The 130,444-nt window shown below is 37.6% G+C and overlaps 18 protein-coding genes across 24 annotated transcripts; 11 read left to right on the top strand and 7 right to left on the bottom strand.

The window, feature by feature from the left end:
- Positions 1-2,440: 2,440 nt before the first annotated feature.
- On the top strand, positions 2,441-6,354 carry LOC103404316 (cysteine-rich receptor-like protein kinase 42). Its single transcript, XM_008343214.4, has 6 exons — positions 2,441-3,606; positions 4,169-4,285; positions 4,501-4,854; positions 4,978-5,212; positions 5,338-5,488; positions 5,583-6,354. Exons 1-6 carry the CDS (start codon positions 2,862-2,864, stop codon positions 5,970-5,972), a joined length of 1,992 nt encoding a protein of 663 aa, XP_008341436.3. The 5' UTR covers positions 2,441-2,861; the 3' UTR covers positions 5,973-6,354.
- A 2,547-nt stretch (positions 6,355-8,901) lies between these two features.
- LOC103404315 (E3 ubiquitin-protein ligase SIRP1-like) lies at positions 8,902-9,312 on the bottom strand. Its single transcript, XM_008343213.4, has one exon. It carries the CDS (start codon positions 9,310-9,312, stop codon positions 8,902-8,904), a length of 411 nt encoding a protein of 136 aa, XP_008341435.3.
- A 12,996-nt stretch (positions 9,313-22,308) lies between these two features.
- Positions 22,309-29,419, top strand: LOC103416966 (protein MICRORCHIDIA 6-like). The gene is made up of 21 exons (XM_070817316.1): positions 22,309-22,465; positions 23,228-23,435; positions 23,982-24,056; positions 24,148-24,182; positions 24,578-24,656; positions 24,759-24,848; positions 24,937-25,012; positions 25,163-25,241; positions 25,496-25,630; positions 25,862-25,960; positions 26,046-26,132; positions 26,213-26,389; positions 26,924-27,016; positions 27,457-27,511; positions 27,617-27,728; positions 28,033-28,271; positions 28,365-28,513; positions 28,600-28,679; positions 28,907-28,949; positions 29,021-29,050; positions 29,143-29,419. The coding sequence occupies exons 2-21, from the start codon at positions 23,234-23,236 to the stop codon at positions 29,206-29,208; spliced, it is 2,001 nt and encodes a 666-aa protein (XP_070673417.1). The 5' UTR covers positions 22,309-22,465; positions 23,228-23,233; the 3' UTR covers positions 29,209-29,419.
- Positions 29,420-41,644: 12,225 nt separating this feature from the next.
- On the top strand, positions 41,645-45,486 carry LOC103404313 (putative disease resistance protein RGA3). Its single transcript, XM_029097200.2, has 3 exons — positions 41,645-42,044; positions 42,332-45,119; positions 45,251-45,486. Exons 1-2 carry the CDS (start codon positions 41,739-41,741, stop codon positions 45,116-45,118), a joined length of 3,093 nt encoding a protein of 1,030 aa, XP_028953033.2. The 5' UTR covers positions 41,645-41,738; the 3' UTR covers position 45,119; positions 45,251-45,486.
- A 1,193-nt stretch (positions 45,487-46,679) lies between these two features.
- On the bottom strand, positions 46,680-49,235 carry LOC103404311 (pentatricopeptide repeat-containing protein At2g13600-like). The gene has a single exon (XM_008343209.4). The coding sequence runs from the start codon at positions 49,210-49,212 to the stop codon at positions 47,014-47,016; it is 2,199 nt and encodes a 732-aa protein (XP_008341431.3). The 5' UTR covers positions 49,213-49,235; the 3' UTR covers positions 46,680-47,013.
- A 2,909-nt stretch (positions 49,236-52,144) lies between these two features.
- Positions 52,145-54,498, top strand: LOC114822587 (high affinity nitrate transporter 2.7-like). Its single transcript, XM_029097237.2, has 2 exons — positions 52,145-53,553; positions 54,070-54,498. The coding sequence occupies exons 1-2, from the start codon at positions 52,397-52,399 to the stop codon at positions 54,332-54,334; spliced, it is 1,422 nt and encodes a 473-aa protein (XP_028953070.2). The 5' UTR covers positions 52,145-52,396; the 3' UTR covers positions 54,335-54,498.
- On the bottom strand, positions 54,416-56,557 carry LOC103432032 (uncharacterized). Its single transcript, XM_008370197.4, has 6 exons — positions 56,303-56,557; positions 56,120-56,218; positions 55,649-55,738; positions 55,312-55,544; positions 54,907-54,951; positions 54,416-54,823 (listed from the first exon to the last, which is right to left on the bottom strand). Exons 1-6 carry the CDS (start codon positions 56,394-56,396, stop codon positions 54,638-54,640), a joined length of 747 nt encoding a protein of 248 aa, XP_008368419.2. The 5' UTR covers positions 56,397-56,557; the 3' UTR covers positions 54,416-54,637.
- A 613-nt stretch (positions 56,558-57,170) lies between these two features.
- LOC103404310 (chaperone protein dnaJ C76, chloroplastic) lies at positions 57,171-59,682 on the top strand. 2 transcript variants are annotated; one of them, XM_008343208.4, is made up of 6 exons: positions 57,171-57,565; positions 57,714-57,873; positions 58,630-58,831; positions 58,923-59,029; positions 59,131-59,350; positions 59,430-59,682. In XM_008343208.4, exons 1-6 carry the CDS (start codon positions 57,474-57,476, stop codon positions 59,564-59,566), a joined length of 918 nt encoding a protein of 305 aa, XP_008341430.3. In that variant the 5' UTR covers positions 57,171-57,473; the 3' UTR covers positions 59,567-59,682. The 2 variants fall into 2 exon arrangements, with proteins under 2 accessions (XP_008341430.3, XP_008341428.3); XM_008343206.4 differs by having other exon boundaries at positions 57,213-57,565; positions 57,711-57,873.
- A 252-nt stretch (positions 59,683-59,934) lies between these two features.
- On the bottom strand, positions 59,935-61,822 carry LOC103404567 (sirohydrochlorin ferrochelatase, chloroplastic). Of its 2 annotated transcripts, none has more exons than XM_008343495.4 (6): positions 61,650-61,822; positions 61,350-61,573; positions 61,162-61,223; positions 60,924-61,034; positions 60,692-60,784; positions 59,935-60,487 (listed from the first exon to the last, which is right to left on the bottom strand). In XM_008343495.4, the coding sequence occupies exons 1-6, from the start codon at positions 61,799-61,801 to the stop codon at positions 60,386-60,388; spliced, it is 744 nt and encodes a 247-aa protein (XP_008341717.3). In that variant the 5' UTR covers positions 61,802-61,822; the 3' UTR covers positions 59,935-60,385. The 2 variants fall into 2 exon arrangements, with proteins under 2 accessions (XP_008341717.3, XP_070673416.1); XM_070817315.1 differs by having other exon boundaries at positions 61,355-61,573; positions 61,650-61,790.
- A 2,649-nt stretch (positions 61,823-64,471) lies between these two features.
- LOC103404309 (glycosyltransferase BC10) lies at positions 64,472-68,875 on the top strand. 2 transcript variants are annotated; one of them, XM_008343205.4, is made up of 11 exons: positions 64,472-65,180; positions 65,296-65,409; positions 65,865-65,965; positions 66,095-66,166; positions 66,446-66,527; positions 66,666-66,746; positions 67,134-67,172; positions 67,363-67,428; positions 67,540-67,689; positions 68,119-68,247; positions 68,345-68,875. In XM_008343205.4, the coding sequence occupies exons 1-11, from the start codon at positions 64,941-64,943 to the stop codon at positions 68,375-68,377; spliced, it is 1,107 nt and encodes a 368-aa protein (XP_008341427.3). In that variant the 5' UTR covers positions 64,472-64,940; the 3' UTR covers positions 68,378-68,875. The 2 variants fall into 2 exon arrangements, with proteins under 2 accessions (XP_008341427.3, XP_017179347.3); XM_017323858.3 differs by lacking the exon at positions 66,095-66,166 and having other exon boundaries at positions 64,527-65,180.
- A 7,718-nt stretch (positions 68,876-76,593) lies between these two features.
- Positions 76,594-81,075, top strand: LOC103404306 (probable galactinol--sucrose galactosyltransferase 5). The gene is made up of 4 exons (XM_008343203.4): positions 76,594-78,134; positions 79,486-79,663; positions 79,762-80,129; positions 80,355-81,075. Exons 1-4 carry the CDS (start codon positions 76,941-76,943, stop codon positions 80,913-80,915), a joined length of 2,301 nt encoding a protein of 766 aa, XP_008341425.1. The 5' UTR covers positions 76,594-76,940; the 3' UTR covers positions 80,916-81,075.
- Positions 81,076-81,877: 802 nt separating this feature from the next.
- LOC103404308 (uncharacterized) lies at positions 81,878-85,129 on the top strand. Its single transcript, XM_008343204.4, has 3 exons — positions 81,878-82,380; positions 83,297-83,512; positions 83,842-85,129. The coding sequence occupies exons 1-3, from the start codon at positions 82,048-82,050 to the stop codon at positions 84,949-84,951; spliced, it is 1,659 nt and encodes a 552-aa protein (XP_008341426.3). The 5' UTR covers positions 81,878-82,047; the 3' UTR covers positions 84,952-85,129.
- Positions 85,130-86,280: 1,151 nt separating this feature from the next.
- Positions 86,281-92,133, top strand: LOC103404305 (zinc finger CCCH domain-containing protein 41). 3 transcript variants are annotated; one of them, XM_029097496.2, is made up of 5 exons: positions 86,281-86,648; positions 87,302-88,155; positions 88,768-89,967; positions 90,259-90,606; positions 91,271-92,133. In XM_029097496.2, exons 2-5 carry the CDS (start codon positions 87,352-87,354, stop codon positions 91,742-91,744), a joined length of 2,826 nt encoding a protein of 941 aa, XP_028953329.1. In that variant the 5' UTR covers positions 86,281-86,648; positions 87,302-87,351; the 3' UTR covers positions 91,745-92,133. The 3 variants fall into 3 exon arrangements, with proteins under 3 accessions (XP_028953329.1, XP_008341424.1, XP_028953330.1); XM_008343202.4 differs by having other exon boundaries at positions 86,303-86,648; positions 87,278-88,155; XM_029097497.2 differs by having other exon boundaries at positions 86,303-86,648; positions 87,269-88,155.
- A 658-nt stretch (positions 92,134-92,791) lies between these two features.
- LOC103404304 (protein RST1-like) lies at positions 92,792-103,276 on the bottom strand. The gene is made up of 25 exons (XM_008343201.4): positions 102,773-103,276; positions 102,228-102,509; positions 102,058-102,141; positions 101,656-101,932; positions 101,085-101,332; positions 100,652-100,829; positions 100,365-100,552; positions 100,143-100,243; positions 99,983-100,058; positions 99,771-99,902; positions 99,605-99,686; positions 99,195-99,267; positions 98,632-98,800; positions 98,313-98,443; positions 98,122-98,213; positions 97,682-97,773; positions 97,381-97,596; positions 97,205-97,282; positions 96,920-97,102; positions 95,828-96,724; positions 95,436-95,732; positions 94,640-95,290; positions 94,178-94,328; positions 93,900-94,018; positions 92,792-93,676 (listed from the first exon to the last, which is right to left on the bottom strand). The coding sequence occupies exons 1-25, from the start codon at positions 103,274-103,276 to the stop codon at positions 93,311-93,313; spliced, it is 5,667 nt and encodes a 1,888-aa protein (XP_008341423.2). The 3' UTR covers positions 92,792-93,310.
- Positions 103,277-105,173: 1,897 nt separating this feature from the next.
- On the top strand, positions 105,174-107,711 carry LOC103404566 (probable trehalose-phosphate phosphatase 2). The gene is made up of 9 exons (XM_008343494.4): positions 105,174-105,521; positions 105,607-105,747; positions 105,945-106,016; positions 106,123-106,248; positions 106,326-106,382; positions 106,714-106,815; positions 106,932-107,009; positions 107,106-107,246; positions 107,428-107,711. The coding sequence occupies exons 1-9, from the start codon at positions 105,429-105,431 to the stop codon at positions 107,566-107,568; spliced, it is 951 nt and encodes a 316-aa protein (XP_008341716.1). The 5' UTR covers positions 105,174-105,428; the 3' UTR covers positions 107,569-107,711.
- Positions 107,712-114,090: 6,379 nt separating this feature from the next.
- LOC103404303 (oleosin Ara h 10.0102) lies at positions 114,091-114,992 on the bottom strand. The gene has a single exon (XM_008343200.3). The coding sequence runs from the start codon at positions 114,810-114,812 to the stop codon at positions 114,303-114,305; it is 510 nt and encodes a 169-aa protein (XP_008341422.1). The 5' UTR covers positions 114,813-114,992; the 3' UTR covers positions 114,091-114,302.
- A 2,635-nt stretch (positions 114,993-117,627) lies between these two features.
- Positions 117,628-120,696, top strand: LOC103404302 (uncharacterized). The gene is made up of 8 exons (XM_008343199.4): positions 117,628-117,992; positions 118,184-118,268; positions 118,387-118,428; positions 118,764-118,932; positions 119,401-119,453; positions 119,548-119,769; positions 120,103-120,149; positions 120,248-120,696. Exons 1-8 carry the CDS (start codon positions 117,706-117,708, stop codon positions 120,300-120,302), a joined length of 960 nt encoding a protein of 319 aa, XP_008341421.1. The 5' UTR covers positions 117,628-117,705; the 3' UTR covers positions 120,303-120,696.
- A 3,791-nt stretch (positions 120,697-124,487) lies between these two features.
- LOC103404301 (LOB domain-containing protein 25) lies at positions 124,488-126,647 on the bottom strand. 2 transcript variants are annotated; one of them, XM_008343197.4, is made up of 2 exons: positions 126,379-126,647; positions 124,488-125,274 (listed from the first exon to the last, which is right to left on the bottom strand). In XM_008343197.4, the coding sequence occupies exon 2, from the start codon at positions 125,258-125,260 to the stop codon at positions 124,730-124,732; it is 531 nt and encodes a 176-aa protein (XP_008341419.3). In that variant the 5' UTR covers positions 125,261-125,274; positions 126,379-126,647; the 3' UTR covers positions 124,488-124,729. The 2 variants fall into 2 exon arrangements, with proteins under 2 accessions (XP_008341419.3, XP_008341420.3); XM_008343198.4 differs by having other exon boundaries at positions 124,488-125,266; positions 126,379-126,520.
- Positions 126,648-130,444: the final 3,797 nt, after the last annotated feature.

The following is a 130,444-nucleotide window of genomic DNA, read 5'->3' as shown; positions in this document are numbered from 1 at the left end:
AAAGTTGAAAAATAGCCAAATTTGTCAAGTGTAGCCTCCTGTTTTAGCCTTTTTTTTATACTCATCTTCTCGATTGTAATAATTGATTTAAATTCAACGGTTAAAGTTGAAAACAAGTAATTGTAGTTTAACCTATTACCCAATGGATTTAAAATATAAACTTAAAACTAATAAATTGTTAAGAGGGCTATGTTTAGCCCCTTCGGTTATAGATAATATATGAGTCGCCTGACACTATTAATTTAAAAATAATTTTTTGCAAGGCTATAATTTTGGCGGGACTATATTTAGTCTTTTCGGTTGGATGTGACCTTAGTGGATAGGGTATTGGGTTTCTGCTCATGCATCACGGATTCAAAACTCCATCTCTTCTATATTATTGTAATAATTTCGAACCCTTCCCCACTCCCTTACTAATAAATTTGATGTAATCGTCACTTTATTTTTATTTTGTTCAAAGAGGTATTGAGTTTAAATCTCGTGGATTGTAGTTTCTAACTAAAAACAAAATGATTTCCACATATGGTCGAGGTTTTCTCAAAGAAAAACTCACTAATATTAAGATTTAAATAAGTGGATGACATGTTCAATACTATTTTTTTCCACTCATATAAATATACTATTTTTAAAACCCACTTTTGACCGTTATTTTTATTATTTTTTTTTTAAAACAGGTAATATATAGGTTGGCATCCAAAAAATTGTCTTGTAAAGGAAATAAATATTCAAGCTTTTGATGATTCTGCCGTTATCTGCGGTTATCAATCCACATGCATAGAGTAAACAACATAATTAAATTTCAAAAACAAAATATATAATAATAACACGAGTAAATTGATAACACTGACGTCGTTGAAAAACTATATAGTAGTAGCATAATTCCAACAAAACCTTTACGTGAAAAGAAAATTCAAATCAAATCTCAAAAGTTAAAAAGGAGGTAGGTACAATTCCAAAAGCAATCACAGTCTCTATTACCAAATTCCACAATTGGATTATTACATTTTTTTATACACGTTTCTTTAAAGTTGTGGAATTCTCATGTCCAGTCGTGAAACACCCTTCTGTGTTCATATATGACTGTATGCTTCAAGGTCCAACTTTGTCCATCTACCAAAAGGACCATGACCATCCTTTCTGATATGGAATGTAAATTACAAGTTAAGGACAGCGTGCTCGTCTTTTTACATGTAAATATTTTTATTTTTAACATTTTTTTGGTTCTTTTTGTGATTTTCTAATTGTTTATTTTCATTTGTTTGTTTAATTCAAAACTATTACAAGAGAAGGCGTAGGGAGTGAAAATTACTACCCTATTTATATTTGAGCCAAATCTTCATCTGTGTATTGAAATAACTTTCTTTAGGGTGAATTTGTAACGTTATTTTTGACATAAGTTTTTTTGAGGTTCACTCCATAATATATTTCAATGATCCAAACTGTCTATCTTTTAGGTCTTCTCTCAAAAATCATGCTTACCAATAAAATCACTCAAATCTGAAATCATTTAACTGTTGGATTAAGGGTTTAGGGTTTCTTTGTAGAATCGTATTCGTTTATTTTCTTCATTACAAATGAATGTCTTAATAATTTTAGATTTATCTATTTAAAAAAAAATTATCTATGATGATGTTTTAAAAGATAAAAGATTCAAATCGTTGAAATACATTACTACTGAAAATCAAAAAAACGTGTAAAAAATTATGTAAAAAAAAAATTTTGTGCCACAGATCCACCCTTATTCTCTTTATGTAACAAACACGTCTGTGTAAATTGAAACATACAATCTAGTACCTAAAATATTAAACATAATTTACGTTTTAAATAAGTAAACAAGCATTTTAAATACAATTTTACCCCATCAAAAAAAACAAGACGTACCTTTTGCACCTTTTGACTTTAACTCAAGAAAGAATTTAAGCACCCAACAAACCGGGAGTACACGTGGCATAATTATGGCCGACTCTAAAATAAGGAAAGAGATCATAATCGAATCTCTTCAATCAAAACTCAACTCACGAATCAAGTGATCCGAACCTTTAAAATTTGATCGAACGGTTAAAAAAGAAAATCATTTTTAAAAGTTATAATAATTTAATCGTTGTATCAAATTTTATAAGACCAAAAAATTTTAAGGAAAACTAATGAAAATGACTTGAAAACTTTGAGTTTTAATGATAAGAACAAAATAAAGGGTAAAGTGAATAGTACCAGGTTTGACTTTTTAAGTGTAAAAATGTGGTTTTTTCGTTAAAATGAACAGTACCGTGGACTTTTCATTAAAACTCTCAAAATTTTACCCTTAAATTTTGATGAAAGAAATCGGAAGAGAATCTCTGTAAAATAATACAGGTGCAAGTCCAACAAATGGCCCCACCAAAGACGGTGCCTCCTCCGCAAAAGCTTTCGGTCTTTCAGACGGACAAACACATCAAAATAAATTTGGTTTATTTATTTTATTAATATTTCTGAGCCAAAAGCTGCAGCACACGTGGCACTGGTGGGTGGAAGCGGCAGCCTCCATACCTGCAACTACCGCCCTGGCCCAGCATTGAAAAGGAGAAGAAGAAAAGGATGATCTCATCCGTTCACTCACTTTCTTCCACTAATTATACCCCTTTATTTATTTATTCTACCCAACAATTATCTCTTATGCTCTGCATTTTCCGATTCCGAATTGTTCTTCGGAGTTGGTCTTGTGAAATTCGACATATTTATCGTTGAATAAGTTTTGTTGCTGATAATTTGGCTCGTTTGAGTTCGTCTGCCAAGCTCCTCCGTCTTGTCGGCGGTGTTTGGTGGCTGATATAGCTGTTGCGTCGTGAGATTTTCGGTTGTGATTTTTGGCAGCAAAGCGAGTCATGTGTACCAAAATCTTGACATGGGTGTTCTTCCTCCTCTCCATTTTCTCCTCCGCCGTCTCCGATCCCAGAACGACCCAAGCTAGCCTCTACTGCGGCAGCCGGAAACCGGGGCAGAACCCGAGCTTTATCCCGACTTTCGTCAAAGAAATGGAGGGACTTTCTCAGCAGGTATCGACCCACCATTGGGGTACCCAGTTTGTTAATTCCACGACACCCATGTACGGCCTGGCCCAATGCTTCAATGACCTCTCCCACACCGACTGCCTCCTCTGCTACGCCGCCAGCCGCACGAAAATCCCCCGCTGCCTCCCCTCCCTCGCAGCCACCATTTTTCTCGACGGGTGCTTCCTCCGTTACGATTCCTACAGATTTTACCGCCAATCCACCGACCCTTCTCGCGACACCGTGGTCTGCGGCCCGTCGAAACAGGACAAAATCGAAAAGGGGGAGTTTGGGAGGAATGTTGGGTTTGCGATCGGGAATGCGACGGCTGCGGCGGCGGGAAATGGCGGGTTTGGAGTGGCGGAGGTGAAGGGGTCGGTGTTTGCTCTGGCGCAGTGCTGGAAGACTCTGGGGAGTGCTGGGTGTAAAAGTTGCCTGGAGAAGGGAAGTAAGGCTGCGATGGGGTGTGCACCCAGCAAGGAAGGGAGAGCTTTGAATGCTGGGTGTTACCTGAGATATTCGACTGAGAAATTTTATAACGATGCCGGAGGAGCAGAGCAGGTTGCAGATCATGGCCATGGTAATTATAGTTAAAGTTTTTAAAGTTTTTTTATTTTATATATATTTTAGTTTAAAGGGTTTTTTTTTTTTTTAAGTTTTAACAAAAACATTAACTTTTAACGAAAAAACACATTTATTCATTTCCCTAAAACTATTCATTAAACCTTTAAAAAAGATTTTTTATTAAAAATAAAGATTTTTTAGACTTTTCGATAATTTTTCTTTTTTATGGGTTTATGAATTAATTAAATATGCTTGAGCTTTTGGATTGGAATTTTTTATTTTCATATGTAGGACTAAATAATTCCGCAATCCATAAGAATTTTAACTTTTTCTGTGAAACGTAAATGCTTTTGGTACGGTTGTGTGAAAGCATTTTTTGACCTTCATAAGCAATTTTAAAGGAAGTGTTATTTTCACACTTTTTCAGAATTTGAACCTCACTTTCAATTTTCTCACATTTTCTGGGTGACCAAACAGAAATTAAAAGATTAGACATTTACAACTGAACAGTTATTTTATTATTTTAATTTTATAATCCAATTGTCTTAAATTCCAATTTTCCATTTTTGTATTTGCAGGGCTGTCAGTAAGCAGAGGAATCATCATAGCATTAATTCTGGCAGCAGCTGCCTTCCTACTGCTCTCTCTCTCTGGTGCTTATGCATGCTACGCAAAATTGGCAAGGATTAAACAAGGTACAATTTGGCATTCTTTAGCTTTCCTAATACAAACGATATTCTATTCGAACTAATTTTTAAGATGGGAGTTGAAAATTCAAACTCGGGTGCATAAAGGAACCGGATCTGCACTAGTCAATGCGGCTACGGCCACTGTCTGCATATATAGATTTAGATTTTAAGTTATGAGAATTACATACCAGATGTCTTAACATATGCCATTATTTGTCCAGAGCGCAGCAATGTAGGCCTGGCTGCAACAAGCATCAACAAGTACTCTAGCTTGAAGTTCAGGTACGAAACGCTCGAAAAGGCCACTGATTATTTCAACTCCTCGAGAAAAATCGGGCAAGGGGGAGGCGGTTCTGTGTTCAAGGGGACGCTTCCGAGTGGTGAAACAGTAGCTGTTAAGAGATTGATCTACAATACGAGGCAATGGGTCGATGAGTTCTTCAACGAGGTGAATTTGATCAGCGGAATCCAGCACAAACACCTCGTGAAGCTTTTGGGTTGCAGCATCGAAGGCCCCGAGAGCCTGCTGGTTTATGAGTACGTGCCTAACAGGAGCCTCGATCACTTCCTTTTCGGTAATTGTCATCTCTCTAGCTACATGATTTTTCTTTAATAGAACAAAGGCAGTCGAAAAATGTAATTTGTGTAGCGTTACTTGCGAGTCAAGTCAGAAAATGTGATTCGTCTAATTTATGCAGATAAGAACAAGGTGCAGATTCTGAACTGGAAGGAGCGGTTTGAGATTATTGTTGGAACAGCTGAAGGGCTTGCCTATCTTCACGAAGGATGCGCAGTAAGAATAATTCACAGGGACATAAAAAGCAGCAATGTTCTTCTGGATGAGAATCTCAGCCCGAAGATTGCAGACTTTGGCCTCGTTCGATGTTTTGCTTCCGAGCAGTCTCATATTAGTACCGGCATTGCTGGAACATTGTAAGTTTTTAGCACTTGATGATAATTTGCAAATTCAGAACATTTTAGTACTCTAGTTACTGCAATTCTTCCTGCCTTAAGGAGTAGAATGTGTTCTCAATTCTTTAAATCGTATCATGTTACAGCGGTTATATGGCACCAGAGTATCTTATTCAAGGGCAACTTACAGAGAAAGCAGACGTTTACAGCTTCGGAGTTCTAGTTCTTGAGATTGTGTCCGGCCAGAGGAACAGCACCTTCAGATCGGAATCCGACCCAGATTCACTTTTACACAGGGTAAGTTTTGAACCATTTGAATTTCGAAACAAAGATCTCACCAGGTCTTCTTTCCGTCAGACAAAGATTGTTTAAAACTTCCATATGATCTCAGGTTTGGAAACTCTACAGATCGAACGACCTAGCCAAAGTCGTTGATCCCTGCTTGGGAGAAGATTTTCCTGCAGGAGATGCTTCCAATGTCCTTCGCATCGGACTTCTTTGCACGCAGGCTTCGGTTGCTCTGAGACCATCCATGGCCGAAGTGGTCGAAATGCTAACCGATAGAGAAATTATGGCAGCAGTTCCGAGTCCAAAGCAGCCTCCTTTCCTAAACTCTACAACCATAGAGCCAGTTAGCACTAGATTTAGATCGTACAGCGCAACCAGCTCCATGTCAAATGCTTTAACAAAACCTGAAGCCTCCTACACCTCCACGGAGTCCTCTGGCACGCGTAGCTCGGATGGGAATTCAAGAACTCAAGAGCTTTCGCAGAAGAAGTAGGTTCGAAATTTCGAACCTGATTACCCATTTTTCGTCACCAGCTTACTCCACAGCAACTTGTTCAGCTGATCTCTCTTGATCTGAATCGTGGAAGTCGCGTCAAATTGATAGACTAGTCACGTGATGAGCGATGTAAAGAGACGAGATTGCCCGGTGACTTATAAGATTACCCGGCAAGCCTGTTACGGCTAACTTTGACAATGCAGATTGCGGCATGGTGTATTAGGCTGTGCATTCCTTCTTTAATTTCTTTCATTTTTCTGCCGTGTAACTTTGACAACGCCGATTGACATCGCAGATACTCCGAATTTCGGATGCTACATTTTTGTTATAACGAATTGACGATCCTCTTTGACGAGGGAGGACGTCAAGATTTGTCTCACATCGAAAAGTTAAAGAACTTAACAAGGGCTTACAAGGAAACAGAGACATATACCCTGCAGAAACAAGTATTAACCAAAATATTACTCGGAGCGTGCGTTAGTGCGTTAAATAGTTAGTTAGTTAATATGCCTACTTAGACAAGGCTACAACAGTTAAAACAAAATAGAGCTTAACAATTAAAACAGTCTCTCCTATCCATTTGAGCGTAATTAGTAATTAACATGGTAATTAACAAACAAATAGATTAGAGCTTAATTAGTCATCAACATCTGCAACAACGGTGCTGATTTCACCTCGATCAAGCAAGCAGATCATAAAACTCTGGTCCTCCGCTGGTTATTCCCGTGGATCTTTTTCCAAAGACATCCAACGGCCAGCCCAAGTCCTACCCCATATACTTTCTCCTTCACTGTACTTTTTCCTAAACAAAACAAAAAATTAAAAAAAAAAAAATCACATACAAGCAAAAAGAAAAAATTGAAAGGAAATGGTTAACCAAATTGACATCCTGACACGGAGGAACTCTGAATCGAGCTATGCTGGGCGACATCAGGAAAGTGACGAAACCACAAATGTGGTGATGTGGAAAATGTGGATAAATTTAAACTTGAAAATGACTAAATACAAGAGTGCACATGTGAGCTGAATTGAACTCATTTCACACGTGATGTTAGAATATACGTAAGGTACAATAAAAGTAGAATAAAACTTATATCATTGGAAGTAATCTCCTATATCACTTTTTGTCAAAAATCTTCGTCAACACAAGAGCTCTGTCACTAATTCCTGGAAAAGCGAAAAATAAGGGAGAGTGAGCTTAAAACTAAAGTTTTAATAAAATCTTTTCAAAAACGCACAATCTCTAGTCGTAAAATAAGTATAGTTTATAAAGCAAAAGGATTATCGCTGGATCATTTTCCTAGGATCTGGGTCATTCATCGTACATCGTGCAGTTAGAAATCAATTGAAATTTAAAATTTAAAATTAAATATAAATAGTACTAAACAAAAATTAACTGTACGATGTAGGATAAACAATCCAAATCATGGAACTTCCCTAATCCCCATAAATGATGCTTTTCTCTTTCCAAATATATATATATAGACACCTTAATTTATTAGACGTGGACAGATAGACGAATAATGAGGAGGGAGAAGGAAATTAAAGAGGACATAGATTTGGCCAAGAGAGCATTAGAGGTGCAAGGTAATGGAATCAACGGTCCCGATATGATGAGTCTTAGTATGATGCATTCAGCAGGGGATCCTAACCCTTAGGGACCCCCACGTCAAGCACGTGATTCGGGTTTCAGCATTTCGACACGTCGTTGCCATGTGTGGAACCACGTCGTCAGCCGTGACATAGCAAGTCCACGTCGTCATTTTGGTACTATTAAACTTTACAACTCATATTAACGCTCTTGATTGCTTGAGTTTAGTCGTTAGTTGGTGACGTAACAAGTTGACATGGGGTGTATTGCATACGCCACATTTTGATTTCAATTTTTAACGTTTGTAAATCACACGATAATAATTGCGGAGAATTGAAATATCTTTATAAATCTTTTTAATAAAAAATAAAAGACTAACATGATGAAATTACCAACTAATTCTGTTTTTTATATAAGAAATATTGACCGATGGAGAACCGAACTTGACACTTTGAGCTTAGTCGTCAATTCGTGACAATTTCTTTTGTTTTTCTATATTAACTTGTTGAGAAGGATAATTGAACTTTATACCTCAGTGAGTGAGAAGTAGGCATGGTAAACCGGTCGCGTTTGTATTGTTTTCATGTCATGCATGTTATCTTAATGGATCGTGTTAAACTTATTATCTTAACGTTTGTAATGTTTTCGTGTCATGCATAAGTAGGCATGGTAATCCGATCGCGTTTGTATTGTTTTCATGTCATGCATATTATCTTAACGGATCGTGTTAAACTTGTTATCTTAGCGTTTGTATTGTTTTCGTGTCATGCATGTTATTTTAACAAATCGTGTTAAACATGTTATCTTAATGATACTTAACTGGAGAAATAGTCTGATAACGACCAGATTCGTTAAAGGATCTTATCTTTTCGTGTCCGCTTAACGGGTGCAAGAAATTGTCATGTCAAATGTATAATTCTCGCAAACGATATCTTATTTGGTTGTTAACAAGTGATCTGATAACAACCCGACTCGTTGATGTATTCTTACCAATAATGCAATAACGACACAGTTCGTTAAGAGGTTTATCCCAATCCTGTTATTTTGTATCATTTTGAGACGGATTCACGAGTAGTTAAAGAAATTACCAGGCTAGTGAGTAGCCAAATCAACACAACAATCAAATAAGCGAAATGAAACCTTGTGAAAACTACAGGGACGAAAAACCTTGTGTCCTACATTGAATTAAGAGCAAACTGATAACTTGCATTTTAAAAAAATTAAGAAAGAAAATGACAATTCCAAAACTAAAGATTAATACATTAGCTAATTAATCAAGGGACTAATCAAGATTAACAAACCACAATCACAAATTCACAATGCCATAACCTAATGCTAATGGTGTTCTTCCTTGGGAACAGGGAACCTGCAAAGCGGGCAGGATGCTCGCCGGCACAGCCACGCTTCGATACAAGGCGAGTGAAACCTGTGCTTACAAGGCATTTCTCTGGCTTCACCGCCGATTTCCAAGTCCCCCATGCAGATAGCGCAGTCGGCGCCGACCACCGTGATCGTCACTCTTGGCATGGCGTCTATGGACGCCTTGGATGCCGCCGCCGCCGACGGCTCACGAAAACGATTGCCAATGTTATGGTTGAAATAATTGATATTGGAATGGATGAGATTGTCGTCTCTTGCTTCTAAATAGCGCCGTATGTGCCGTCGTGCTACCTCCATCTGCAAACGACGGAGATGAAGTGGGATCTCGAGGTCGAACGCTGCTTCCTCGTCACCGTCGTTCATCATCTCTGAGACTGATTCCGAATCCCGATGCTTTTAGTAAAACTGCTTTTGCTTAAGTTGCTGGCCGTGCTGGTGGTCCTTGCTTAATGCTTAAGGGAAAAAAAAGACCAATGTTTGGCTACACATCAGGAACTTCTATTTAAAGCTTTTAGTGTTCGAATCACAAAATTTTGTGTTATGATCATAACTATTCATTTGTTTTTATACAATTTAGATGACTATACGATCTTAGTTTTAATTGATATTTTGCAGATATAATTTTTATACAATGATATATAATATGGAATGTTCAGATCATTAATACGAATCGGCTACGAATAATTTTGAGTAGTAATTCCTATTCATTCTTTGAGCAGACATTTTTGCTTACTATCCTCAAATAGTGGTAATGCTGACCATCATATCTATCACTATTAGATAAGTTTGAATATTAAGATTTGTGTTTATCTACTACACGAATTTTGAAATTCAACTCATCTAATGATGATAAAAAAGTTAATGAGCATACACCATAATTTATGGTGATGAACAAAAATACTCCCTTTAAAAATTAAAGAGCAATTAGTTGGTGGTGATTTCCACAACAGGGCCTTGTGTTCTAATGCATGCATCCCAAATGGATATCCACACCATTAGGATTAATTTGCTTTCCTTCTTTCTTTTTTTTTCTTTCATAATTTTGCTTTCCTTATTCGTAAAAATATTTCTATAAAAAATGAAAAAGATAAAAAATACTCAGAAATTAGTAATAACAACCTATGGTTACATACCTGAACGTAGCTAAATTGGATGGCATATTTCGTGCATTTAAGTCCTGTTTGGTACGCCACACTGATTTTTTTGTCAGATACTACTAATTGTATTTTCAAGTGGTCGGTGCTTGTCAAATTAATATGCGTTTTATTGTTTATTGTGTTTCATAATGCCCGAAATAAAAAATTCAAATTGTATACACTAAAATATGCTATTTGCGCCACATTTATTAATCAGTTATGAGTAATGTAGTGTTACATTTACTATCTTTCTCTGCATGCACTTCTTCAATTTTATCTAACTTTAGAGAAATACAAAAGGATAAAAACAACTAGAAACTAGGAATGTGAAAGTCACTTTTCATGCCAAAACATGTGACACAACTTACTATTGGAGGTTATTAAGAAAACATTTAGAGAATCTTAGCAAGGCAAAAGCTGCTACAACTCTTAAATTGAAGTTGCAATCATCAGGCTCTAAATGCTATAAAAAATCAAGGCTGTGACTCGATGCTCGCGTTTTCATGTACCGGAAGAAGGGAAATGTTAAGGAGATTCTATTAAAAGTGAAACTCGGCATGTATTATCTGATATCTCATATTTTTTAAACAATGTTTTATAATGTTGACACGAGAATTAACGTCAAACTGTGAGGTGACAAAGAGTAGATGGAGAGTCCAACCTTAAGAAAGTCCTTAGCATTTCTCAGCGGAAGAAACATCATAGGAACGAAAAGATACTCTCTCAAATCCAAGAAATGTGTCTACTTCCCTGGTTCACGAATATGAAACGAGTGCAGTGTCCATCGGAACGGTATTTGAATTTGTTCCTACTAGCATGCCAGTAGTATCCATACTCAGCTCAGGGGGACTCCTAGGAGGATGCTCTTCTTTCTTGGTTGAATAACCCTTGTTTTAGGAGCCGAAGGCAATTTAACCCAATTGCCCTATTAATTGGGCTCCTGCTGGACTTGCTCTAAGGTGACGGTTAGAAAATAAGTGATATTTTACATTGCTACATGAAAATTAATCGGAAAATATAAACAAAAACTCAAGTTCACATCTTCTTTTACATTTTTTTGGTGCTGGGTCTCGTGAATCAAAAAGAGAAAATTAAATGAAATTTTATAAATCTATCAGAGTACGATTCTCATACATATTTGGAAATGTAAACTAAGATATAAATTAATTTTTGCATATCAGATTTGCATCTCCTCATTAAAAATGCACACCAATTGTATAGACAGTAACCTTAAAATAAAATTCAACAACTTAATTTCTCAATGGCTCACTAATTCACATGAACTCAACTCGAACGCACATTCATATGAAGTCAAATTATGCTATTGGATTGTGTATGATTTTGCCCGCAATTCATTTCACACTCTTTTTAGTTTCTCACATACACATATTTAATTCGGGCTATAAAATTAAATAAATTAAACAAAAAAATAACAAAATTAAATTAAAATGTGTGAAAAAAACTAAAATAGATGTGCTTTTAACATTTTCCTATGCATTTTTGCTCATCACCATCTCAAGTGGTGATAATGCTCACCATCCTTAAGTGGTGGAGAAATTTTTTAGTAAACATAAAAAACAACTACACCAAGTGTCATGATACAAGTGGTTGACAGTTTTTCTTTTCCGAATATCCAACCACTTGTATTATGATACTTAGTCTACCGGTCCATGTTCCCATCATGCTAGAATTTGTTTCCAAGCGGTGATAATGTTCACCACTATACTTACCATTAGATGGGTTAGTAATTTAAGGGTATGTTTGTTGCACCGGATTAAATCGGATTAGACTAGTTTCAGGAACTAAGCTGGATTGGCTTATACTAGACTTAATTGTATTGACTTAATGAAATGTTTGGTATAGTGTTAGACTATAAATAAAAAAGTACTATATAATTTTTATTAAATTAAATTTCTTTTCTATCAAAATTAATTTCTTCCTACAATCCTTCTCCCAGCAAACTCTGCTCTACCCCTTCTCGATTTCTCCGACAAGCTCCTCCACTTGCCTTTTTATCTCCACGATCTCACCATATTTCTCACTAATTCTATAGTTATCTTAATTTTTAAAAACTAATTAATTTTCTCCTTCAATCTTATTAACAACCAAATTGCGTGAAAAATGAACATATCTCCCCAACCTGTAACCAAATAATCAAATCGCATAAAATTGAACAAATCTCCCCAATCTTCATCGTCAACCTCTCGATCTTCTTCTTGTCAGCAACGCCCACCGACGGTAGCATTGCCAGATCCTCCATCAACTCACAATTTTGACCTACAGCAGCGCAGCTTCAGCTCTCCCAAGCTTGGGCCACGGAAAAACAAGCACCATCGACGAGCTGGCCATAATGACGACGCAATAGAAGAAGAAGGCAAAGTAGATGTCAAGGTGTAGCAAGCGTCGCCCTCATATTCCATTTTAGTCCCACTTAATACCAAGCGAAAGCTCTGGGCCAAATAACGAGCTTTAACGAAGCACATAGGGACTGTTAGTCGGAGCGAGTCCCATTTATTCTAGTCCAGAAACGTTCCAAATGTAGGATTATAATCCTACTTAAGCCAGTCCAAGCCAATCCCTTTTAAGAAGGTGTAACAAACGCATCATAAGATTTATAATTTATATTCTACTACACATAGATTTCAAAATTTAAATTTATTCAACAGTAAATACTCTCAACTAGCATTCTATATTTGGGTTTATGCAGAATTACAGACAAGACTGTCATTTAACAATTGAATTTTGTTTTTGCTCATATTGTCATTTCGACAGCACATCGTATGGGCCGTGTGAAATGCGACAAAAATAAAGTATTCCGCGTTGGCTGGTGGTGGTCATTCCACTTTTGGCAGTACCTGCCATTTTTTTTTAGATTTCCTTTTTTCTTTTACTTTTTTTGGCTTAATTTTAACTTGGACTACATATATGGGAAGTGGATCTCAGGACCTGGCTTATCTGCCATCTCAATTCTCATACATTCTCATATCTTTTTATTTATTTGTTCATGGTTAAAGCATGTTAATATTTTATATAATTATTATTTTTTGTCTTATTATCTCTATAAAAAATCAATATAAAATATTGACGTGGCTTAATCGTGACCGCACAAAATAGAAAAAGATGAGAGTGTATGAGAATTGGGAGGGCAGAGAAGCGGGTCAATGGATCTCATCCGGATCCACTTTATGAAGATTTTAGGGATCTAAGATCCTCACATCTTAATCATTCATTATGTATTGTGCAGTGATAAATTATTTAATTTTTTTTATTTAAAATTAAACACAAATAGTATCTGACGAAAACTAATTACACAATGTACGATAAATAATTAAAATATAGAAATTCATAAAATCCCCACAAAATGAATCCCAAGATGATTCTCTTCCCATATATGGCCAGTTAAAAATGCAAAAATAGTAGCCTCTGTGAGGTGCTATCAAATTCTCAGAAATATGTTTAACTTCCTTTTCGCAAATTGCTTTATTTACTTTCCTCTGCTAGCTTTTTTTTATCTTTTTCTCCCTGCAGGCCAAAAGTTTACAAACATCAAGAAAGAAAGTAGAAAAAATAGAGTTTTTTAACGAAACACTTTCGATAATGTTTATTTTCAACTAAAAATCATATTTTTATATTTCTTTGGTACTATTCACCACATCTTTATTTGTCATTTTTTATTAAAACTAAAGTTTTTTTAAATTTTTCTTTAGTTTTCTTAAATAAATATGAACAAAGCTTGATTGCTCACAATTAGCAGCATCTCCTGCTAAAAAGAACTAATGTGATTCCTCCTTAGTTTGACGCTTGTCCAATTGTTTGGTTTGCGGGATCTATAAGGGCTTGTTTGGTTTGCGGGATCTATAGATTCCGGAATGAGAAATTGTTGCTTTTTTTTTTTTTTTTTTTGTGGAGAATTTTCATGTTTATAGTTATAGGCCATGATTGAGAAATGATTTCCTTGATTATGAGAAAATAGGGAGCAAAATAAAGTGCTCCGTTGTCCTTGGGAAATCGTTTATTTCTTCATAAAAATCTCAATAAGCATAAATTACTTTTTTTTACGACCAACACATCACATCGATAATTTAAAATGTGTATTATATTTCAAAATTTTGGGTACTTTCTTGTCACCTTCCTATCATTACCAAATATAGGATAAAACTTTTCATTTTCCATCTCCTTGGAGAAGAGATATGAGAATTATTTCCCATGAATTTAATTTCTAGCCTAAAAGCAAATTTAAGATGTGATCAATTATGCTTATGTTGTAATATAATATGTGGATGGTCCATATGAATAGTTTGTTACTATTCATATGAAGAAAAACGGATAAATTACTATTTATACACAGTATTTTCACTATTAAATTTGTAAAATAAATATTGTTGCTACAGTAATCTTTTGCTTATAAAAATGAATGAGAAGGAGAGCTGACACACACAACTCTCGGCATAGAAGAGAAACAGAAGGAAGAGAGAAAAGAGAGGAAGAAGAGATGAGAGAATAAAGAGAGTTTATCCACTACACGAATTTTGAAATTCAACTCATCTAATGACGATAAATAAGATAATGAGCATACATCATAATTTATGATTGTGAGCAAAAATACTCTCCTTAAAAAATAAAGAGCAATAAGTTGGTGGTGATTTCCACAACAGGGCCTTGTGTTCTAGTGCTTGCATCCCAAATGGCTGTCCACACTCCACACCATCGGGATTAATTTGTTTCCTTCTTTCTTTCTTTTTTCTTTCGGAATTTTGTTTTCCTTCTTAAAAGAAGGAAAAATATTTCCATAAAAAAAGAAGAAGATAAAAAAATACCCAGAAAATAGTAATAACAACTTACAGTTATAGACTTGAATGTATCTAAATTGGATGGCATATTTTGTGCATTTAAGTCTTTTTTGGTACGCCCCACACTGACTTTTTTGTCAGATACTACTAATTGTATGGAATTGGATCCTCTCCTAAGCATAAGCTCAGATCCTCCTGACCAGTCCACGTAAGCTGTTGGATTTTGATCCAATAACTGCAATTATTATAACTTTTAGATGGACTCCCTGTTTGTAGCCGTTGGATTTTGATCCAACGGCTCATGTGGGTTGGTCAGGAGAGGATCCAATTCCTGATTGTATTGTCAAGTGGTCGGTGCTTGTCAGATTAATAAGCGTTTTATTGTTTATTGTGTATCATAATGTCTTGAAATAAAATAAAATAAATTGTATACACTAAAATATGCTATTTGCGCCACATTTACTAGTCAATTATGAGTAGTGTAGTGTTAGACTTACTATCTTATGTATAGAGAATGATTTTCCCACCGCATTTTCTCTGCATGCACTTCTTCAATTTTATCTAACTTTAGAGAGAAACTAAAGGATAAAAACACTAGAAACTGGGAATGTGAAAGTCACTTCCCATGCCAAAACATGTGACACAACTTACATTTAGAGAATCTTAGCAAGGCAAAAGCTGCTACAACTCTTAAATTGAAGTTTGCAATCATCTGGCTCTAAATGCTATCAGAAATCAAGGCTGTGACTCGATGCTCACGTTTTCATGTACGGAAGAAGGAAAATGCTAAGGAGACTCTCTGAAAAGTAGAACTCGGCATGTACTATTTGTCACCTCGTATTTTTTAAACAATGTTTTATAATGTTGGCACGAGAATTAACGTTAAACTGTGAAGTGACAAAGAGTAGATGAAGAGTCTCACCTTAAGAGAGTATCCTTAACATTTCTCATCGGAAGAAACATCATAGGAACGAAAAGATACTCTCTCAAATCCAAGAAATGTGTCTACTTCCCTGGTTCCCGAATATGAGACGAGTGCAGTGTCTATAGGAACGGTATTTGACTTTGTTCCTACTAGCATGCCAGTGGTATCCATACTCAACTCAGGGGGCTCCTAGGAGGATGTTTTTCTTTCTTGGTTGAATAACCAGAATCCATCACCTTCGATTTATTGGTCACCGGAAAATTCTTAGCTTTTGTTCGAATGTGTAGAATTGTATTCTCTTGATTTCACTGATATCAAAATAATACAAATATTTGCTAGTCAAGCAACTTAGGGCTGGTTTGGTATTGCTGTGCTTTGAAAAAAAGCTGCTGTGAGAATAAGCGGCTGTGCTGTGAGAATAAGCGGCTGTGAAATAAATCAGCAGAGTGTTTGGTAAACTTTTTTGTAAAAGTGCTTTTGGAAAAAAAAAAGCAGTCTGATAGTGGATCTTTTCATTAAAGGAGCACTGTAGTTCTATGTGCTTTGAAAAAAAGCCAGTTTTCCAAAGCTACAAATTGCAGCTTCAGCTATTTCCTTTGATTTCAGCTTATTCTCACAGCAGCTTCCAAAATAAGCCCTTTTTTTTTAAGTTTACCAAACACCAAAAACACTCCCAGCTTTTTTTCATATGAGCTTTTTTTTAAATCACCTCAACCCCAAACTGGGGCTTATAGTACCAGTAAACTTAGGTCCACAAGGATTTACAAAGCCTAGCCCAACAGAATCGTAACCAGATTCTCCTACTAACAACCCCCCTCAAACTTGGCCGTCTCAGGGTGACAAATTTGGATCTCAAAAGTTCGAAGCACGGCTTCAGAAGCTCTTTGGTGAGAACATCCGCAGGCTGGTCAACAGAAGGGATAAACTGTACCTTGTGCTCAAATATTGTTTCTTCTCTTGAAGTTTTGAAAGTTCCATCTTCAGGTTCAAGAGGAAGACCAGCTTCTACATCCACATTACATATATAAGGACTAAAGAGTGATTAGTATGTGTTTGAGTGTGTATTCGGGTAACGATCCTACCTCTGTCATCCATCAGGTTCACAGTCATGGACAGAGCCAATGAAGGCTCACTGGGGGTAGATGCCCCCACTCAAGTAATTCGTTTGTTTAGTTGCAGACTACAATTTTATAATATATACACGGGTTATCTTTGAAGAAAATATTGTATCTAATATCCAACATACATTCATTTTACTTATACTACATATCAAATATTATATGAGCAATAGTGCTCTTGTTCTATCATTCAAACCGAAAAAACTCTTTCCCGCCTATCATGTACTTATATTTTTCTCATCACTTTGCCATTTTCCACTACTATATTGAAATTTTTGTAACATTGAAATTGTGATACATCATCATTTGAAACCATCCTTAATATCATATTGCGTATAACCATACTATAATAAGGTTTTCTTAGTTGTTTTTTGTTTTCTCTACTAGAAGAAATTTCTAACTCCGTCTCTGTTCGCGGTATAGCTGAGCTTCTGGGAATAGGGAGATTGTTCATGTTATGTTGCTTTTGTTCTACCTCTTTGGGTTCTGTATATGGATTCACCGCAGTCCGTCTTGGAATTTTATTGCATTCAACTCTTCCAGAACCTCGAATTTGCTATGGGGTTCGAGCTGCTTCTCACGAGCACGTTTTCTTGTCAAAACCAAGGGCTCTGAGGATGCAGAATGCACACCATTTGATGCCACCAAGACAAGGAAGTTCCCAAGTTCTTTGCCTTCTCACGTACGTGATCAAATACTGTTTTTGGTATGTGATGGTTTTGCGTTCATTCTCTTCAGCTTTGGCACCAACCTCATCTTCTCGAATGTTAGCAGCAACCTCGTCTTCAAATATTTGACGTTTAGCAGTGTTTTTAACCTATATACTAATCATAAGAGATACGATTTTCATACCGTGTTTTAACCTGTCACGCTCATCTCTTTATTTTTTTCCATTAAACTAATAAATCAAACAGAAACGAAATTAATTAAACAATGGTGGGTGAGAAGTTGAAAAATGTATACAAGAAATCACATTATTGTTAGCCTATTGTGAGGCTAAGTTCATTCCCTGATGTAAATAATATCGTTTGTTAAAAAAGAAAAATATGTGTACAAAAATCTCCCTCATCAATCAAACCAACTTGTTCATACTAGAGTTGTATGTCTCATTGTCGAGTAATGCTATTCATACCATATTTTTACATTATATTTTCATACCACCTTAGGTGGCATTTGATGTGGACAGCCATATCATTTAAATTAATCAGATTTTTAAATTTAGTTCATTATTTAATAAACTAATAATTAAAAAAAAAACTAGTTAATTAAATGATGATTGTAACGTACGAGGAGTTTTTCTCCTTCCTTTTCTTGGATTTTGCAAATTTTTAAAATGATATGTCTGTCCACATCAGATGTCACCTAAGATGATATAGAAATTTAATATAAAAACATGGTATGAATAACATTACTCCTTGTCAGCTCAGGAAAAACGAGCCGTAGGCTCAGTTAGCTGCACGTGGGTGGGACCGGGCTTCTGCTGCACGACGTCATTGATGTCGTCGTCAGCCACTATTGTCAGGCTCAAGGCCCGGCAGCTTATGACTGGGCAGCCCAATGGGCTTCTACCCCACCTTTTTTAGGCGTCGAGGGCAATTTAATCCAATTGCAGTCTTAGCAGACATGCCACAGTCGAATCGGATTCGCATCGTCAAATTGTGGATTTTGTAAACATATAAACTTCAACAAAATATTCATCTTCATCGAAAAATATAAACAAAAACCTAAATTCACATCTTTTTTTTACATTTTCTTAGTGATGATTCTTGTCAATCAACATGAGAAAATTAAATGAGATTTTATACATTTATCGGAGTACGATTCACATACATATGTGGAAAATGTGAAATATGATATAAATTAATTTTTGCATATCAGAGTTGCATCTTCTCATTAGAAGTGCTCACCAATTGTATAGACAGTAACTTTAAAATAAAATTCAACTTAATTTTCTCAACGGCTCACTAATTCACATGAACTCAACTCGAACATACATTCATATGAAGTCAAATTATGCTATTGGATTGTGTATGATTTTGCCCGCAATTCATTTCACACTTTTTTTTTAATTTCTCATGTACATATATTTAATTCAGGCTATAAAATTAAATAAATTAAATAAATTAAATAAATTAAACAAAAACAAAAAACAAAATTAAATAAAAAAGTGTGAAAAACTAAAATATATGTGCTTTTATCATTTTCCTATGCATTTTTGCTCATCACCCTCATCAAGTGGTGATAATGCTCACCATGTGGAGAAATTTTTTAGTAAGCATAAAAAACAGCTACATCAAGTGTCATAATACAAGTGGTTGAAAATTTTTTTTCTTCCAAATATCCAACCACTCGTATTTTGATACATAGTATACCGGTCCAGGTTCCCATCACGTTGAAATTTTTTTCAAACCACTCATATTCTACTACACAGAGATCTCAAAATTTAAATTTATTCAACAGTAAATACTCCCAACTGGCATTCTATATTTGGGTTCATGCAGAATTGCAGACTAGACTGTCATTTCACAATTGAATTTTGCTTTTGCTTATTTCGTCATTTCGACAGCATATGGTCTGGGCCGTGTGAATTGAATGCGACAAAAATAAAGTATTGCGCGTTGGCTGGTGGTAGTCATCCCACTTTTGGCAGTACCTGCCATTTTTTAATTTGATTTCCTTTTTTCTTTTACTTTTTTTGGCTTAATTTTAACTTGGACTACGTATATGAGAATTGGATCTCATCCGGATTCACTTTGTGAAAATCCTAAAAATCTAGGATCCTTACATCTTAATCATTCATCATGTATCGTGCGATCAAAAATTATTTGACTTTTTTATTTAAAATTAAACATAAATAATATCAGACAAAAATTGATCGCATAATGTATAATAAACGATTAGAATGTTGAAATTCCTGGAATGCTCACAAACTGAATCCGGAAAGGATCCTCTTTCCATATATGGCCCGTGGAAAATGCAAAAATAGTAGCCTCTGTCAGGTGCTATCAAATTCTCGGAAATATGTTGACTTCCTTTTCGCAACTTGCTTTATTTACTTTCCTCTTCTACCTTTCTTTTATCTTTTTCTCCCCGCAAGGCAAAAGTATACAAACATCAAGTACAAACATCAAGAAAGAAAGTAGAAAAAAAAAATTAATTAAACACTTTTGATATTGTTCATTTTTAATGAAAAATCATATTTTTTCCTTTTCATATTACTATTCATTACACCTTTATTTGTCATTTTTCATTAAAATTAATTTTTTTTTTGAACTTTTCGTTAATTTTCTTAAAAAAAATTTGAACAAAGCTTGACTGCACACAATTAGCAGCATCTCCTGCTAAAGAACTAATGTGACTCCTCCTTTGTTTGACGCTTGTCCAATTGTTTGGTTTGTGGGATCTATAAGGGCCTGTTTGGTTTGCGGGAAAAGTAGATTTCAGAATGAGAAATTGTTGCATTTTTCATGTTTATAGTTATATAGGCCATGATTGAGAAATGATTTCCTTGATTATGAGAAAATATTGAGCAAAATAAAGTGCTCCGTTGTCCTTGGGAAATCGTTTCTTTCCTCATGAAAATCTTATGGCTCATTTGGATGTATATTTAAAATTGTTTAAAAGCGTTTTTTACATAAAATGTTTTTGGATTCCAAAAACACTTTAAGTGTATTTAGCAAGAAACACCAGTTATGTGCTTTTTCCATGAAGCACTTTAAGTGTTTATCTAGGATTTATTTGCATTTTTACTAATGATTAGTTCCAAAAACTTTTTCACCTAAAACACTTTCAGTTATTTTAAAAACATATCCAAATGAGCTCTTAATAAGCATTAATTACTTTCTTTTATGGCCAACATATCACATTGATAATTTAAAATGTATATTGTATTTCAAAATTTTGGGTACTTTCTTGTCACCTTGCTATCATTACCAAATATAGGATAAAACTTTTCATTTTCCATCATCTCATAGGAGAAGACATGAGAATTATTTCCCATGAATTTAATTTCTAGCCTAAAGGCAAATTTAGGATGTGATAAATTATACTTCTGTTGTTATTGTTGTTGTAATATACTATGTGGATGATGTATATGAATAGTTTATTACTATTCATCAAAAAAAAAATCAGACTATTCATATGAAGAAAAACGATGAGTTACTATTCATACACAGTATTTTCACTATTCATTTGATGAAAATTTGTAAAGTGAATAGTATTGCTACAATAATCTTTTGCTTATAAAAATGAATGAGAAGAAGGAAAGCTGACACACACAACTCTCGGCAGAGAAGAGAAATAGAAGGAAGAGAGAGAAGAGATGAGAAAATAGAGAGAATTATCTTTGCACTTCTATTATTTCAGATTATAAATGAAAGCACCACTGCTGTACTAATGACGTACTCTAGTCACACTAACGGTAGAGAAACATTGTAAATTTTGTGTCTTATTTCATTTATTCCACTACATACACCATCGATTTTGCCTAAAATCTTATTTTCAAAAGTTAGTGAGATCCAGGTTGTATGACAAAAATAAAAATAAAAAAAAGTAAAAAGGAGAAACTTTACAATTTATAAATAAAAAAGCAACGTGCACTAAGGCATCACTCTCTCACATGAAATAGGTCTCAGAGTATCATAATTTCAAAAAAAAACTAATGAAAATGACTTGAAAATTTTGAGTTTTAACGATAAGGATAAAATAAAGGGTAAAGTGAATAGTAACAAGATTGACTTTTTAGTGTAAAAATGTGATTTTTCGTTAAAGTGAACAGTACTATGAGTTTTTCGTTAAAATTCCCTAATTTCAAAAGCCCCACCTAATGTGAGAGAGTTGAGATAAAAATTGAAAAAAAAAAAAGTTTGTTGCACTGTTCAATCATATTAGCGCGCGACATTTATGAAATCTCTAAATCAAGAGTCATTTGTTTAGGTTTTCTCTTCTGAATTGTTATATTTTTCGTTTTTAAATCGAATTGCTTAATCCGTTGTGCCACCAAAAAGAAAAAGAGTCGGATTTTTAAAAATTATTAAACAAAAACCGATTGAGTGAGAGTACCCATTTTGTTTCATCTAAAAACTCAAAAGAGGAAGTACCCAAAAATAAACGAAAAAGCTTGGGTGTCAAGGCTTGCCTTTCTTTCTGTAATGGCAAAAACGAAATAACAAAATAGAAAGGGGTCATGTTTCTCTTGAAAAGAAAAATAAAAGTTGTTTAATTATTATATAACTTCCATCACAAGGAAAGCAAAAGGCGGCAACTTTGGTATGTACTCTGCTTTTTCCGTACACAGTAGACAGTACACGCCTTTTTTTTCTCCCACTAAACCTTCATGATTGTCGTCAATTGGAGCGATTTTGGAGGAGCTTTTCATTTGGTCTTTCTCTCTCTCTCTCTCTTCCTCTCACTACTTTCTTCCACTCAACCCCTCATTCCATTTGTGAGTTCAGATTTCCTGGTGAGCTATTGGGGCCTTCGTTTCCTGGGTTTTTAGCTGCTCGGACTTCTGGGTTTTCTTTCAAATCTTGGTATCTTCCTTCTTTCCGGGTTGGGTTTCTTCCTTCTTCATCTTTGAGCTTTCTCTGATGTGGGTTTTCAGTTTTGAGCTTTCTTCGATGTGGGTTTTTTTGTTTCTGCTATTTTTCTGCATTTATTTTTTGTTTTTTTAAGTGCTAAGCTATTATTTATTGCATTTTTAGCAACTCCCGTTTCATCTTCTTATTCATGCGTGCTTATTTTGTGTATCTTGAGCTGGGTTTTGATTATCTTTGGTTCTGCCTCACTAGTCACTGCCATCTCTCTGTGTATCCGTTTCATGGCTTTAGAATTTAGCAATGCAGCTCACAAATTTTTTCTTGCTTGATTCTCTGCATTTTGCTTTTTTTTTTTTTTTGAAAGAAAACTAATAAAAATGGCTTAAAAAGAGTAAATAAATAGTACGATGATCGACTTTTTTAGTGAAAAATTATGATTTTTTGTTAAGATAAACAGTATCGAAACTTTTCGATCAATCTCTTGCATGCCAGCTCTCTTTTCTGCATATTTTACTCTCTGACTACGCTACGGTCATTGTTTGGCAACCTTCAATTTCATCTAGCATCACGTTGAAAGTAGTACTCCTCTCATTAGTTGCATTAGAATTGTTGCAGCTGCTCATCCTCTCTTGGCACCGCTGTCGCTTCTTGTTTGCACCTTTTGTGCGCTTTTGGTTTGTTTGTAGGATATATGCATACATCTCTCACACATGTTTAATCTATAAGATCCCGGCGAGAATTATTTGGATTTCACTCTATTTGTTTTGGTTTGCAGATCAGAATGAGCACTTCAGAAATCATAGATTTATGCAGTGATGATGAAATGGGCGAGTCGGGTATGGAAAACTGCAGAAGGGAGGCTGAGCCTGGCTTTGAGTCTGCACCCCCAGACTCGGCATGTCCAACACCGATTTGTAAGCAATTTTGGAAAGCGGGAGACTACGAAGTAGGGAAGGGAAAGGGGCACCAAGCTGCAAATCAGTGTAAAATATTTTACTACTTTTATTGTATCTTTTCATTTTGTTTGCTCGTCATTACTTTGTTTTGAACTTCTTTCATCACACCACCTTCTTCAATTGTGCCCCTTGCTTCAATGGCATTCCGCCAGGGCAATCATCTTTTCACAATATTCCGATTGCTAGTATCCTTGAAGTGTTTGCATTTAACCGTAATTGTGTATTTAAAGCTGTTAACTGGACTTTGAAGAGATTAAAAGTTGTAAAATTCATTGGTGTATTGAATTCCAGTATTGACTCCTCTTGAATGGTTGATATGGAGCTGTCGAATTTTTACTAGGAAGAGTAATTATCTGGGCTGAAGAATTAAGGACTAAAAGATGTTGCTGTTTGTGAAATGGGCAAGAAATGATTACGAAAGAAAAATTGAAGAACCCATATATGAAAAATATAGTTGTTTGCATGCTCCCAAGAATGTTCTTGTCATGATTCCTACTTTTGTTGCAAAATAAAAAAAAAATAAAAAAAATCTAAAATCTTCAGACCATTTTATTTACAAGTTTTGGTTTGCAGATGGAATAAACCGTATGCACATACATCCTAAGTTCCTTCACTCAAATGCCACTTCACATAAGTGGGCTTTTGGAGGTATTTTCAGTTTATACGTGTCGTTGGCTTCCCTCTTCTTGTTTCTCCTTGTATCCCCTTCTTTGTGCTCTTTCTGATCACTTGTTTGCAGCCATGGCAGAGTTGCTCGACAATGCAGTTGATGAGGTAATTGCCCAAATCCACCTTGCCCTTATAATTCTGATTTCTCTGTTTTTGCCTTTGCAATGTTCATTAGTTCCTTTTCATCTCATGATTCTCTTCTATATTCTGGTTGTGGGAAATAGAGTAAATTGATTAGGGAATCACCCTTGTGATCGTTATTTTGTTTACACAATGTATCCATTGCTAGTATTCTTACATTTTAGTTTCAGTAGAAAGTTGAACGATTTGTCTTGCTTATCTGTATCGTACTTTGATTTCATTTGCTCTATTGCCTAAAAAAAAACAAAGAAATAATAATTACAAAAGGTTCTTTGAGTGTGCTTATTTATGTTACCTTTGATTTCTGTTGAACCAGGGAATACAATTATTTAATAACAACCTTTGTCTGTGTGGATTAGATACAAAATGGAGCTACTTTTGTTAGCATAGACAAGATGTCGATCCCACGGCATGGGAATACAGCTTTGGTAATTCAAGGTAGGCTATGAATCCTTTTTACCATTTTTTCCAATAGTATATGGACCAGGACAACATCTCATATGCAATATTGGATTCTGATACTTAATGGCCAACAAAAAGATGATGGTGGCGGAATGGACCCTGAAGCTTTAAGGCGCTGCATAAGTTTTGGATTTTCAGATAAGAAATCAGAGTTCACCATTGGACAATGTATGGATTGTACTTCGTTTTGTCCACTGAATCTTTTGCATGATATATTGGCTCTTTTGTATTAGTTGGGAACCCTTTCACCTTTCAGATGGAAATGGCTTCAAGACCAGCTCTATGAGACTTGGAGCAGATGTTATTGTCTTCAGTCGCCACTTGGCATCAAGGTCTGGCCCAAAACATATATTTTCACTTACTCTGTTTGTAGTACGTTTTCCTTGTTATTAAATAACTATTGCTGGTATAAGCGAGAAAGAGAGAGAGACCGGTTTACAATTCAATAAGGTTCTGTTTTGATTGGTTTATGACCTTTGCAGGAGACTGACTCAAAGTGTTGGACTCCTTTCTTATACATTTTTGGCTCGTATGGGCTACAACAAGATAGTTGTACCAGTGGTGAGTTTGATTTCATAGCATCCTCTTATATATTGATAAAATCTTTTGCAAGTTCACCCAAACTAGATTGGTGATATTCATGCCAAACTGTGGAGTCTACAATGGGTGAAATATTTTTAGTTTTTTTGTTGGTTCATCCAAATGGAAGGCATTGATGCAACTTTGATAGCATTTTCAGTTTCTCTAACAAACCATTATATGAATCCCAATAACTATTTAACTCAGAACTCAGTGTGGTTCTTCCACTACTGCAGGTGGATTATGAGTTTGATTCATCAGCTGGAACATTTGGCCCCATAATTCTGCATGATAAAGACCATTTTTCTTCTAATCTGACCATGCTGTTGCAGTGGTCTCCTTATTCAACAGAAGAGGAGCTGCTGAAGCAAGTAAGCGTGTGAAAATAATTTGTTGTTAATCTTAGCACGAAACAAAAATCTCATGACAAATACTGCTGCATTCCTATGTGTTGATTCCCTTAAAGTAGATAGTGTTCTTTATTACAGAGGTTATTTAGACCCTACATCCTTACATGTGTACATATAATACATGGATTCATGCAGACATGATGTGCACTTAAGTCTATATAGATGTGTGTTATTTATTAACCCAATTGTCAGTTTGATGATATAGGGGATCATGGAACCAAAATTGTCGTTTACAATCTTTGGCTAAATGATGATGAGGATATGGAACTAGATTTTAATTCTGATCCTGAGGTTATGTTCTTCCCTTTTCTTCATTTCATTTACTTTGAATCAAATTGGACGCATTGCTACCGTAATCTTGTTCTTGTTCTTGCAGGATATTTGTATTAATGGCGTCAAAGAACTTGGCACTTTGAAACGTCATGTTCAGCATGTTGCTAACCTGTATCAACACTCTCTCCGTGTAAGTATGGTGTTCACATTTTGAAGTTGACCACACAAAGTTTGTCTTTATTAATGATGGCCTGGTTTCATGCTCCACAGGCATATGCATCAGTCCTGTATAGGCAGCTACCACAGTACTTTCGGATAATTTTGTGTGGACAAGATGTTGAGCGCCGTAATGTTGCCTTTTATCTCAATTTTGTTGAGTTCATCAAGTATAGGCCGAAAACTGAAGGAACTATCAAGTATAGGCCGACAACTGATGGAAATCTGGAGGTTTGTGCTGTCTACAATTCCTCCACACCTCCATGCTAATTTTTAGCTGCTACTAATTGCACCCTGTAATTTACCAGACACATCTGAACTTATGCATCACGTCAGTTTCATTTTTCCATTAGTTAAGTGGTTGACTTGATACTTACCAATAGAGAAAATTATACAGATTACATCTTTTCTTCTTACTACTAGAGACAACATGACCATACATAATACAGTAACATCATGAGGAAGTTGGTTCACTTTTCTTCTTAATAAAACATGTCTGAAGAGTAGTCGTGGACGCGTCTCTTCTACTCTATGTGCGTAATGTGTATCCAACAGCTTCATGGTTCACAATTTTCTTAGGGTTTTAAACATTATACTGGTAGCTTATGGTTTGATAGTTATAACTCAAAAAGTGGATCTGTATTAATAAAAATCTTTTGTGATCAATAACTCCGTCTCAATCCTTTTCATCCCCACATGCTCTTGTGAGTATGCATTTTTTTGGTATCCACTGGCTTTACCATGGGTAATTTCTTAAATTTTCAGCTTGAATATATTACCGCAATAGGATTTTGGAAGGAAGCTGCACGTGCTAATATTCATGGTTTCAATATCTACCATCGGAATCGTCTGATACTGGTACTTTTGCTCTCTTAAATTGTTCGTTACACATGTTTTGGTAACAAGACTCACCAACCTATCTCTGATATTTTACATAGTGAAAAGTGTTGCTAATTTATAGGCAGTGAACTGCACTAACTATTTCTGCTACATGTGCTTTGTAACCTCCATAGAACCATCAATGTTCCGTGTAAGGCTCTACTAGCCTTCAGTACGTAGTATAGAGTTCTAACCTATGTTTATGAAATGCCATGGGATGGATTGCTGTTTGCAAATTTTCAGGAAAGGAATGATACTATAATTCGATATGGCATCTGTATAAATTTGAGTATTGCACTCCAGGATTTATAACGACGAGGGATGTGTGCATGTAATCTTGTTCCTCACTCCTAGAACAAAGTAAACTTTTGGTTCATCACTTATTATTTTCTTATTTAACATTCATTAACATTTTGCAGCCATTTTGGCGTGTACTTAAACAAATGACAGGCAGTACCGGGAGAGGAGTTGTCGGTGAGAACTCCTGACTGCACTTATCTCGTTCTCAAGATTTTGTTTAAGGGTGTATCTAGTTCAAATCGTTGTATATGTTTGTTGATTTATGTGATAATATTGTAGGTGTCCTGGAACCAAATTTTATTCAGCCTACTCACAATAAGCAAGATTTTGAAAAAACTTCCCTCTTCCACAAGCTTGAAGATCGTTTAAAGCAAATGACGGTGGAGTACTGGTGAGCCTCCTCTTACCTGGTTTTTATGTTAATCTCAATATACTTCTATGGATTTATGGAAGTAGTTTGAAAACTGAATTTTCAATTTTATCTGTGACATTAATCGGATTTTTCTTAGTTCTGTAAATATTGTCTGGCTCATGTTTGTATTACTTCAACTTTGAAAGATGAAAAATTTGGTTCATAGAGCAGTTTATGAGCCTATAAATTAACTTTGCGAACTGTCATATATGAACTCCAGTGTCTATACAATGGCAAAGACTTGTAATTTCCTGTTTGATGCATTTTCTGTTTACCTTGGCAGGAAGAAATATTCCAAAGTCGCCGGTTATCAGACTGTGAAAAAAGTTCGTTCTAAGAGACTGCGTCGTCCAAAATCACCTTCTTCGAGAACTAGAAATTCTTTGCACCTAGCTTTGTTACTGAATCACGGTTCTCATGAAGCATCTTCTGGTGCAGCGGGATCCTTGGAAGATCCCCAAGTCGCCATATCAGATGCTTCATCCAGTGGACTGCAAATAACAGCAGATATCTCCTCAGAAGGTGAAACTACGCAGTCAATAATTTTTGAACGATTGGAAACTGCATTAATTTCATACTTTGCTTGTCTACTAAATCCGTTTCCTGTGTTAGCAGGAAACGTCAAAAAGAGGAAGGATCTTGATACGCCATTGTACACAGGAAACGTCAAAAAGAGGAAGGATCTTGATACGCCATTGGAACCACAACTTGCAAAAAGGCACACGGGACATGATGGAACTGATGTCCAGTACATTACCAAACAGGTTTGCTGAACCAAAAACTCAGAATCAAACTTATTACTGTTACTAGCAAACACTTATTACCGGTCCTCGATGTATTTTGTTGGCAGTCTAAGAATAGCATCGAGAACACGAAGCAAATTTCACAGAAGATAATTTTGATTCGAGAAAACAGAAGGCTTCGGTCCGAGTAAGTAAAAAAGCAAATACGGTAGTTCATCATTTACGTAAAACATTTCTAAGGATGGATTTAGGTGAGCTACTGGTGACTTTGGTTGCTGCATTTGTAACTTTAATCTGTAAACCACTTATGTTATTCCGACCTGGCTTCGCGGAAGACCAATTGTCATGTCGAAGAACAAGTCTGATATCTGTACATTATAATTTGCGATTTCTCACGTCTTTTGTCACGTCCAGGATGCTCGCAACGGAGAAACGGATTGAAGAACTTAGTTTAAAGGTAGTTCAAGTTATATGTTACATGTATGTTTTATTAGTCTCTTAATTTACATGAAATTGCAATTGGTGCAGATGCAGCAACTTATGCGTGAACTCGAGGATGTACGTACTGCTCTCTGTCTCTAGATTTTTACCCGATTTGGGAGTTCGTATATTTATGGTTGTTAATCGAGATGAAGTTATAATTGTTGCAGGAGCAGCGACGCGGAGGTGAACTAGAGAATGAACTGACTCAGTTTTTTATTCAATCATACGCATAGAGCAACATTTGTGCCAGACCGAGGTGAAGGAGGAGGACGGTGAAACACTTTGTTCCTGTAGAGGTGACTGGAATTTACATAAACCCTAACCATATACACAAAGAATGTAGCAGTTTCTGTTCTTTTAGACTTGTATATTGCAGTAGAATCTCACCCCTAATGAAAGATATTTCCGGCTTGAATTACATAAACCCTAACGATATTTGATGAATGGTCCTTGTGCATTGATCTCCAGAATCCCCAGCAAGGAATCCGGAGAGGATCCAAATCCATATTATTATATGTTGAAATTGATTTCCACCCTTTTTATAAACATTTAATTAAATTGATCAAAAGATAATCAACGAACAAAAAAAAGCGATTTTCATCCATCGTTGAGTCCCAACAATGATCCAAGAAGACAACGTCGTATGTATCGATCAGATCATGATACATCCAACAAGTCAACGCCAAGCATATTGTGTCTACATCAGCATGAGCATCAGAAGATTGAAGTCAAGCAGTCCGATCCCAGACAACCTTGCCGACCTCTAACAACGTCATTGCCGAAGTCTACCTTCCAGAAACTTGTTCGAGGAATTGGTTTGTGTAACTTTCTCATTTGCGATGCTTGTGGTTTCATTTGAAAGTTCTGTCAAACTCAGGGGAGTATACAGAAGTATACTCATTTGACCTTAATGTACTTTTTTTCCTACGATTGGGAGCTTTTTTCCTACTGGATTTTTGCTACCTTACTAGGTTTTGACGAGGCACCCATTCTGAGCTGGTTATATCCTTATGAGCTATTCGTTAAAGTACTTCTTGTTTCTTTTATTTATGTAGATATTTTTTAGTAAACGCATGAAACTTAAGAATCAGAATGGTTCTAGTTCCTATTCTATATAAATAAGCATGTCATATTATATGAAATCATAAAAATATTAGATTGAGAAGCCATTTAGTATTACAGTTTAGTGATATTCTTCTAGATTTGTAAGTAATAGTTCTTGGGTTCGATTATCGTCAACGACAAATTTGAACCGCATTATTGATAGCTTATTATGAGACTTAATCTACTTTCCTATCGTTTGTTAAAGTAGTAATAATAACAATAATAATAATGGATTGAGGTTTGAAATTTCCTCATTCCAAATGGACTCCAATTTATGACTTTCTTTGGTCTATTAGCATTATATCATCATCATAAATGTACATTATGATATCTCATCATTCCCTTTACTTTTAGTGTATAATATTTGCTTTACTGGTAATCGTCCAACGGTTATATAATTTTAGCAGTATTCAAGTTTACATCAAAACAATTTTAACCTTTCATCTTACACCTTATGAGATGAAGACACTTGACAAAATAGTTGCAATATTATTATTTGCTTTTTTTTTTACTTTCTCAACCCTTATTTTTTGAAACTAGAAATTGAAGGAGATTTAATTTTCTCAATTGAAAGAAAGCTGAAAGAAGGCATCAGAAACGAGCAGCGCTAGATGTATAAATTCGTACTGAAGATACAAATAAAATTGGACTAGTTGCTTCCATTTGGAAGTGCTAGGTGGAGTAATGCTATTCATACTATATTTTTGTTCCACATTTCTATAGCACCTTAGGTAGTATCTGATGTGGATAGCCACATCATTAAAAAAATTTGCAAAACCCAAGGAAGTGAATAAGAAAGATTTCTCGTATACCATAATTATCATTTAATTAATTAATTTTTCTTAATTATCAGTTTATTAAATAATGAAATAAATTTAAAAATCTGATTAATTCAAATAATATAGATGTCCACATCAAATGACACCTAAGATGGTATGAAAATGTTGTACAAAAATATGATATAAATAGCATTACTCGTGGGAGATGGATTGTCTGCCCTCCTCTTCTCATACCCTTCCCATGCCCTCCCGTTTTTTGCGGTCATGGTTAAACTATGTCAACATTTTATATTAATTTTTTTATAAAAATAATAAGACAAAAAACAAATGTTGACATGGCTTAACCGTGACTGCACAAAACAGGAGGGCATAAGGAAGATATGGAGAGAGAAGGGCAGACAATCCATTTCTTTACTCGTGCGGGGTAGAAACGTCTAGCGGTGGGTGTACAAGTAATGGCGGGTTATAATAGCGTGTGGGCCCAGGCAGCGGTGGGGGAGAGAACATGTGCTGGAAATCAAATGAAAGACACGACAAAAGCTTTAGTGGAGCACTAGCTAAAACTTTACTAGCTACCTAAAGCTTTAGCGGGCACAAAAGTAGAGGAGGAAAAGAAAGACAGAAAATGATGGACAACGATTGTCTGTTCTTTCATTTTTCATGTCCTTCTATGCCTTAATGTTTTGTGTGATTACCGTTAAACTACGTTAATATTTTATATTATTTTTTTATAAAGATAATAAGACAAAAATGAATAGTAATATAAAATATTGACGTGATTTAACCTTGACTATACAAACAGAAGAGCATGAAAGGACATGAAAAAAAAGAAGGGCAGACAAATCCTTGTCCGAAAATGATAACACCCACCGTTTAAAGGAGTAAAAGCAGCTCCTCTTCTGTAATTCAAGGTAGGCCTATGAATACTTTTGACCTTTTTTTCCATTAATATATGGACCAGGACAACATCTCATACGCAATATTGAATTCTGATACTTAATGGCCAACAAAAAGATGATGGTGGCGGAATGGACCCTGAAGCTTTAAGGCGCTGCATAAGTTTTGGATTTTCAGATAAATAATCAGAGTTCACCATTGGACAATGCACACCAAGAAGAAGACGAAACTCTCCTCTCTTTTTTTTCTCTAGTTTTGAGTATAAGATGGATCCAACGAGCTTACCTTATTATTAAGGAAATCGAAAAGGCTAGGAGAATAATTTATAAGGTCTGGTTCTCTAATGTTGATTATGAATTTGGAGCAGCAATGCAATTTCTTACCAACTAAGTTTTGATGTTTTTTTTTTCAAACATTGCCTACATATCATTATAGCATTTCTAATTTTAAAATAATAATAATAATAAAAACCCCACTTTTCTCTTTTCTATATATTTTTTCTTTTAAATTTTTTTTATTTACATGCGCATAATGCATGGGATCCATTTAATTCTCTATAAATAAAGCATATCATGTTTTAGTAAGCGCATGAAATTGAATAATCGAAATGATTTTAATTTATATTTTGTATAAATAAGCATGCCATATTATATGAAATCATAAAAATATTGGATTGAGGGTTGAAATTTCCTCTTCCAAATGAACCCCAATTTTTTTACTTCCTTTGTCGAACATAATTTGTTTTTGCCTTAACTTGTGGAAAAGGGATAGAATGTGTTAACCATTCAAGTTATTCCTTAATTAAAGTGGAATGGGGTACTTTTGGTCTTTAGTGTTGGAGGCTTGGCTAATGGAAGTAAGTTAATGAACTAATGGAAAATTATGTCCAATGCCCAATGAAATTTGGAATTAACTAATGAAAAATTATGGATTTTCTATAATTTCGTCTGCTGCTACTAATATATAATATTTCAATGCCTAATATTTCATCAACTGCTGTTATGTAGTTATATAACTCCGCCTATGTCTTACATGGCCGGTCCCAAGCCCGGATAAAGGAGGAGGGGGAGGGCGTCAGGTAGTCGACAGCCGGCACTCCATGATCACGTCGAATCCTTATGAAAATGAATCCAGAACAAAATCGCGCTAAAGCTAGGGCGTCACCCGTAAGTGGCGCGCTGTGTGGCCCGAGCACAGTGATAAGTGAGCAAGGGTCGCTGTATCTCCATCGGCACCCGGATGCAGTGTTAAATGAGCAAGGGGGCCATAGAAACTTCTTTTCGAACGACTCCACTCAAAGTTGTTTGGGAGCATATGCTCCTATCAACTTTACCCGGGACACACAAAAGAAGTACTTTGATCCTATTAGACGGGGGAGGGTGAAGAAGCTAGGACAGAAGGGTAGAGTTCAAGAGAGCAAAATGCGTTTAGGAACGTGGAATATAGGAACCTTAACGGGAAAATCTATGGAAGTAGTGGAAGTTATGGTGAGGAGAAGGATAAATATTATGTGCCTACAAGAAACTAAGTGGGTTGGTAGTAAGGCAAAGGATCTAGAAAACTCAGGGTTTAAACTTTGGTATTCGGGCACAAATAGAACGAGAAACGGTGTTGGCATCATCGTGGACAAGACCTTGGTACAAGATGTTGTAGATGTCAAGAGGGTAGGAGATAGAATCATGGCAATCAAGATTGTAATAGGACAAGAACTTATCAATGTGATTAGTGCGTACGCACCTCAAGTAGGGTTGGATACGAGTTCGAAGGAGAAATTTTGGGAAGATCTTGGAGACTTGGTGCAAGGAATTGCTCAGACGGAGAAGTTATTTATAGGAGGAGATTTAAATGGACACGTGGGCAGGGAGACAGGCAACTATGGAGGTTTTCATGGTGGCCATGGTTTTGGGGAGAGAAACGAGGATGGGGAAGCTATCTTGGATTTTGCAATGGTATATGATCTCTTCTTAGCCAATACCTTCTTTAAGAAGAGAGAAGAACATGTGATCACCTACAAGAGTGGGTCGTCAAAAACACAAATAGATTTTCTTCTAATGAGGAAAGGGGATCGTATAACTTGTAAGGATTGCAAAGTTATACCAGGAGAGAGCGTGGCTAATCAACATCGCTTGTTGGTGATGGATGTACATATCAAAAGAGTAAGACAAAAGAACAAGACTTGGAAGTGCCCAAGAACTAGATGGTGGAATCTAAAAGAAGAAAAACAAGCCATTTTCAAAGAGAAGGTAATCACCCAATGTGTGTGGGATAGAGAGGGGGAAGCTAGCCAAATGTGGGATTCCATGGCTAGTTGTATCCGAAAAGTAGCAAAAGAGGTATTAGGAGAGTCCAAGGGCTTTGCCCCACACCAAAAGGAATCTTGGTGGTGGAATGAGGAGGTACAAACAAAGGTGAAGGCTAAGAAGGAATGTTGTAAAGCCTTATACAAGGAGAGGACCGATGAAAATGGTGAAAGGTATAGAAAAGCGAAGCAAGAGGCGAAGAAAGCTGTCAGAGAAGCTAAGTTAGCGGCTTACGACGATATGTATAAACGACTAGATACCAAAGAAGGAGAGTTGGATATCTATAAACTAGCTAGAGCAAGGGAAAAGAAGACAAGGGACCTAAACCAAGTGAGGTGCATCAAGGATGAGGATGGAAAGGTTCTTGCTACAGAGAACGCGGTTAAAGACAGATGGAGAGGTTATTTTCATAATCTTTTCAATGAAGGACATGAAAGGAGTGCTTCTTTAGGAGAGTTGAGTAACTCAGAAGAGTGTAGAAACTACTCCTTTTATCGTCGAATCCGGAAGGAAGAAGTGGTTGTAGCTTTGAAGAAGATGAAGCATAGAAAAGCAATAGGCCCAGACGATATACCAATCGAAGTGTGGAAAGTTTTGGGAGAGACAGGTATAACATGGCTCACTGACCTTTTCAATAGGATTTTGAAAACGAAGAAGATGCCAAATGAGTGGCGAACGAGCACTTTGGTGCCTATCTACAAGAATAAGGGCGACGTACAAAATTGCATGAACTATAGGGGTATTAAGCTAATGAGTCATACAATGAAGCTCTGGGAGAGAGTCATTGAGCATAGATTGAGGCAAGAGACACGGGTTTCGGACAACCAATTCGGGTTCATGCCAGGGCGCTCAACCATGGAGGCAATCTATCTCTTACGAAGATTGATGGAAAGATATAGAGATGGGAAAAAGGATTTACACATGGTCTTTATAGATTTGGAAAAAGCGTATGATAGGGTCCCAAGAGACATTCTTTGGAGGATTTTAGAGAAGAAAGGAGTACGAGTAGCATATATCCAAGCTATAAAGGATATGTATGAAGGAGCAAAGACCGCCGTAAGAACTCATGAAGGACAAACCGAAAGCTTTCCCATAACTGTAGGATTACATCAAGGCTCATCCTTAAGTCCTTACCTTTTTGCGTTGGTAATGGATGAGTTAACAGGACATATTCAAGATGATATTCCTTGGTGTATGCTTTTCGCAGACGATATAGTGTTGATAGATGAAACTCAGGAAGGGGTAAATGCAAAGCTTAACCTTTGGAGAGAAGTGTTGGAATCTAAAGGTCTTCGCCTCAGCCGATCAAAGACAGAATATATGGAGTGCAAGTTCAGTGCAAATGGAGGCCAAAACGAGTTAGGGGTGAGGATCGGAGATCAAGAAATACCAAAGAGCGACCGTTTTCGTTACCTAGGATCTATCTTGCAAAAGAACGGAGAATTAGATGGAGATCTCAACCATAGAATACAAGCTGGATGGATGAAGTGGAAGAGTGCATCCGGCGTGTTGTGTGACCGCCGTATGCCACTGAAGCTCAAGGGAAAATTTTATAGGACGGCAATAAGGCCGGCAATGCTGTATGGCACAGAATGTTGGGCGGTGAAACATCAACACGTACACAAAATGGGTGTAGCGGAGATGAGGATGCTTCGTTGGATGTGTGGGCACACGAGAAAGGATAAGATTAGGAATGAGGATATCCGGGGTAAAGTAGGAGTAGCCGAAATTGAAGGAAAGATGAGAGAAAATCGGTTACGGTGGTTTGGACATGTGCAAAGAAGGCCTACTGACGCTCCGATTAGAAGATGCGACTATGGGACAGAGGTTCAGGGCCGAAGGGGTAGAGGAAGACCTAGGAAAACTTTGGAAGAGACTCTAAGAAAAGACTTAGCGTACTTGGATCTAACGAAGGACATGACACAGGATCGAGCACAATGGCGTTCTAAGATTCATATAGCCGATCCCACTCAGTGACTTGGATTTTCCAAGTCTCCAACCAAGAAGTTTTCCTCACTCGGGAAATTAAGGGAACACTACCCCAACCTACATGCTCCACTCAGAAAGCTTCAACATACAAGCTTCAACAAAAGAAAATTCAAAGAACTTAGCGAAGAAGGCTTTGGTGTATTTAACACAATACGTTGAAATGAAGGAAAGCTTATTTATTGATATCCCCGATAAGCTACAAATATGTACATATACATGAGTCAAAATAAACACACAAGAGGGAGCCTTCACAAAGGTTGCTTAGGAGAAGTCTCAGCAGTCGGTAGAGCCCCAGAAAGAGAAGGCACCGGAGGGGGATCATTTGGAGCCTCAGTACTGGACAGAACCCTAGAAGGAGGAGGCATCAGAGGTTGATCATTTGGAGCTTCATTACGCGGTACAGCCCCAGAAGACGAAGGCAATAAATGCCTTTGGAACAAACCCACAAATCTCTGATGATCAAGTAAAACCTGACCATCAGTTTCCTTCATCTGGTCAAGCTTCCTCTTCATGTTTGTAGCATAGTCATGTGCGAGCCGGTGCAACTGTTTATTCTCATGCTTGAGCCCTCTAATCTCCTGTTTGAGACTCATCACTTCAGCCGCCAATGATTCAACTTGGCGGGTTCGAGCAAATAGGCGTTGTGCCATATTAGACACAGAACCTGCACACTGAACACTGAGAGCCAGCGAATCCTTAACAGCTAACTCATCAGACCGTTTGGAAAGTAGTCTGTTATCTTTGGGAGTGAGAAGGTTCCTGGCCACCACCGCAGCGGTCATATCATTCTTCATCACGGAATCCCCAACGGTAAGAGGACCAGTTGGGGAGACGAAGGATGGGCGCCATATGTTGTCTGGAGAAGGCGGGGCTGCCTCTTCAACAAGGTTCAAGTCAAAACGACGGTCGGAGGGGCCAGACATTTTCAAAGGTGTTGAAGAGAGAAGAGGTCGGACAAATCAAGATCTTAGAAGTGCAAGAATGAAGCTTCTACTGGTGGAGATTCAAGTGTGCTTTGGAACTTAATGCCAGCCCCTATAAAAATCTGCACTCGACGGAGCTTCAGAAATCAAAGAGGCGCCTGCTCAGAAATCGAAGAGGCGTTTGCTTTCTCAAAAGTTGGGCTGCTTAGAGATCACAAGGGTTGATCTCAGAAATCGAAGAGCCGTTTGCTTTCTCAAAAGTTGGGCTGCTCAAAGACCACGAAGGCCGATCTCAGAAATCGAAGAGGCGCTCGCTTTCTCAAAAGCTGGGCTCCCTAGAGACCACGAGGGCCGATCTCAGAAATCGAAGAGGCACCTACTTTTCCAGCCTTGTCAGCACCTGTCACACGCACACTCAGCTTTGCGGAAATTATGGGCATTCTGTCAAAGACTTCTGGGGAAGTAGAAAACACATGAATCTTACTGTTCAATCACCCACTTCCCACACGCAACAATAGCTCATGGGTACCACAGATAACTTTGCCAAAGTTCTCTGCCAAAGTTGAGCACGTGAAGCTTGCAGCTCCCACTACATCGCTCTGACCAAGAAGGGTAAAAGAATAGCAAAGAAACAGCACTAACAAAGTTTAGACCCATAAATTTTGAAGGTCTAGCTACCATATTATTACCCACAAGGGTAAAGGAACAGTATCACTGCTGGATAATTGGAAAGTCCATGTATGTCAACCTCTGTGCTTCGTGGCAAGGTAGACTAGCAAACATGCCCAACCTTTACTCACATTCGAGAAAACACTCCCAATAAGATTGCTTGCTCCAAAATCGAAGAGGCACCGTCCTCCGAATCTAAAGAGCCAGACTCCCAACATGACTACTTTCTTAAAAATCGAAGAGAGGGTAAAGGAACAGTACCATTGCTGGATAATTGGAAAGTCCCTGTGTGTCAACCTCTGTGCTTCGTGGCAAGGTAGACTAGCAAACATGCCCAACCTTTACTCACATTCGAGAAAACACTCCCAACAAGATTGCTTGCTCCAAAATCGAAGAGGCACCGCCCTCCGAATTTCGAGAGCCACTCTCCCAACATGATTACTTTCTCAAAAATCGAAGAGACACTGCTCCCCGAATCTCGAGAGCCAGACCCCCAACATGATTGCTTTCTCAAAAATCGGTGAGGCACCGTTCTCCGAATCAATCGAAGAGGCGCTCGCTTTCTCAAAAGCTGGGCTGCTCAGAGACCATGAGGGCCGATCTCAGAAATCAAAGAGGCACCTACTTTTCTAGCCTTGTCAGCACCTGTCACACGCACACTCAGCTTTGCAGAAATTATGGGCATTCTGTCGAAGACTTCTGGTGAAGTAGAAAGCACATGAATCTTACTGTTCAATCACCCACTTCCCACACGCAACAATAACTCATGGGTACCACAGATCACTTTGCCAAAGTTCTCTGCCAAAGTTGAGCACGTGAAGCTTGCAGCTCCCACTACATCGCTCTGACCAAGAAAGGTAAAAGAATAGCAAAGAAACAGCACTAACAAAGTTTAGACACATAAATTTTGAAGGTCTAGCTACCATATTATTACCCACAAGGGTAAAGGAACAGTACCACTGCTGGATAATTGGAAAGTCCCTGTGTGTCAACCTCTGTGCTTCGTGGCAAGGTAGACTAGCAAACATGCCCAACCTTTACTCACATTCGAGAAAACAGTCCCAACAAGATTGCTTGCTCCAAAATCGAAGAGGCACCGTCCTCCGAATCTCGAGAGCCAGACTCCCAACATGACTACTTTCTCAAAATCGAAGAGAGGGTAAAGGAACAGTACCATTGCTGGATAATTGGAAAGTCCCTATGTGTCAACCTTTGTGCTTCGTGGCAAGGTAGACTAGCAAACATGTCCAACCTTTACTCACATTCGAGACAACACTCCCAACAAGATTGCTTGCTCCAAAATCGAAGAGGCACCGCCCTCCGAATCTCGAGAGCCAGACTCCCAACATGATTACTTCCTCAAAAATCGAAGAGACACTGCTCTCCGAATCTCGAGAGTCAGACCCCCAACATGATTGCTTTCTCAAAAATCGAAGAGGCATCGTTCTCCGAATCTCGAGAGCCAGATACCACAGACCACTTTTTCAAAGTGCTCTGACAGAGTTAAAACATGTGAAACTGGCAGCTCCCACTACCGTGCTATGACCAAGCAGGGTAAAGGAATAGCATTACTACTTGTTGTTAGGGAGACTCCTATATATGTCGACCTCCATCCCCAACGGACAGGCAGACCTGCAAAAATGCTCAACCCTTCATCATATCTGATAGGGCACTCCCAACAAAGCCTTTCGAAATATTCAGCTTTCTTTCCCCCCGATAATACCTCTGCAAACAAGCTATACTAGAGCAAGAATATCTCATATCATCAGGGTTAAAAGCAAGAGTATCCCATATCATGCTTTTTCCCTGTTTTTTTTTTTGGCCTTGTTTTTACCTGCAAGACAAGGAGAAAGAGAGCAATCAGTCAGCACTTGGAATCAAGCTTCCAGCCAGGAACTGACTGCCTGGAACCCCTTACCTGATTACTTACCTGGCATTGCTCTCGAGTACTCATCTTCAACATCTTATGTTTCCAGGGAAGATTCCGCATCTGCTTGAGGAACAGATAGGGCAAGTGCGAAGGATACAAGGAAGCATGTGGAGACAAGCGTAACAGCACACGTGCCGATACATCCATTACTCTGTCAAAAGCAAAAGTATCCCATATCAGCAGGGTGGAACGTACTCTAGATTTGATGGACTTGTTTTGACCCTCAAATTCTTCAGTCGGCCTTATACTTTGGAGGAAACCAGAAAACCCTCCAGCTCAGTTCAAGAATAAGCCTGTGGAAAGTTACTTCTTCAAAAGCAAAAGTATCTCATATCATCTCTTCTCATTTTTCTTCTCTTTATCCTTCATGCTGCTGCAAGATGGGGAGAAGGTGAACAATTAGTCGGAGCTCTGATTGCTTACCTTGTCTGTCACCTCTTTCAGCAGACCCCCTAGCCCGGCGACTTGGGGGACTCTTACTACATGGTTTGTATCGCGCTTGACCAAGCCTGAAACTACAAGTAAGCTTCAAGTGAAATTGATACATTACCTTGTGCATCTCCACCAGTTAAAGATACCACCCCTGGATGGAGGAAGAGTACTTCCAGAGAAGATGCCACATCTACCTATGAGACAGATAAGGCAAGTCAAGACGACACCACACTCCGATACTTAGAAGTTTCGTGATTACGAGATCATTCTCCCACAATATTTCCTAATGTCATTTGTACTAAATCATTCACTTGTACTCACTAAAGGAGAGCTTGAACCTATGTACTTGTGTAAACCCTTCACAATTAATGAGAACTCTTCTATTCCGTGGACGTAGCCAATCTGGGTGAACCACGTACATCTTGTGTTTGCTTTCCTATCTCTATCCATTTATATACTTATCCACACTAATGACCGGAGCAATCTAGCGAAGATCACAAAAAGCGACCGTTTTCGTTACCTATGATCTATCTTGCAAGAGAACGGAGAATTAGATGGAGATCTCAACCATAGAATACGAGCTGGATGGAAAGAGTGCATCCGGCGTGTTGTGTGACCGTCGTAGGCCACTGAAGCTCAAGGGAAAATTTTATAGGACGGCAATAAGGCCAGCGATGTTGTATGACAGAGAATGTTGGGTGGTGAAGCATCAACACGTACACAAAATGGGTGTAGCGGAGATGAGGATGCTTCGTGGGATGTGTGGGCACACGAGAAAGGATAAGATTGGGAATGAGGATATCCGAGGTACAGTAGGAGTAGCCGAAATTGTAGGAAAGATGAGAGAAAATCGGCTCTGGTGATTTGGACATGTGCAAAGAAGGCCGACTGACGCTCCGGTTCGAAGATGTGACTACGGGACAGAGGTTCAGGGCCGAAGGGGTAGAGGAAGACCTAGGAAAACTTTGGAAGAGACTCTAAGAAAAGACTTAGAGTACTTGGATCTAACGGAGGACATGACACAAAACCGAGCGCAATGGCGTTTTAGGATTCATATAGCCGACCCCACTTAGTGGGAAAAGGCTTTGTTGTTGTTGTTGTTGTTGTTGTTGCTGTTATGTAGTTATATGGGTCGGAAATTTTTTCAAAAGGATAAATTTACAAACCTATTGGGGTCAAGGGATGCCAAGGCCCCGCATTGGCTCCGCTAGTGACCGTTAGACAAGAGTTTATCTCATTTTCGCTTTTGCTTACTAAGTTTTCGATTGTGAATTTTCCATCATCACCATAATATGTTAGATGGTGTGTAAAACGAGTCAATTTGCTTCTTTGAAGTACTTCTTGTTTCTTTTGTCTATGTAGATATTTTTTAATAAACGCATGAAACTCAAGAATCAAAATGGTTCTAGTTCCTATTTTATATAAATAAGCATGTCATATTATATGAAATCATAAAAATATTATATTGAGAAGTTATTTAGTATTACGGTCTATTGATATTCTTCTAGATTTATAAGTGATAATTCTTAGTTACATTTCTTGTCAACGACAAATTTTCTTTTCCGCTGGGTTTAGAATCGTCCAGCGGTGGGTGTACAAATGATGACTGGTTATAATAGCGTGTGGGCCCAGGGAGTGGTGGGGGAGAGAACATGCGCTGGAAATCAAATGAACGACACGACACAAAGCTTCCATTCTAATTCACTTCACTTGAGTCTTTGCTTGTCCTGAATACAAGAAATGGCCGAAAGAGTTCTCTTCAACATTACAGAACGGATCATTGTAAGGCTTGGCAGCCGTGCTTTCCAAAAGGTTGGATCGATATGGGGTGTCCAAGATGAGCTCAACAAGCTCAAGGAGACAGTTGCCGGATTCCAAGCTATTCTTCTTGACGCTGAGCAAAAGCAAGCGAGCAACAATGAAGTCAAACTGTGGCTCGAAATTGTAGAAGATGCAGTTTATGAAGCTGATGACGTGCTGGATGAGTTTAATACCGAAGTTCAACGAAGACAAGTGATGTGTGACAATGCTAAGTTGTCAAAGGAGGTACGCCCTTTCTTCTTTAGTTCAAATTGCGACGAAAGTTAGATAAAAGATATTAACAAGAAGATTCGAGAGGTTGTATTGCGTAGTACCTTTTCATAGTCACATAAGCCTATTGATATCCACCTATTAGGAATACACTAAGTTTCTCAATAACCCATAATTAACTACAATAAGTCCTCTATATTATTGTTTTGAATGTGTCATATAACTTACCATTACAAAACTTAATTACCTTAATTAATACAATTCTATCGCAATAATGATTATGTTTACTTAAATTCTTACAGGTGTCCATTTTCTTTTCTAGCTCAAATCAACTTGTTTTTGGGCTGAAGATGGGTCATAAGATAAAAGATATTAACGAGAGGCTTCGTGGGGTTGCATCTCGTAGAACTTTTCACTTAGAAGTAGATCGTGAAGACACACCATTTAAAAGGAGAGAGAGGGTCACTCACTCATTTGTCCCTAAAGAAAATATTATTATAGGGAGAGAGAAAGATAAAAAGGCAATTGTCCAACTCTTGTTGGATCCCATCTCAACTGAGAATGTGTCAACCATTTCCATAGTTGGATTTGGAGGATTGGGAAAAACTGCACTTGCCCAACTCATATTCAACGATGAGGATGTTCAAAATCATTTTGAGTTGAAAATATGGACATGTGTTTCTAATGCATTTGAGTTGGATATAGTTGTTAAGAAAATCCTTCAATCCGAACCTAATGGGATAGATCAATTGCAAAATGAACTTAGAAGAAAAGTAGATGGGAAGAAGTACCTACTTGTGCTGGATGATATGTGGAATGAGCATCGAGAGAAATGGCTTAGCTTGAAGTACTTGTTAATGGGTGGCGGAAAAGGTAGTAAAATCCTAATAACCACTCGTAGTGAAATCGTTGCGACGACATCAGACACAGCTAAACCGTACATCTTAAGGGGCTTGGATGAAAAACAAAGTTGGTCTTTATTTAAGGAAATGGCTTTTATAGATGGAAAAGAGCCAGATAATTCAACAATTAAGGAAGTTGGGATGGAGGTTGCAAAAAAATGTCAAGGAGTTCCACTCGCTATAAGGACAATAGGTGGGATGTTGCGCGCCAAACATCATGAAAGAGAATGGTTGAATTTCAAAGAAAAGAAACTTTCAAAAATAAGCCAAAAAGAAAATGAAATTTTACCAACACTTAAACTAAGTTATGATGTGCTCCCATCACATTTGAAGCATTGTTTTGCTTATTGTAGCTTGTTCCCACCTGATTATAAGATCTATGTACATAAATTGATTAAATTTTGGGTGGCGCAAGGGTTCATTAAGTCATCCGACGAAAACGAGTGTTTGGAGGATGTTGCGTATGAATATTACAATGAATTGCTGGGCAGATCATTTTTTCAAGAAGAAAAAGAAGATTGGTTTGGTATAAGTTGTAAAATGCACGATCTCATGAATGAACTTGCAATCTCAGTGTCGGGGGTCGAAAGTACCGTAGTTGAACCAAACCAAAATAATTTTCATGAAAAGCTTCGTCATGTATCTTTCAATTTTGATATTGATTTGTCGAAATGGGAAGTGCCAACTTCCTTGCTAAAAGCATGCAAGATACGAACTTTTCTTTGTCTTTGCCAACAGGGTTTGAGTGATATTGATGGGTCATTATGTGATTCATTTTGTGCTACAATCGTTTCAAATTTTAAGTCATTGCGTATGTTGAGTCTTAATAGATTAGGAATTAAAAGAGTGCCTAATTGTCTTAAAAAAATGAAACATTTGAGATATCTTGATCTTAGTGGTAATCCCATCAAGAGAATTCCAAATTGGATAGTTGGACTTTCGAATTTGGAAACACTACATCTCACAGGCTGTTATGGGCTTGTGGAATTGCCTAGAGACATTAAAAAAATGATCAACTTAAGGCATCTCATCTTGAAAGACTGTTGGGGATTGAGTGGAATGCCACGTGGAATTGGTGAATTGAAAGGTGTTCGTACATTGAATAGATTTGTTTTGAGGGAAAGCAATTGTTTGTGGAGGGGCGGTAGTGCTGGTCTTGCTGAGCTGGGGACCCTTAACGAATTAAGGGGAGAGTTAGAGATAAGGAATTTGAGGGATGTGGTGTCCGAATCAAATGTTGGTACACCTCTCAAGGACAAACAGCATCTCCATTCGTTGAAATTAATCTGGAAAGGGGGAGAAGATGCAAACGCAGTTGATGAGGAGGATATTATAAAGTCAATGGAAGTATTGCAACCCCATTCAAATCTAAAGTGGTTGACAGTGGTTTGCTATAAAGGTGTGAGGCTTGCAAATTGGTTTTCTTCTCTCATAAATATTGTTAATCTCGGATTGGCTGACTGTCAGAGATGCCAACATCTTCCACCCTTGGATCATTTGCCTTTCCTTAAGAAACTTGATCTTCATGGGTTGGAGAGGTTGGAGTACATATTACTATCAGAGAAAGAGAGCAGTAATAGTATGATTGATGAGATGATGAGGATCTCATTCTTTCCCTCCCTGGAGTACCTCCGCATAAACAGTTGCCCTGTTCTGAAGGGATGGTGGAGGGCGCACACTCATAACAGTGCATCTTCTTCTTCATCAACGGAAAATCTGTCGTTGCCTTCTTTTCCCTCTCTTTCTACATTGACTATCAAGGATTGTCCTAATCTTACTTCCATGCCTTTGTATCCAAATGCGGAGAGAATAGAACTCTGGAGAAGCAGCTGGAAGATTGTTGATTCCTTGTTTGTTAGAGGAGCATCTGATATTACACATGATGTTGGTGTTGATGTTTCTTCCTCTTCTTCTTCCCATCGTCCCTCCAAATTAATACATCTGTCACTCGGTGGAATAGAGGATTTGGCATCACTGCCAGAAGAAATATGCAATCTCAATTCACTGCAGCATCTTAAAATTAGTGATTGCTCTAATTTGGCATCACTGCCAGAAGGGATTCGTGGACTCCCCTGTTTAAATACGTTGACAATTTGGTGTTGCCCCGTGTTAAGCGAAAGATGCAAGAAAGAAACAGGTGAGGACTGGTTTAAGATTGCTCACATCCCACACATTGTCATTATTTAAGGTGCGCTTTCTAACTTGTTTCAATTTACACTACCCTAATTCAATATAAACTATGAAATCTTCAAATGCCAATCTCATTTCTTAATTTTATTCTTCATTCATCGTTACCAACATTTTATTTTTTCTTTTCAGATGACATACCATGTGGATCAAAGATTTCGTCGTCCACACTTTCAACTTTAATTATTTTTATTAATCTCTTTATTTTCCTTCTTGACTGCTTGGAGTGGATGTATATGATTTTTCTTTTGATCATCATGGTTTAGATACCATGTCCTCCATGTTGTAATGTTTTTTCTTCAGTAATATAATATGGGCGTGAGAGCCTAGCCCCCCAGCTTTGACTGGGTTCAGCCCTCTTTAAATAATTCTTTTTAATATATGTTGATGCATTGGAAGCGAAACAATCTGTCACGTTATAACATATAAGTTGCATAATTATACACAAACAATGGTAAAAAGAATTACATCTATTAATTGTCAATGCGAGTAAGACACAAATATCTGCTCCAACACCCGAAATTAATCACAATAAAAGCTACATTCTCAGTAAAGCAAATAAACTGATTATGTTTTGTTTAGTCAAAAGGAAATTCATGACAACCATTACATAAACAAAAATATTAGTTGTTTTTTCTAAGTCCTCTCTCTATAAACAACTCAAACAACTCTTAATTAGTTTCCTTATTTTCTTTTCCTCGATTTCCTTAGCAATCAAATGGTCTCAATAAGTAAAAACAAATTCTTGAACGTACCGTATGTTTACAAATATTTTTCTTTTCTTTCCTTTTTTCATTACCCAATTGAACCGGTCTCTTTTCTTAATATGCAATCAAAATCTATTGATCTCTCAAGCTTTCTTCAAAAATCTGAAGATGCTTGTATTGCCAAGAACTAAAAAGGGAAAAGTACGGACCTTGATATTCACACAGAGATCTTCCATGTAGTTCTCTGGTATCTACAAAAACAAACTTATCAACAGACCAGCCAAAGGAAAATTATTACAACCTCTGCAAAAACAAAAAACGATATGGTTGTCAAGCGGACCCTTAAATTAAAGGCCCTAGTGTTAAAGAAAACTGTTAGCATCTATTGTTGAAAATACCTGCCAAGAAAAGATGAAAATAAAATATTAGGCATGAGTGTAAGCTTACAGAAACTCAGTTTTTGTACACTTTCTTCTCCCTTCAATGACAGTTTGTTTCTTATTCAGAAGAGCAAATTACAGCGACCCAATGTCTACTAAAAACTTGGAGAAGGGACTCAATTAGTCAACTAAGAGGTGCCTCACACTTTCATATTAAAGATCAAAGAGAGAAAACCAAGCCGAACTCTTCGAAATTCGTTGGCACACATCATCATTCGCTTAATTGAATGTATAATGCATACTTAGATACAATGATTCGAACAATTGTCATGGATTTGACATAAGCCTCCAAACTTCAAAAATATTGATACCTTAAGAAAGCAGAACCAGTATTCCTCATATTTGTGCTGTTTCGATTAGCTTATCCTGCGATCACTTGATTCATTAGTTCTAAAGGAAGTTCTAATCACTATGAAACAGTTTAAGAACAGTTGATTATCTCTAAAACAAAGAGGGCAAACATAGAAATACTATCTGTACTCAAATGAATTCATACGCATAGAGCAACATTTATGCCAGACCGGGGCGAAGGAGGAGGAGGAGGAGGACGGTGAAACACTTGTTTCTGTAGAGGTGACTGGAATTTACATAAACCCTAACCATATACACAAAGAATGTAGCAGTTTCTGTTCTTTTAGACTTGTATATTGCAGTAGAATCTCACCCCTAATGAAAGCTATTTCCAGCTTGAATTAATCGGCGTTCAGTAGACGCTAGTGTACTTACGGTATTTGGTAGATTCTCTTCTTCACTCCTCGATAGCCAGCATTTCGACTCGTAGAAGTTGTAACAGATCGTAAATCGCCGCTAACTGACAGTGAGATGCTTCTTCTGAATAAAAACAGTGGACTTCATTTCTCACCTCAACCCAACTGCATCCACCACTCTTCTTCAACCCCCTATCCCTCATTAATCTCCTAATTTCCATAACATCGGTCCATTTTCTGGCCGAAGCGTAGATATTCGACAACATTACGTAGCCTGAAGAGTTCTTTTCTGCTAATTCTGAAAGCTTTTTGGCTGTCCGTTCCGCTATCTCCTCGTTTTTATGTCTATTACACCCACTCAATATAGCAGCCCATGCATTACTCTCGGGTTGAAATGGCATGGATTTCAGAAGCTCTTCGGCTTCAACAAGTTGTCCTGAACGGGACAGCATATCCACCACGAAGGTGTAGTGTCTTCCTTTTGGCTTTGTACCATAAACAGCCTCCATCGAATTAAAGTACCGCAATCCTTCATCGATTAAGCCGTTGTGAGAACAAGCGAAAAGAACAGATGAAAGCATGAGCTCGTTAGGAGCAACAGTTGAAGTTCTTTTCATTTCCTCAAACAAAAACAGGGATTCCGCAGCAAAACCATTTTCTGCTAGCCCCTGAATCATCACAGTCCAACTGATTTCATTCTTCTCAGGCATTCTATCGAACACGCTCTTAGAATTCTCAATATCCCCAGATTTCGCATACATATCAGTTAGGGCAGTACCTACAAAAACATCATATTGAACTCCATGTTTAACTGCTTTCCCGTGGAGGTTCATTCCTTTCTCTAACGAGGCTATGCTCGCACAACCAGAGAGCACACTTGAGAAGCTGGATACGTTTGGAATTTCACCACACAAAAGCATCTCATTAAACACTTCAAATACCTTGTCAAATTGTTTGTTCTCTAAGTAACCTCCGACCATAGTATTCCACGATATATTATTTGGTGCGGGTATGCTATCGAACAATTCCTTAGCTTCTTCCATTTGTCCATTCAGACAATACCCGGCAACCATAGAATTCCACGAGACCACATTCTTCTCTGGAATCAAGTCAAATGCCGTGTGTCCATCCTTAGTTTCTCCACACTTGCAGTACAAGTCAACAAGAGAGCTACTGATAAAGACATCTTTCTCAAATCCAATTTTCACAACATGTGCATGGATGTTCATTCCCACCCTTAAAACCTCAAGGGTGGCCAGCGTGCTAAGAATGCTAGCCAAACAAGACCTATTTGGGATGAATCCACTTTGAATCATCTGAAGAAACAGTTTCAAGGCTTTTTCCGGATGTCCACTCTGACTGTACCTTGCAATCATTGCACTCCAAGAAACTTCGTTTCTCTCTGGCATCTCATCAAAGATTCGACGCGCTTCTCTCAAGTCTCCCGCCCCAACATACATATCTAGGATTGCGGTCCAAGATACAACATCTCTCTTTTCCATCTGATCAAATACTCTCCTAGCCAAGGCCTTTTCGCCCATCTTCAAACATAATGTAATTAAGGAATTAGAAACCGATAAATTGTGTTCATATCCAGTCTTAACAATCGACCCTAAAACACTCATCCCCCAACCGATCTCACCAAACCCGGCACAAGCTCTAACAACAGAAGTAAATGTAACATCATTAGGCCTGACCCCAGAACCAAGCATCTTCAGAAAAAGCTTCAATGCTTCAACATTCAACCCGTTCTGCACCAACCCGCTAATCCCAGCTGTCCAAGAAACCACATTATGAAACGGGTTTCTCTCAAAGTACCACATCGACTCGTCCACTCTTCCGCATCTCATTAACCCCGATATCAACGCAGTCCACGAAACCTCGTTTCTTTCAGGCATTTCATCAAACAGGCGGCGTGCTTCTTTGAGATTTCCCCACTGAATGCTCGCATTGATCAAGCAATTATGCACCGTTGAATCAAACCCATCGAACCCCTTAACGATCTCACTAACTTCATCAGATTTTCTCGAATCCAAGTACATAATTAGAAGCCTGATGGCTATAAATCTCTCCGATGAAAGACCAATTTTGATCAGATGGCCGTGAAGGGCCATTCCGCCGGCGATGCGCCGGTTTTCGGTTAGGGTTTTGAGAAGGGAACCGCATGTTTGCAGGTAAGTTCTGAGATTTTTGCTTGCGAGAGTGCCGAAGAGGGTTTTGAATTTGATGGCACTTCTCATGCTGCGAGCGCGCGAGCCAACTTCAAATCAGCCGACTTATATACTGAGCAGGCAAGACAGGAGAGAGAAACCTCGGAACATGGTTGACGTGTACTTGCGAAGTTTCGACACGTGTCTCCAAGACACGCGGTTTCGAATTTGCTTGAGGAGACGGTGTTATTATATAAGTGAAATGATGGGAAATTTTATTTTTTAAATTATTAACTTTTTAACTTACATATCTCACAAGATGTATAATGATGCGATCTGAAAAATCTCTTTAGTTTGAGTTATTAAATAGAAAAGTTGTACAGTGATACGAGCTGAACCCTTGGATGAATTTCGGCAAAATATAGTTCGGCGCATACATATTGAATTTATTTGGAGTAGTTCGGCAGCAGAACCAAGTCTGCACGTTGCATCAACCCAATCTAAAACCAAGCATTATATTCACATCCAACTTCAACCATTACATATCAATTCAAGCAATATATCCAACCCAATTTCAGACTAACCACTAAGGGGTGTCTCATTGATTTGAGACGAATTTCAAACTCGTATTTTACATGGCACGACTAGGATTTGATTCCTGACGCTGGTAAATCACACGATGCGGTCAGAAAAAGACTGAAATGTTTCTGTGAGTCTTTCTCACTTAAAAAATATGAACTGTCGTGACAAAATAACTAACTAGCCTCGAATTTGTTTGCATTACACATGCTCATCTGCTCTTGTCACCTTCGCTAATTCTACTCTACACAACAAAGTTAGGTTGTCGATCCCCACCAAGGCTCAATTATTTAAAGGGTGTTTTAGTCTTCTTGGTTAATTTTGTCGCGGTTATATGATGTGAGGAAATTTCCATTTACTGAAAAATCTCAGATCATAATTTGGACACAGAGGAGGTGTCGCAAGACAGGAAATGCCAAATACTAATCTTTCCCCCGTTGTATCATTCTTCGTCACATATTTTAAGTCGGCAATGACCACAAATCAATATCACTCGAATGCATCTTTTACTTTGATCAATCATGAGTCCCTAGAAAACCGTGTTCATTTACCGTTTGAGAGAACAGTTATGAATTAATATCAAACGGTGAGTGATTAAAGTTTTCTTAAAACCTATAAAATCGTTATAAATGATCAGCTATCGTTAAATTATAATTGAACAGTGAGTAACCAAGTTTTTCTTAGACCCTGGAGTTTGAGAGAATGGTTATGAATCTGAAGAAGATCGAGGTTTCATAATAAAACTAATTGGTAATATAAAGAGTAGTCAAATTACTTATAAGTACATGCAATGTCCTTTATTTTCCTAATGTGAGAGTGATACTCTCAACACACTCCTCACGTGTAATGAATTTTCCAGCCTAGCACGTGTGACTATTAAGCTTCACACGCGAGACAACTTGCTATGATACAATGAAGCATGAAGTTCTACCATAAAATCAATTGGTAATATAGGAAGTAGCCCAAACTACTTATAAGCATATGCAAGTTCTCTTTTTTCCCGTTGTGGAATGATACTCTCAACATAATCAATCATCTTACTTTCACTTAAGATATTATTTTGTTTATGCAAAGAATTTTATGATTAAGAATCCTCAATTTACATCTTTTTCATCTTTTACACAATCAACATGAGAGAAATCAAACTTAAAATCTTGACTACACAGATAAACGCTCCTTGCGAAAATTACGATGTCGTTGTGTCTTGTTTCTTTTTATGAAAAAACAATAAATCATAAATTGAAAGTGAAATTAAGAAAACAAGAGCAGTTGCAACCTTCCCGGAAGAAAAACAAGACCACAAGCATGCCTTTACAAATATTCCAATTTGTATATAGAACCGTCCTGATTAGAAATCAAGGTCGAGACTGACCAAAGAAAGTCAAAATTCTGTCACCAATTGAGAGGATAAAACGCGCTATTCAATACATGTTTGTCTCACAGTAATCAATTCCTCTTGGTTGTGAGCTTAAGACTATCGTCTTGAAAAAATTCTTGTGTGTCCGATAGTCGGATTATGTAAAAGTCTGATCCACTCACAAAGGAATGAAAACTTTGCGTTGGGCTTTGTACTTTTTTTTTTTCTTGAGAAAAGGTAAGAAGATTTTCTTAAAAATAAAACTCTTCATGAAGTTTCTGTTGACTCATGTTTTTTGCACAATATTTTATAATATTGGCATAAAAATGGACGTTAAACTGTAAGATGTCAGAGAATTCACGAAGAATCCCAATTCAAGTGTCTCCGCAACATTTCTCTTCTTCCTTTGCGTTGTGTTTTGTACTTTCATGAAGTTTATGTTGCCTCATGTTTTTTGCACAATATTTTATAATATTGGCATGAAAATTGATATTAAACTGTAAGATATCAAAGAATTCACAAAGAATCCCAATTCAAGTGTCTCCGCAACATTTCTCTTCTTCCTTTGCATTGTGTTTTGTACTTGATTAAAATGAAGTGGTACCTAAACATAAATAATTTGTTTCTTTGTGCTTGATTTAATTGTCGGACGCAAAATTTTCTCCTCGTAAATTTGAAAGAAGGGATTCTAACAAGACACACTGAACTTTATACGACGGTTGGACAAACGTAATGAATATTGCTATTGGAAGTGAGTGGCCCCTTCTTCTCTTGTCCTTGTCCTCATAATTCCAAGAGAACGAATTGAACACTTTGAAAGCAAAGGGTGGAACTAGTGAAGGCAAATTAATTTGCAAATTCATACATGAGGGATTGAAACAAGAAAAAATTATATAGAATGAGTTCACTGTTATTCTGGTGTTCAGTTTAATGATGTAATAGTACGTGTAATTTTCCTTCTACATGTCACTGCATTATTAAATTAGACCGTCATAAGACGATAAACTCGTTGCATGTAAAAGCTGATCTCGATATAAAAACGTCTTTAACTTTAACTAAGGACTAATATATAAAATAGTGTTATTCACACTTATTTTGACCTCGCACACTCTTTTTAATCATTTGCTATCGATCTTCTTCAATTCATTCCATCGAACGACCGAAATTGAAAGGAGTGTGTGAAAGAAAAATGGGTGTGTGGATAACCGAATATATAACTGTGATGAGTACAAGCAAAAGACACATCTTAAAGCACCAAAAAGATATCAGACAGGTTTGCTTGCATTGCTTCTGGCTCTTTTTCCTTCTTTACCTTAATAATTAACAACCGCTGCTGCAATGGAAGCTAAAGATGCTGACGAAGAACAGGTACTAAAGAATCATCGTAGTATGTTTGCATTACCAGTAGATGCTGATCAAAAGGCCACAGAGTTGAGGTTATTTTCAATAGCGCCACCCCACATGCTGGCCTTCCACCTTGCATGGCTCTCCCTCTTCTCCAACTTCTTCTCCACCTTCTCCATCCCTCCCCTCCTCGCCGTCATCCGCGACGACCTCAACCTCACCGACACAGACACCGGTCACGCAGGCACCGCTGCCTTCCTCGGCTCCATCTTCTCCCGCATTGCCATGGGGCCTATATGCGACCTCCTCGGTCCCCGTATCGCCATCGCCACCCTCTCCCTCCTCACCGCCCCCGTCATCCTCTCCACATCCCTCGTCTCCTCCCCTAACTCCTTCATCGCCATCCGCTTCATCGCCGGCTTCTCCCTCGCCAACTTCGTCGCCAACCAGTTCTGGATGAGCTGCATGTTCTCGGGATGCGTAGTCGGCCTTGCCAACGGCTTCTCCGCCGGCTGGGCCAACATGGGCTCTGGCGTCACCCAGCTGGTCATGCCACTCATTTATTCTCTCATCATGTCATTCAACGTGCCGTCCTTCGCAGCTTGGAGGCTGGCATTTATCGTGCCAGCAGTTTTTCAAGTTGTGACGGCCACATTGGTCCTAATGTTTGGCCAGGACTTACCTTCTGGGAGCTACAAATGCTCTCAGAAGGTCGAAAATAAGTCCAAAGAGAGCTTATTAAGTGTTATTTCTAATGGGGTCAAGAATTATAGAGCATGGATTTTGGCGTTGACTTATGCCTTCAGTTTTGGAGTGGAGTTGACGACTGATAATATCATAGCTCAATATTTCTACGACAGATTCAACGTGAATCTTGAGGTGGCGGGGGTCATAGCGGCCAGCTTCGGAATGGCGAATTTCTTTTCAAGGCCGAGTGGCGGGTTAGTTTCCGATAAGCTGGCGCAGAGGTTCGGGATGAGGGGGAGGTTGTGGGGGTTGTGGGTGGCGCAGACGGTGGCGGGCTGCTTGTGTTTGTTACTCGGGCGAGTCAACTCGCTCTGGGGATCCATACTTGTCATGTGTGCGTTTTCTATCTTTGTACAAGCTGCTGCTGGCCTCACGTTTGGCGTGGTGCCGTTTGTGTCCAAAAGGTACGTAGCGATGGAATGACACTCCACATGTCGTCTAGTAATTAATTAAAATTGTTGAGTCATATTCCCCTCTGTGTTGGTCCCACTTCTGAGTGACGAGACGATTAGTCTATCCCGTAAGTGTTTTGCTAAGATCAATCGCCAATGCATTTGGATGATTATTATTGTTGGTGTTGATGGGATCCGTTGGTGACAGGCAAGCACCTAACAGTCATCTCACCAATGGTCAAAAATCAATCACGCTAAGATCAGTTGATAACGTACTTGAGTGGCCGATGATTGTCGGTGCTGATGGGAACTGCTGGTGACATTCCCCGCAACAATCATCTCACACCAATGGGCTAAAAAACACCCATAAACGCAAGCATCATCACGATTGACCGTAGCACAACTCTATTACAGTGACTAGCTAGATACTTCCCTAGACAAACCATAATGACTAATTATAGTGCTTAGCACCATTACCAAGTAACCATATCAGTTTAATTACTGAATATCCAAACTTTAACGATGCAGGTCACTGGGAGTGGTATCAGGGATCACCGGCGGCGGAGGGACAATGGGGGCGGTGGTAACCCAGCTGCTGTTGTTTTCCGGCACAAAATTCTCCAAGCAGACGAGCATTTCTCTGATGGGTGTGATGATGATAGTGTGCACTCTCCCAGTCTCCCTCATCTACTTCCCTCAGTGGGGTGGAATGTTCTGCGGCCCTTCCTATAGCTATGGCGATCATCTAAGCGGACCAGAAACTGAAACAAACCATTATCACTTGCTCGAATAGAATTCTCAAATTGATACGAGCCTCGAGTTCCATGGAGAAAGCAAAAGTTTGTAAACATGAAGCCCTGTAACATAAATTAGCTTTTCTGCAGAATATGACTGGCCTTCATTTATGGGTAGATTGTTGTTCTAAAAGTACTGAATAAGACTACAATTTGGCAGCTACTATACTATAGTTGGCGTACTGCCTCTTTCGTTGCACTGAATTTTTCTATGCACTTGGGGGAGGGGGTGGAAGAAAACCAGAAAAATGTTGAATGAAGCTTGATAAAACGACACTGAACTTACACGGTTTTCTTTCCTTTCAAGTATATGCTTTAGTGACCGCTTTATGAGAACATACAAGATGATCCTTGATTGCGTCCAAAGTTGGCACAGGCCACCAACCACCAAGAATTCCCACCAAAGTGAACTTCTGGTCTTGTACTTCCACTTTAGCAAGACATAGAAGCTTAAAGTCTTCCACTTCAACCTTACGCGCGTACAATGGCTGTAGAGGAAAGAAACACAAGCTTTTAGATGTAGGTTATACTAAAGTATTCTAGTTTTTCGTAATGGTAATGGGACACTTGCCTTGTTATGCAAGTAAGGATCTTTGCGCTTGAGCCGATGACATAACTGCAAAACATCAAGTTTCGAATAAGGTTTTCCTGACAAGAACTACTATTACCATCAACACTAAAGCATTAACCAATATAATGCATTAGTCACCGTAAAAAATGTTGCAGTAATCATAAACCCAAAAACAAAGTTACCACTCTGAGAATTCTAGTCACGGAACAATAGGAGACTCGTTAGTTCCTACCATCTAAACTACAACACACCCCGATCTGATTCTAAAAGAAAGCAGCTCCTGCAATTCCTCGATTGCAAACAAGACATGGTTTGTCTTCAAATAGGGTAGCAGGTCGACAAACCCCAATTGATTAGGTGGTAAGAGATTAGTAAACACATAAAATTACGGGGATGGTTCCTTACCTCTTCCACAAAAACATAAACTGACAAAGGATTAGGCTTGGTGCTCAGGAGGAAAAGAGCAAGCTTCAATCCAAGCTGTGTAGTATGATGATCCCAGCACGCCAACACAGTAATACAGAAAAAGAAAGGCAGCCATAATTTCCTCATGAACTTCCTGAATTCCCGTCGATCTTCCTCCACATCCGAAGCACCCGACGCTTCCAAATTATGATCATTCACCAAAATATCCTGGCCTACATTATCGAAATTCAAATCAGGGAAGTTTGTAAAGAGGTATGCTTCGCCGCCTAAAGAATTTACAACATCAAAATCGGGTGCGTGGTTTTTTTCCCCTCACCTTCCATAGCATATGCAGCATTTGGCAAGAAGCTGACCGACCAAAACAAAACCGTCACACCAAGAATGCTTCCATATCTCAACTTACTTCCTGAAAGCAAAATTATGAAAACTACCAATTAAACACCATGCAAGCTACAGAGAAAACACTGCAAGAGCTCGATTGGAGAAAAAGAAAAACCCGATCATCTATCCACTTGCGACGCTCTAATTTGATTCGTAGTACTGAAATACCGTCCCATTACAAAGTTAGCTTGGTTGTTTTTGCTCCTAAATTTTTCGGTTCGAAGTATTTTTCTCTAAACTGTAATGTTGGTTTCCTTTTGGGTTCGTTACTGAATGCCATCAAACATGTTCAAGTTTCAACAACCAAAACCGACAATCGGCGCCATAAAAGACGATCAATTACTAAAAATTTACAGCTACCGAATCGAATTTACGGTATGAACTTGAATTTGAAGCAAAATCGAACCTGAAAACCAGAATTTCTCAAGAGAATTGTTTTGCAAATTGAAGTAACGATGAAACGTTGAGGCGCGATTCCGCAGTACTGGTTCAAACTTGGCATAATCTGAACAATTAATTACACCCAAATAATCAAATATTTGTAATTAAATACAAAATCTGACAAAATTTCATCCAAAAAAATACTTACAGAATTGCCTTGAAGGAGAGATTGAGGAGCGGGAAGAGATTAGTGAACTTAGGGATTTCCGAAACGGGGAAAGAAGTTTTGTCGCGGACGCCATTTTTGCACTGCTACGAAGCTACTACCATCTCTGGGCGCTTTAATGCGTAAGACGACGGCGCTTTCCTTTGAAATTCCTTTCCGCGCCGGCGCCGCGTCGTACTTTTCAAAGAAAAACTAGACAACATCTTCCGAAATAGAGTGACGACTTTGAGCAGGAAGGAAATGCTAAAACCCAATAATGCCCTTATAGTTGTTCGTGATCTCTAAGGGTGGAATCGACATTATGTATTCTTTGTATTCAAGAATTTACCCCATAGTCGTTTGTCTTGTCTAAAATTATTTTCGGAACTTTAACAAAAAAAAACTTTTTGGTATTATTTATTTTAACGAAAAATCATATTTTTACACTAAAAAATCAATTCTGGTACTATTCACTTTACCCTTTATTTTGTCCTTATCGTTAAAACTCAAAGTTTTCAAGTTTTTTTCATTAGTTTTCCTTATTTTCTAGTTGCAAATCGGTCCTTTTGCAGTTCGGAAAGGGATCCAGATCCCTACCATCAAATCCACCCAATTAGGAGATTCGGATCCGAATTGGTCCTTTTGCATGGAAAGGGATCCATTCCGGATTCCTTCCACTAAATTCACTCAATCAGGGGATCTAGACCTTTGAAATTTGATCAACGGTTAAAGTTATTATAACTTTTAAGGGACCCTGTTTTTAGCAGTTGGATCAAATTTCAAGGGCTCGGATCCCTTGATTGGATGGATTTGGTGGAGGGAATCCCTTACGGTTCAAGACAATTTTTTTTGTATAAAAAAAATAGACTGGTAGCTTTACAGGCAGACCACTCTTCCGAGGACCATAGCGACTCACAGATGCAATTTAAACCCTTCTAGCCATTAATTTACCAGCATCAAGAATCAAACCAAATACGTATTATGTGAAATACGGTCTTAAAATTCGTGGGAGTTAGCTCAGGACAATATCTGAGAAAGACACTTATCAGTCCTGGGAGGACTCATGGATGGATGGTTAAGAAAATATCTGACAGAAATATCCGTCATAATTTTTACTTATATTTTCATTGAAAATTAGAAATTGGAGACTCAGATTACATCTGGAAAATCCAACATGGCTGTCTCTGTCTGGGCAGTGTCCTCCATTTCCAGATTTCCAGTACCAAAAGCTTTCCAAGTTCATGAGAACAAGAAGCCCATCTGGAGGTAATTTGTTTAATCTCATGCTAATCATAATTAAGCTTACTTTGAAGTTTATTAAATCAAATTAAAAAGATTTTAAATTTTTTAACAAGTTCAAAGTTGCATAGTAATTTCTGATATTTTGAGGTTGGAATACTTGAATGTTTAGCAGAATCCGATGTAAGAAAGAGGGAGCAGAGGAAATGGCAACGGAAAAGAATTACAATTACTATGAATTGCTTGGTGTTTCTGCGGATTCAAATCCGAAGAAAATCAGACAAGCTTATAGGAAATTGCAGAAGAAATATCACCCAGATGTTGCAGGCCAAGAGGTAATTATCCCAATCCAATCGAGGGTCCGTTTGAGAATGCTTGTGTCGGAAGCACTTTTGCTCATAAGCGTTTCTGTTAGAAACATGTCAAAATTAATTAAAAATTGGAGTGATTCCTATAAAAGTACTTAGAAGTGATTCCTGGATTTATTCAGAAAACGGTTCTATGATCAAGAAACGCTTTTAAGTCTTTTATGCCAAGCAGGGCCCTGAGTATACGCTAATGATTCCTATAAAAGTACTTAGAAGTGATTCCTGGGTTTATTCAGAAAGCGGTTCTATGATCAAGAAACGTTTTTTAAGTCTTTTATGCCAAGCAGGGCCACAAGTATACGCTAATGATTCCTATAAAAGTACTTAGAAGTGATTCCTAGGTTTATTTCTATGATCAAGAAATGCTTTTAAGTCTTTTATGTTAAGCAGGGCCACGAGTATACACTAATGATTCCTATGAAAGTACTTAGAAGTGATTCCTGAGTTTATTCAGAAAGCGGTTCTATGATCAAGAAACTCTTTTTAAGTCTTTTATGCCAAGCAGGGCCACGAGTATACGCTAATGATTCCTATAAAAGTACTTAGAAGTGATTCCTGGGTTTATTTCTATGATCAAGAAATGCTTTTAAGTCTTTTATGTCAAGCAGGGCCACGAGTATACACTAATGATTCCTATGAAAGTACTTAGAAGTGATTCATGGGTTTATTCAGAAAGCGGTTCTATGATCAAGAAACGCTTTTTAAGTCTTTTATGCGAAGCAGGGGCACGAGTATACGCTAAAGTTGAATGAAGCGTATAAAGTTCTGATGAGAGAGAATCTGAGGAAGGAATACGATGCATCCATTGGTAAAGTCAGAGTAGCTGGATTCAGAGCAGGAAACACACCATCGTCAAGCTTAGGTTCTTCATGGAATGGACCTTTCAGACCCCAAGCTCTATTTGTTGACGAAAATGCCTGCATAGGTATTCAACTCGTATGTCTAATTCACGTGAAAACGTATCTAGATTTGCGTTAGTTTCTAAGTACATTGAATCGCTACTGAATTTCTGGCAGGTTGCAGAGAATGTGTGCACCATGCAAGTAGCACCTTCATGTTCGATGATGCTCTCGGATGTGCTAGGGTTAAAGTTCAATATGGTGACGACGAACAAAAGATTGAGGTAAACTACTAGGCGCTTGTGCACGAACTAGTAAGTTAATACGACGCTAATTACTCTATGATAACCGATAGAGGATAAGTGGAAGTTAAAACTTACTGCAGGTATCAGTAGATTCGTGCCCTGTGAACTGCATTCATTGGGTGGAGAAGGAAGAGCTGCCGGTGCTCGAGTTCCTGATTCAGCCTCAGCCGACGGAAGGGTATGGCATATTCGGAGGAGGGTGGGAAAGACCTGCAAATGTTTTCATGGCTGCTAAATCTTACAATAAACAACAACAAAGATGGCAGGAGGAAGCCGAAAATGAAAACAATCGAAGAAAATGTAAGAACTTTCTTGACTCTGATAAATTACCTGAACTTATGTTCCACCATTTTCTGAAACACAAAATAATGAATTGCAGCGCGTGCGACTGCTGAAGAAGAAACCCCTGCACAAGCCAAGGCTCGGGAGGACGCGAGTAGGAAGATAAACATGGAAGGGTTCTCAAGATTCTGGCAATGGCAACACAAGCCTTTCTGGGGCAAAAAGGGGGAATAAGAAGCAACCATTTTATACTTACAATTAGCAGCTAGTGAACATTTGTGCATATATATTGTATATACATCATAGAATTCATCATATTCACTGGTAATAGCAGCTACTCAGTTTTCTTCTGCGACCTCACGGTCGGATTCAGCGTAACGTCCGGAGAGTTTTCTTTTTGTGATTGGATTGCAAGGAAATTTGAGGAAAACTAATGAAAATGACTTAAAAACTTTGAGTTTTAACCAAAATGACAAAAAGATGTAAGTGAATAGTACCAATAGTGACTTTTTAGAGCAAAAATATCCTAAACGTGAACGGTAGTATCATGAGTGTTACGTTAAAACTCCCGAAAATTTGATGTATAGTAGGCTGGCTGGCCCTTTGCAGTTACCTTTCATATTATTGCACATAAAATCTTTATACAGTTGAAAATTACAAAAACGCAGCCTTCAACACATGCAGATTGACAAAATATATAGAATGGATTCATAATTGAGGTCCTAAGATAACATCTGGAACATCTCTACATCATTTTATGTTACAAGATCATCGATCTTTCCGTTTGATCCTTGATGAGAAAAATCGACTTGCCATCCATCAAACAATCAATGGTCCAGAAAGCCTCGTTCCAACTATTTGGGAAGTGAGGAGTTTGTTACGTGAATCCGGGTCCTCCAACGCAATGCCACGCCTTCAAAATCCCAACCACAACAACTGCTTCGTAGCTAAGTTATATGATTAGCCAAGTTGCGGAATCAATCTCCCGGTTTAAAGCTGAAATGGTCCCTTGATTGCGTGTGCCATCGTATTTTTCTGTTCGCTTTGCATAAATCAATGGAGCTGACATTTGTTTGTTCCAGCACAAACGGCGCACGCCTCTGCTTCTCCAGCAACACGGCTTAAGCAGTGATTGATCCTATCATTCATAACATCCTGCAACCAGAGAGTCAGAGACCTCATATTATATGGTGCAAAAGAAGTTCTGCGAAATATAACAAGCACAATCTCCCTTTCGTAGACATTCTATACCGAAAAATCTATCTGTTTCTAAAACCACTGATTGATAGCCAATGCTTCAGAATATTCTGTGACGTTTACAAGAAGAAAAAAAAAATTAAGGGAACTCCATAGTCATACCACAAGTAGCGGATGGAGGCCGAGGGGTGCGGTTACTATATACGAGACACCAGGATGCTCCTTTGCAGCTTCAGCTGTCAGGGATGGAATGTCCTGTGAAATAATACACCCATTTTACCACGTTTTCTTAATCATTCATAAAGACATTGTCGAAAGAAAAAAATTCAACCGCGACCAATAGACCATAATTATTACCCCCGTCGATAGGATATTATATTGTTAGTTAAGCTACCTGGTTCCAATGTCTTCCCGGTAAGAGGAAGAACGGGCTCACAATTAAACGATTAGCACCTTGTTCAACACACGAATTGAATGCATCCCGAATTGATGGTTCCACCAACTCCTAATCATCGAAAATTTACCAACACATTGAGGACTTCACCAAATAAGAGGATCAAAGAAACGCATTGTGAACAACATTCAACTGAAAGTATGAAAATCAATTGATAAAAATTATTTATTCATCGTACCATATGAGCAGGCTCCACAATTGGGTACCCAGTTCTCTCTCTAAACATGCTCACGAACTCATCTGAAAAAAGTTCATACAGTTCAAATTCCAATTAACAAGCTTAAAAATCCAAACTTTCTACATTAATCATAAAAAGATAATAATTAAACATCAACAACCCGTAATTTTAATTTTTGATTAGCTTACTTAACATGAGATTTGATTCCTTGCGGCGTGAACCATGGTCGACGATGATGACGCCATCTTTGTCGCCGACCCCACGAGGGTTCTGTCCAAATCCTCCATTGCCGCTACCCATACACAACCTGAAGCTCAAATTTCTACTTCTTGAGGGACCTCTCTGCAAATTCGAGAAGCTGAGGACTGCGCAGCCAGGGCTTGCTCCGATTTCGCTCGCCGGCGAGCTTCGACTGCAAAACGACATGTAAAAAACACAAACTGCGATGCGGATTGGAAGAAAGGAACGGAGGGATTTGAGATTTGTACCTTTTGGCGGTAAATTGGGGGCGGATGGATAACGACCTAACCGACATGTTTTGGGGGCGAAGAGCCGAGAACTTCAACGGTCCAGTGGCAGCAGACAGAGTTTGCCAGTGACCGGGACGGCGTCGTTTTAAATTCGTAACTGAGAAGAACATTCCTCGACCTGGAGACTTCTCTCAGCCCATAAAGCCCAAGCCCGATTATTATTGGGCTCGTGGAAATAAGCGTCGAAGGCAAAAAAAAGGACCACGTAATCTGTAATTTGAATGGTTTTATTTTTTATTTTAGAGGTATTTGACAGTTTTTTCCCTGAATTGTATATAGGTGCTAATTTCTCCATGAACTTTAATTTTAGCAGATTACCTCTTAACTTTTATAATTAGCCAATTTTTCTCATGAACTTTAACTTTAGCCGATTATTCGCCTAAAATTTTATAAATAGCCAATTCGCCGCCCCTAGCGTTAAGATTTTAATCCATCCAATTTTTCATTCTTTTTGCTCACATACAATTGTCCTCGGATCAAAATAAATAAAAAATAATGAAAATTTTAAAATCTAGCGTCAGAAGACAATTGATTATTTATAAAAAGTAAAAAAGGTAATAAGCTATTTTAAGTTGGTAAAGACCCACCCCTTGTTTCAGTCAGAATGAGTAACTGGGACCCTGAGACATTGGCTTCTGCTAACAATGTACTATTAGGGGGCGTTTGTTGCGCCGGACTATCTCGGACTGGACTAGCTTCAAGGACTAAGCTGGATTGGCTTAGACTAGACTAAGCTGGACTAATTTAGTGAAGCGTTTGATGCAGTGTTAGACTAAGAAGCTGGATAATAACAAATTCTAATATTATATTATTTAATATATAAATTATTAATATTTTATTATGATCTAGGTGACCGGAGATGACGAGGAGTCTATCGGAAATGGTTGTTGAGCACGACGAGGACGAGAGAGGATAGTCTTAGCTAGTCCCATGGTTATTGGGGGGTCTCGCTAAGACCTCTTAGTGAAGGGTTTTGTCCATGCTAATCCCCTTTAGTCTCATTAATGTTAGTCCCAGCATGGAACAAACACAGTATTGGACTGACAGTTAGTCCAGTCCAGTCCAGTCCCACTTAGTGAGGGCAAACAAACGCCCCCTTAAGGATTCAAGGGGTAAATTAACACTTCTATACAAGTTTAGGGAGCAAATCAACAAATATACCTTTATTTTATTATCTTATCAAGAAAAAGAAGAAACTATTATTTAGCAGGTTAGTTGCTTACATTTACAAAATGCATTTTTTGACACTCAATATTACAATCTGTTGGTATTTCTCGTCGCTTAGAAGGGAGAGATTTTAGGTTCGAATCTTGTGGATGGCGAATTCGATACCAAATTAGGCTGCCCATTGTGTGGCTTGGCCGAACTCACCCTCCCCCTAAAATATTGATGTACTAAAAAAAAAAAAAAAAACAATATGTGCGTAATATTAGTAAGAGAAAATTTATGGATCCATATTTGTTCACCACCTTAATTATCATCGTTTGATGACTTTAAATTTCGAGATATGTATAGTAGATGAACATAATTCTCAAAATTTTAATTCATCTAACGATGATAAATACGGTGGTGAGCAAAAATGCACGATATTTATTATCGTTAGATAAATTTAAATTTTGAGATTTGTACCTATCTATTACATGAATCTCGAAATTTACATTATCAAACGATAATAAATAAGACGATAAACATCACCATTACTTAAGAATGATGGCAAAAATATTCTTCCATTACCAATGTATATGATGAAGTCTCACCATATAAATCATTACTGAAACTAACAACTTTTGGTTGGTAGTGTTATGTTTCTTTCAGTCTCATTAGTCAATATTCCTTTAACACAGACCCTAATAATATAATTGCATTTCCCCTCACCTTAAATTATTTTATTTTATTTTTTGTATATTTTCATGGATAATGTAAACAAAAGTAATCTCATTTCCTAATCGAAAACGACACTTAATTTGTATCATCTTTTGATGCTGTTAGAAAAAAAAAATAATACGAAAGAAATATTAAGTTCAAATCTTCATTACGTAATTAGTCATTCAGTATTACGATCTGATGATATTCATTTTCTCTTAAAAGTGAGAGATTTTAAATTCGAATCTCATGAATGACAAATTCGATACCAAATTAAACTATCCAATTACGTAATTTAATGTCGGTACAAGAAAGTATGACTTTTTTTTGTAAAGTGGAGCCTAAAAGTGGCTTAAAAATCATTGTCACCGACTCGCAACCGTTGCCTTGCTATCGCTTGCAGCATATTCATATTTGACTCATGTTTTAACTTATACTATAATTATTTTGGTTCAATAATTTGTTGCTTATTATAATGCTTACATCGTATTAACTTAATGGTTTGGTGAAGTAGTATCTGAATTCAGATACAGTTTTTATTTTGTCAAAATCAACCCCTTAGCTTGAACTGATTATTTCTTCAATTTAACGGAAATTTTACACAGAATGACCGAACTGAAAGACCACTTCTATCGATTTTAAATTTCAAAGAGAAGTTATGACAATCTCGACCATTTTGACTAAAAAACGTTTTTATTTTTGACAAACAACAAGATTTCTCGAACATGCAACTAAGTAAGGACGAGAATTTCACTAAACCGACTAATCACACAGGAACTCAGACATAATTTTCAATGAAATAGTTCTCGCACATGTAACTAATGAAGTAATTCTCATAACAAGATAATAAAGTAAAGACGAGATATTGCTAATCCAACTAGTAATCCACAATTGAGGCAAAGAGAAAAGGAGAAAACACAATCTTTGGCAAATCAAACAAAAGAAAAAGGCACAATAAAGGGTTGCTCTTCTATCCCCACATCACACGCAACTCTGTCAACTAACATTAACACGTCCCAACTTTTCGACAACGACCTTCGTACCAAGAAAGAATATCACAAAAATGGAAGTCCCACCTTCCACTTGCGAACGCTGAAATCCCGTTCACTCTCTTAATTCAGCTTAATCTCTACTTCTACGTCTTCTGGGTCTCAAGACTTATCTCCAAAGCTACGAGCTTTAAGCATTAAGCAGCTTGATTTAGCTTAATTAAGTTGATAGTCCTTCACCGCTACGAAATCCCAGAATCCAGAGCTTGAAGGCAGCGGATCTGGATTCTGGGTTTCACGTGGAAGAACGAAAGATGAGAGCTTGAGCTACTTCTGAAGCTTTTTTGGGAGCTGAGAAGGTGCTTGATGCAAAGGCAGCTTATTAGTTAAGTGATTAATGAAGCGGAAGGCGGGTCCGCAGAAAGCGCAGCACAAATGGAAGAGGAAGCTGTTCACTTTGATTTTGGTGGGGATCTGCTTCGGGACGTTGGTGCTGCTGATGCACACTCAGTACAGTCGGATTATGACGCTCGCTTCGTTGCGAAATTCTCAGCAAAATCAACGGCCCAAGATCGCCTTCTTGTTCATCGCTCGCAATCGCATTCCGTTGGACATTCTTTGGGATGTTTTCTTTCAGGTACTTAATTTATTAACTACTTGTTTTTTGAATCTAATTGCGTGATTAGGAGTGTAATTAGTTTGGCATTTTGTATTAAAGATGGAGCTTTTGTTGTTTTTGTTTTTGGTTGCAGGGAGGGGAGAGTAGGTTTTCGATTTATGTTCACTCAAGGCCGGGGTTTCTGTTCAACAAGGCCACCACAAGATCGGTTTTTTTCTTGGATCGTCAAGTCAATGATAGTATACAGGTGGGAGTTACTATTCTATTTCCTAACTTGAATTCGTAATTTGGAAATGCAATGTCATATGTACCATAAGCACTTTTTCTAGAAGCGCTTTTGTTAGATACAATGTCGTGTGTATCATAATTGCTTTTCTAAAGGCACTTTTATTAGAAACACTTGAAATTTTAATTGAAACTCCAAGTGGAAGTGCCTCTGTAGAAGTACCTCTCCTGGAAGTGCTTCTATGACCCAAAAGCGCTTATAGTGTCTTTAGTTATTCCAGAAGCACAGTCCTCCTAACAATGCTTGATGTATGCCGGAAACGTTTGAATTTGTTTCTTGGCTTCTTATCGAATAACTGATAAATTACAGGGATTGAGATTAGATAGGTATGATTTTATGAGCAATGTGAATTAAGGTGATTTCTTTTTTTTCGTGACTTTTATTGCGATTGTTATATTTATTTCATTCCATACCAGGTAGATTGGGGAGAAGCAAGCATGATTGAGGCAGAGCGCATACTACTAAGACATGCACTCGAGGATCCTCTTAATCAACGCTTTGCCTTTGTTTCCGATAGGTGAAGATTGTCTTGACGTTTTTTCCCCCTAGGTTGCGGTTACATAAATTTTGGTCTGCTAGTTTCTTTTCGTAAATATTGTGATTTTTTATCGTCTAACAATATTTCAGTTACTTGATCTCTTTTCAGCTGCATTCCCCTTTACAATTTCAGCTACATATATGACTACATCATGTCGACGAGAACCAGTTTTGTAGACAGGTGAATAAGCCAAGTCAAATATGTATTATGTATGTTTGAAAGAATCGCTTTTCTGTGGTCTGTGGTTCTCAGTCGGTATCTGCATTCTATATAATTGAAACTTGGGTTTCATCTTCAGAGTGTATACATATTATAAGTGAGCTGCATCTCAATGTGAATCTATTTTGTAATGAATCATTTTTGGTTATCACCTAAAGATTTGTATGATTCTGTATGTTTGTATCTTACTTATGACGGAAATTTTTTAAAGCGTATTTAACTTTTAACTTTTGGGAGCAGCTTTGCTGATACGAAAGAGGGCCGCTACAATCCAAAAATGCATCCTGTTATTCCTGTTCATAACTGGAGAAAAGGATCACAGGTACAGATCGTATGATGGATTAATTGCCTCTTGAATTTCAGTGCAACACTAAATAGAAAACCTAATAAGTGTTTATTTCTGTTATGCAAGTTTCCTACAGTTCATCTTATTTTTGTCGCTTTATTTTTCCCACTGCAGTGGGTTGTCTTGACCAGGAAGCATGCAGAGGTCGTAGTGAAAGACGATAGAGTCTTTCCTATGTTTCAATTGCATTGCAAGGTACTTCGTCTTTTAATTGTTGTATGACCATTTACAGTTACAGCCTTTTTGGTTATTCCTGTAAACATGGTATCATTGCGAGATAATCCATATATTAGATATATCATATACGATTATTGAATATAACTATCATAGAACGATGACTGCTCGGTATATATTGTTAAACTTTCCATTCTAAAAAAGAACTTCAAATAAAGTCACCTACACGAGTGTTCATAATGGACACGAAAGCTTTACTCCATGTTGGCTTTCTGCGTTACCAATTGACACATTACGCTATTTTTCCTTTCTTTGTAATCTTACCAAGTTGTTCCTTTTAAACATTGATGCTTTTGTTTGTTTTTTTCTTCTCGTATTTGACATGTTCTATGTGTGGAAATCATGCAGACAAAATCGCTACCTGAGTTTTGGCGGAATCGTCCCATTGTAAGTACTCTTATTCATCTTGGAAACAATTAAACTTTTAATTCGACCACCACATCTGCTTCCTGGTCAAAGCAGTACGGCACCAATACTCACTTCTTGAAATACCAAAAATTCTAATGTAAATTTGCAGACACTGCTTTCAAGAGATGAAGTTTGATTCTGTATTCTGATAATTTATGCAATTTTGCAGCCTGCTGATACATCCAAGCAGCACAATTGTATCCCGGATGAGCATTATGTTCAGACATTACTGGCTGTAAGATAAATTTCTCACTCTTTCTTTTGGAGAGATAAAAAAGCGGTGATGGTAGCTCTTTCATCGCCATAATAGTTTGGCTCTCTAAGAAAGCTATATTTTAAATTTCAGCAACAAGGCCTTGAGGGAGAACTCACGCGTAGATCGCTGACACACACGTCATGGGATTTATCATCCTCTAGAAACCGTGAACGCCGTGGATGGCACCCTTTGACTTACAAATTTTCAGATGCTACTCCCATGCTTATTAAATCTATAAAGGTACATATCTGTTTTTCTTGTTCATTAGCATTTACATAGTAAAGGTTGGATAAACGACACAATGACGGATCTAATTCCTAACCATTATGTTAAACCATCCAAGTCATTAAGAAACGTTTAGCGGTAGTTATCAGGCACAAAGTTATTCTACTACCTGGCTTAATGGCAGGAAAATAATACAGTCAAGTTGACGGAAAGGACATGGTTGTCCGACAAAGTTTATAACCTGTGCATTCACTAATTTTTCACAAGAAATTATATGAGACTAACGGAATCCAAATGTTTCTCGTTCTTTCACAAGTTTTGGGACCATTAAACTCATGCAATGGTCTAAATGTGTTCACATCTTTGATATCCGTAGAGATTTTTCCCGATTGTCATTTGAATTTCATAGTAGCTGTGCAGCTGATTTGACGGATTTATGTTCAGGAGATAGATAATGTCTACTACGAGACTGAATACCGGAGAGAATGGTGTAGCAGCAAGGGAAAACCATCTCAGTGCTTTCTTTTTGCTCGAAAATTTACCCGTCCTGCTGCTCTCAGGCTTCTTAACACGGTACGTTTCAGAATTAAGTCGTAGTGATCATGTTGGTTTTCTTCGACCCTTGCCAATACTCATCCTCATCAACATGATTACGTTTTCGATTTTACAGACTGCACTGGAACTTAACCGGAGCAATGATTAAAGTATAACCGTGCTTAAGTTTATTTTCCGCTCAACGGGTAGTGGATATACTAGGAATATTAACTAGATTTGCAATGAGAGGAATAAAAGGAGAAGGTGGTGTAAATTTTGTGGGGGTGAGGGTGTTTACTGTGGTATGTATTCTTTTTAGAACAAAAAAATGGACGTCCCCATGCCTACAAGACTCTCCGTTTTGCGAGGGTCAAGGAAACGTCTATCGTACACAATAAAAAGGGAAAATAAGAATCACATTGAATAGAATCAACAAAAAGAAACCAGTTCATTCTTTTGTTAAGTAGGAACTACAACTCTCCCTATTTCAGATGTAATGGTTAATATTCAGGGTTTAGTCTTTGTTTCAATTTCCTTGGATATTCTCCAATACAATCCACCATGATGTTCCGCCTCTGCAGCCCTGCAGTTGCGGAGCCACCGTGGAGTCATTGTACTCGGTTAAGCCGAATAACTTTATTTTCATTGAAAGGGCAAGTGTTTGATATGTCTCACTAGTTTTCCTTTGTCCGAGAATGACTTGTACTGTTGTACATGAGACCGAGACAGCTTAAAGTGGCGATGTCTCAAACTAATAATTCAAACGGCAAACACATGATGTGAAAAAGTTAAAATGACGATGAGTATGGATTTGAGGCACCGCTAAGTCTCATTTGTATAATTCTTAATCCTGTTTACCTGCCCCATTGCCACGAACTTTTGCCTCTGCCCTCCGTTAATTGGATACGTGTTAATTAGTTGTCGGCCAACCAAACCAGCAGACGGATAGAGAGATAATTGGTTTGACTGAGACGGCAAAGATAAGTTTGTTGAAGCTGGTCGGTGTCGACTAATCAGTTTTGACCGCCTCTTTTCATATCAAATCTTCAGAATCCACTGCTTTAATTTATTAAACTTTAATCACTACTTTATATATATATATATATATATATATACAGGCCCTTTATGCAAAGGGATCCCCATTTTTTAAAAAAAATGGGGATTAGGTGTGGGGCTCACTTCACATTGAACTTCAACGATCCGAACCGTCTATTTTATAAGTCTCGATTCAAAGATCATTCTTGCAAAAATTCAATTTAATCCGAAACCATTTGCCTATTTAATTATCAAGATAAAATTTCATTGTTTCTTATATAACAAAGTATTCATTCATTTCTTTGAACCCAATTAGATGTCTTAAACATTTCCGATTTGGCTAATATTTTGTAAGGATGATCTATGAGGTGCAACTTGAAAAATAGACGGTTCGGTTCGTTAAAGTTCAATGTAATGTGGACCCCACAACTAATCCCTATTTTTATAAAAAAATGGGGATCCCTTTCCTTAAAGATTTCCTATATATATATGACAACGGATAAGCTGGGGCATTGCTTCCCAGAGGCAGATTGTCTGCCCTCCTGTTTGGATGCCTTTCCTATTTCCTTTTATTTGTGCGGTACGGTTAAATCACATCAATATTTTATATTCTTATTGTTTTTTGTCTTATTATCTCTATAAAAAATTTAATATAAAATGTTGATGTGGCTTAACCGTGACCGCAAAAAATAGGAGGGGATGGAAATGACACCCAAATAGGAGAGCAGACAATCTGCCTCTTTGCTTCCCCATTTTCGACTAGTAACGACTGACACCTATGCAAAAAGTAGATGAAATTGTTTAATTATAGAATTTGTTTGGAAGTACTTTTAAAATAGCGGAAAACACTTTTATTGAAGATGTTTTTTAAACCAACTTTAGTAATACAGGCAAGTAAATCCTAAAGTGTTTCCTGAAATAAGCATATAATTGATGTTTTTTGCCGAAAGCTTTCCAAGTGTTTTTAGAACCCAAAAAGATTTTCTCTAGACGTCATTTTCAGTCATTTTAAAAACATTCAAACCAGCCTAAGCTTGTTTATATGGAGAAGTTAGGTGTTGAGAGCCAAAAGAAGGTATTTATCTTATAAGTTGTATGCAGTGTTCAAAATAACGATTTAGATGGGAATATCGATAGATAAATTGATATTGATATTAGTTGTATACGAATGAAATTATGGAAATATGCAATGAGTAACTCATTCAAATTTAGTCGAAATTAGCGAATATTTTCTTAAAAAGTTCAAAAGTTTGAAATTTGCAATGAATTATGGCAAAATTGTTGAATATTGTTAATATCTATTGATTTTCCTATATCTCCTTAATATACAAGGAAGTTTGCATTTCACCACATTTCTATCAATTCTTAATTTTTAAACTTTTTTCATGTATGAAACACTATGTATTGTCGTATGCCTCTTCGCATGGAAAAAATCAAACCAAACACTTAGACATGCGTATCATAAGATTATTAAACTTCACATGTTAACCAATATGTTATTATATCACGAAGAAAGTTAAAATTCGACTCGAAACTAATGGCAAGGATAAGAATAGTCCACAACTCTCTCTAACCTTCCAATGAGAGATGGGAGTAGACGCTATACGTAACTATTGCTTATTGGATAATAGACGGAATGGAATATGGAATAATTATTTCCAAAAGTGCGTTTACCAAACCAGACCATTTACCTGGGAGACTGTCGGTGGTCCTACCAGAAATTCCAGATTCTCCAAAAACGACGTAGCTTCTCCAACATCAAAATACTTGCTCAGGAAGTTCGTCCACGGTGGAAGAGTCTAGACATCCACGTGGCACCAATCAACCATATAGGAGCCTAGGGTCGGTTGAGCTACCGCCTAAGATGTTTACACGTGGCAATATGGGGCGGTTGGCCTCCATCGGAACTGAATAGAAGGGCGGCTCACGCGCTTTCGGTAAGAATATTTTTACTTTTTAATTTTAATTTTGTGAAAACAAAATAAAGAGATGACGAGATAAAGGCAGGCACTATCAAAAAATCGGAAAAGAAAAATTGAGCGAAGGTTGTACTTTTATTCGGAGAAAAGCTAAAGAGGGCCAAGATTTTTCACTGTTTTATTTTTTTCGAAAAGTCCAAATAATTTAACTGTTTAAAATTCTGGTGCATCGTAAATTTTGAAATGGAAACCTTCTTAGTTATTTTATACTTAATTTTTTTTCGATGTGTCATAGTTAAATTTAGTGTGGAACTCACTTGTCTTTTCATTTACTGTGTGTTTACTAATTCGTAATTAAATTGAGAGGAATTGAATTGAGGGGAATTGGATTGAGGAGGAATTGAAATGAGGTGAAATCAGAATGAGATTCATGTTAAAGTTGTTTACTAAAACTATCAGGAATCGGAGTAGGAATGATGTTGAGTCCATATAAATTGTTTACTAATTTATTTCAATCGGAATGAAAACTAGGTTGATTACTATATTGCCCTTACATAAATAAATTATTTTCATACTACTTAATTAAATTAAATTCTTAATTAAATTTATATAATAAAATTCATCTATATAAGCATGTATAAATAGGTTTTATTTATTTATTAAAAGATGACAATAATGATGTTGAGTCCATATAAGTTGTTTACTAATTCACTTCAATCGGAATGAAAACTAAGTTGATGACTAAATTGCCCTTACATAAATAAATTATTTTCATACTAATTAATTAAATTCTTAATTAAATTTATATAATAAATTTATTTATTTATTAAAAATGACATAATGGGTGTCAAATGATGGGCAATGTTGGGATAATAAGAAACAAGTGAGGGCATAATTGGAATAAAAGATGCATTCCCAATTCCCTTGCCCTCAAGGAATTCAAATACAAAACTAGGGAATCCGGTTCCTCCAATTTCAGGAATTGGATTCCTTGTTTTGTGTGGGCTCCACCACTTTTTTTATTTCTTAATATTTAGTAAACATCGGAATACTCCGTAATCGGAATTCAATTCCCTTTCTTTATTCCGATTACCCTCACGTAAACATGTCATTAGTGGTTTGTGGGTCGAGTACATAATATGATGTGAAAAATAATAATATTTATTTTTTTCAAATTCATTCCTAATAAGTAAACATGCAATTAAAGTAGGTACATAATTGCCGATTTATGTTTGTAACGAGTGCTAAAAAAAAGTTGTGAGTTGTGTGCAATTTAAGTGTAAGAGAAAAAACTATGTAAATATGCTTAAGTTTCAAGAAAAAAAAGTAAAACAGAAAAAAAAATCAATGGAAAATTTAGGAGTGAGCCCAGAAAATTTAGGTTTTAACCCAAAAATAGCTTTTCTGCTCCAATCATTCTGGCTTAAATTTTTTACCCAAGATTATTAAAGAATAAATTTAGGCTAATTTTTTCTTTTAAAGTAAAAAAAATTATGTACACTCATAATTTAATTTTATGAACATTTTAACCTAAAAATATTTAAATTCCGATAAATATTGAAAAATCACTAAATTTGGATGAATTTTGAGTTAAATAAATTTTTTTAATTATTTTAGCCGTTGGATTTAAATGTGGGTCGTTAGATCTTTTTTTACCGTTAAATTTGATTATATTCGATCTCAGCCGTTGGATTCAATAAATCCAGGGAGACAGGCCAATGTGGGTGGGGTCTCGTTGGTGGTGCTCACACCATTTTCTGGGCTAAGCCCTGGTTTGGTATTGAGGCGATTCTGAAAAAAGCTAGGAGCTTTTTTGTGTTTGGTAAACATTCAGCTTCAGCTTCTTTTTATAGTTTTGGGTGAAAAAAGCCAAAAACAAGAAGCTGCAAAACCCAGCTTTGAAAAACCGGTTTTTTTTCACATCTGTTTTACATAAAAGTTTATCAAACACTATAATACTGCCCTTTTTTTTTCAAAAGCATTTTTACAAAAAAATATACCAAACACTCTGATGTTTTATTTCACAGCTGCTTACTCTCACAGCACAACAGAAGTAGCTTTTTTTCAAAGCATAGCAATACCAAACCAACCCTGGGGGAAATTTGGCTTTTGTTTGGCTTTTAACTTTTAGCTCACACATTTAGCATGGGTTGGGTTTGGGGGAGGAATAAAACCTAAAAAATAGCATTTAGCTCATAATTGGGTTTAGTCTTAGCCTAGTGGTGAGGGTAAATAGAGCAATCGGTGATGCATAGAAAGCTAGGTTTAAAATTCGAAACCTACCTTTCAACGTAAATGGAAAAAAGGAGAAGAAGAAAAACAAAAGGAATCCAAATGTTTAGTATATTGCTAACTCTAGAGCGTAATCACATCTTCTAGTATATGCTGGGTCCATTGGATTGAGATTCACTTCACATCTATGTTTGGATTTGGAAGACTAATAGATCTGAACTACTTAAATTTAAACTTATGCATGATATCTATTAGTTCATCTTATTGCCCACCTCAAAAAACCGAAAAAATTGAACGGCTTGAATCTCTTTCTTTCTCTTGAAGGACCCATATTTGAAGTCCTTAAGCTCCGGACACATAAATCCAGAGATAACCTAAACTCCACGTTTCCAACCATGCATCATGCCAAAAGCACAAAATGTGAATGTATAGACAGTACAACCCAAGACAAATTAAACTCCAAGTTTCCGGATTGAGATTCATTCTGGATATTTGTGTCCGGAACCCCAAGGACCTAAAGATCTAGACCACATAATTTTAATCATAAGGCCTCCATTAGCCCATCGATCTTACTATCCACTTCATAAAACTCAAAAACTTAAACGGCTATGATCTCTTTCTCTCTATCTTAAATGGCCTAAATTTCGATGTCCTCTACACGTATCCGAAAAGAATCTCAACTTCATATTTCCAGCCATACAGCACCGCAAAAGCACAAAATGTAAAAGTATATAAAGTATAACCCAGGACAAAACTAAAAGCAAAAACAATGAAGAATATTTTCCAGTTTCCACAAAAGTTCTACAAGGCACGTATTCTCGTTGTTCCCTTAACACTTTACATGCAAAATTCTCTCAGCATTATCATACCATGATATACTCTTCTCGTTTTTTTCATGGAGATCTTCGTTCGAAATTTGATTACCATTTGTTTGCAAGCGACAGTCAAGCAATAGATCTCGATGCTTAATTAGGGTTTGGAACTTGGAAGTCAAGAATTCTAAATATATAATTACCTAAAAAGGGTGCTTAAGATTTTCTTTTTGTTTCTGCCGGAGGCTTGTGGTTTAAGAGAGATTCGTAAAGATTGAATTTGATATATTCTTGACTAGACTGGTTGCACAATTATGTAGTGTTGTTAGTTTACGTGTTATAATTAATGTGGATGAGAGTTATATAGACAATGGTTAAATCCTAAACCCTAAACTCTATTACACGAGTAAAATAATAATACCGCGCAAAACCCAGCTTTGAAAAAAAAGCCAAAAACACAAAGCTGCAAAACCCAACTTTTTTCACATCTGTTTTACATAAAAGTTTATCAAACACTATAATAATGATTTTTTTTTTCAAAAGCACTTTTACAAAAAAGTTTACCAAACACTCTGCTGCTTTATTTCATAGTTGCTTATTATCACATCACAGCAGAAGTAGTTTTTTTTCAAAGCACAGCAATACCAAACCAGCCCTAAATATCTTCTCGAAAAAAGTTGATTAAATAACAATATAATGGGATCCAATTCATGATACCATTTTTTGTTAACAAGTTTTCACATATGCTTTTGTGGGGCCCACTTCATTTCAACGATCCGAATCGTCTGTCCTTTTGATCTTCCCTCAAAGATCATGTCTACCAAAAATGACTCGTATATGAAACCATATGACAGTTCGATTAAGGGTTTAAAGTTTATTTGTAGAACCGTATTCGTCCATTTTATTCACAATAAGTGAATGTCTTAATGATTTTGGATTTGTCTAATTTTTTTGCAAGGATGATTTATGAATGATGTTCTAAAAGATAGAGAGTCGAATTGTTAAAATTCATTACGGAGTAGGTCTCACAAAAACACGTATCCAAAGTTGTGTAAAAAAAGAATGCCACAGATCCGCCCTCAAAATAATTTATACCAAGAAATTAAAATACACGACACTGTGACAAAATGAAACTCCAGATATTTGATATCTTTCTCTTTGAACGAGATCTCAATTCTAGCGACAATTTCTTTAGATATCTTACAACTTGAAGCTCTTTCTTTTCCGATCTAGTACCCCTCCACCACTGCAAGCTCCAATTAGATTCAGGCATGCTACAATTTTTATATAATCTTCTTATCTAGTTGAGGGTCACAGTTGTTGTCCTCAAAGTGTTCCTCAATCATGGAAAAAAAAAAATAGTGTTCCTCAATCATGGAAAAACAGAAAATAATCAAATATGCATATATATGGAATGAATGCCGAGCGTATTCAATTACATTAAATCATATTATTTATGTTTTCGATCGTTACAGTTACATTGTCGTTATGTTTCTAGAAACTTTGACCCCATTTTGCCACTAGATCGTTACACACAAACGGTTTAAAGACAGTATATTATGTTTTTTTTTCCTCTTTGATGGCAATTTAAAGACAAATTAAGGATGAAATATGGACTTATATTAAAATAAAATAAATATTTACGCCAAGAAATTGATGTGAAGCAAATTCTTGGAGGATAAACCGTTAAATCCATAAAAGAAGACACTAATTATGGCATTGATTGATGTTACATTTGTCACTTTTTAATTCAATGCATACCGAGATCGATTATTTTCAATATGTTAGGAACACATTTCGGTACATTAAGTGTCATAACAAAATTCGTTGAATTTTTTTTTTAAAGTTTCTAATCAATTGTATTATGGTTTAGTGTGCCAAACCGTGCTCCTTGTACACTGAATTTTTTTTTTCCAAAATTAAGAAGAGATTTTTAAGTGTGCAAATACGGAGTGGTACATTACATGTCATTATACAAGTGAAGAAACAATTGAAAAATAAAACTTTCTCCGTTTACGTAATAACATGTAGTATACCAGCAATGTTCACAGAAGTTACAAGTGACAAAAGCAGCAGACAAAGCTCATATCAGTTTCAACTACTCATCATTAGCGTGATAACTCATTAATTCATTACTGCAAACACAACTTGGGAGATCCCAATTCTGTTTGAGGGGGAGTATTAACCAAATAACTTTGGATAAGTTTGAGTTTCTTGCAACTTGCAAGGATACTAAAATTTTCTCAAAATTAGGAGGCTCTTATGGATAATCTAGGAAAATCCCACTAAAAAATATCACATAAAACCTTATTAAAACTTCCATTTATTTAAATTAAACAAAAGTATACCCCACATCAGTCGGTTGATTTAGTTAATTTCTGTTTGAAAACGCGAAGAACTTTAATATATTATATAAAAAATTATTAAATATTCAAACCAAAACTTGGACACTTGCCATTTGAATGGGAGCCACTGAGACCAACCCTAAACTTGGGCACTGCCTATAAATGAACTCTAAATATTAACTCGCCCATGAACCGTCACTAAAGTGGCAAGCAATTGATCACAGATTCTTTCCAATATCTTTCTCTGATTCTCCGCCCTCAAAAACCCTAATCCATTTCTCTATATAAACCCACTCTTCTATTCATCTCACACTAAAACCTAAGCCTAAGATCGATCTCGTCACAAATATTTATCGTTCTTGCCCTCTTTCATAGTTATACGTTCTTCAATGGCTCCAAACTTGAGCAAAGTGATATCGGACGTCAAGGGCTCTATGCCGACGTCTTGTTCGTTTAAGCTTGAAAAGTCCAATTTCATGGCAAATGGCCACGTCATCCTCTCGGACGTCCCCAAAAATATCACTCTGACTCCATCCCTCTCCACCGCCGATGGTTGCTTCGTGGGATTCAATGCCATCGAGGCAAGCAGCCGCCATGTTGTTCCCGTCGGCCAACTGAAGGACATCCGATTCATGAGCATTTTCCGGTTCAAGGTCTGGTGGACCACCCACTGGGTCGGATCCAAAGGCCGAGACCTCGAGAACGAGACTCAGATCGTTGTTCTTGAGAGCTCGGACGCCGGGAGGCCCTTCGTCGTGCTCCTCCCCATCCTAGAAGGATCCTTCCGCGCTTCCGTCCAGCCTGGAAACGAGGACTTTCTCGACATATGCGTCGAGAGCGGGTCCACCAAGGAAACCGCCAGCACCTTCCAGAGCGTTCTTTATCTACACGCCGGCGACGATCCGTTTACTCTTGTCAAAGACGCCGTCAAAGCCGCAAGAGATCATTTGGGAACTTTCAAGCTTCTCGAGGAGAAGACCCCACCTGGCATCGTGGACAAATTTGGCTGGTGCACTTGGGACGCTTTCTATCTTACCGTGCACCCTCACGGCGTCATCGACGGCGTGAGGAAGCTCGTGGAAGGCGGGTGCCCTCCCGGCCTCGTCTTGCTCGACGACGGGTGGCAGTCCATCGCCCACGACTCTGACCCCATCACCCAAGAAGGCATTAATCAGACGGTCGCCGGTGAGCAAATGCCCTGCAGGCTCCTGAAGTTTCAAGAAAATTACAAGTTCAGGGACTATGTGAGCCCCACCAGGGGTGACTCTAGTAAAGGCATGGGTGCCTTTATCAAAGACCTCAAGGAGGAGTTCAAGAGCGTTGATTATGTGTACGTGTGGCACGCGCTTTGCGGGTACTGGGGTGGGGTCCGCCCCAATGTCCCCGGCATGCCTGAGGCAGTGGTGGTGGAGCCCAAATTATCTCCAGGTTTGCAGAAGACGATGGAAGATCTGGCCGTTGATAAGATCGTGGCCACCGGAATTGGGCTGGTCCCACCAGAAATAGTTGATCAGATGTACGAGGGGCTCCACTCGCACTTGAAGTCTGTTGGGATCGACGGTGTAAAAGTCGACGTTATCCATGTAAGTTGTTTATTTTTTCTAGTTTTGTATTTTTTTTACTTTTATTGTTATCTAGATTTTGGTCACTGTTGTTTCATTGTCACGTAAAATCTGGTAGGTGTCATAATTTCTGGGTCTAATCTTATTTAATTCTCTTTTTTTTTTCTATATGAAAAAATATTTGTTTGTTTTTTAGGTAATTCGGAACACCGGCATATACGTTTTATGAAAAGAAAAAATTTCACTTGTATAATGTTGTAAAGCGTACCGTTCTGTATTTTGAGCACATTGAAAAATCGTTCGTGTTTGTCATGATTTTGGTTTAGGGGTGTATTCAATTGAGAATGTGAGAGATTTTAATGGATTTATAAATCCATGGATTTTTATGGAGTTTAATTGATTTGTAGAGATTGCATATAAAATTTTGATTCAATTCCCTCAAAATCTCATGGGAAGAGGTGAGATTTGTGGATGCTTAAAATACACTACGAAATCTCTCCAATTCTTTCTAATTCCTCAACTTTCTCAAATTCTTTAAAATCAATTTCTAATTGAATACACCTGGAATGTTATAAACTTCTTTAAAATCTTAATTGAATACACCTGGATTTCTAAGGATTTTAATAAACTATCTTAAAATTCTAATTGAATACACCTAGAATTTCAGATAATCATTTAAAATCCCAATTGAATACCCCTAGATTCATTAAAAGAATTAAAATCCTTTAAAATCTCAATTGAATACACCCCTTATTATCTTTGACTTTGGGAAATGATGGTGTGAGTATTTTAATTTGGTTATTTTGACTTGTTGGTGGCACATTCTATCTACTTTCTCATTTTTGTTGTCATACGAAAATTTCCGTATCTGCGTATTAATTTTGTCAATTAATTAATGTAGAGGACCGGTAATGTTAGTGTAAAACACTTTAAAATAACTCGACTGGTGTGTTTGTTTTTTAAGTTGATGTCTTCCAAGTTCTCGAAATGAAATGAAATGAAGCTTATTTCTAAAGAATCCTATTAAATATACGAGTTTTCAGTCTTTGATTCTAAATTATTTTTTTATTTAACTCTTGTATAGTGTTTTGGTAAGTTTTTAATACGAAAAGAAGCTTATTTCTGAAGAATCTTTTTTAAGTTGATGTCTTCCAAGTTCTCGAAATGAAATGAAATGAAGCTTATTTCTAAAGAATCCTATTAAATATACGAGTTTTCAGTCTTTGATTCTAAATTATTTTTTTATTTAACTCTTGTATAGTGTTTTGGTAAGTTTTTAATACGAAAAGAAGCTTATTTCTGAAGAATCTTATTAGTTACACAAGTTTTTAGTCTCTAATTGTAATTTATTTTGTATTTGTGTTGTAAATAGTTGTTGGAGATGCTTTGTGAGAACTATGGTGGGCGTGTGAAGCTAGCAAAAGCATACTTCGATGCCCTAACATCCTCAGTGAGGAAGCACTTCAATGGCAATGGCGTCATTGCAAGCATGGAGCACTGCAACGACTTCATGTTCCTTGGCACAGAAGCAATCACTCTTGGCCGTGTTGGTACGTCTTCGAGTAATTTAATTAATTTAATTACATGTATTATCTTATAATTTTTGTAATTAACATCAGTTGATCAATTCCTTTGCGTGTCAATTTAGGTGATGACTTCTGGTGCACGGATCCATCTGGAGACCCAAACGGTACGTTTTGGCTCCAAGGGTGCCACATGGTGCACTGCGCCTACAATAGCTTGTGGATGGGGAATTTCATACACCCCGACTGGGACATGTTCCAGTCGACCCACCCTTGCGCCGCCTTCCATGCCGCCTCTAGGGCCATCTCCGGCGGTCCTATTTATGTGAGCGACGCCGTTGGAAAGCACAACTTTGACTTGCTCAAGACCCTGGTGCTGCCCGATGGCTCTATTCTCCGGTGCGAGTACTATGCCCTCCCTACTCGTGATTGTCTCTTTGAGGACCCTCTTCATGATGGTAACACCATGCTCAAAATATGGAACCTCAACAAGGTAACCCTAAGAAACCTATCTTATTAATTTTTTAGAAAACATTCTTCGTTAAATGTTTATGTTGTTAAACTATGAATTTGAAAAATTAATATTCTCTATATACATACCTCGTCATAGTTTGAAAAGAAACATACGACAAAAGAACGTTACTATTTTCTCTAGTTTATCGATCTTCTAGACTAATCACGTACTGACCTAATAGTCCTTTTGATACATATGTAACAGTACACCGGAGTTCTTGGGGCATTCAACTGCCAAGGAGGAGGGTGGAGCCGGGAGAACCGTCGCAACCAATGTTTTGCTGAATTCTCCCACCGGCTGACCGCCAAGTTCAACCCCAAAGACATCCAGTGGAAGAGCGGCAAGAATCCGATCTCCGTCGACGGAGTCGAGGCCTTTGCCATGTACTACCACCAGTCCAAGAAGCTAGTCCTATCCAAGCCAAACGAGGATGCAGAACTCTCACTTGACCCCTTCAACTTTGAGCTCATTTTTGTGTCCCCGGTGACTGTTTTATCCGCTAGCAAAAATGTCCAGTTTGCCCCCATTGGCTTAGTCAACATGCTCAACACCGGCGGTGCCATCCAATCATTCAACGAGGAGGGCAATTCCGTCCAAATCGGGGTTAGAGGCGCTGGAGAGCTGAGAGTATTTGCTTCTGAGAAGCCAACAAGTTGCAGAATTGGTGGAAACGACGTCGCCTTCGAATATGAGCAACAAATGGTCGTAATCCATGTGCCATGGCCTGCTTCTTCCAACTTGTCTAATGTGAAGTACATATTTTAATTAATCTAGATTAAACCTTGATTATTTATGTTAAGGACCAAGTTTTCTTGGAGTTTGGAACTATAATTAAGACCAAGTGACTTGGTCTATTTTGAACAAGTATTTGCTAATTAACGACTGTTTAAAATAATTTCAAATAATACAATACTTTTACCTTTCATTCTTTGGGTAATCTTTGTTGCCGCAAACATTTTTGATTTGATAAAATTCAAGGTATGTCGAAAGTAAAAGTGAATATTTGAAGAGATTAGCGATGAAGAAAATCTATTGCTCCTAAATATTCCGTTATGGTGTTTGAAAGAGAAGTTTTTTAATGGATAATCTTGCGTTAAACAAAACAACTTCATTTGTTCTTTCAACATGCCTAGTTAGTTTCTCAAATATTTCAGACTGTTGCCCAACTTAATAAATCAACTCTAAACATTTATATAGTTTGTCAAACAACGGCCAAAACATCGAGCCTCATATTAGCACACTATCCACACTTTGTACGTATTCTCCTTTTATCAATGAATATCGTACTTTCCTTAAAAAAAAAAATAAAAAAAAAAACAACCGCAAAACATCAGTCAAATGTGATTGAAATAGTTCAGTTCAGGCCGCCGAACCACCTTACAGGATCATCCGTCTTTTGTTTTTAAGTTCTTGGCCCAGCATATGCATGCAAGTCTCGTACGAACACCAAAAGGGCTTTCTGGCCCAATAAAAATCCCAAAGGCGAAGTCAAGAGAGTCCAACAAACAAAATAATAAATAAATTAAAAGAAAAATAATAAATAAATACAAACTGTTATCTCTTGGTGAGAATCTTGAAATCTTTTAATTACATCTATTTATCGTATATTATGTGGTTAATTTTTATCAGATACTGTTTATATTCAACATATATAAAAAAATTTACAATAATTTTTTACTGTACACCATAAAATAAATTCGATATTATAGAAAAATCCCAAAATTCTTACGAAAAGGATCCGACAAATATCCTGGACTCTTAAGAAGCAAGTTAAATCATAACTTCGTCGAACTTCAATATAATATCAATTTCCAAAAACCCGAAAAGGAGCATCCAAAATCTCGGCCCGCGGTTTGATTTCCTGGATGAGCACGACGTCGTTTATGGACAAGCAGTAATGGATCTGTCGCAGGGATCAGCGCAGCAGCAGCACCACCAGAACGACGACTTCATCAACCTGATGAAGATTGACAGCAACACCAGCAACAGCCACCTCGAAGGCGGAGGAGAAGAAGAGTATCAGGTCGGCGGGGGCGGCCATGGAAGTGGGATTTACAACAAGGAGAATCAGGATATGCTTCCCAGCTACGATTTCCAGCCGATTCGCCCCGTCGTCGGTGCTTCTTCTCCGTCGCCGAGTTTCGATGCCGCGCCTAATCTTGGAGGAGGAGGACCGACCAGGGCGTGGAACTCCGGCGAGTCCAAGTCGAACGCTGCATCTCCAATCAGAGTAATAATTTCTTCCTTCTTAATTTCATTTCTTCCTGCTTAATTTCATGTTTGCATTTGCTTGTAAACTCGTCGTGGTGATCGGAAGTGAATCGGAATCCAAGAGAGCTCCTTCGATTTTTAGTTGGACTTGAATCTAACTTTTAAAGCTGGCTGCTCAGTAGATTATATCGTCACTAATCAATGTTTAAGTAAGAATTATTGACCTAATTGAATCTGCAGTTTCTGTAAACCTACATTAGTTTGCTTGGGAAATTGAGTGATCAGTTAGTTGAGGAAGAACAATTTCATAAGTAGGCAGTCGATACATCATAGGGATTCGACGTAAGAACGGAGTGCCGGCTGTTGACTACCTGACGCACTCCCAATCCTCCTTTATCCGGGGCTTGGGACCGGCAGCATAAGTAGGCAGTCAATACATTCATTAGTATTTAAGATTGGGAATTTTGTCAGTTCCTGGCTGTTTTTACCAGCCAAACTAGCAAGGATCAAGAGGTTATTACTTACTTAAAAGCTACAAAATGTTAGGCGATGGAGGCTTTTCAGTTAGTTATGTTTGATTTCTTTCGGAAGTGAGATTCTGTATGGTTGTTTTTGATGTTAGCATATTGAAATTTTGTGTTTGTTGTTAATGGAGGATTGTACCGAATTTTCCTGAGGGCAGAGTATGTCCTAGCATGGCAGCTTTTTGATTGATCTTGAAGCTTTTTTGGTTGATCTTGTTTCCGTTTATGTTATTATTTAGGAGTAGATTGGTCGTAGTTGATGATATTGGAAGTATTAATATATTGTCTACCATGATGGGCTTTTATCCATGTTGTGTACAATCCGAAAGGGATATATGATCGATAGCTGTATGTGGGATTTACCATGTGGTTTATTTTCATTTACATGGTGCTATTCCTTGTTTTCTACAGAATTATGGGTCAATGGATTCCCTTGAACCTGCAAAACTTGTTTTAGAGAAGGACCGCAATGTCGTAATTCTGTCAGAGATTGACCAGACCATGAAGAAGCATGCTGATAATTTGCTACATGTGCTGGAAGGTGTTAGTGCACGACTAACACAACTAGAGAGCAGAAGCCGCAATCTTGAGAATTCTGTCGATGATTTGAAGGGTATACTTAGAGATGTATGTTGCCCTTTTACCCTTCTTTTTGGTGTGAACTTAACATATGGTTGCATTTGGTGTTTAGTCAAATATCTTCTGTTCATCTTTAATTCTTTCAATTAACATTGGCAGTATGATTGATGCATATGCAGGACCACTATTAGTTTTTACCCTGTCTGTGTGCCAGTGCATGTCACTTATAATCTCAGAACTAAATAGAGAGGGTAGAAGCAAAGTTGCGCATCCCCCATGCTTTACTAAACCTGAAATTCTTAAAAACTTTCGATCTTCTAGGCATTTAAATTGATTGGTTTTTGCAAACATTTGGTTTTTTTCAACATCACACACAGGTGCAAACAGATGTTAAGGATTTGAAGGATGCGCAAGAAATGGTAGAACTGAATCTTGCAAGGATACAAGTATCGAATACAAAGATAGACCCTCAACTGGAATCTCAGAATGCTGGACAACGACATACTGAGCAGACAGCCGCCTCTGCTCCTCAACATTCTCATCAACAAATTCATCCCCCCATGAACCTTCCTCCCTCACTTCCTGGTGTTTCTTATCCAAATGCTCCTCCCCAACCTATCCCCCAAAATGCACCACATGCGGTTCAACTTCCAAATCAGTTTTCTCAGAACCAGATCCCTCCTGTCCCTCAGAGAGACCCTTATTTCCCAGCACCTGGTCAAACTCAAGAAGCCCCAAATCATCAATACCAGTTACCTCCAGGTCAGCAGCCTGCCCCCCTTCCTCCAGTGCCACCGCATCAACAATTTCAACCTACCACTCAACCACAGTATTCCCAGCCGCCACCCCAGCTGCCTCAACAGCACCCTTCGCTTGCACCTGTTAATCCCTCTCAAATCCAGCCTAAATTAGGCCACCACACTGAAGAGTCACCTTATATCCCTTCCCAGAACTACCCACCAAGTCTTCGCCAGCCACCTTCTCATACACCCAGCGGTCACCCCCCTTCCCAACAGTATTACAGTCCAGCTTCAAATGCATATGAGCCACCTTCTAGCAGACCCAGTGCAGGGTATCCTTCCGGGTATAACCCTCCATCTGGGCTTGGTGAATCGTACCAATACGGTGGACCACCTTCTCAATATGGCGGTAGCTCCACAATGCAACCACAACATCACTCTTCTTCTGCTACAGCTCAAAGTGGAGGCAGTGGTTACCCACAGCTCCCAACTGCTCGGGTGCTACCACATGCCAACCCTACTCCATCTGGGGCGGGTGGCAGTCCACCTTCATCCGGTAGTGGAAACAGAGTACCCATTGACGATGTGATTGACCAAGTGGCAACTATGGGTTTCTCCAGAGACCAAGTTAGGGCTGCAGTTCGGAAGCTGACAGACAGCGGCCAGTCAGTTGACCTCAATGTGGTGCTAGATAAGATGATGACTGACAGCGATGTTCAGCCACCCCGAGGATGGTATGGCCGATAGTCTGGTGTGGGTTTCGGACTGATGTACATGAAGTATCACTTGTTCCTAGATCATCTATCGCTCGGAACTTAGGAGACTACAACCCTTTATGTGCTTTGCTTTTTGTCTTATATTTTCATCTCTCACTCTATATAACTACCTCTCAATACACAATTTCTCTTTTTGGTGCGGGTGCTAATATTAGTATTGCGGATTTTCCCTTTTCTATTTTTTGTACTTTTTTAGTTGTTTTTATATTCGTAAATATACTAAATGGGGTTGAACTCGATTGGAAGGAAGGCTCGGTGTTCTGGTCAACTGATTTAACTCCAACTGGAAGGACTGAGGCACAATGTTTTGATCAACTGACATAATTATGACGAGAAAACGTATGTATTAAGGTGTCATTAAGAAAACAAGGAAAAGATTCCTTATTTAGCAAAATAAAGGAAGAATCATTGTCCCCAATTTTTGTCCTGGGCGATGAATGATGAGATGGGCCGCCAGTGTTGGTGGGATTGAAAGTTGAAACAGGTTTTTAATTTCCAAGAAAGAAGAACAAGTTACGAAGTAACGATAAAATATGAAAACGAGAGTCTTGAAGCACGTGCATACTTGGTCTAGTAGGAGAATATTTTCAGTGACGGAATCATGATCTGGAATACTAAATGCCATAATATAAGTGATTGAATTTTTTTTAAAGTTTTCAACCAATTGCATAATTACACTTGGCGTATCAATTGTATTTTCGGTGCACGAAAAAATTTCTCATCTAGTAGTATATGATCTTCACCTAATTAGCTTAAGTCTTAGTTTGATTTTCATGGTTATGATAACGGATAACCATATACATTTGTAGTAGGTTCGATTCTTTTTTTTTGTTTTTCTTTTGAAAGGGGTTAAAATTTGAACTCGAGATTTTAAGTGCAAAATTGAATATATCCCCATTGAGGGGCTAGGTACCCTTTGGTATGTGGGATGAGACGGAATAGAGTGGGACGAGGCGTTCTGTTCCACGTTTGGTACGCCTAAAACGGGTGGAACGCGCTGTTCCACGGGACGAATTTTGGATGAATTTTCGTTCCGCCTCACCCCCTGAAACGACTTGTTCAACATCTGTGGAATACAAAATTATAACCTCTTCGTCTCCTTCTTCTTCCTCCTTGTTTCCATCCCAGGGCATCTTTGTTCCCTCTTCGTTCCATCCCGTCTGCATACCAAACGATATATGCTTACTTTTGCTATGGGGGTTTTGTTACGGTTGATTTGTCAAAAAAACGTTTTGGGACACATTCATAATTTTAATAAACATTATGGTAGAAAATTGCAATTTTGCAACTATTTTTAGTCCCCACATTATTTCACGTATTCCAAATTTGGTACAGTGTCGTCTCTCTCAGAAATCCTGTTTGCTCGGCCGAAGCTCTCCAAACCCCCCCCCCCCCCCCCCAACAAGTCACAGTCGCAAAACCCCTCTCTCCTCTTGCATATTTCTCCCCGCCAAATCTTTCTCTCACTCCCGCTTGGATAAACCCCCCTCGATTACCACTTTTTTACGATCCTTGCCCCTCACCCCTTTCCCTCTGCGGCTATGTATCTTCCTTAAATTTGCATCCATGCCCTCGGCGCATTGCTCTGCGCTGCGTATCGTAGCTGAGCCAATCCCTGTGCGTGAAGCTTCAGGAGGCATTTGTTGCTCGATTCTTCTGCAACAATCTGTAAGATTTTATGCTTAATTGTTTGGTTTTGGTTTGATGTTCGTTCTAAACCTAAATTATCATCGCCTAATCCAATTCGTAGGGTTAAATTCTGTTGATTGTGTTGGATTACTTATCGTTTTGTACGTAATTGTGAAAGCCTCTGGGTTTTAGGAGCTTAATTTGGTAACGCTTACCAATATGTATAAAATTGCATTTAGGTGTTGGTTGGTGATTGTTTTTTTGGGTTTTCGGTATCTTGATCGTTGCTTTGGGCATCAAACATTTCGTTAGAATGTCAATTGTTCGACGATCATCGCTCATTTTTTAAATGATTAGTGAAGAGAAGTACTGAAATTGAATGCAATTCTCTGTCTATGAAAGTTCGATTATTTCATGGTGGCAGTTAAGTAGCTTATAAATTTTCGCTGGCACGGGTATGTCTATTGCACAATGTGTATTAAGTTGATATGGTTATGGTGCAAGGATTTCAGTGTGTGGGCACTTCAATTGTTTTCGTGCCACCTAGTGGGAAAAGGCTTTGTTGTGTTGTTGTCGTTGTTGTATTTGTATTTTCTGTTAAACGGGGATGATTGTCCGTTCTGATTACTTTCATTTTCATTTTTGTCTTTCTTGGAAAGTAAATTTAGGTTCTTTTGCTGGAATATTTGTAGGCAAACAAGTGATTTGGTTTCTGCACTGGGAAACTGGAACTATTGGTGGTATGAGCCAACGTTCTAGTGATTTCGAGGGATCAATGGAGTTAAAAGTTTCATCTCCAAAACCAGGGGGTCTTTCTCCTTCTGATTGCAGTAATGATCCTGAGGAGAAGGAAGTAAGTGATGATGATGATGACGATCGAAACCACAAGCATCGTAGACGAGATACTCGCTCTCAGTCTTCGGAGAGAGATACTTTTGATCAAGTCACAACAAGGCCATTCAGAAGGCGAAACAAACCTTTTGTAAATGGGAACTCTTTTAGAGATAATGACTCTCAAGCAAGTACACCATGGAGAAATCACAATTCCACTGACTTTTCTGTAAAATTTGATAAAAGACGCCCAGGGTCAGCATCACTGCCTCGAGCACCTTTTGATTTAAATCAAAGAATCCGGGCAAACCAAGCATTTCCTGTTGATGTTGGTCCTGGTAGGGGAAGAGGACGGGACTCTGGATCATGGAGCCAATGCGGTCCTAGGTTCAACTCAGATCTTGCTTCTCAAATGGTTCATCAGGGCTCCATCCATCCGAGTCTTTTTGCTGGGCGTGGATTGCCAAATGTTTCAGGTGCACAAAGTGGATCCTGGAATGCATTTGGGTTGATTCCAGGAATACCAAATGGTTCCATGGACACACTACATTCCATTGGCTTGCAAGGAACACTCAGACCACCAATCCATTCTTCATTAAATATGGGGATTCCTCGCCAAAGATGTAGAGACTTCGAGGAGCGTGGATTTTGTCTCAGAGGGGATGTGTGCCCAATGGAGCATGGTATGAATCGGATTGTTATTGAAGATGTCCAGGTACATTTACATCTTTCCTGTTACTTGAACATCTGTAGCATATTTGACACTGCACAATGACTTGAAAAGTAGGGGAAAATTATTTTGTCGCTGAGTATCTTTAAACTGAGGATCACTCCACATCTACTGGGGTTCATATTCACCTTAATGTAGCACTTTTTTCTTGGCAAATAATAATGTGTTATTTATCAACTTGGCGGCAACTTGAATGATTCAATTTCATGCAAGTACTTTAGAGAGAGAGATGACATGTTTCTGCATTATATTTATGTTTCAATATGGTGGACAAGCAAACTTTATCTCGTTTTGTCTGCACCATCAACCGGCTTCTTCCAGTCATTATGCCTGACTGTTTAATTATATACTGTAGAAGCATTGGCATGTGCATGCCATATTTTGGCTCTGAAATCTAGTGACTTGATGATCTTTTTTATTTTTTTGTTTTGATGTTGTATTCTTTTCTTTTCATAACACAAATGAATCGCTTGACTTGAACTCATTCATCATTTAGTTATGCTGGGATTTCCCTTGGATGGAAGTTTCATTATTTTTAAACGTTATTTCTTTGTTGGTCTGTGTTTTTATTTATGTCCTATGTTCTCCCTATTACAGAGTCTTTCCCAGTTCAACCTCCCTGTGTCGATTCCAAGTGCACACTTACTGGGAAAACCCACAGGCCCGGGATCTCTACCATCAGTGAGTGCATCCTCAACTGCATTGATGAATAGCAAAGGCTTACATGTAAAAACAAGCAAGACTGCTGTCACTGATGATGGCTTGGGCTTGAATGGTTCATATTCTGGTACTGGTTATGCAGGTGGTGCTGATTTGTATGACCCTGATCAACCCCTGTGGAATAATAACTGTCCTGAAACCTCAAATGCACTTCTAGGCATGCGATCACCCAGGAATGATGAAACTGAAACCTTGTCGAATGATGCTGATAATGAATTCCCAATTAGAAGCGTTGGGGCAGCTGCCAGTTCACAGAGTACAAGCATGTCCGTGTGGGGTAGAATTGGTAGTTCAAAAAGTAGATTAGATGTGAAAGAGAAAATTGATCCTGTAATAAATTCTTCAGATTATATTGAGAGTGATACTAAGGAAGTTAAGGAGGCAGTCAACACTCAAACTCCACCACGTCAAGGAAAGCGTATAATTACAGAGGATTGCCCAAACACCATGGATTCATCACCCAAGACACCTTTTGATTCCACGCGTAACATTCGGAGACCATCTCAAAAAGCACTGCGTACTCTATTTGTCAATGGCATTCCTCAGAAAAACAACAAAAGGGAGGCTCTTCTTTCTCATTTTAAAAAATTTGGAGAGGTCATTGACATCTACATTCCATCAAATAGTGAACGAGCTTTTGTCCAGTTTTCAAGGAGGGAAGAGGCTGAAGCTGCTTTAAAGGCACCTGATGCTGTAATGGGTAACCGATTTATCAGGTTGTGGTGGGCTAATCGTGATAGCATTCCTGATGAGGGGATAGGCACTCCCAGTGTTTTTTCTGGAACTCCCCATGGTGTAACAACTGGTTCAGTACCACCCCATTCATCTGGTGCTAGTATTAGCAAGGATAATCTTCAGTCTGCAGCTCTAAAGGGTAGTATTGCCCATGCATCTGATGCTTCTCTACCTGCCACTGATAACTCCAAGCTTATCACCTCAAATGATCCCAAGGCCCCACCTCTGCAGAAAAAGCTAGAGAGTTTGGAGCAGTTGAAGGAGGAACTTCGCAAGAAGCAGCAAATGTTAGCCCAGAAAAGGAATGACTTTCGTCGCCAGTTGGACAAGCTTGAGAAACAAGTAAACCAATTGCCCTTGCCTTGAATGTTTCATTTTCTTGCTAATGTTTTTTAGTACGAGGCATATAATATTTTGGCTTGCTAACTTTCTTATGTTATAACTTATACTACTATATCAATGTGCATTACAATTCTTCTTTGCCGAGACAATCTGTTTTAATGGTTTCGAAGAGGACCCTGAAAAGGGTTTGAAATTGATGGGTATAAAGATGTTGGCAAAGTTATTAGTGAGGCAGTTATAAAACTATATTCTTTCATTTATCAGTGATTCTCAAGGTTTGACCTTTTGCAGGCTACTGGACCCAAGGGTGAGACAGACACAGAGCAAGCTGCTAAGAGACCCAAAGTGGGAACAACAACCGAAGCTGATAAAGCTGCTACTCCAAGCTCCTCAAATCCTGCTCCTGCGGATGCAATGCATGCTGAGATGACTGATAAGAACAAATCAGGGGAGAACATTTTGTCCGGTAGTCCAAAAACCAGTTCACCTGTGATGCTGCAGCAATCTCCTAGCTTGAAGCTGCAGACTATCCGTCCTTTGGGACCACTGGGGCCACCTTCTCCTTTCAATAGATATAAATTAGACAACCGTCCTACTGGTTTTATAATTCTTCCTCCTTTACCAGTTGGATTTGCAAATGTAAGTCTCTCTCTCTCTCTCTCTCTCTCTGAGAAATTGTCTTTTATGGTTGCACTTTCTATTAAGAGAACGCTATGCTCTTGGATGTCTGGTATTATGTAGATCATAATCATGAGCAATAAAGCAATGCGTGTGTTTTCTAGTTAGTATGGTAAGATTGAAAGGTAGTGACATGAAATGAGGCATTAGGAAAGAAATCAGGTTAAAGTAGCAGATGCACAAAATCATTTCTATCAAATGCAAACATGCTAATTTACAACATAAATTCAAGTCATGAGAGACTACCTTACGCATGTACTTTTGGTCTTTGGTTTGTTTAACTTGTCTATTAAAAGGAGTATTTTCGAGAAAAAGATTTATCTTAGTAAAGATTTTTTTACAGAATATGTTAAAAAGACCCCATCGACTAAAAGGGGAACTTGTTACAGTGAGAGCCTGCAGTTTTTCTTTCAATTAGGAACTGAAATGTCTTTCACTCTTTCCTTTCATTTAAGTAGCCGACGCCATGCAAGATAGGCTTCGTTTTATTTCTCTGTTGATACCTTTTTTCCTATATCCTTCATATTTTCACTTTTATCACAATGAAATGGTCTGGAATCAGTTTGTCTTGAGATATTTTATCTATGTACCAATGAAAGGTAAACTGATGTTTTGTTCTTTGCAGGTTGCTATTATGAAGGAACACTTTTCACCCTATGGCGATCTTTCTACTGTGGAATTAGAAGATCTGGAATCCCGTGATTGTGGTAGTGAGTTAGAGAAATCAAAGGATTGCTCAGCTCGTATAACTTTCACTACACGCCGTTCAGCAGAGAGGGCATTTCTCAACGGTAAATGCTGGGAAGGGCATGATCTGAAATTTACGTGGCTGACATTTAGTATTTCCAGCAATGACCATAGTGGCAGAGAAAACTCTCCATCTACCACTCCTAAGGGGCCACTACTAGCTGATGCTGAGCCTGTTGCAGATAAGGAAGCATGCATTGTTTCCCAGGAAGCTGCTGCATCAGGAAATGGAGAACCGGAACATTCTGAAGGAATAAGTGGTGTTGAGCACATGGAATCGGATGAACATGCCGAGCCTAGTCCAAGATCAACATCAGGCGAGAAAGAGTCATCCCAAGTCGACGCATTGTAATCTAAATGCGGGCTAATTTTCGGATTTGTACAGTCAGGTAACTACTAAATCGGAGAAATTCTAATTCTTCCGGGAAAACCCTATGCAAATTAGCAATTGTTTAAATTTTTATTTTTCTAGTGTTTATTATTGTACGCATGGGATCTGTAAAAAAGGGAATTGCCTTATTTTTGACATTCACCGGAGGATAGTTGAGTTGAGTTGAGTGGTGTATCATGTTCGTCGGTTCGTCAGTTCGTCGGTCGTCTTTCTTCTTAGATATGTGTAGGAACAAGCAGCAGCAGCAGCATTAAAGTTGAGAATTTCTGTTGAAACGTTTAAATTGTTACATAGAAAAGTTACTTGGGATTTTTATTCCCTTTCAGTTTTATTTTACGTAAGTTGATAGATCCACTTCTTTTACTAAATTCTCGCTGGATTCCGATGCTATTGCTTCTGTTTTCGTATATGGAAAGGGATCCTCTCCGGATCCCTTCCTCCCAATCCACCAAATCAGGGAATCCGTATCATTAAAATTTGATTCAACGGTTACAAACAGATGCTTAATTTAAAAGTTATAATAACTTCAGACGATGGATCAATTTTGGTAGATTAGGAGGAAGGGATCCGGCGAGGATCTCTTTCCTTCGTATATCTGCTCTGTGAAAAAATCACTCATTTGGAAGTGCTTTTAAAATGACTGAAAATACTTTTAGTGAAAATCTACATGTGGCTCATGTAGTTGACAACTTTTAATTTTATATCTAAATTTTAACAAATTTCACTATAGAGGTTTAATTCTAATATTTTTACCAATCTTTCGACCTTTTATCACCACGTAGACTAATAATCCAACTAGGCCAATCGTTTTTTTGTTGGAAATATTGAGTTTTCGGATTACAAGCATTTGACGAACTCCCTCCACGTGTGATTACTGAGGGGGTAAATTGGCTGAAAAAATAGTTTAAAGAAAAATTGACACTATCTAACGTCATCGTTTGAGGGGATAAATCATAAATGGCAGTTTACTCTTAACAATTTACACTGCGTCAAAAAGAAGATTCGAACTCAGGTGAAAGAGACGAGAAGACTAACCATTACGCACTTTTATCGTTTGGCAATAATTTGGAGAAAGAGAAAAATATTACTTAGCATTGAAAAGCAACCACCAACATCCATGCTGCGCGCACAGAGCTTTCATATATTAAGACCAATTCCACGGCATTAGTCTTTCGGTCGCCACACATCACCGTTGGTCGATTTCAGGGAGTTTTTTTCGGGTGTTCAGCAGCCTCTCCTACTTATACCCAATCCCGTGTGAACACGTGTCCAAGTTTTGACGTGTCCACCCGGGATTGGGTGTAAGCAGGAGTGGCTGCTGAAAATTCAGTAGCAAGTCTTGTTCTTTTCGGGTACCGCGGGATCTGATAAATAGGCAAACGGCAGTTTTCCATGCCACCCCTTTTGATACACAGAAAATGAGCGGCACGCCGACGTGATTCCAGAAAGAGAAACATCAGATTGCTGACAACTCTCATTTTGGCTTGCACAGCCGCAACGGTTAACAGACAATGTCGGTCTCATATGTCAAGCAACCGCCATATTGGCAAGCTGAAGCTGCTTCTCGAGAGGCAGGTAATGCTTCAGAGATACACAGGTGCTATGCATTACTCTCAGTAGGAAAACTGCCGTGGAACTCTCACTTTTGTCGATGGGTTGCATGTCAGGCGGGACATCCTCACCCCGCTTGATATGTGTGGTCCAATTGTAAATGCGTTCTGTCGATGCTAAAAGAGAAGGAACGATGAATTCCACAACTCCTCCCCAACTAGAGTCTGAGAGAAGAGAGGATAGGGTGACTGGTAAATCGCTCAGCACGGCATGTTGGTCCAGAATCAGAAGAGGCATATATTTGCTCCAGCTACCAGATAGCAATCCAAGAAACTGTAGCGCCTGTCGGAGAATTAAGGTCAAAATTATCCACCATTTAGATGGAGCAAATGCTTAAATTTCATATCGCTATCATATCAATACCAGATGCTAAGGAACAAAAGGTTATGCACAAGCAAGCCCATCTTGCAGTGCACAAAACTCGAGAGTGAACAAAAAGAACTTCAATGAAGGAAATGAATGCAATTCTCAGTATCAACAAAGTGAATTAACGCGTAGTACATACCGTGGAAGGGTAAGTCGATACACAGCTGATTTCAACTGCATCAACAAGCCACTGTCTTTTGACACTTCCATCTGCATGTTGCAAAGCTGCTACAACTTCAATGAGCACATCCCAAATACCTGCAAATATGTAAAGTTCAAAGCAATGTCAGGTTATCAAAATTGCTCTAGTACACCTTTCACAGTATATCCGTTTTCTTAACGTTGATTAACCATTACGTAGAGAAACTAACCATATTACAGTTTAAAAAATGAACAGATGATTAAAAAAATCCTAACCATTTGATTGAGTGTTCAATATCAAAGACTTTAACCTTCCCAGCTCAGTCAATGGGATGGAGCCAACGCTAACTAGCTTAGCTTTGGTTTGAAGCTTTTTCAGAACTTGAATAAGTTGTCCATCTTTTTGCTGCAAGTCCTCCTGGGTAACCTGTAAGATCCATGTAATTAAATGACTTGAACATGTGAGCGGCAGCAGGTTCAACTAAAACATTTGTATCTTAATGGCTTTTAATATAAATGAAGCCGTACTGACATATTGATAGCGCGTTGTAACTTTCTAGATTAAACTTCTACTGAGCTTGAAAAGAAACAGAAAAAATATCATAGGATTTTCTGAAGGTTGCAAGTTGCAACTCATTTTTGTTTGCATATTCTCCAAGCAGCAAGACATAATAAGAGTTGCTGTAGGAATGCATATCAATAGAAGCGTGTATTAGTAAGTATATGGTTATAGTATACCTGCAGGAAGTTCAACAACCAACTTTTACGAGCCTTCCCAAAGCACCTAACTGCTTCAGACCACTCCTCTACGAAATGCTCTCCTGCTGTGGCAGCTAACTGCGTCACATGCATCAAGGAAAAGAGCACCTCCAAGCAATTTTCTATGTGAGATATGTACTCTAGAGAGTCAAGGGAAGCTTCATCTAAACACTGATAGATACCCTTCCAGCATGAAATCCGTAATAAGCTTGTCTCATTGGTGTCATATGATTGATATGAAGTAAATGAAGAGAAGTAGCTACAGACATCATCAAACATTTTCTCAAGCCTTGAACCTGAGAATACTTTGACGAGATCTACAAGATGACCAAGAATACAAGATTGCAGCTTTAACTCAAGTGTTCTGAATCTGGACAAGTCAGACAGCTCATCAAGGAAACTTAGAAGTGGATCAAACTTATTTGCATGAACCAATGAGAACTTTACACATTCCTCCCTAAGGGATCCCTTTTCAAGAGATACGTCTGTTGGAAACAACTTAGCAACCTGAGCTTCGTATCTCATGCAGCGTCTGATGATAGCACCCCAATCCAAGGTTGGCAGCCTAGGAGCTTGTGAAAGGCACCTTATCACAGTCACTACTGTGCAAACATGAGGGGCATTGCCTGTCTGAATACAATAATTCAATATATCAGAAAAGACCCATAGTTATATCAGCAATCAAATACCTGATGTCGGTTTGTTTCACATATTCATCAGCCGAAAGGGAAAGAAAAAAGGACACCTGTGCACCATAACAAAACAAGTAGCATACCCCGCTAGAAGTGAGATGCATCAGCCATGAAGAAAGCTTCAAAACTGAACTGTCATCTGCAAAACTTTGGGAAATAGATTTTGAACCACCTGCATCAGTATTGCTACTATTGTCAACATTGACAACTTCCTTGGTAAACAAATGATTTCGAAGAAACGAAACTGCCCATGCAGCATAATGTTGCAATTGACGATCATCAGAATTCTGTGCAACAAGAAACAAATCCTGCATCAACGATGTCAAATACTGCTCACAAGTAGGACTTGAAAGTAGAGGACCCATGAGATAGCAAGATTCCTGTCCAGCACAACCAAAAAAATATTTATACACGTGAATCAGAAAACCAAACAACAAAATAGGTATACATTTACTTAGAATAGAAAATTTAATACCTTGTGGTCATAAGCTGTCTGCACTGAGGTTGGAGGCTGCATGTCAAACAGGATCCCAGCACCTGCTCCTAGAGCATTAACAAGTCCAAGCATCCCACCCAAATGGACTAAAGGAGGATAAGGATTTGAATAGCATTTTCTGAACAATTCCAGTAGACCTTTTACATGTTCAACCTCAATAAAGTGCAACCCTCCGTTCAGTGTACAGGCTAGAAGGTTTCCGGCTCCTACGCAAGATGACATCAGTAAACTTTGATAGAAGGTCCCATATTTTTTGACAGAGACCAATTCAGAAATGAGCTCCTTATAGCCATTCACTAAAAGATGTACTTCATTATCATCCATCAGTTCTACTCTTTGACAGAACTCCACTATAATTGGAAGTGCAAGACAGGACCCTACTGATAAGACTATCTCAGAACCCCGAGAGCAAGATCCAGACCCTTGAACCAGAGTAGTCATATGTGGAATCCATGAAACAATTAAGCCCTTTATCTTAAGAACAGCATCATGTGCCCCAGTCCTGTACATTGTACCAACAGTACTCGCCAAACCAAGAACAAGTCCAGCAACACCCCAGATATCTTCGAGGAAGTCATCAGAGTTCTCATGTGACAGTTCAGAAGTTGTATTCACATCTATACCAAAAGTGCTAGGTGGGAAATATGCAGACAGACTTTCCAAAACATCAGATGGAAACTGAGTGAGCTGACCTATCACCAGGGATAATGCCTTAACTATCATACCAAGCAAGTCTGTTTCCGACATCTTGCCTGTTTCCTTTTCCATGTCAGATTTACCAGCAGCATCAACCCTGGTCAGAAGATCTTGGCAAGAAAACCCCAAGGCAACCCCACAAGCTCCTCTAACAAGGGTGCTACTGCTTCTACACATAACCTAAAATCATGCACTAACAGTAAAAAAAACATGCAGACAATAGCACAAAACTATTCCAGTGCCTATTTATCAAGGTAACTATAAAAATTATTTTTCTGATCTCAGATGATTCATAGGCAGGAGGTCAACACCAAATTAAAAAAAAACAGATACAGAAGAAAGAAACAAGAATAGCATCAAACAGAACTTACAAACCTCGACAAGTCCAGTGATATTCTCAAACTTTTGCTTATGATCAGTTACATGTAGGCAACTTGAGATCAATCCAAGAGAAATCGCAGCAGTCCATCTGCGGTGTTCATGTTCAGGCTGGACCAACCACTTCAACAGAAATTTTGAGGCAGCTGATTTAATAGTATGAGCAGATGGAGGCAAGACCTAACAAACAGCAAACATAGGTAAAACTTAAGGCCGAACAAAGCATGTGAGACATAGTAAAGAGGCATAGTAACCATAAAATTCAAGCATGAGAGACCTTACCGCACAAAGTGCACCAACAGCCAGTGCAATATTTTCAGCAGATCTAGGAATAGCCTCTTCTGCCGCTTTTATCATACTCTGGACATTAGATAAAGCAAAAAAGAAGGAAATTCAGCACAGGCTCAAATAACCAGAGGGTAAATTCTGTACACATAAAGCAAAACAAGACAGTGAACCTTCAGAATGTCACTAGCAGCTTTAGCAGTTTTATCCAAGACAACAGAGGAGATTTGATTATCAAAGGATAAGATATCCGCCCCCAGCCAACGTCGCACAAAGGACTTCCAAGATTGGAGTGAAATAAGGGCAACAAAAATATTTCTTGAAAGCTGAATGGATGAAGCTAGTTCCACCAATGCCTTCTCATATCCAGCATGTGTATCTCGGAATCCCTATATACACAATAATAATGGAGATTTAAAGCACAGCAAAGAGAAGAATAAGGGTGATAGTCGTATACGGGTGATATTATCTTACCCTTGATGTCCTTACGGTGTTTACATCTTTAGGAGTAAAGGAAAGACATAGCAGGGCTGCACCAGGTAGCTCTCTAGCGTTACTTTTTTTCCCTGAAAATGCAATGTCATATGCTCAGACTCAAGAGAAAGATGGAAATATGCTATTCAATAACAAGAGCACATCAAGATAATTAAGTTTGATAAATCACCATCAAACAATAAGGTAATAACTCTGCTCAGGACACGGATTTAATGAACACAAGGAATCATGTTGTATTTTCTTAAAGTACAACCTTCCATCCAAAACTTATCCAAAAAGACAATGGATTAAAGTAAGTTTGACCTTCTCTTTACTGAACAATCCAAAAAAGTAACTAGGATTCGTGTGTGCCAATTGTCTGTATGTGTCCACCAACTTCTCTTTACAAAAACTCATATAAGACACCAATCTCTTTATACCTGAAGAAAAGATCACCTGTGGAAACACATCCAGTAGCTTCTCAATCTTACTTCCTAAAACTCTTTTCTCCTTGACTAATCTTCGCCTTGTACTAAAGCATAAAAGAAAATATGCTCAGCACTTAAACGGAAGTGACAGATTAGAGAAAAAACTTGGACAAGTGTAGGATTAGAGAAAATGTATTGCTTACAGATGCTCGTAAGTTATGACCTTGACTTGAAGTTCTTCCAAAGCCCTGAGTACAGTAATATTTGCTTCAGAGAAAAGTAACTCTGTGCTCATGTTCTTGAAATCTTGAATGTTTTGTTCAATATATGATATCTGGGAAGACATTGCATAACATAAAGAGAAAACTGTAAGGATTATATACCAAAGATAAAATATATAAAAAAGATGCTGGTATTAGATAAGTTGCCAACAAAGTAAAGATATCACAAGATTTATGATAACCTGGTTATCAGAACTGGGACAAGGTTAATATATAGGTTGCATCCATTCAGAAAACTTACCTCATATTGTGCTAAGGCCTCTAAGGAAGAGACCCTTGCCTTTTCCCATTGTGACTCCAGACCAGGGTGAGCAGACAAGCTAACACTCCACAGGATTTGCAAGACATTCTTTGAGACTTCAGGATGTGCTTCAGCATCCATTGAACCCCACCTCAGAAGAAGGCCAACGCTGCCATCAAGCAGATATTAAAGAGCTATAAGTATATTTACATTTCAAGAGATCATTGAAAGACTCTTGAAGACTATCAAAACTTTAACCCTGTATCTGCAAAAATAAAAAACCAGAACTGAAAGAAAAATAACCAATTTTAACGGTTGGATAAAAAATGGATAGTCGTTAATATTGGTGATATTACCACTCCCAACACTTTAAGTATTTACAAGTCAATTTCATCTAGATTGGAAAACACTAGGGACTCCTTCTAGGAGTTGAACTCAACATCTAGCCTTAAACTTTCCAGGGAAAAAAAAGGTAGTTCTAGCAACAAGGAGGTGCTTTATGCTATTGTCAAGCAGACGCACAATGTAAATTGTAAAGTAGGACTCTGTACATGTGCGCTTACCTATGAGCAAGAACTGAATCTGCACGGTAATCCAGAACATGCTTTGTGATGACGTCCCAGGCTGTATAAAAATCTGAACAAGAGATTTGTCTAGAGTTTACAGTAATTCATTTGAAAGAGAAAAATAGTTTAAAATTAGGTAAATTGCACTAATGCCCTAGAATATCTCTTGCTAGTCCCTGAACTTTAAAATGTGAATCTCATTGCCACGAGAACTTTTAAATCAGTCTTGCCCAAGAAAATAAATTTTGCAGGGATCAGTCATTTTTGTTAGTTCAAGAACAGATATAAACTAGTTAACAGACAATATAACTACCAATTACATCAGCTTCACAAAGGTGGGCAAGAGGATCAGTCATTTTTGTTAGTTCAAAAATTGAAATAAACATGTTAACAGACAACAGAATTACCAATTACGTCAGCTTCACAAAGGTGGGCAAGACTTTGAAAACCAAGAGCTTGAATTATAGGATCTTTGTTCTCAATGCAAGCCTGTTGATTCAGGGACAACGAGAAGACACCTTAGAACTGAATGCATAGAGAAAATAAAAAGAAACAGCATCCGGAGAACCATACCGAAACAGACAGGATGAGATCCACACCCCTATCAGGATTTTTTCTGCAAACATCCCGAATTGATGCGGCCATACTGATGCATATGTCTCTCTCGGACTTTAATTCAGTGAGCAACTTTGGAAGCAACACTCCCTAATATTGAGAAGAAGAAATGCAAAACCATAAGAACAAATCAGCAATAGAAAATGAGAAATAAAATAGAAAAATCTTACCTGCAAACTCCCAAAGGCACGGTCATTGGTCTCCCAAGTCTGGCAAAGTAAACGTATGGCTGTCGCATACAAAGTTCTGAACATCAAATCAAGGATTTCAAACAAAATTAAAATTATTAATAAAAAAGAAAAATCCTCCAGAATGGTACATAATACGTACGGTTTAGCATCTTTCTGAAGCATTGGCAAGATAGTCTGAACAACAACAGGAATCATCATAGAATGTGAAGCAGGTGCTGGAAGCGTTGTCAAAAGTTTGGGCTGCAGCAACAGTTCAATAAAGTAATTATGAAAAAATTGAGAAAAAGAGAGCCACATAGAAAAGTAAGTGTGCCTATTTTAATAAGACACAAGGAATCCAGGATACGAAATGAAAACTCACCAACATACCACAGCGACTTATATCTTTTCTAGTGAATATGTTATTGTAAAATAGGATAGCCAGCAATAGTTGAGCTCCTACTTTAGGATCCATAGTAGCAATGGCAGCAAATGAATCTAAAGCAGTACTCCCAAGTACCTCATGCATCACTAAAACCCCAGCAATTGCACAGAGTAACAAGGGCATTCCTACAATAATGAATAGTGGGAATAAGTGAATATGATGCAAATGTTAAGTAATGATCAAGACAAATGCACCAAAGTTGGAAGAGGTCCCAAAGTATTTACCAGTAATGAATCTCTCTTGAGACTGGGAGAGAGGTAGAGAAGACTTTCGTCTGTCAACAATCCATAAAGTGTACTCTCGTAATTGAGATGGCCAAGATCTTGACACATCATGAATCTCTTTGCCATCAGTTCTACCACTAGAAGCAAAATTTAAGAAGAAACTCGACAATGAAGGATCCTGAAAAGCAAAAAGTAGAAATTTATAAAACCCATCATCATTTGCTAGAAAAGAGTTGCAGTTTTCTGTAACTTTTATAATAATTTCAATCTACATATGATGTGGACAAAAAATATTTTCTTTCGTATTTTAAGAAGGGGCTACGAAGACTACAAGATAAAAATCAAAGGATATTTTGATTTGCAAGAAAATTACAACACCCTTACTTCAACTAAGAAAATAACTCCAACAATGAGAGAGAAAATGAAAATACACCTGGAACCATAGACGCTGTAAGATTCTAAAAACAATATATCCAGGTGTGCTTAGAGATGGATATCCTGCTTCAATTGCTGGTTTATGCTTTGGTGCTATCAAAACTGTTACTAAGAGCTTTTGTAACAGGACAAGCACATCTGTTGCTACTCCTTTGACATATTTAGAAGTAGATGACAGTAGGCTAATGACAGGGAATATGAATAAAAGCTCCTCACTCAGAGGACTTGCAGTTCTGTGAACATATTCTACAAGAGGAAAAAAATTCATATAAGCAAAAAGTTCAAACATTGAATGTGGGAAATGGAATCCAATTGAGAACACAACCACCAAAATGAACATTTCTTTCTTATTACAAAACAAATAAATACAAAAATAAAAGTTAGATCCTAGTCAATATGAAGTCATTCAAGAAGAAAAGCATAAGCTCTTGCTCAATGAGTAACACATGACAGTGATAGTAAAATAAGCTGGCTAACAATTCCTAATAGATTCTTACATACACCAAGACTTATAAAAAAACTGCAAAACGTAGATATTATCAAAGTTTCAAGAGTAAACTAAAGCATACCATCTCCATACTTCCACTTCAAAAGAAGGTGGAGAAGTTTCAATGTAGATAGTTGGTCATGCTCAAGCTCTGACTGAACGAGGATAATAAATAACGTAAGCATAGCTGATGATACTTTAGGCACATAAGGCAACCCAATATCTTTCTGGGTAATCACTAAGTGCTTGGACATTTCAACTACGGGCTCAATCAAACCAGAGTGCATGTGGCCAGCTGAAGAAATTAAAAGAATTTTATCAAACAGTTCCAAACCACAATCATGAGCCTCAGCGATCAGCTGCCAACAAGGACAGGAACAAATGTGTTAATCTTTAGTTATATAGGAGAAGAGAAAGGAAAAAAATCAACCAAGACACAAAAAAGAATGATGAAACCACATGATTAGAAGGGCTAAGAATATACCAATCCAGTTCCAGCCAAATTCCTCAGAACCACTGTATATGCATCGACCATACATTCCGCAAAATATATGAAATTCCTAAAATCCTGCAAATTTTCAATAATTAACCTAATTAGCATCAAGCCAAGAGGAAACCAATGCATACCATAATATGCCTAACAAGTAAACTTACTTCTGAATTACCGAGTGGAACATATACGAGACAGTCTGTCAACATTTTCAAGACGGGCAGTGCATCAAGAGGAATTGAGCAACAAAGAGAGGCCGTCGACGATATTAGATGCCTTGCAAACAAGGCCGAAGTCTCTGAGAAAGGTATCCTTAAAATCGAATAATTCAAAAACGGTCTTAAGAAGTCACATATTGCCACCATTCCCAACTGCTTATTCTTTGCCATAAACAGCAAAACCTGCTGCACAAGTTCCGACTCAGCATCCGATCGGCATGACAGAATCTGTCAAACATTAAAACACACCATCAAGATTCCAACTCCATCACTCACTTACCAGCATTCTTATAAAATTCAAAAAATGGGCACAATCAAAACATTCAAACAGTAAGACTCTGTTTGGTTGCCTCAATTTTCCCAATAAACCAGAACTGAATTCAAATTACACTAAACCGTTAAATTCCAAAATTCGTTCCGCAAAGTAGAAAGCTGAGAAAGATTAATTCTTTCAACCAAACACGGTCTTAAACCATTGAAATCCAATGCACCTTAACAAACGGATGAGTCTCCGCGGCGGAACTAAACGACCACTTGCCATTGCTCCTCTGAAACCCAAACCGAACCAAAAAGCCCAAACCTTTGACGAAAAGGTCGACAAATTTCGGGGCGGACCCTTCGAGTGCGGACTGGAGCTCCAGAAACCCGCGGGAGATATCAATTTTGGAGTCCGCTACGAGGCTGCATAGCTCGCGAACCGATTGGTCGACGACGGCGGGGGAGGTGGAGTGGAGGCATTGAGAAATGGCTTCTCTTCCGGGTTCGGAGTCGGAGTCTAAGTACTTCGGGGCGGATCGGAGCTTCGAGAAGATTGAGATCACGGCGTATTTCTGGAGCGACGGTTGGGGAACCCGCGTTTTCTCCAGCAGTGGAGTGTAAGGGTCCATTGAGAGAGATGCAGAGGGAGACGGAGACGCAGCGCAAGTTACCGTTTCAGGGAGGGAAGCGCTCAGTTGAAACGACGTCGTGTTCATCTGAATGCCCATAAGGCCCATATAGTTGGGCCCTTATGTTGGCAAAATAAGGCCTAATTCCTTTTTTTCTTCTTTCTTTTTGATTTTTTAATGCATTTTTTATTTTTGTCAAAACTTTTCATATACTTCCACGGTTCAAAAAAGAAGTATCACAAGATTAAAAACTAGTTGATAAATTATTTATTTAATTTAGTTTTACATGACATGAGCCATTCTAGAGTTTTGTCAAGAAACCAAAAATAAAGCACACTAGAGTCTTTTACGTAATTGTACTCGGTTTTCCACAATAGTTTACGTTGATTTGATTTCCATATATAGAATTCAAACCGTCTGAGTTCGATTCTTATAACACGATTCTATAAAAATCTAACTTGCGAGAATCATGTACTACACTCAACTCTCTCTTATTGAACTCAAATTTCCCGACTCACATAGTGAGTTTGATTCTAGCTTGTACGAACTAAAGTCAAAATTTATGGTCCGGTGCGGAAATTCTTACTACTTTGTAAGTTTTACAATTTATTTAAAAGAGAAATAACGTTCACTCTTACACTTGGATTCATGTTCGAATTCCCCATCATGGCTCTCATGCATCAAACCAAGAATCTAGTTCACATCGAAGAAAAGGGGGATCTGGTCAGAATTTTGGCTTGTATCTCTTGGCATATGGGGAAGAAATCAATAAGAATCCCACATGATCTTTCTTTTTTGGTAATGGAATATCCCTAAACATGTGACACATAAGGAATTTCAACAAAATATCCCACTTAGTTCCTTTTTTTTCAAAATTTGATGCGTGACACAATATAGAAAGTCACCCAAAAATGTCCAAAAAAAGATTTACCTTGTTCCACAAGAATCCTTCTTAGGAATCGTAGTTTTTTTTTAGTTGTTCATGCCTTGCATCAAAGGATATTTTGGTCATTTAAGGCCAAGTATCCCCGTGCAAAAGAAGTTTCTATGCATTACTTGCAAAAACAAAACACTATAATAAATAAACTTCAATATTGTCTGGGGATCGATCATACATAATTAAACTTTATTTTCAACAGTTTCTCCAATATTCAGGTAGTCGATCAAGCTATGCTCTTTGTTTCAAGGTATGCTCTTTGTTTGTTTGTCCATGTCTTAGATATCTCTCTGCAAAGTTTGCCTTATGTGTCTCGCTTTAGTTCTCCATATATGTATGCATGTTGGCGCCGTCGTGTACGTTTTTTAGTTCAGTACTGAGATAGGTCACAAGTTCGAAAGGAGTTTGTGTTGAGACTAGTATGCATGTATACATCAAGACTCGTATGTTTGGATTGATCGTTTCAAAACTTGATATATAATCAGCTGCTTAATCTATATCTTGTATGTTCTTTGTGTGTTCATCCTGTTAATTTTCTTCTGGTTTGTGTTTTGTGGGAAACAGATACAATTTGTCAGTGAAAGAGAATCTGAGTGGAAAAGAAATTAAAGATCATATACATCTATGACTGCTGGAATCCTTAGTTAACTATATCCGTGCAGAATCCTCTTTTCTTTCCCATTGAAAACAAATCATAAGTAAATGTTGGGGCTTTTTTAGCTTCATGGTATATGCTCAGTAATTAGTATGCATGCGTAACATGTCGCATAGTTAATTTTGTGAGGTGAGGGACCAAAGCATGCAAGGGCTTATAAAAGGTTGTCCCACGTGTGAAGCCCCAATAGTCACGCGTGCTCCACGTCATCCCGTTTGTTTTGTTTTCGTGTTAGGCTTGAAAATTTGTCACACGCGGAGAGAGCGTGTGAGGTGACGGACCAAACCATGCAAGAGCTTATAAGAGGTTGAACTACTTCTCATATTACCAATTTGTTTTAGGGTGAAACCTCAACTTTCTTCAAATTTATGCTTTAATATTGCCAAAAAAAAAAATTATGCTTCAATACCAAATTTTATGAATTTGTGATTCTGAGATCTATTTGGATTTTCTAGTGAAAATATGGCTTAAAGGTAATTATGGAAAATTCATTAAGACAGATTGAATACTAAATGTCGAATTAATTAAGCGTGACGTTGGTATTTAAGTGCCTATATAGGTTTGACAAATGACAGCATCAATGGGTTAAATATGAACTATATTTCACTAAGTTTTCTATTGTTTTTGGTAGTCTTTGTGTATAGCTAGGTTTCTACTAGCTGGCCGGAATGGGATACGTAGAGGAAATGGAATCCTTGTCCAAAGCAATTAGATACGACGATCATGGAGAACCAACTGTGGATTTTTATACGTCATGGCTGGTAACTTCATATATACTAATTCTGTCTTAAGTTTAATTAATTAAATACGATCTGTGTTTAATATGACACTGGCTCAATGCTGCAGACAAAGCATCCATCTGCTTTGGATGCTTTTGGACAGATGATGAGCGCAGTGAAGGGAAAAGATATCGTTGTGTTTCTGGATTATGACGGCACTCTCTCCCGTATCGTGCAAGATCCTGATAAAGCTTTTATGACGGCCAAGGTAATCTATCATATAATTGAAATTTCCCCTACAAAACAAAGAACCGAAAATGAATTTTGGAGTTTGAATAACAGTTACTAATTACTAATTAGTTGTATGTACATTTGCGGAGTTAAATATTATTCACATTCAATTCAAGTTTATTTAGTTTCTTGTATTACAAGTTACTTGTTATTTGGAAATGGATATAACTGCAGATGCGTTCAGCAGTAGATGAAGTTGCCTGTTGTTTCCCGACTGCAATAATCTCTGGAAGACGTCGAGATAAAGTAAACTTTTCGTACCTATATTTCGTGTCAAAAATTCATTTCTTTAATTTTTTTTCTTACATATATCTTGCATGTGCATATAAATATTATTTCCGCATGGCTTTAGGTTTATGATTTTGTGAAATTAGACAATATCTACTATGCTGGAAGCCACGGGATGGATATATCGACCCCTTCAGGCTCTTCAAAATACAGCTATCACAAGCATCAATTTAGAAGCACTGATGCAAAAGTAGGTCAAAATTAATATTTCAATACATTTTTCCACTTAATTGCTTTATTATATATAATTTTCTGTTAATATTTTAGGGAAATGAATATGTTAACTTTCGTCCAGCATTCGAGTTTCTGCCTACCATCGCAAAGGTAACTCCGTAGAAATAGTAAAAGTAAGAAAATAGTTCGTTTGGAAGTACTTTTAAAATGACTGAAATCGCTTTTAGGAAAATGTTTTTGGAACTAATCATCGATAAAAATGCTATCATTGGAAAAACACTTAAAATGCTTCCTGGAAGAAGCACAAAACTGGTGTTTCTTGCAAAAACACTTTAAGTGCTTTTGAAACCCATAAACATTTTCTCTAAAAGCGTTTTCAGTCATTTTAAAAACACTTTCAAGCAAGCCCTTAATTATTTGGTTCACATGAATCACATCCTAAAGAAGCTCATTTCTTATTCGATATATAACTTGCATGCAGATAATAAAGCTGTTAAACGAAGAAACAAAAGGTATAAAAGGTGCCGTGGTTGAAGATAATAAATTCTGCATCTCTGTTCACTACCGATGCGTCAAAGAAGAGGTTAATTAATTAACACATTATATCTCGTAATACAGATGATTATATATTTAATTATCAAACAGCTTCTACAGAGTTAGATATCTAATTGTATTTGCATGGTTAATAAAAAAATGCAGGAAGTAGACACACTTAAAGGGATGGTGGAAACTCTGATGAAAAATTACAAAAACTTTCGCATATCAGGAGGAAAAAAGGTATATTGATATTGTAATTTTTATTTTGTTTGATTAATTTGACGATGTTTTCTTTCAAAATTAAAGCCTTTTAAATTTTGATAGTTTTTCGAATAGGTTATGGAAATACGCCCAAAAATTGACTGGAACAAAGGTCGAGCCTTGCAATATTTGCTTGACACACCAGGGTTCGGCAGCTCCACTGATGTCCTCCCAATCTATATTGGAGATGACGAAACTGATGAAGATGCTTTTGAGGTGCATATATATATATAGAGAGACCTTGTGGGAACAGCCGGTCGTCCCGCTATCCTTACTGGCCAACCGGCCTTCCCTGTCCGACAAGGCTTTACAGATTGAATACATTATTTAAGTTGTGATTATTGACAACAACTATATGCTAATTAACATGATTAACTTGATGTGGATTTTTTTACAGGCTATTAGGAGAATTGGAAGAGGCTTCCCTATTGTTGTTTCATCCACTCCAAAGGAGACCAAGGCTTTGTACTCGTTGCGTGACCCAACGGAAGTCACGAGTTTCTTGTCATGTCTTGCTGCATGGAGGAAAGACACCTGAATGTATAAAGCTGCAGGGATTTAGTGGGGACTAATTTGGATTAGGTACTAATTAACGGTTGGCTAACGATTCAAAGTTGGGATAATTTGAAAGAAGGTGTAAATAGCATTCTTTGAAAATATCAGAATAATAGCAGAAGAAAAGAAAAAGATAAGGTTTTTTTTTTGGGGCGTTTTGATATAGGCGCCTCGTTTTTTAATTTTTTAGACTAAACATACATTCCTTTTGAAAATTTGATTAAACATTTTCCTAAAATTTTAGTTATTAATTTCAGCTTTTTCACATAAGTTCAATTTTGTTTAGAATTTTAGTTTTTCACAACTTCTCCTGGGCATTTCATTTTTTTTTCTTTTCCTATTATCCCTATATTTATGCATTTATTATCCATCTCTATGCATTTTTTATTGTTTGTTATAATTTTTACCTTTTTGTGTGAATATAGTACAATATTTACAAAAAAAAATTGTTAGATTTTATTATTTAGAAGATCCAACACATAATAAATATTTATTTGATTATATAGCTACGTCTAGTTACCTATAATATGGACACATTTAGTTTTATAGTGGATTTGATTTTTTGTATTTCTCGGTACATTTGGAATGTAAATGTACCAAAAGGGTTATCTAATAGAGACATTTGATTTTGTGGTACATTTGAGATTTTTTGTTCATTTGGTCTTTTGGTACATTTGGAATCTAAACGTACCAAAAGGGTTACTTGACAATGGGCACATTTGGATTTATGGTACATTTGAAATTTTGGTACATTTGATTTCTCTATATATTTGAAATCTAAATGTACCAAAAGGGTTACATAATAATGGGTACATTTGGTTTTATGGTACATTTGGTTTCTCGGTACATTTGAAATCTAAACATACCAACAGTTGATACTTTTGTTTTCAAATGTACCATAAGTTTTAAGTATATTTTTTATATATCTATACGTGAAAAAAATATGTATTGAAGATTTTTATTGAGACATTTTTAATAGAAAGATATTTTTTTTTAAATACTGATAATAAGGAAATGAGGAATTAGTTAATTAATTTTTTATTTTATTTTATTAAAAAAATATCATTTAATGTGTAGAAGAGGATTGACGAAATTAAATTCCTATATTATAGGCAATTAGTTGCTAAGCTACCTTATGCCTCTATATAAATGCATTTAAATTAAGGAAAATTAATGATATGGAAATTAAATAAATAGAAAATTATTGAGGTGGCAATTGATCAAAGCACCTTAATCAAATCTTTAAAAGGGATGCATGTTTAATCTAACAACTATAGAAAAGATGTAGGGCATTCTAATTTTCCCTTTTTTTTTCTTTTTTCTTTTTTTTTTCTTGAAGGGCTAGTGTTGTATTTTTTTTTCGCTTGTTCATATTGGTTCTATGGCAATTTCATTCTTATACTAACATAAAAACCTTCATTAGTTTTGTTTCTACCGCATCATAACGTCTCATCTAGCGAGTGACGTGGCATCGCTTGTTAGCGATGATTGGATGTGGTCTTGCTTGTTGGTGATGATATTACGTGTGTCTAGTTTAGGTTCTTTGTGTTTACCGTATTTTGTGGCAGATCTAAACTTGTGGGCTTGTGCTAGTATTAGTAGTGAGCACTTGTGATGGCCAATTAGGAGATTATCTTTATACTTGTTTGTGTGAATTATCTCCAGATCATTGGATTGATCACTGAAGAGTGAAGAGTAGAGTGTGTGGCAACCTTGTATTCTTGCCAATCGCACGAATGTTACTATGAACCCATGTAACTAATATTAAACTTCCTAAATTATGGGGTTATTTTATATTTATTTGTTTGGTTGTCTATATGTTTTAGGATAAAGTTCTAACATTATCCATATTGGTTACCAAAGTAGTGAAACCATCACCATGACAACCAAACTATTCACGGCAACATCTACGCCCCAACAGCACCGTTGAAGCTCCACAATCACCTGCCTCTTGTAGCTACATTTGTAAGATCCTGAAGCACTTCAACAATAATGTCACGTCATCATATAGCAAATAGTTTACAATGAACTCAAAGTTTACCAGGACAACAATAGCAAATAGTTTTTGTAAATCCTCGATAATGTTTCCCTTGCTCGTGGAGTGAAAACAATAAATTTCTCACTTAGCAGGTGGTATTATCATGGAATTCATCCCACCATGCCATAAGAAAACATTCTTTCCCATAAATTATGATCACCGTGCGTTTCTTGTTGGTACAAGCTCGTAGAACAAAAATATAGGTTGGATGACAATAATGGTGGATAATAATAATTTTTGGGACATGGACACTAATGGAGTTTTTGCGATGAAGAAAGTGCATTGGAGGTAAGAATGTGCAAGGCATTGAAGATCAAAGATTTTGGGACAATCATTTTGGATTGGATAGATGTACCTTAAGGATTTATGGGTTAGGGACAGTCATGTAAGTTATGGGACAGAGAAAGGTGTGCGACAAAGAAGCTACTACGGGAATTCCGCAAATGATGTGCGCATCAAGACATATGGGACAGTCACTGTGTTGTAGGGGAGGGAGGAAGGTGTAAGGGCAATTGGGGATTAGCGATTGGCCGGATTGTCTTGAATTCCAACTTTCTAATCTTTTAATTCTTTTTTCAGTTTCCTCAAATATCTTAACATAAACGAGGCAAAAGTGATAATTAATCATAAACGTTTAGATTTAACACAATTTTCATCTCACTTTATATGCATTCAATGATAAAAAAAAAAAAATAGTTGAAGTCCAACTCAATATTTATTTTCGATTTTGTAAAATAAATCTGTGTTTGTGTTGTTAAATAACTTCATATAATTTTCATTTTCAAAGTACTTCATGAAATATTTGTCGACAATGGTACCATCTACCATGCATGATCGTCATTTAGGCACAGAAACGTGTTGCCGTGTTAAATTACAACTTAGGTCCGCAGAGCTGGGCCCAATGCACCCTCGCTTTACCCAAATAATTCGGCCCATTTTTAGAACGTCCACGTCCACATAAAGATTCGGGTTTGAAATATCGTTCCCCGTTTATAAACCCGACAAAGTACGAACTCGAGCGAGACTCCGTGGCCTCCCGTCACAAGGATGAAGACGTCGATGACAGAGTTCGACGACGAAACGGCGCGCAGCATGGCCATTAGCGCCATATTCTCGGACTTCGTTAGCTCCACTTCCCGCCCTTTTTTCATGCCTAATTCGTTCTTCGATCAGTTATCGTAATCTTGAATTTTTTGCATAACCGGAAGAATGGTATACAGTGTGCCTTGATTCGAGCGGTTGATGAGTTTGTTTTTTACATTGGAATATTTGCTCAAGACGGTTTTATCTTGTCAAATTGGATCATGTTGTTGTTAAAGAGCGAACCCAAGTCAACAAGGTTTCCCGCTTCGCGAGGATTTGGAGCCACGTCTATCTACGTAGCCTTATTTTTACTTTGCAAAGAGACTGTTTTAACTACTCGAACCCGTAACCTTTAGATCACAAGAGAGCAACCTTTCTGGTGCACCAAGGCTCGCCCTCGCCCTGATGTTGTTAATTGAAGAAATATGTATTTGTTTGTTTGGAGTTGAATGTTGGACTGCACGACCGTAGTAATATTTGTGTGCTGGTTTGATTGCATTGCTTTGATATACCGCTGTTATCAGCGATGTATGGTCTCTTAGCGTGTTCCATGCCATGGTTTGTTGTAGCGGGATTTCATTGATATATATTAAACGATGAGCATGTCTTTGTGCATGGAACTGAGTATACTTAGTGCTGGTCCACTTTCAAGTTGTTTCCTTTAATCTGAAATTTATGTTTTATTCATGAACTTCAGGTTGATAAAGACCACAATTCATAAGAAACATAGAGGAGATCGTATATGCTTTACGCATCAGGCGGCCATCACCCAAGTTCTGTTACACGCTCTTCAAAATGCCATCTGGATACGGAAAAGATCCTCTACGGATACTCTTTGCGAGGATCCGATTGATCCATCAATTACTGTCGTTTATCGTACATCGCACGGTTAGAAATCATTTTAAATTTAAAATTAAATATAAATAGTATCTAACGAAATTGACCGTACGATGTACGATGAACGGTGTGATTGATGGATTCCCCGGATTCCCACAAAGAGGATCCGGAGAGGATCATTTTCCTCTAGATACCACCGAAGGTTGAGAGATTTTTAATTGTGACTGGAATAAGGATGGTACACCATATGTTTTTATGTAAGTGATGAAAAATTTTATTTTTTAAGTTATTAACTTTTTGACACACAAATCCCACTATTTGTATAGTGACACGTGGTATACCACCTTATGTGCCGGTCACATTGAAAAATCTCTCCCCGCAGGTGACTTTTTTTTTAATATTTTTTTATAACTTTTCATTCATTATTTAGCTTCTAATTTCTGTGGCATTGTTTTCTTAATGATTCCGTCTGTTTCTGTACCAGAATCACTGCGTTATCTGTCAATCTATGATAATCTATGCCTTCGCTACTTCAAAGGACATAAAGAGAGGTTTGGATCCTTGAACTTTACTTTAACATAAGGATTTGGAACTCATACGTTTATCATATAGAAATGCTTGTTGTCGTTAATTGTAATTTAAGGCAGTAGGATCCATACGTTTTACTGAATATCACTTTAGATGCTAGTATTTCGGGGTTTATCTCCGAAAAATTGCGTATTTTGCATGTTTGATACTCTACTTGAATTCAACTTTTTAAACTTAAAAACTATTTTCAAGTTTTATGTCTTAAAAAATTTGTTTGGTAAGACTATTTTCAAAACCTGAACTCAAAACGTAACTAAAAAATATAATTCATTATATAAAAACATAAAAAGTGAATTTTTAGAGTTTTTAAACTTAAAGTCATTCATTTCTTTTCTTTCCATCCTCCCCTCTCACTCCAAATCTCTCTCTCTCTCTCCTTTTTTTTTTACCTTTTTCATCTCTCCTTCAATCTCCTTCAATCCGCTCTCTTCATTCTCTCGGTTCTTTCTCTCACTCATCTTCCTCTCTATCTCGTTTGATCATCTCTCTTCTTTCTCTTTCATTCAATCATCTCTTACTTTCTTTCCTCCTATCTCCTCCTCTTTCTCCCTCTCCTACGACCCCTCTTTTTAGATCTCTTTTTTAGATCTCTTTGTCTATTTCTCTCCTACGACCCCTTCTTTTATATCTCTTTGTCTAATTTAAGTAGTAAGATTTAAAAAATTTAAATCGCAAACCAATCAAGTTTTAAATCTTAAAGAAAATTGTTTCAAGAGAGATGTTCTTAAGAAATGTTTTTGAGAAATGACAAAAAAATTTAAGTAAGATACCAAATAGCCCTTAGTTGCTTGAATTTCTCAGAAACCCTTACGTGATGAAACCATGTGAAAGGAGTCGGTTTAAATCGAATAATGGTGAGATAAACTTATCGAATATGGACTCTTATCAATTGGTATTCTTTGTAGGTGGCATGCTGGGACAGTCACATCGGAGTTCCATTGTGCTTGAAGTGGGCTCCTCGCAGAGCCATGTTCGCCGCTGCATCAAGCGTTCTCAGTTTTGGATACCTAACGAAGCAAACGAACCTACTCACATGGAGACCGAAGCTGGTGGTGCCGAATCCGAGCATCCTCCTCAATGAAAACCCTTTGGTCTGCCGTACCACCGGAAAACCGATTCCATCAGGTTCCGATAACTTCTCGAATTTTGTATTCATTTGTAGCATAAGAGTATAGTCTAGCATAATGTAATGAGTTCAAATTTAAATGTAACATGACATATAAAACTTCTTAATTGTGGTTTCAGAGGAGTTATTGGTTCTCTATATTTATCTAGCTCGGAAATCGGACGGGTTCATCCATTGTCGCCATAGATTCGATCGATCGAGAGAGAGAAAGTGCACAAACGGATATTTGCAATACAATTGTTGGAACCCTCAGTCCCACATCGGACAGAGGGAGAAGAAAATAATGCTTTAAATAGAAATACCCATCTCTAACTAACATCGAGGCATTTTGTGATAAAACCCCACACCTGAGGATTGTGCAGGTGGTTAAGTGGGGACAGTATCGGTGTTGTTAGAATGGGCCCTCGGCCCGTCGACCTGAAAATTTCCACATGGTATCAGAGCCAGGAGGCGGGCCCGTACTGCCACGTGATTGGGTGGGTCCCCTTTGGCCCCGCGCGATTGTCCACGTAGGCCAAAGATGCCACGTGTTTGGGTGGGTCCCCATTGGCCCCGCGTGATTGGGTGAGTCCCGACATGGCTCCACGTGGTTGCCGATGTGTGGAAATTCACGTGTGACCCATAAGTGGGGTCTCACGTGCGTGGGAGTGTTGGAACCCTCAGTCCCACATCGGACAGAGGGAGAAGAAAATAATGCTTTAAATAGAAATACCCATCTCTAACTAACATCGAGGCCTTTTGTGATAAAACCCCACACCTGAGGATTGTGCAGGTGGTTAAGTGGGGACAGTATCGGTGTTGTTAGAATGGGCCCTCGGCCCGTCGACCTGAAAATTTCCACAACAATAGATTGGAGAGTATACGATAAACAAAACAATGCAAACACACACAAGAACTGCCAGTCTACAGGTTGCCAGCTACGTACATCAAATTACAGAAAAAACCACAGAGGTTTTACAACATTATTTCCCTTCCATTTTCATATACAAGCAACCTCGTTCGTAAAAGTCGAAAACCTCTTCAAATATCTTCCCTTTCATTCCCTTCAACGGCTTTCAGTATGTCCGGTTTGCCTCTTTGTTTCGTGGGACTTACTCTGGATGTCCTGGCCAACTTCCTTTGTCTTCTGCCCCACGTACTCTCCCATTTCCGCCGCGCGCCTCTTCGCCTCGTCCAGGGTCTCCGGCACTACGGGTGTCCTCCTGAGGTAGTTGGTGATCCAAGACAGCGCCGACAGCCCAGTCAGCCCAAAAGCCCCGGAGGTCAGAAATCCGGTGACAGCAAGCCCGATGACGAAAAGAGCAGGGACAAGAACCGGGCTGAAGATGATGAAGAGCGGGGTCGCAACGAGAGCACCAATGACTGTCCCCAGGAGAGTGAGACCAGCAAGCGCTAGTAGGGTTCCACCTAATGGAAGGCCGGTTATCACTGCAAGAACTTGGCCGGCTGAGGGGCCACCGTCACCAAATCCTCCATGTTCACCGTACTCGTGCTCGCCATAGCGCGGCTGGACGGGGCGAACTTGGATATGGTGAGGCTGAGGACGGTCTGCCATTGTTGACGAGAGGTGGGTGGAGAGCGAGAGTTTAAGAGAAGAGAGCTTGGAGAACTGTAGTGGAAGGATAGAGATGCAGAAAGAGGAGGTGGCGAGGTGGTGGTTTTATATGAGAGGAGGCGGTGACACGTAAGGTTTGAGAGGGTGAGTTGGGGCTTTGCATGAGGAACAAGTTTCACTGTTTCAGTGCAGCTTTTGGAAATTAGAAAAACCAAAAATTATATATTACCGAACGGGCGTTGTAGAGGAATCTTTGTTGCCATATTTGAAGAAATTTTTAGTTGTGATGGATAATACAATACGTGTTTTTATGTAAATGACGAGAAATTTTATTTTTTAAGTTATTAACTTTTCAACACATATATTTTATCATTTATATAACGACACGTGGCATACCATTCTGTGTGACGGTCTACTGAAAAATCTCTCCCATATTTGGTGTTGGTTCTGCCACTTTGTTTTGTTGCCTGCTGTTTTATGAACGGGCGTTGCTCTCTCGAGTTTGTCTGTGCGTGCTATATAAGTGCACCGAATTGCTTTTTTTATTTGAGTAATGTTATTTATACAATGTTTTTATGCCACATTTTCATATCATATTTTTGTGCCATATTTTCATACCATCGTATATCATAATTAAATGATGATTATGATATACGAGGGGTTTTTTTTCCATCATTTCCTTGGGTTTTGCAATTTTTTCAAATGATATGGCTGTCTTCATCAGATGCCACATAAGGGGAGTATGATTATCTCCCCTCTTTTTTTCGCTCCCCTTCCCTTCTCTCCTAGTTGAACGGTCATGGTTAAGCCACGTTAATATCTTATATTAGTTTTTTATAGCAAGAAAAAAACAAAATAAGAGAATGTGAGAGGAGATGATGGAAGTGGATGAAAAGAGGAAGGGAGAGAATCCTAGTCCCGATGGTATAACAATATGGTATAAAAATATACCATGAATATCATTACTTTTTTTATTTTTTATTTTGAAGGGGATGGAAAGAGGAGGAGAGAGAATCATAGTCCCATCTAATATACCATGAATATCATACCTTTTTTTATTTTTAATTTATTTTTTTAGTGGGGAAATGCAATTTCAGTTTCAAGTTTTCAACTCATAAATTTCGAACAAAAAATAATTAAACTCATAAAAAATGGAATCCAATGTTCACATGCAAAAAAAAAAAAAAAAAAAACAGAAAATCCACATACTTGCTCTACATAGAACATATAGCATTAGCATACACGTGAATCAATTCATCTATTTATTCGTTATGCTCTAATTAATTTTCTTTGTAAAATCATTTTGTGTTATTGTTCACTTTAAAAATTATAAGGCTTACGTGACATGCAAGCGAATAATTATTGAGTTAACTACGTTCTTGTAGTGAATGCGACCAAGCTCGGTCGAGTGAGTAGAATAGATGAGGTGGCAGTGTCGAATGCACTGCAGACTTCTGCACCTGAGCAACTACGCCCAAGGAAGGAATGCCTCTTGACCTAGGGTTCTAGAACCTAAAGACAAGGTGACTAATTCACTGTGAAGTTCATGATCTTGTACGCTGGGTTCAGCTGCTTCAGTTATATTGGTGAGAATATAAGTGTGTGGAATCAATATCATGTTGAAAGGGCAAAGATGCTCAAAGGAGATGAGTGTTTATATGATGAACGTGGTTCAGTCGTCTGAATGTTGAACTATGAAATGCACCTGGGAGTAACCAATCATAGAACGCTTCACTTTGATGAGAAGTTAATAAAGTCACCTCTTTGAGCGAAATAATAGATAACTCTTCACCATACGAGATTTGGATAGATAACCAATCAGCCAAAAGCAGTATTGTATACTTGTCCAGATAGAAGGTGCTGCTAAATCGTCTGGTTCTGGCTCCGGCTCCAGTGCTGTTTATTTATTCAAATTAAAGATATCGCCGGTTGTCAATACAATGTTGTTTACTTATTCAAACTGAAGACGTGTTGACTAGAAGGTTAGGATAATTAGTGTTTTTGTGTAGCCGCGTTTTGAGTTGTTTGTTGAGTTGAAAGGGCTTCTCACGTTACACAACCTCTTCTATGTATAGGGATGACTCATTATAAATAGGCATGTTGAGGTAGAATCTTGATAGGATTGTGCCTACTCAGCATTTACCTGGATATTCCCTAATTATCCCTTTCTTAGTGGAGATTCAATATTTATTCAGTCTCGGCTTCTTTGATTTGAATAAGGATTCTGAGCCTAGTCCCATTATGCACATGATTCATCTTATCTGATCAAACATGAATTATGATTCTTTGGATAATTCGCATTTTATTAGAATCCTTTCCTCGGTAATTCTTATTCATCTAGGACTCGACCGAACCACGCTTGAGCTTTATCCTTTCATAGTCATACTTCTATAGGGACTCGAACGACAAGTACTTTCTTGCGTTGAAAGCTTACTGACCCGAGAAATCATTATTGGACTGTGAATTATGGCTTTTCAAATCAGATTACTTATTCATAGCCCAAAGCTGTATTTCAGGCCAAATAATTACACTCGCTCAGTAGTGAAAGTGAGTAAAATGACGGTTGGGACTACGATAAGTTTACTGTTGAAAATTCTTCAAGGTCTGAGAACTGTCATGTTATCAAAAGCTTTCAAAATTTTACATGCGAAAAGCTGATGAAAAAACACATCATCTTTCAATTTGAGTGAGTTTGAGCTGAAATGTGACTTGAAAGTCAATACTGCCCTTGCTGTTCTGCGTTATCAATGAGGGTATAAACGACATTGTATATTTTTCATATTCGCGAACGAACCCCACAGTGGTTTGTCATATTTGGCACTCCAAGCGTGCCACGACTCACGTGCGTCGGAGGACACACTTCCCCCTACGCCGCCTTCGCCCCTCACCTGCAATGGCGAATCCAGCTGAAAACCCAGCAATGGAAACTCCATGCCCAGCAACTCCTTCTTCTTCTTCTTATTCCTCTCCTTATACTCCAAAACCAGAGAACCCAGCACCCCAAAGCCCCTCACCGTCACCGGCACTAGCATCAACGGCGAGGCTGTGGAGGCCCACCGCGCAGAGAAACCTGAGAAATCAATGGCCCAAGTTAGCTTCTTACAGACAGCAATGGGCTTCTTCTTCTTCCACTGCAAGATCACACGCCACCTCTCTCGTAAACTCGTATCTTTCTCTCAAGTAAGTGTTTTACTGCTTCTGTAAACATTTTATTTTCTGGGGCATGTTTGGAATTCAATTTCACGCTTAAATTACCATGCTTTTGTTTGTTAAAGTTTCAAATTTTCATGCTTTTTGCTTAGAGCTTCAATTGTTCAGGGTGAGAGAGCGACTGACTGACTCTCTGTGTGTGCGTGCGCGTTTTGCTTCAGATACATGCCTTCAATGGAGTTGGGAGTTCTGAGTGATATGCCTAATATACGAAAGAAAGCTTGCCATAAATTATTTAAGCGGCAGGTAATGTTAACAAGCAAGCAGCTTTTAGCCCTTTACACTACCGCTTTTACAACTCTTGCAACATTGATCGTGATAAGCATTGCTCTTGTGTTGTAATACTTTCTTAATTTCGTTTCAGGAGCTTCATCGAAGCGGACTTTTATCGTCGTACAAGGACATGGTATGCATCTTCATCATTTTACTAGTATTTTTGGTAAATTGTGTTATCTGAAATAGACATCATGTGGTTTGTATTGACTCAAAACGTCGACGACATTAATTTTAGATGAATGTCAATACAACATATGAGTTTTCAGGATCATGTCAGACTGATTCATATAAGCAATTTGGACTTATAAGTTACTTAATAACATGTATGGTTTGATTTCTCGGGCGGTTATCAATTTTTATGATGTATAGTTGCATATTGAATGAAGTAAGGATTTTCATTTTTTAAAGAGATCGTTTGGTGCTTTCGTTTTTTTATTTTGTTTGTTTAATCACTATTATCTCCAGGTTTCAGTTGTAACTCACATGGTCCAAACTAGTAGATCCATGAGATGCTTTGTCAAGGGGGCAACCAATAATCCACTCGTACAATCTTCTGGCTGTTCTGAAGATAAGAATGATCCCGGATATGGTGGCGGAATTCCAGTCTTTGCATTTTGGTCCATCTCTTGCTTTGGTTCGTTAAATTAAAGACCCTCTTACATCTTTTCATGTGATATTGATTGATAATGTGCGTATGCTTGGTTTTAGTTCGAGTCTATGCATTTTTTTCTGTCACAATGGGGAGTGCTTTTTCACTGCTTCATCTTGCAAATCTACATGAACATGTTCGTGGTTCAGAGATTCCACTTTTGTGATGAGTTTCTCTGGTCATCCAACATTTTTTAACTAGTTTGAGATGTAAAGGGTACTATGCAAAATCTCAAGTGACAAAAGACAATAGAATAGAGGTTAAGACAGCTAGAGAAATAGAGTATATCAGAGGTCCTTTGACCAAACCTGCCTTTACTAGCAACAATGCCCTTTGGTATTGCACGGTTGGTAAAACACTAAACAGCCAGCTAAATCAGTAAAAAAAAAGCGTAAAGCTAAGATCCTATAAGTTTCATATGATTCTAAACTTTGATTGTGGAAACAATCTCAGAAAAACTGGCGGAGGAGCTTGTCCAGATGTTTATATTGGAGCTAAATTTGAAGGTAAGTTGTCACTCCTGGGCTGCTACGGTATCTGGTCAAATTTCTGCATGTTCTATGTTACATGTTATGTCTTTGTGTTGTTTTGTCAGTGCAGCGTTTGGTTGTAGTGGAATTACTTTCAATTAGTTGTGACGTTCCAACAGTAAACAGTTTGGATTGGTCGGATGAGCTTTATCCGGGAGAATTTGGTGAGTTGAGTATATGCAACTTATATGGTGAGGAGACTTGTAAGCCAATCTATCCAAGATTGGATGATCAGAAATTCGAAATGCCAGCTGCACGATGTAATCAGCAGCCAGATCATGATGTTTTGCAGGTATGGGTGCTATTGATTAATGCAATTGGTAATCCCGAAAAATATGTTTGTGCTCAAATTGTTTCTCATTATCTTATATTCGCCAATACATGTGGAAGTTCCTAGTCAGGATATATAGCATGATGGATACGGGTCGCTCTGAAAAGATTTCTTTTATTGATTTTAAGAGCTGAGACTGACACAGATAATTCATAACATGTTTGAAATAGTTATTCACTTATTCATCAAAGTGAAATAGAATGGAATCACACATTATACTCGAATAATAAATTATCAAAGCTAGGTATTTCCCTTCATGGATTTCAGTACCTCTAAATCAATTTGATTTTTCAGGTTTATCTAACGACGTGGATTGCAGAGGTGAATATAGATGCTCACAGGTAAGAATGATCTCGGTGTCTAAGTTCAGTTCAGACTTTTTACTTCTGTTTTGAAAATTCATATTTGAGAGGTATGAATAGATTCTTCTTTTTAAAAGGGTGGATGAAATATTTGCCGAAGTTGGGGAGGAAATGCATGTTAGGATTTCATGAACTGGCGGTCTGGCTAGAAACAGAACGCCGGAAAATTTGTTAAGGAGGCACTTATGCTGATAGACTGAAGATTCAACACTCATTTTAAGCGTCCCTCACGACTTATAAAGAAGGGGAAGTCCTAAAAGACCCGGACTACGGGCAAAGAAAGAATCTTCAAAGGATGGAGGCATCTACAGATAAGGAATCAGTGCAAGAGAAATGCTGAATTATATTTCTCTAGTTGTTTATGTGCATGTTGGTGGGTGGAGCACGACTTGCCAAACACCAGAGTAGCACTTGTAATTTTGGTGGTATTGACTTGATTAATCTTTGTATTGGTTTTAATCATTGCTTAAACGTTCTTTGAGTTGATCATGAAGGTATATTACCGGTGTTATAAGCACCGGGATGATCTCTAGAGGCCTCTCCTACTGTTCATTGGGCATGCTTAAGGTCACTGTATTACTTGGAATATCGCTAAGTGGGGACCCCAAACTTGGGTAAAGCAATAGCCCCTTCTCCTGCCGCACTTTCTCTCACAGCATCATACACACCCTTTGTATTTTTTATTAATCAGACTCCATTCGTGTTAACATGATAACTTCATGACAACTTCTTATCCGATAGTCTAACAAGTCTGATTATGTATCACTCATACGGGCTAGAAATTTTTTACCGGGTGGGTTAGCTTAACGATTAAATCTTTATCAAGCAAGAAACTTGTTATTGTGTTTTTCATAGTATTAGCTAGCTTAAGAAATATTTCACAAGGTGAGCCAAGAATTTTCGTTATTTAATTAATACGTGTTAAAATTCAAATAAATTCAAATTTGTACATGTACAAGAAGCGATGAGAGAAAGGATATAAGAAAAAGAGATAGCTTGTAATCTGTAGTATATAATTAAAACAAGAAAATTAGGATTAATAACTAAATATATAATGGGTCACATTTCAAGATCAATAAAAAATTTATTTTTCATCGAAAGCTACTTGGGATATAACCTAAGGTAGCCTTTAAAGTCGCTCCGCCAGTGCATACAATCATACCCAAGATTCTCTGCTCTTAGCCGACTTGAATGCTTGAGGATTTGCCATGGTGACTTATTGACATCCTAGAACGTCTTGGTGGTGAATGTGGGATTGAGATCCTCTTTGGATCTCACACTTTAGAGTTGATGATCCAGTAATCTGAACTGTTTAAGAGAGAGAGAAGGGCGTTGGAGAGAGAGATGAGGATGTGATTTTGAGTGTGAAATAAGCTAATAGGATGAGACTAATGGAAACTGCAAGATTTAAATTAAATGATCCGGATGATTGAGTCTGTCTCTTTAGAGTGTGAGATCAGGTGATCTCAATCCATGAATGTGTTCCATGTAAGCTTTGATGCAAATGTCTAATCAGTCTGTCAAAGAGACTGCGATTTGATTCGGCCGAACGAAGGCTGGCTTGTCAATTCTTGATGTTGGGCCTTTGGGATCACTTTTTGGGCGGTTTGTGGTGGCCCAAACATCTGGAGAGCGATGGACATGACCTGGGATAAGAGCTATCTCAATACCCCAAAATAGAACGATTACGACGTTTTTTTGACACTTTCTTCTGTTACGCGTGCTACTTTTTGCATTGCTAAATGAGAGACATATCACATATGAAGTCTTCTTTTCATGTCATTTTTCTCATTAACCTATGGCTTTTGTTGTGTCATCGTCTACAATATTTCCTGTCACGAGAATGGTACTCTCCTTCTCTAAGTCTCTCATCAACTTTCACTACGAGAGAACGAGAGGTGCATAGATGGAGGTTTATCCGTGACAGAGAAGTTTAACCGCACTCTCACATGTCAAAGAGTGCGATTGTCACAGTACGTATGCAGATATTGCACACAGTCGTCCTGTAAATATATACCATACCATGGAAATCTTATCCCAATAATGTAGGTAAAATGAAAAGATTAGACAATCTTTGGTGTAAAAGCAAAAACCCGACATCAAAATCTTTGTGCCTACTGCTAGTGCTATTCAAATATAAACGTACTACTGTCGAACCATGAGCAGCTACTAGTGCTCTAATGAAACCTCCCCCAGCTGCAAGCATCAACATCAGTTAAAAATATGCATGTGCACGGGACAATGTTACTATTGCTTAAAGAATCAAAATTCCAAGGGTAGAATCAAGGGAAAACTAATGAAAATGGTTTGAAAATTTTGAGTTTTAACGATAAGAACAAAATAAAGAGTAAAGTAAATAGTACCGTGATTGATTTTTTAGTGTAAAAATGTGATTTTTCATTAAAGTGAACAATACCAAAGACTTTTCGTTAAAGTTTTCTAGAATCAATTCAAATGAACAATACCTTAGGATAGTCGGACAATACATGTGGCCTAGCTGCCCTAAGGTATTGTCCGGCTGCTCTCACAAAAACAAAGACACGGTATTTTGATGGTCATATCAGATCTCACTATTTTTACTCTCTTTATGAGTGTTGCCCTACCGAAGATTTGCTCTATTCAAAACAAGACCAAGAATAGTAACCCTGAAGCATGCATATAGAAACTTTGGGGGGATAGCCACTTGATTCGGATGTCGAAAGGGACTTGATGATTAGTAAAAGGATATGGTAAATACAACAAGAAAATTTTATTCCAATAAATAGGATCGGTGTATAAATCCTTAACGACACAGCGCTTGATTTTACAAAATTTTTCGTTAACTTCAAATACCTTATGTATTTTCTTAGAGTATATTTCAAGTCTTCATTTACTTTTTTTGCCATAAATTTCAGTCTCATAATCGTTTTTTTTAACGAGAACATCGGTAGATTTTTGTAAAAATCCAAATAATGGTTAAGAAAAATGGGTCCGACACTTAAAATGATGATCTGTGAAGGATGCAGGGTACCCTTCAATAATCTTCTATCATCACATGGGCAAGGCAAACAATCCCTTTTGTTTTGTGGATCCTAATTCATAGAGAGTAGGCATCATCTGTGCGACTTACTGTAGCTTTTCTGCAGAATTCAGACAGTGACTGTGACAGTAGTACTGTATAGACTTGCAATGTTATAAGGACAAGGATTGTCTGCCTTCATTTCCGGTATCTCCTATTTTATGTGATTACGGTTAAAACATGTTAATATTTTATATTATATTTTTATAAATATAATAAAATAAAAATAAATAATAATATAAAATATTAACATGATTTAATCGTAACCACATAAACAAAATAATACTAACCACATAAACAAAATGATACGAGAAGTACATCGAAAATGAAGAGCAGACAATCTTTGTCCATGTTATAATGGGCAAGGACCTGAAATTCGCAAGCAGTAGATATATATAATTAATTAAGGTTAAAATATCTTTGTTTAGGGGGTGAAGAAGTCAAAATTTTTACAGTGCTGCCATGTGTGTCTGTCTGTCCCTTGGAAAATTTGCAGACTCTGATTACTGACAGTAGATATGAAAGTTGTGAGAAATATTTAATAGAGTAAGGCTATAATACTTTGGATAATTGACAGCCAATTTTAAACATCTGTTGAATTGGAGCTAAAGGCTATAAGCCTATAAGTGGCAGAGTATTGTTAATTTTTTGCAATTGATGAGGCAAAAAAAGTTGGGAATAAGAATATACCACACAACCACCGGTGGTCCATTTGTTTTGTTCACACTTGTAATAGACCTGATACAATGCATGGATAGGGAAAAGGGAAAGGGAGCCCATATGGTGAGAGACGAGATGTTTCTTTTCTCGCTTTCACTGTGTTCATTGTTCGATCAACATCAATTAAATCAAGTTTATTGAAAAGAGTTTATAGTTTAAGTAGTTTAACACCATTTTGTGCATTCAATAGTTGGTTTCTGACTTTTTTTTTTCTTTTTAATATTGCTTGTATAAAAAACTGCAGGCACCAACTATGCCAAAATTAGACTCACAAATTAACATCGGAAGCATTGTGTTTGTTTACCACATTCGATCTTAACCTAGCTCGCGTGGATCCAGTCTTTAACTAGAAGTAGATCAATAATAGTGTTTGTTTTTCACTTAATATTAAGGTTCTTTCTAACACACCAACATGTATTCCAAAGAAATTTGTCTAGAATTCCATGTTAAGTAATAAACAACACAATAAACTTAGTGATTAGCATCGCTCTTCATCTTCAACACATATACTTAATGCATATATAATCGGGCCAGCAATATTTATAAAATGCTTTCAATATTATATATCACAAGAGAGATATACAGATAGATACACAAGGCTTTCCACAGAGTATAGGATACATATTACTAAAACCTGTTTACATGGATACCCAGGAGAAACCCTAAAAAACCAGGTCTACTCCTAATAATTATTGACACATACAACATATATGAAGCTACTTTATTTCCTCTCTTTGGCACATTTAACACAATAGACTAGAGCACTGTAATCTACTTAAATTTATATATCTCCTTCTCCTCCTCCTCTCTCATAATTTCTATCTCCATAAGCATTTCTATTCCATGGTGGATCAAAATACGAACCAGAATTTTGACCTAGAGACCCTCCTCCACGAACCCTACTACTACTAGACCTCTCGGACTGAGATGTTGGCAGCAATATTTCATGGTTGTAGCTGCTGGCATACCGGACGAGATCAGCATTAGTCTCGTCCAACTCCTTCTGAAGGCGAATGACTTGCCTTTGGAGCACTGAGATGGCTCCAACACATCCGTAGACAGGATCTTTCATCCGAGCCTCAGCTTCGTAGGCCAAAGAGTTCACCGCATCTTCTCTCTGGTGGGGGTGGACTTCATTGAGAAGCTTACTTACATTACTTGCACCAAATATCTTGTGAACATTGGCAAACTTTTGGGGCTCCTCCGGTGGGAAATAGGGTGCAAATATGCAATCCGGCATGCATTTTCTCCTCAAGAACTTGCACGCAGCACAAGGAGAATTTGTATAACTACTCGTACTCGATGAAGCCATCTGATCCTGCAGTACTGCACCAAACTAAGACTTAAATTCCATTAAAATTAAAGACCACCAACTATGTTTTCTTTGGTACGCATTACTGGACAATGAAGTCACCGAAATTAAATCTTAGTTGCATGAACATGGAGAGATACGAGCGACTAACTCTTATAAAACTCTTATCTTAATTCTCTATCTTGACATGAATCTCCTAATTGTGTCTACATCTCGTCTTTTGTATAGGAAAAACAAAAAAGGTTGAAGTTTTCTTGTTAAACTGAGATCAAAGGTGATCCTGCTGAATTAATTAGCTAGTAATTAAGTAGGAAACCGTTTTATAGTCAGTTTGGAGATACTAGCCGACATTTAGTACTTGCCGAATCAAAAACCTAAAACATAGCTGCTATAGCTGCATGATTTTTATTTTTTTTGTTCAATTTCAAACTTCTTTACTTTTTTGCCAGACAATCAGCTGTCATTCTTGAATTTGAATGCTACTGCATGTTTTGAATATTGTTACTTAAAAGCTGTTCAAAAACCCTACAAATGTTTTAAATTTCGAAAATTCCAAATGAGGGAAAACGATAGAAAAGGCATGAAAATCAAAGTTATACAGAATTGAATTAGTTAAGTACTCCATAGATTCCAGACTTAAGTTAGACTAATATAGTTCCTCCCTTTCTTCTACTCTCTCCCTCTCTCTCTCTCTCAGAATTCACACAAAATGATCAGATACCTACTTATATATATATACATATATATATATATACACATACATACATACATATATATATTATATAACAAATACAAATTAACAACTCCTTAATTTCTTATGTAAATCAAATGCAGAAACTACAGATTCCAATTTTATTTCTGTATACAAGTGTGCAGTTCATCATCTTCTAATTGTTATCCTACACCAAATCCACAAGCCAGTGTCCTGGATCAAACCCTTCAAACTTAACTATCAGGAGGCATATTTTCACCAGATTAATGAGACAACATTCAAATACAATATTTATAAGAAGAAGAAGATTCTGTTTGTATGTACTTTGATCCTTACCCTTCTCTGATAGATTTTTGATTATCAGGTATCATTAGATGCAAAAGAATGTAATATTATTATTGATTACCTTCGCTCCCTTGTGTAAAAGCCTCTTAATTTCAAGATCTCTTCTTTGATTGCTGGAGATGTGAAAGTTGAAAGAAGATCTCTAAACCCTCGCTAGCTAGTTGCGGGAGAGAAAGAGAGAGTTCACTGCAACCACAGTGACCAAAAAGGTAAGGGCAAGGAACTGATGAGAGAGAAGTGAGAGGAGGCAAAGAGCATTTTCAGTGGGGGGGGGGGGGGGGGGAGAGGAATGGAAAGCAAAAAGACGAGTGTTATAAATCATGGGCTACCAAGGAACAAAAGGATGAGTGTGACTCCGGCTTTATAACATTAACAAGCACTGTTCAACAACAATTGGCATTGCAGACCCTCAAACTTTCCCCAGTCAATAGTTAGTCTGTTCCCATGTCCTATCAAACGCTACAGATTGCTTAATATACCATATTCTCTCGTTTATACTAATTAAACTGATCTAATATTATTATATTAGAGGAAAATTTATGGTATTTTTAAAACAAAAGTATGGTTTTAATAAAATTATTAGTGGACATCATGTAATTACTCAATTCGGAGCATTTTATTAAAACATTTAACAGTTATACAATATGATTTTAACATTTAATATTTGAATTGTAAAAAAGGTAAAGTTACACTGTAATAATCAGAGTTTACAGACCAAGGTTATAAAATAATTATAAGGTATAGCTAGTTAACAACACAAATGACATTGTTACTGTTACACACGGTTAGCATTTACGTTGTGAATGTCCTATTACATTGTCAAGGTGGTTGTTATACGTGAACGTAATTGCATTACAAAAATATCTTTCAAACTAAAAGATTCCGATACAATTTTATATTGTATTGAACATAACTTTTAAAACTATGGAAACTACATATAAACCCAAAAGCGTTAGGGTTTATTAGTAATGAATTTATACAGAGATGCCCCTTAAACTAATAATATACCACTTCAAGTACTCTAAGTTAACCAATGATTTTTTCTACAGTACACTGTTATCTTGTATTATTGAATTCTTCTGTTTATATATATATATATATATATATATATATATAAGCTGATATGCGTCGAGAGCTTCAGTACTACGTACTACTGTTCTTGTATTATTGATCAATTGATCAGTCTGTAATCAGAACCCGAGTTGCACGCACAAAGTCTTTGAGTAGATTACAGGCAAATCGGCTGACATAAGTAAGGACCAAAACAAAAGGATTAAATGTCGTCGGGTCTACTATATATTATGACAAAGGTGATAACTTTCACGTATTGAATGTATGGCAGCAATGATGTATAGAGACATCTGACTCTAGCTAACATGATATCCTGCACATATTTGAAAATCAATATCAACAATGGCATTTTCTATTATCTTCATGTATTTTAACTGCTAGATATTTAGTTAAAAACAAAAAAAATTAAGATTTGGTTAAAAACACAAAAATTAAGACTGTTAAAAGTTTTGAATTATCCTATACTCCGAAACATCATAAACTTTTTTATCAACAGTAAAAAAATGAAGTGGGAAAACAAAATGTGAATAACTGATAATAACAGGTGAATTTAGTTGCACATATATGAGGTGGTTAAAGGACCTAGCAGTTGGTAATAAATTCTTCAGAGTTTGGAGAGTTTCGGGTGAGGTAGCCATATGGAATGGAGCAACACACTAACTCGAATGCAGGGGTCTCGCTCTCACATTCAAGTGCGTTGTTGCATAGGCCAATCGCTGGAATTAGTGATTAAAATAATAAAGAGTGTCTCGTTAAGTAGTTTTCTATAATTTGCACGCTTCACTAACACACATAGTACACATAATTGTAGGCAGATTTTGATATCAAGATTGAAGGTTCATGCCTAAAAGGTGAACACGAAAGAGAAAGCAGTAGTACGAATACTACTATCTTTGCTTTCTTGAAACTATACTTATAAAAAGCTCCCCTAGCCTATAAATAATCTACTTGAAAATCTTGCCGAAAGGCCAGAAAGGTATAAGATAACCCTTATATTGAATCAATGATAATTTTGGCCCCACCTCTTCTAAGTTTTGGTGGTGGGACCATGAATTGAGTCACCACCACTCACCACAACTAGTACTTTCTTTTTTGGTTGAATTTTGAACTAGTGTATGTGTATACGACTTTGCTGAATATCAAAATACTGCACTACAAATTATTTGAATATATTTATCGGAGCCTTTATTCAAAAGGATTCTATTTTTTTTTAAATGGGGACTAGTCGTGGGATTCACTTTACATCGAATTTCAACGATTTAAATCGTTTATTTTTTAGTCTCCATTTATAGATCATCTTTATAAAAAATTAATTCAATATGAAACCATTTACCCATTTGATTGTCATGATGAAATTTCAAATTTTCTTATAACACAGTGTTCGTCAATTTCTTTGAACTTAATTAGATGTTTTAACATTTTCAGTTTCGCTAACATTTTGTAAGGATGATCTATGAAGTGTAACTTAAAAAATAAATGGTTCTATTTAAAGTTCAATGAGGAGTGAGCCTACAACTTATCTCCATTTAAAATATAATTAGAATCCCATTAAATAAAAGGCCTATATATATTTATCTTATGTTGTATTAGAGCCCTCATCCTACTTCCCGCACAAGTCATCATGAACTGATCATACCAAAACCTCTTTAGATCTCTCTTTATCAAGATACATGAATTTTTCTCTCAATCATATGCCATATTTGTATACATTGCATGATTAAAATTGTTACCTTTGATTCTTTGAATGAAAGCCTTGTGCCCACTACATTTTGCAATCGTCTCACCAATAATTTGCTGGTAAAAAAATGTAACAATATATTAGCCAATGACATAATGAACTTTTTCTTATTTTAGTTCTTTTAATTTGATGCCGTTCAATAATATATTTGGGAATCAAGAAAAACTATAAATTTTTATGAGTAATGGAAACACAAGCTACATGGTGCACTATATTACGTGTTATAATAAATGTAGATGACATGATTGAGATGCTCATCTTTTAGGTTATATTAATAGAAAAAGCAAATTCACGTATTGTAATTTTAGTGAAATAGGAACGTCATGTGGCTATATTCTAGATCTAATACTAAAAAATTGCTCAAGAAAAAGGATTGCATTTTTACACATCAAAAGCCATATTTAATAAAGTGCTATTCACACACTCATTTTTACCTCTCACACACCATTGTTAGTTTTTAGCTATTGATCTTCTTCAATTTATTTGATCAAACGATCAAAAATTGAGAATGGTATGTGATAAGTAAAAATGAGTGTGTGAATAGCACTACCCTTAATAAAACCAATTAGGTCATACTTATTGAGTCCATAAGATGATCACAAACTTCACCAAGAGGAACTTTCTCTTGTGCATGCTTGAGACTGAAATTTAAACATTAGCTTTAGGATTGTGGGTTGGTTGGATATATGAATAGTTGGTGTATCTTTTGGAACATGAATATAGATTAAGCCCAACCGAGTGTGGTCCTAATGATTAGAGAGGGAATTATTGATTCTTGAAAGATATGTTATATATAGTTTCCAAAAAAAGAAGAAGGATATGTTATATATATCTTTTAGAAACGTAATCAATTACCTGTAAACATGCATGCTCATACTAAACATGCATGCTCATACTAGAATACATAATTAATTGGAACATAATGTCACTATATGTATAATTCCTAGCTTGCGCTTTTTATTCTTGATTAATTATAAGATTGATTAGTCATAAACATGGTGAGTTTTTTTTTTTTTTTTTTTGGAAAGACTGGAGATAACATTACCAGGGCCAAAGCCAAAGAGAACAGGAAGCCCACACAGAGGAGCAACACAGGAAACAAGAGTCACAAAGCAGAGGAGGAGGGTACAAACACCAACAGACGCTGCCCCAAGAGCAAGACGTCGCCTCCTCCACTGCAGGGAACCAAAATTTTTTTTTAAGGGGGGCAAGGAAGCCCGTCCTTGTTCAAAACATGCACCAACGAAGATGGAGGAGTATTAATCCAAGTTAAACCGCACATCTCCGTATTTCTTCTCGACACCAAACAGTGCGCCGT

The sequence above is a fragment of the Malus domestica genome, chromosome 17, assembly GCF_042453785.1.
Source record: "Malus domestica chromosome 17, GDT2T_hap1".
NCBI classification, from domain to species: domain Eukaryota; kingdom Viridiplantae; phylum Streptophyta; class Magnoliopsida; order Rosales; family Rosaceae; genus Malus; species Malus domestica.
The sequence above is the reverse complement of the archived record's forward strand: the minus strand, read 5'-3'. Positions and strand labels throughout refer to the sequence as shown.

Bases quoted from the DNA above. Each gene is read 5' to 3' on its own strand.
- LOC103404316 (XM_008343214.4), top strand. From the start codon at position 2,862: ATGTGTACCAAAATCTTGACATGGGTGTTCTTCCTCCTCTCCATTTTC. The intron at 4,855-4,977 runs GTAATTGTCATC...TAATTTATGCAG, and splicing joins CCTCGATCACTTCCTTTTCG to ATAAGAACAAGGTGCAGATT. The intron at 5,213-5,337 runs GTAAGTTTTTAG...ATCATGTTACAG, and splicing joins ACCGGCATTGCTGGAACATT to CGGTTATATGGCACCAGAGT.
- LOC103404315 (XM_008343213.4), bottom strand. From the start codon at position 9,312: ATGATGAACGACGGTGACGAGGAAGCAGCGTTCGACCTCGAGATCCCA.
- LOC103416966 (XM_070817316.1), top strand. From the start codon at position 23,234: ATGAGCACTTCAGAAATCATAGATTTATGCAGTGATGATGAAATGGGC. The intron at 24,849-24,936 runs GTATGGATTGTA...TTCACCTTTCAG, and splicing joins AGAGTTCACCATTGGACAAT to ATGGAAATGGCTTCAAGACC. The intron at 25,961-26,045 runs GTTATGTTCTTC...TTGTTCTTGCAG, and splicing joins ATTTTAATTCTGATCCTGAG to GATATTTGTATTAATGGCGT.
- LOC103404313 (XM_029097200.2), top strand. From the start codon at position 41,739: ATGGCCGAAAGAGTTCTCTTCAACATTACAGAACGGATCATTGTAAGG. The intron at 42,045-42,331 runs GTACGCCCTTTC...AAATTCTTACAG, and splicing joins ATGCTAAGTTGTCAAAGGAG to GTGTCCATTTTCTTTTCTAG.
- LOC103404311 (XM_008343209.4), bottom strand. From the start codon at position 49,212: ATGAGAAGTGCCATCAAATTCAAAACCCTCTTCGGCACTCTCGCAAGC.
- LOC114822587 (XM_029097237.2), top strand. From the start codon at position 52,397: ATGGAAGCTAAAGATGCTGACGAAGAACAGGTACTAAAGAATCATCGT. The intron at 53,554-54,069 runs GTACGTAGCGAT...TTAACGATGCAG, and splicing joins GTGCCGTTTGTGTCCAAAAG to GTCACTGGGAGTGGTATCAG.
- LOC103432032 (XM_008370197.4), bottom strand. From the start codon at position 56,396: ATGGCGTCCGCGACAAAACTTCTTTCCCCGTTTCGGAAATCCCTAAGT. The intron at 55,545-55,648 runs GTGAGGGGAAAA...TCGATAATGTAG, and splicing joins TGCTGCATATGCTATGGAAG to GCCAGGATATTTTGGTGAAT. The intron at 54,952-55,311 runs GTAAGGAACCAT...GATGTTTTGCAG, and splicing joins TTTATGTTTTTGTGGAAGAG to TTATGTCATCGGCTCAAGCG.
- LOC103404310 (XM_008343206.4), top strand. From the start codon at position 57,474: ATGGCTGTCTCTGTCTGGGCAGTGTCCTCCATTTCCAGATTTCCAGTA. The intron at 58,832-58,922 runs GTATTCAACTCG...AATTTCTGGCAG, and splicing joins TGACGAAAATGCCTGCATAG to GTTGCAGAGAATGTGTGCAC. The intron at 59,030-59,130 runs GTAAACTACTAG...AACTTACTGCAG, and splicing joins ACGACGAACAAAAGATTGAG to GTATCAGTAGATTCGTGCCC.
- LOC103404567 (XM_008343495.4), bottom strand. From the start codon at position 61,801: ATGTTCTTCTCAGTTACGAATTTAAAACGACGCCGTCCCGGTCACTGG. The intron at 61,224-61,349 runs GTAAGCTAATCA...AACTTTTTTCAG, and splicing joins GGAATCAAATCTCATGTTAA to ATGAGTTCGTGAGCATGTTT. The intron at 61,035-61,161 runs GTACGATGAATA...TTCGATGATTAG, and splicing joins TTGTGGAGCCTGCTCATATG to GAGTTGGTGGAACCATCAAT.
- LOC103404309 (XM_008343205.4), top strand. From the start codon at position 64,941: ATGAAGCGGAAGGCGGGTCCGCAGAAAGCGCAGCACAAATGGAAGAGG. The intron at 67,173-67,362 runs GTAAGTACTCTT...GCAATTTTGCAG, and splicing joins TTTGGCGGAATCGTCCCATT to CCTGCTGATACATCCAAGCA. The intron at 67,429-67,539 runs GTAAGATAAATT...TTTAAATTTCAG, and splicing joins ATGTTCAGACATTACTGGCT to CAACAAGGCCTTGAGGGAGA.
- LOC103404306 (XM_008343203.4), top strand. From the start codon at position 76,941: ATGGCTCCAAACTTGAGCAAAGTGATATCGGACGTCAAGGGCTCTATG. The intron at 78,135-79,485 runs GTAAGTTGTTTA...TGTTGTAAATAG, and splicing joins TAAAAGTCGACGTTATCCAT to TTGTTGGAGATGCTTTGTGA. The intron at 80,130-80,354 runs GTAACCCTAAGA...CATATGTAACAG, and splicing joins AAATATGGAACCTCAACAAG to TACACCGGAGTTCTTGGGGC.
- LOC103404308 (XM_008343204.4), top strand. From the start codon at position 82,048: ATGGATCTGTCGCAGGGATCAGCGCAGCAGCAGCACCACCAGAACGAC. The intron at 82,381-83,296 runs GTAATAATTTCT...TGTTTTCTACAG, and splicing joins ACGCTGCATCTCCAATCAGA to AATTATGGGTCAATGGATTC. The intron at 83,513-83,841 runs GTATGTTGCCCT...CATCACACACAG, and splicing joins TGAAGGGTATACTTAGAGAT to GTGCAAACAGATGTTAAGGA.
- LOC103404305 (XM_029097496.2), top strand. From the start codon at position 87,352: ATGAGCCAACGTTCTAGTGATTTCGAGGGATCAATGGAGTTAAAAGTT. The intron at 88,156-88,767 runs GTACATTTACAT...TCCCTATTACAG, and splicing joins TTGTTATTGAAGATGTCCAG to AGTCTTTCCCAGTTCAACCT. The intron at 90,607-91,270 runs GTAAGTCTCTCT...TGTTCTTTGCAG, and splicing joins TACCAGTTGGATTTGCAAAT to GTTGCTATTATGAAGGAACA.
- LOC103404304 (XM_008343201.4), bottom strand. From the start codon at position 103,276: ATGGGCCTTATGGGCATTCAGATGAACACGACGTCGTTTCAACTGAGC. The intron at 98,214-98,312 runs GTAAGCAATACA...TTTATGCTTTAG, and splicing joins GTCATAACTTACGAGCATCT to TACAAGGCGAAGATTAGTCA. The intron at 95,733-95,827 runs GTATTAAATTTT...TGTGCTGGACAG, and splicing joins AGACAGCTTATGACCACAAG to GAATCTTGCTATCTCATGGG.
- LOC103404566 (XM_008343494.4), top strand. From the start codon at position 105,429: ATGGGATACGTAGAGGAAATGGAATCCTTGTCCAAAGCAATTAGATAC. The intron at 106,249-106,325 runs GTAGGTCAAAAT...TTAATATTTTAG, and splicing joins TTAGAAGCACTGATGCAAAA to GGAAATGAATATGTTAACTT. The intron at 106,383-106,713 runs GTAACTCCGTAG...ACTTGCATGCAG, and splicing joins TTCTGCCTACCATCGCAAAG to ATAATAAAGCTGTTAAACGA.
- LOC103404303 (XM_008343200.3), bottom strand. From the start codon at position 114,812: ATGGCAGACCGTCCTCAGCCTCACCATATCCAAGTTCGCCCCGTCCAG.
- LOC103404302 (XM_008343199.4), top strand. From the start codon at position 117,706: ATGGCGAATCCAGCTGAAAACCCAGCAATGGAAACTCCATGCCCAGCA. The intron at 118,269-118,386 runs GTAATGTTAACA...ATTTCGTTTCAG, and splicing joins ATAAATTATTTAAGCGGCAG to GAGCTTCATCGAAGCGGACT. The intron at 119,770-120,102 runs GTATGGGTGCTA...TTGATTTTTCAG, and splicing joins CAGATCATGATGTTTTGCAG to GTTTATCTAACGACGTGGAT.
- LOC103404301 (XM_008343197.4), bottom strand. From the start codon at position 125,260: ATGGCTTCATCGAGTACGAGTAGTTATACAAATTCTCCTTGTGCTGCG.